General features: G+C 39.9%; 1 protein-coding gene and 1 long non-coding RNA gene across 8 annotated transcripts; one reads left to right on the top strand and one right to left on the bottom strand.

Annotated features, from left to right (window-relative positions):
- Nucleotides 1-25,693: 25,693 nt before the first annotated feature.
- On the bottom strand, nucleotides 25,694-73,972 carry TAPT1 (transmembrane anterior posterior transformation 1). 7 transcript variants are annotated; one of them, XM_056326470.1, is made up of 16 exons: nucleotides 72,182-73,105; nucleotides 71,284-71,341; nucleotides 68,841-68,971; nucleotides 64,498-64,616; nucleotides 59,649-59,672; nucleotides 51,573-51,735; nucleotides 47,678-47,813; nucleotides 46,746-46,843; nucleotides 46,515-46,584; nucleotides 39,856-39,936; nucleotides 38,903-39,012; nucleotides 35,718-35,777; nucleotides 34,272-34,340; nucleotides 32,691-32,767; nucleotides 29,133-29,293; nucleotides 25,694-26,517 (listed from the first exon to the last, which is right to left on the bottom strand). In XM_056326470.1, exons 2-16 carry the CDS (start codon nucleotides 71,327-71,329, stop codon nucleotides 26,288-26,290), a joined length of 1,575 nt encoding a protein of 524 aa, XP_056182445.1. In that variant the 5' UTR covers nucleotides 71,330-71,341; nucleotides 72,182-73,105; the 3' UTR covers nucleotides 25,694-26,287. The 7 variants fall into 7 exon arrangements, with proteins under 7 accessions (XP_056182445.1, XP_056182443.1, XP_056182446.1 ...); XM_056326468.1 differs by lacking the exons at nucleotides 71,284-71,341; nucleotides 72,182-73,105 and adding an exon at nucleotides 73,678-73,972; XM_056326471.1 differs by lacking the exon at nucleotides 71,284-71,341 and having other exon boundaries at nucleotides 72,182-72,206.
- A 147-nt stretch (nucleotides 73,973-74,119) lies between these two features.
- On the top strand, nucleotides 74,120-77,811 carry LOC130143660 (uncharacterized). The gene is made up of 2 exons (XR_008819828.1): nucleotides 74,120-75,701; nucleotides 75,796-77,811. It is a non-coding gene; the product is annotated as an uncharacterized LOC130143660 (long non-coding RNA).
- Nucleotides 77,812-103,486: the final 25,675 nt, after the last annotated feature.

Below are 103,486 nucleotides of genomic sequence, written 5' to 3'. Positions count from 1 at the left end.
GCTGCATAAGTATTAGTTCACAGGTAGTGTCCAGACTGCCATAGTTCAAGGAATAGTTAAGTCTGGGGTGCAGGTCATCCACTTGTGCACATCCCACAGTCTGCACTTTGGCCTGGGAATGGAGGCCCACACAGGCACAGAAAACAAAGACATTGCACACATAATCTAGGCAAAACAAAGAATAACTTTCATTATCATCATAGTTACTCATCAACTACTTTCATAAAAGGGACTGCAGCAAGTCAGGCACTTTTTGGTCTGCAGCGCGTCCCATGAAGAAACGAATGATCAGGTGCTGTTTCATAAACTCCTTGATTCACAGGGATCTTTTTTTAAGTCAGAGAGGACTGTTCTGGTTACCTTGCCTGTGATTCATATGCACAACATACATGAAGCCATGAAGACTCACATACTAGCTTCAACATCAAGCTCATCAGGCAGACTTCTGGAGAGAGATGCCTAGGTTTCCAGTGACAGTGGACCTTGGTTGTATTGTGAACTGTCTGAATGGCCATCTTCTCTCATTATTAAAGATCAAAATTTTAGCCTTCACCTGAGTTTCCTAGTTTCAATTTCCAATTTCTTTTCTACTGTTTTGAACAGCCTTTTAATAGTGATGACTGATGCAGTTGCTCCACAGCACCAAGCAATACCAAAGAATTAGGTGTGGTACCACTCAGTGCTGGTACTAGTCCTCAAGTCTAACCTCTACATCTTGGCCCAACAGTTTGCCATTTGACCTTTATAAGATTCTTTTAGTCTTTTCCTTTGGCAGACTAAACCTGTTAGGATACAGTAGTTCCATTTTTGAAGGCAACCTTGCTAAGTAGAACTTTGATGCTTTTCTCTTTTTTTCTGAACTAAATATTAGAAAGAACTATGTTAAATAACATGTTTTAATACCCACCAGCACTGGTATTGCCTGGTCACTTGATTAAAATAATGCTTGTGACCGAATGTTGTTGGCTTTCCCTGCCATCAAGTATAGTACAAGCTATACAGTGTAGAAAAAGAAGGTCTGTGCTTGGAAGAGGCAGTGGTCCAAAGCAGACATGACAGATAAAAGATTGGGATTTTGGCACCAGTTCCAACTAGAAAGCAGCAGTAGCCTCTTCAGCATATAAAGCCTGCAAATCCTACACAGCTGCTAAGGTAGAAAAGATCTTTTGTGAAAGCTGGAAGCCACTGTGTCCTGGTTTCAGCTGGAATAGGGTTGATTTTATTCTTAGCAGCTGGTGCAGCGCTGTGTTTTGCATTCGGTGTTGATGGCCATGTTGATGGCACACCGATGTTTCTGGTCATTGCTGGGTGATGTTTACACTGAGTCAAGGACTTTTCAGTTTCTCAGGCCCTGCCAGCAAGAGGGCTGGGGGGGCACGGGGAGCAGGGAAGGGACACAGCCAGGACAGCTGACCCAAACTGGCCAAAGGGATGTTCCATACCAATGAGCATCATGTTGGGTATATAAGCTGGGGGAAGAAGGAGGAAGGGGAGGACGTTTGGTGTGATGGCGTTTGTCTTCCCAAGTCACAGTTACCTGTGCTGGAGCCCTGCTGCCCTGGGGGTGGCTAAGCCTGCCCGCCGGTGGGAAGAGGGGAATTAATCCCTTGGTTTGCTTTGCTCGTGTGCGTGGCTTTTGCTTTACCTGTTAAACTGTCTTCATCTCAGCCCATGAGTTTTCTCACTTTTACTCTTCCGATCTCTCTCCCATCCCGTGTGGGGAGAGGGAGCGAGTGGCTCCGTGGGGCTTGGTTGCTGGCTGGGGTTAAACCATGGAACATTGTTTATTACTCTTAATGCTTTCTCTATAAATCTGAGCCTGACTCATATTGTGGCAATCTTTCTGCTCTTTAATTCTCTGAACACTGAATTACAGACATTTGATGAGATGGAAGTCTAATAGTCTGAGCTTAGATTGCAAACTCCTGTTCCCACTCCTCTCAATAAATGGACCCTTCATTTAACTCCTCTGCGTTTCAGCCTGTCTCTCTGAACAGGCAGTGACAGAAAAGCCTTACAGGACAATTGAGGGCAGCTAACTGCCAGGCAGATTATTCCCACAAATTTAGGGACTTTGTGCTGTTTTGTTGTACTACACTTTACAAGACCAAAAGAGTAATTTTCACCATATTTTGGTAAAGCCTTCTCAAGGCTACCAGTTCTCAGTTTCTGTTGCGCCTTGCTCAGCCTAGCATTTGCCTCTGCACAGACTTGAATATTTGCTGTTGCAGATCTTTATTTGTAGCATGGAAAATAAATTCCCAAATCATGCTGTAGTTGTAAAAGCAATCATCCTATAGAAAGCAATCCAGAATTCACTGCAGTAAAACATATTAGTTTCTATATTCTATATGAGCTGAGAGTTGATACAGTAAAGGCATGCAATTAAAAAGTGCACATCAGATGTATTTTGAGCTTTCTTTAGCAGCTGTTTTGTATTACCAAACATGCACGTTGCAGTAGTTTTTAAATTGGATTTAAGTAGCTTGCAGAATATCTCAATACACAGAGCAAAACCCAGCAAAACATTATAAAAAAGTGTGCATAGTAATTCCACCCAAGAGTTGCCAAAGTAAGAGCAGAGAGATCACATGAAAAATATTTCCTGGCTATGTAAAATCTGTGAAAATTCCCAGAAAGACTAGGAAACAAAGTCTGTCCTGGGATGGGAATACAGTTTGTATTGAACCCAACAAGAGGAGATATATCTGTGTGTAGCTGTCAGCCCAACCTGAATTCTGCTGTACTTCAAATGTTAACACGTGTACTGAAGTGACACAGCATACCACATGCACTTGAAAAATCCTTCCAGTTGAATTTCAGCCTAAGTTTGCGTATATTATAGCCATTCTGATATTTATTTCCTGCAGTCACTTCACAATCTCTGAAAGACAGCAAATTCAATACCTTGTCTTTTGATTTTGACTGAGAAGCCCAATTTCTTCTTTAATATTGAAGTTTTTTGTGATGGAGGTCAAGGGGAATAGAATAGTATTTTTATAACTGGATGCTGAAATAATAGAACACCAGGTTGGAAGGGTCCAGCCTTTCTTGGCAAAAGCACTTAAAGATTTTAAATATATATTTTCTCACTGATGTTAAAGAGGGGAAAGAAATCTTCTAATACATTTTTGCTGCTGAAGCAAGATTTGCAATACTTCCAGGGACTGCTGTTCTATTTGTGAGCTAAGATTACTCTCAGTGAAGTGGCTCAGCTCCCCGAGGTTCTGAAAACTCCCGTTACGCCTTTGCCAGATTCACAATAGTCTCACGTTTGTTATTTCAGTAAAAAAGACAAAAAAGGGGAAAACCATGTGCATGGCTGAAATAAAAAGGAAAAGCAAGTGCATGGCTGAAAAGCTTCAAAACCATCTCTGCAGAGCACCTATGTGAAGAGCGCTGAGGATCATTTATGATCTCATCTGCCTATTCCAAGTCTTGGAACGAAAGTCTGGAGGGTGGACACTGCAAAGCGAAAATCTCTCTCTGTGAATCTGTCTCCTCTCACATTGAGAAAAACACTCACTTGCTGCAGTTCACTTTACTGGTTGGCAAAACGGTCCTAATAAAACTTGCCTTTTGTCACAGCTTTCTGTCAGCATGTATTTCAGAAGTGCTTCTGGAGCCCTGTTTGAAGAGCACTGTATGGTACAGTATGGTGTCTTGGGAAATAGGACAGATGTGTGCCATGTGTAGAAATTATTTTTCTGTCAAATGAGATCATAATTTGTTAAAGTGCCAGGTAATTAAGGAATTTTTGCTGTTCTTATTAGATAAACAGGCTTTTTATTGCAAACAGTTCTCATCTTTCTAAATCAGTTCCAGGAAACCCTATAATGTCAGTCACTATTAGCATTTGGAATAGCATTAAGAGCTTTATACAAGCTCATATTAATCTGTCTAGGTTAACCTTTGTATCCAGGCTGCCTCAGTTGCTGTATTTCAAATCTGTAGAATGTCAGTTCTTCTCCATGGGCAGGAAGAGGTTTAGCACAGATTTAGCAGTGCTTTGATCATAGTATGAAGTCATTTTGAACTTATTTGTGACCAAAAAAATTTCTCTGGAGCACTTCTATTCAGCCTTATCAATTGAGTTGCTTAATCATTTGGAGTAAACTTTTAGCCTCTCTTTTGCTCCAGAAGCTACTTCAAAGACCAGATAAATGCCAAGACAGATAGTGTCGGGAATATTACATTTAATTTGGGTGCTGGATCTCAGAATTTCAGAAATACCACGTAGGCATAGAAACAGAGTGGGAAGGGTCCCCAGCTCCCTCTCGCAGCTGCAAAGTCTGCCCAGAGCATCCTGAGGCACTTGCTCAACCTACACTCCAGCACCTCCCATGAAGGCAGATTCACTGTGTGCCTCAGGCAGTCTGGTCCAACACTTAATTATGCTCATAATTAGAAAGTTTTCCTAATATCTAACCCAAATATTCTTTGCTGCAAACTAGGTTCATTTCAGCTCATCCTTCCCTCAGTGTACATAGAGTAATTGATTGTCATTTTTATAACAGTGTTTGAAATATTGGAACATGAACTGGCACATGTTACCATGTCCTTCCCCTGGTCTTCTGTTTTCTGGATCAAAGCCCAGATCTTCAAAGCTATCCTAAGAGTCATGTTTTAATTTCTGACTTGTGACCTCTCTTTGATTTGTGTATGCCCTTTAAAATATATATAGTTCCTCTGTGTAAACATGCAACCCCAGCTGAGGGTTCCCTTCCTGAGGAAAGCAACCTAATGATGTCCCACACCATAATAGCCTCTTCTTCATGCACTGCTGAATTTGCTTTCTCGGTAAGGGTGTCCTGTCCTTGGTACGTACCCAGTGTGTGTGTTGGTCCTTGCAATATTCAGAATCTCTTAAGCAGTACTGCTGCCTAGGCAAGTCTTTCCTGGTTTTTTTTTTTTTTGTGTGTGTGTTCAATTTTTTTCCTCCTTTTCACTTCACTTTCTTTAATTTTATATATTTGATGTACAACTTCCACATTTTATAAAGATTATTTTGAATAATTCTGTCTCCAAAATGGCTACTGTTTCTCTCAAATTGGCATATTTTGTAAGGACACCCTCCACTCCCTTATCTGTATCATTGAGGAAGGTATTCCTCACAAAACTGGGTCCCAAAAGATCCCACCTGAAATGTTTTCAGGGGTTGTCACTGAACCATTGATATCTAACCATTGTGTTGCGTACAACGAAAGGATTCACAGGCCATCAGTTTTCTCAGTTGCATGTTTTTCTGGTAAAAGCACAAAACTGGGAGTCAGAGGTTTTTGACTTTTTGTGTTCATTTTGTCCCAACTTTTAATACAGGTGGTAGAAAGTTATAATTGCTCTTTTCATTTATTTCCTTGTCTGTAAGAGAGAAATGAAGATGCTTGTGAAGTGAGTGACTCCTCGGGGGGAAGATGCTATTGAAGTGCAGAATATAGATGGTAGTGTATCGGGCCCAGTCATCACTCATGCTAGTTGAAACTAACCCTTGAATCTGTAGGACTTGCACTCCCAGTATCAGAACCCAGCTCTGTACTGTGTTGTGGTCTTCTCAGGGCCCTTTGCCTTGATTTCCCCTTCTAGCATTCAGCAGCAGGATCTGCATTTGTGCTTGGTTGGCATCAGCACTGTGTGACACACATCTGGGAACAAATTCTAGTTACAATTCCCTTTGTGCACCTGACACAAACTTTCACACTGTTAAAATGTACCAGTGACCAGTGGAAACAGGGTGTGGGATGAGTCTGTGTTAATGGTCGTTGCTATGATTTTGTCATTCATATTAGAAGAGTTGACTTCTTTCTGCTTTTAAGCTTCCTGGCAATGATGCAAACCAGTTTTTAAAGCTCATTTGCAGCAAAAGGTTATAATAATACAACAGCTTGAAGCTGCAGTGAGATTTGGAATCACAGGGGTAAACAAAACTTGTTCCAAACAAAAATGGGCCAAAATGCCTGCTCAGTGCTGCAAACAGCACTGGGTAACCGAGGCAGCTGAGCCGAGCACCAGGGCTGCAGCCCCAGGGGAGGAGACCCGCTGCTGTGCCAGGGACTTGGGTTTCAGCCCCAAGGGGGGTCCCAGGCTCTGTTCCAGCCCCTGTGACTGCTCCCGCACAGCCGTCCAGACCCTACCTGGCTTCTCCCCACTCTGTGGCACCAGGGTGACTGTGATGTTTAGCCTTTGAGGGAAAAAGAAGAAATGTAGATGATCCTGGAGGGATGGTAAAAAAAAAAGTTGTTTATGACTGGCTGCCTGCTTGTTATTTAAACATGCAGGGAGACATCTGATAAATATTTAAGTAGCTCCAATTTATTTAGTGCTGTACATGTTTAACATGATGAATACTAAAGAGGCTAAATAGATTAAGATTTCTAAAATGATTGTGCCAAATGTGTCTTTTTACTTCAGGCCTCTATGTAGCAAAGATGTTTCCACCAGTGTAACTATCTGTTAATATATTAATAAATCCTGTGCTTTGAAACCCTGATGAACATATCCTGCAGAGAGGTAGCCACGCTAAAGTACGCAGTATTTTGTGCCGCTGCAATGCATCCGTGGTGTATCTGTACCAACAAAACATCTTCAGGCCAGACCAGGCTGGGGATCCTGCGCCTCTCTTCTGGCTGTCACCTTGAACACCTTTATTCTCGCCTTGAAAGAGGCTTTGCTTTTGCATGGAGATGGTGTTAATGTTTAACATTGCCCTTGCACATGTGCACACATGCACACTAGTCGCACTAAACTCACAAGTAAAGATATGTGTATAGAGATGGAATACATGACCTCCCTGTATTTCTGTCTCAGTCACATGTGGTGGGGAGTAAGTCTGTGTGGAAGATTCGCTTGAGTACTTTGTATGACACATAAAGCCTCAGTGAATCTCATTTGATTGGTTCTCCTGTCCTGACCCTAATACAGAGGTAAAAATATTTAATGGCCTGTACTAAATTAAGTAACACCAGACTGACTCAAGTATGCATGACTAAATCTAGTTTAGGGATTCTTATGCTTGAAGTGTCACCAAGCTACCCCCAGAAGAGAATGGCTTAGGTAAATACACCATGGGATCAGCTTGCAAAGGAAGAATCACTTTTGAATACTTGTTTATATTAGTCATAACCATACAAGAGCCCTCTGGCAGTGCTGAGCTTTTGTTTCAGATAGTAGAATACCCATTGGAAGTGAAATTAGAGCATTGGCATCACTGAGAGCTTTTTCCTTTTGCCGTATTTTGATTGAGAGAAAGCCTGCCTTCGTTCAGCATGACACCTAGCAGCTACCACGGCCACGGACATCAGGGCAGAAGACTCCAAATATACATATTAGCGACCATTCCATGCTTTTAGTTGCTCCCCCCTGCCACAACACCGGAGAAGCTCAGTGAGATCAGTGTTGTCTTACAAACGCAGGCTGGCATCCTGCACAGAGGTTCAGCTTCACATGGGTCAGGATGGGACAAGGCCTATCAACGCAAGTCTTTTTAACGGAACAGACAAAGCTGGACTTCTGTATTTCAGCTGTGAACATCTCCCTGATACAGCTCCCATTAAAGAATGGGGTCAGAGCTGCCTCTGCCCCACCACTGGAGCAGCCCTGCCCCACACAGCTGAAGCCCTCACCAACAGCAGTTCCCATTCTTGTAGGCAAAGGAGGTGATGGCTGCCTCTTCTAGGGCTTTTCCTGTCCCTGTCAGGCTTCTGTCTTCCGCAACTGTCTGTTTTGCTCAGGTACCAAGCCACCTAAAGGAGGGGGAGTTTGGTCTGGTGAATTCTTTTTTAAGCAGAACTGGAGTTATACAAACTTTAACAATGCTTTAGAAATTAAGCTATCATGTATGAGAAATACAGCCTATGCACTCATATATAAAACCAGATTTCATATTAAATGCATTCATCCTCATTCTGTCACCCACACAAAGTTATTTTCACCATTAAAATTATGCGTGACAACTTGTTTATCCATTCTGAATGCACTGGACGGGAGCTGGTTTTCTGTATTCAGAGCAGAACATACATCACCTCCAAACATGAGTATCGCATCTATTTGAGATGCTTGTTGGAAGATTTAATTCCTTTATCAATTTTATTAGACAGCATTTCAGACAGGGCAAAGCTCTGGGTTTTGCACTGTGGAAAGATCTTCCTTGGGTCTTATTAGCATGCAATAAGAGAAAGGCTGTTGAAGCTGTCTCAACAAACAGCATGGAAGGGACACTGCCAGTGAGGCAATAAAAAGCCTAGTGGGAGGTTATTAAAGCCACAGCATTATTTTATTTGGGAGAGGTTTGCCAGGACAGCAGGAGTCCTGGTGCCTTGGAGGCTGGAGGCTGAAATAAAGACCAGAGCGCTCCTGTGGACAGGAGGAAGGCCCAGGCCGTCAACCAAGTCCCCCCGCTTAATCTGCAGAGATCAGAGACAAGACAAACGGGGGTTTCTTCTCCTCTGTAATTGGAAAAATATGCAGAGGATTTATTTTCTCTGGATTTCACAGGACTTGGTTACATTTACTTACCAAAACATAACACGGCGGGGTGTGTGCGTGTGTGTCTGAAGAAAGACCCCCCAGCACGTGGCCTCCACTCTGCGAAGGCCCAGTTCTGCACGCTGCTGCCAGGCAGGATTATCTGGGGCTTTCCTCACTGCCAAGACCACCACAATTACTGGAATAGAAAGGCAGTAGATAAGATATTGGGATACAGAAAAACTGGTTGCCTACTGCCTTCTGTATTTATGATCATTTTGCCCCAAATACGAACACTGTAATCTGTTGCAAAGAGCCATTTAGGACGCAGAAGCAGAGGAACAGCTCAGGGTAAACTTTTGCCGCTTTTGAGTGAAGGTTTCAGTAGCATACAAACACTCGCAATGCTTGGTCTCTTGCTGTGAGTATCTTTTTTTCCCTAGTCCTGAGGTGAATTGCAGTATGAGATACAGCCTTTAGAAAATCATTAATTAGTATTTCCAATCCGCAGCATCTAGCTTGAGCCAGCTGCTGATTTAGACTCATTTACAGCAGCACATGTCCATCTCTGAGATTTTCTGAACAAATTAGACCGTGTATGTACTTGTTTCCAGTCGCACAAAAAGAGGACGTGCATTTTTTGTGAATTTACCCTCTAGCGACTGAAAAGTTCAGTATTTGAAGAAGTCATGCATTGGAAGCCCCCATCCATACAGTCACAAACCCCTCTTGTGATGAGTGAGGACAAAAGGAGAGAGGGATTCATCAAAATACGATTCCAAAATTGTCAGTCTGAATTTGTAATGGCTGCTGGGAGATATGTGTGTTCTTGTGGCTTAGAGACTTATTTTGAACGCTATTATCAGGCTCTCCCTGGTACATTCTCCTCTGTTTCAGCAGCAACGGGTCAGAGTTACTAACTGTATGTGCATTATTTACACTTAAGTGCTACGCAATTTCCGGCATCCACCTACAGAAAATATCCACATTCAACAGCACACTTACCTATCCATTATGCATTACTTCCCAAGTCTCAGAAACACACTTCAGGCCATGCTTTCCTACATAAAATACTTTCTTTTTTTCTATTTACTAATTACTTCTCCTTTGCCCTACAAATATATATAATTCATTTTGAATATTTTATGCAAAATGCAATACTAATGGGATTTGAGTCTTGCTGATAAGGATTCAGGTTCCATAACTGGTATTCATGCAAAACTTAGTCTCTGTGTTTCAAAATAGATGTGATTCACACTGCAAAGCTGCTTAAAGGCACAGAAATAACAATGATTAAAAGGGGGGGGGGGGGCGGGGAAGGGTGAGGGATTAACTGTCACTCATGCAATTTCCCTAGAATTCTTCCTGAGCAGGAAGAACAACTTCTTCCCCAAGTAAATGACAGTGCTGAAACCTCTTGCATTGCCTGTTTGGAAGAACATGAAAAAAAAAATGTCCACCCTCAAGCTGGCAGCTGGATCATGCTGCAACAGAGTCTTGTTTCAGTGTTCATGATGTTCACAGCCCAGTCTATCCAGCTTAAAAGGGGAAGATGACATCCTCCCTCCTGTGGTTTGGAGCAACATGCACCCTGAAGGCAAACAGAAAAATCAGTTCTTTTAATTTCCAGTTGCAGAGAAATAAAGATATTTTTTGTTCACCCTGCAGCATCCTCTCAGTATTTTCTGGGTGCACCCAGTTATGTGACGAGGAAAAAAAAAAAATATTTGAACTATTTGCCATCTTGTCCTCTATGGCTGTTTCATTCTCTCTATCTGCAGTTTGGTTGACTGGAGAAATGTGAGTTTTATTTGCAGTTGTGATAGCTCCACTCAGTGTGATAGTCCATATAATACTGTGCCCTCACCACTCAACATCTCTCTGTTACCCATACAGGGTGAATATTGCCCTCTGTATAGCATTCATTGGTCAAGGAGAACTCCTTCACGCTCTCAAAATCAAAGTTACCCTTTCTTTTTATACAATTGTGTTCTACACAACATTTTTTCACACAGAGGGACCAGACTCTTCACGTTAATAGCCAAAGCATAAGTAAGGACACCTATGAGCAAGATCACTGAGTGGAGCAGTGAAGTCAGTCAGCGCCACTGTTAGACTGCCACGTTGGGCTACCCTTCATTCACCTCTCATGAAGGAGACCTGCATGAAGGGATGTCTGACATCCAAAAACTGTCAGCCCGCGCTCTGCCTGTACCTTTGTTAAGCATCTAAGAGACAGCCAGAGCCTGTGCAGGGCTACAGTCCATGTTGGCTGAAGGAACCCAAGACCCTCAGTCGGAGAGATGGGGCTGTGCAGTTACACTGAAATCACCTGCAGGGCAACTGTAGAGAGTCAGATTTTTTCAGGATGGGATATGTACAAAAACATTGGGAATTGACTGAGCTTCTTATCAAAATAACATGCAAGAGGTTTACTTTGTTTTCTGAGTAACTTACCTTTCTTCTTCTTCTTCTTTTTTTTTTTTTTTTTAATGGAAACCTCAGAGGAGATAGTGATCCTACTAGAAATAATTCTCAGATATTCATTAGAAGAATTTCTGGTGACAATAGTGTTTTGTATTTCTGAGTTGGACATCAAACAACAACTGGACAGAGCAGCACGTAAACCTGGAATGTTTCTCCCTGGAGTCCTTCACAGATAGCAGGTCCCAGCGCAGCCTCTCAGTTGTTGAAAATCTGGAGGGATTATATGAACTACCTCTTGCTGGTGTGTGTGCAGGCTACCCCCCTGATCATTAGAGCTGTCAGGACTATTACAGGGTCTGGGAAACAGACAGAGAGAAATTCAGCAGGATGGATGCAGAGCAACCTCCCCTGGCAGAATTCCAGCAGCTCCGTTCAAACACGGCAGCAGCTTGTGCAGCGCTGACGGAGCCTCCCTGCAGAGTTCAGGTTTCCAATACATGGTGCCCATATAAAAGGGCACAAATAACTGGCACTAATTGTGCAGGGCAGAAATAAAATGGCAGTAAAAAAATGGGAAGATCAAAAATGGAGACATTATTTGTATCAACACCAGATGTCCTGGAAAACGTGATCCTAAGTGACTGGAAATGAGAAAATCTTGACAGCCCTGTTTGTGCACTGATTCACAGTTGCATTTATCTCCCTGTTTTCACTATTGCCAGTGATACTGAGTCATTTTCGGAAAGGCAGCTGCTGTTTGGTATGCTTGGACACCATCCTTTTTTCTGATGATCGCTGCTCTGCCATGGTTGGCTTTCCTGTAAGCTCACCGTGGGAACTGTTGGGTTAAGTAAGACACCATCGGTTTAAATAAGACACGTTTAGGATAAATGAGATTTGTCAGGTGTTAGAAGGGCCTGGTAACAGGAAACAAACACACTGAGGTGAAGGGCTGGAACTTAAAAGGAGGGTGACAGTTCAGGAAGGAAAGCGCGTGTGAAGCCCCACAGCAAGCCTCGGCAGTCTAGTTCAAACTCATTTCTTTCCACCAGTTACCAGGATTTACCACGTTTACCCAACACGGGAAGAGGAGTGCTATAGTAACGTGGATGTGTTTTCAGAAGTGGTATTTGTTTAAAGAGGAAGCCTCTAGGAATCTTATCCAGGGCAAGGCTAAGGCACAAAGCTCACTTGGGTATTGCTTAGGTAGGCATAGGTATGAACCCAAGAGGAGGAAAAAGAACTCAGAGGAAGCCAGTGGGGACTGCCATGGGTACAGCTGCAAAATCACATGTAGCAGGACCCTAAAAGAAAGTATGTGAAGACAAGGCTCTGAGACAGGGCTCTGGCTGCAAGGCTGCTGAGGCGTTAGAAAGGAAACAGCGTCCTGTTTGATCTTTCTCAAGCTCCACTGAACAACTCCAGAGTCATTGTCAACGAGCAGCATCACATTTAAGACACATCCATGTTCAGTTTCCTCCTGCAGTTAAAACAGTTTGAAAGACCTTTCTGGTCTTTCACTGTCTTGGTTCAGTTGTGCAGCAATCCAGAGTGAAACCTGTGAAGATGTTAAGTAATTCTATGATTCTATGAAATCCCACATGAGATTTGCACAATGACCTTTGCTGCTCTAAGGCTTGTCATTGAATTATCATGAACAAGACCACGAAGACGAGCAGTAGTCTGCTTTCAGACTCTCTTAAGAAAGCCTCCTAATAAAGCCCTCTGAAATTAATGGAACATTTGATGTGTTTTCTTTGAGGAATGTTTGAGAAACAGCATTTGTTTCAAACAGTGTTACTAAATCTTTGATCAGTTCTATATGCTAGCACCATACAGGCGCATTACGTTTGGATTTTGAAAAAGAAGTGATTTACATCTTGTGATTTGTCTTGAAAACAAATACATTTGAACTACAACTTACTCAAAGAGTTTGTTGAAGAGAATTTGCCTATCAAAACTAAAGCTGAGTTAGATAATTTCAATTTTTTTTTCAATAGAGTAACAGATGAAAACTACCTACTTTAGCACAAGAGACATTGCTGTGTCGTCCTGTTTTCATGCTCCTGTTCAGCTTCTGCAGGTGAATATGCTAGAAGCAAATGGTACTTTCTGAAGTGAAGTATCTAGGTCATCAGTTACTATCCTCAACTGTCTATGGCTGGTCTGGTCATTCCCAGCGTGTGTTTATAGCTCCCCTAACGCAATGTGACCCAAACCGCAGCACAGTGGTTGGCTTCGACTCAGCACAGTTATAGTTACCGAATAACAAATACTTCTGCTATTGAGGGAAATGCATTCAGAGCACATCCTCCACGCATGTAACCGGTGCTGAATTTCAGGACATTTTTAAGAATGATTTCTAGGCCAGGACTGGGCAACAGACGTAAAAGTTGACATGTTTTGGAGGATGTTGCTCGAATGGAATGAAAATCTTTTCAGTAATGCTTTTTCAGTACTTACCCAATCTGAATCTACTGTTAGCTTTCTGCTACAGCCAATAACACTTCTGCTAGATGAACTGGGGAGCTCTAGCAGAGTACTGCTGCCACGGTCAGAACTTCCCTGCTAGATAAGATTAATGTATACTTTACCTCACCAAAGCAGTACAATTATTTTTAGACATCAGATCTGGAGCAGAGCCTTCTCACCTCTGTACCATTCAAAGACACTGAGAAATCATGAAGTCAGGAAAAAGAAAGACATATTCTTTAATGAAAAACACTTAGATTTAAGAATTCTCAGATACACATTAAAGAAGGAAAAAGCATTCACAGCACTATCAGATTACTATTAGCTCTAGAAAGCTGAGAAAAACTCATGACAACTCTTCAGTCAAAATAAATTGTTCTGAAAGCCAAATATCAGCTAATCCTTTTCATGAAAGGGTCTGCTTTAACTGCTGCACGCACAGTTGAGGCAACACTCACTAGTGCGCTCATGACAGAGATGGGAATTAGGAGTTGTTCAGTTCTTACTATGACTGCTTTTAAGCCCATATAATTATATGGTAGAACAATCTGCGGTAAAGGAGCATTTCACCCCAGGAGAAAGCATCTAGTTAAGGTGGCAAGCCTCATTTTTGCACTACAGTCCTGCCAGTCTTGCAATACTCACGCTTGCTGTATTTCCTAAGGCTGGAACTCCTGGTGTCTTTCAATTGTTTGACAATCTGCAAGTATTGTGGGTTAACCCCAGCCAGCAACTAAGTACCACACAGCTGCTTGCTCACTCCTACACACACCCAGTGGGGCGGGGAGGAGAATCACAAAAAGGTGGGTTGAGATAAGAATAATTTAATAATTGAAATAAAGCAAAATATAATAATAATAATAATAATAGTAATAGTAGTAGTAGTAGTAGTAGTAATAATAATAATACCACCATGTGATACACAACAGAATTGCTCACTACCTGCTGATTGATGCCCAGCCAGACCCAGAGCAGTGATCAACCCCTCCAGGTTATATACTGAGCATGACATCCCATGGTATGGAATATCCCTTTGGCTAGTTCAGGTCAGCTGTCCCGGCACTGCTCCCTCCTGGCTTCTTGTGCCCCTGCTCGCTGGCAGAGCACGGGAACCGAAAAGTCCTCCACTTAGTGTAAGCACAGCTCAGCAACAACTAGAACACCAGCATGTTATTAACATTATTCTCACACTAAATCCAAAACACAGCATCGTACCAGCTACTAAGAAGAAAATTAATTCTATCCCAGCTGAAACCGGGACAGCAATTTACATATTTACCTGTTCGAGAAGACCCTGCTTTAGCAGGGGGTTGGACTAGATGATCTCTAGAGGTCCCTTCCAACCTTCACCACCCTGTGATTCTGTGAGTGTGTATTTATTTTAGAGAAAAATCTTCCAGCTTTCAGGTTACAGACAAAATCTTAAAAAAAAAAAAAAAAAAAAAAGAGTAATGTCCTGGAGGTCCAAGAAAAGAAACTGGTATCTAAACCATTTTGTTTTTCAAATCTCATGGTGTGTATCAATCATGGTGCTTCACAGAGGGGAAGAGCCTGCTCAGACTTTTCCCCATGAAGAACGGGGAGCCCCGAAGCCTAGGCCTGAAGGACCTTTGCACATTCCCCTGATGAAGCCCAGCAGAGTGACCATAAAACAAATAGTTTCCTTTGTGTCGGAGAAGTGCTGTTCTTTAGGATGAACCAGCACTATAGGTCCTTCTAGCCTTGTCCCTTACCATGAGACACACTTGGGGTTAGCAAGCTAGAATCCCTGCACTTTGTTTCATTACTTTCTTAAGCAGAAATAGTCTTTTATGTCCCACTGTGGGAGAATGTGCTGCTATGAAGCTTAATTGAGATTTATTGGTTTTGAGATTATTGGATGAAATATGAAAGCATGATATTATGTTTGCACAGGGATTTATTGCACATTTCAAAAAGGAGAAAGTATTGTGGCTTAAGTGAAAGCTATTCTAGGATTTGAGTATACATTTTAACATGTGTATCACTTTCAAGCAGACGCAAGCTTTCTAAGTAGTGCCAGTTGTTTGCTAGGGGAGTTGCCGAAGGGGTACTATAGTGTATTTCCTAATTAAATACTTCGCATTAAACATATCTGTAAATGTTACTGCATGGGCAAGCTATATTGGTGCTTTCAACTTACAACCTAGGAATTACTAATTGAATTTGTTTTAATTAGGAAAAGCTAGCTAGAACTGAGGAGCTGCCCCACATAATTTTGAAGATTTTTGCACATTGCAGTGCCCTGGAAATTGCTATCATTTGCCTAAAAAAGACAGTGTGGAGTGGGTTTTGCGGGGTTTTGGGTTTTTCTGGTTTTGTTTTGGTTTGGTTTTTTTTTTAATTTTATTGTTTTATTTATTTATTTTATTTATTTCTTAAACAAGTATTTGACTTTAGTTTTTTTCCTTAGGTGTTATAGACAAAAGAGTGGGGTCTTTACACTAAATTAGCACTGTATAAAATACATTAATTGGGTGGGAAACCTGTGAAGTATATATTTCTGATTCTTTGTAGTCTGCTGATATTCCACTGAGAGTACAGGCTCAAGGACTTAAATTCTTGCCTGAAGTATTTTATTTCAATTCTCATCCAAAAATATAACATCAAAATATTTGACACCTCACTGGAAGTGTAAATGTAAAGATTATTGAAGTGCAAAGGAAACCAGGCGAAGCCTGCACCTTTCATCTCTCCTTCACAGCACTACATCTAGGATTTCATGAGAAGATACTGACATTGTAAGTGGAGCCAATATTGCATCTTAATTGCCTGCTTCTGGTCTTGAAAAAAGTGACTTTTTATTATCTGTAATCAAGGCATCGGGGTCCCAAAGCAAAATCATTAATCCATATTTATGGCTATTACTCCTCAATGAAGTGACAGTCTCAACACAATATGCAAGAGAGGAGTTTTCTAGAAGTATTCAGGTGCCTAAATAAAATTAATTAGCATCTAAATCCTTTTAAAGCCTAGCCCAGACTTGGTGCAGTTGGCTGTGCTGCTACATGGGAAATGTCCATAGTTTGTGCTGGCAGAGACAACTTCTCTGAAGATTTTGCTTTAATAGTTGATTAAAGTTTTATATAGTTTTATAAAGTTTTATGTAGTTTTATAGTTGATTTTACTAGATCAACCATAAGATACATTAACAGGAGCATAACTTGGAAAGGAAATAATTATTCTGTTGGTTTTGTTCCCAGCGAAGCCTCGACAGGAGCACTGCTTCTGCTCTTGGGGATGAAGATGCATTATGGAGAGTCTAAAGAAAAGAACATCAAGCTACTTTAGCCTAGCAAAAAGATCAAGAAGACATATGATAATGGTCTTCTACTAAAAATATTGTTACGAAGTGATTCGTTGCTCACTCTATCTGCTAGGATAAGGAGAAAGGAAATGAACATATCACAGGCTTCCTCTGCTTCAGTTCTTGACAGGGAGCCACCAGTTTAAATTGCTGCTCCAGTATCCTGTCAGAAAGTAAGGATTTTCTCTTTGTTGGGGAAAAAAACAAATGGCTTGCTAAAACCCCCCAAACATTTCAGAGCCATCACTGCAAGGAAAAAGTAGAAGGAACTGTGGACTTCCAGCTGGGTGCAACAGAAGGGCTCCTGCCCAGGCGGTGGAGTCTCTGTTGGCACCCAAGCCTCAAAGGCACTGGAGAGGCACAAAGACAGCCAAGAGCCACGCACCAAGTGACCCTGGCTGCTCGACTGAGATACTTTCAAGAAAGGCCTGAACAGCAGAGAAAGTGGTGGTGGTGTTGCTCTAGACTTGTGACTCCTAATCCTTCTGCCTAAAGACCTGGTGGTGCCAAATGCTTCCTGGAGGCAAGTGCACAGATGTTTCTGAGATGACCACAGGGTGACGCTGCATGGGCTGTTGAGGAAGACGGGATTCCTCTTGACATGGAAAGCCTCTTTGACTGCCACATTTACAGGATGGGGAAGCTTTAAGATTTGGGAGGAAAAGAGTAACAGGAGCCCATTGGCAAGCAATAATGTCTCCATCTGGACTTAAGTCAAAGGACCAGAAGAAATCAGGTAGTTACTGTAAATCCAAGGGAAGGACGGGAAGGAATCCCTCCACTGAATGTTTTGGATGCCTGGATACTGCCTGGGCTGCGTGCTGCTCCCCCTTCCCGAGCCAGCAAAGGATGGGGCAGAGCCTCAGCCCTCACCCTGTGTTTGAGGGTGATGGTGGGACACTGCCTTGCCTGGCTCTTCAAAAGCCCTTTGCTTTCTTGTTTCTCATTACTGGACGTTAGGACACCACAAGACACTTCAGTGGGTTCTCTCATTTCTTCCCTATTCCTCCTTGACATGCTTTGATAAACATTGATTCTGGTGATGGGTTAGCACTTTCTTCCTTTTATCCCCATTGGTACTTGCAGGCACATTAGTAAGGCTTTGCTAGAGAGAGCTGCTTACCAGATTCACATCAACCTTCTTTGTGGGAACACCGCATGATGACAAAATACAACAGTACAGACCCCACCATTCTCCTTATCAAATATACCACCTGCAGCCTCACGGGGACTCATACAGATCCTGCCACAGCGGTACCGAGGCATGTAATATTTTGCACTCAGCTTAGGTTTGATCCTTGACAACCAAACAAAAAAATCCCGAGTGGCTAACGGGTCGTTAGCAGTATTCTTGTGATTTAAAGGAGAAATCTTTACAACAGGAAAAAAGGAAACTATAGATCAAACCAGTTGCAATCTTCCAAAATTTTTCTGATCAAGTAATCAGATTTGAGTTTTGTTTGTTTTAGTGCCTGAAGAGTAACAGGATGATGAATGAAAGCTAGTATAAATTTGTTGGATCGTTTCAAACCAGTGCGTTTTCCTTCAACGGCATAACACACCGTAAGGTGAGAACCAGCAGATAGTCACATATGTTGATTTTCATGAGGCTTTTGATACTCTCTCACATGATATTCTCAAACCAAGGAAACAGTACAGATTAATATTGCATGGAGCTGTTGACAAAGCTTGTCGGGAAATCCTGCTTGGGGAGTATTTAGCACTAGACTAGTTCATCATCACACAGCAGCAGTTCTGCAAGAGGTCTCATGCTCCGCGGCTCTTCAGTGTTTTTAATCAGTAGTATGGTGCTGGTGGGCGGGCTGTGGATATGTTACATGACAGGAGCTCAATACAGGCTTGGCTAACACCTGAAACCAAATGGATGGTAAAAATATTGAACAGAAGCATTTCTAATACAGGATTTTGCAGCACTGCACCACAGCACAAGTGCAGGTTTGGGAACCATTAGGCAGTTCCACAGAAAGCACGTAGATCTCACAGTGCATTCACACCCTCCTGGTCAGAAGTCGCACCCTGGTTTTAGGAGGTAAATCTCATACCAGGAACGGGCAACAAAAAGCTGGCTGGTCTAATCCTCAGGCTCAGCTCAGCTGTGTAGGAAGGCATCAGCTGGAGTTCTGTGCCCAGGAAAAGCATGGGACACGCTGTCTGCACAAAGAAGCTGGACTCATTGGAGTGGTTTAGCAAAGGACCCTGAGGGGAAACACGAAACAGTCTCATCTGCCGAGGATGTAAAAATAAAAAAAAGGGGGTGGGTGGGGGGTGGGGAGGTGAAATTTATTCTCTATGCCCAGGATGGACAAAAAGTAGCAGGGGTTAAATTTCAGAAAGGAAGATTTAAAACAAACAGTAGGACCAGTAATACTATTATTTGCAGTGTACATATTTACCATTCAAGAAAGTCGTGGAATCTTGGAATCTGTCATTTAAGATCGAGGAAGATGCTGAGCAGGTATCTGTCAGGAGGTACACGAGTTGGGTGCTGCATCAAACAGGACCCGAGCTAGAGTAAGTAGCTCTACCCAGCTTCTGATACTGTGAAACATGCTTGATTAACAAGGTTCAGAAAAGTAGACAAGGAAAACAAGCGAGTGCAGCAGTGAGTACTGGAAGAAAACTGGCAGAACCAGCTCAACAGCTCTGAGAACAGACCTCAGCCCTGGCACTGCTCTTGTGGCAGAGAACCCAGCCACCAGTGCCGGGCTGTGTGATGAGCACCAACACAGAGGAACAAGGAGGAAACCAGCAGAATGAAAGCAGAAAGATCCAAATTATGACAACTGGCCTCCAAAAATACTCTAGCTGCTCTAGCATGGTGTACTGGACTAACTTCCCTGACTGTTTAATAGCTGTGACTGTTGTGTGCATCTGTGGCTTGGTAAGGCAAGTAGCTTACAAGGGTCCAGTAGTGGGAGGGCTGGACCTGCCGTGCTGGTAGGATAACTCTTATAAATGCCTCCCTTACCTTCTATGAGGCACTGGCTGGAGCTCAGATGTTCTTATCCCCATCTCTCAGTGTATGCCAGGCTGCTACATGCCTCCATGCCCCCACCCCCCATTTTACATTTTACATGGGGCAAGTGGAACAAAGCCCACCCGCCTTCTCCCTGTGCCCATCAAATCACACCATCACCAGCACCATGGCACCATCCCTCCCCCCTCCTCCGGGCACTCAGCTGTAGGCTTTGAGATCCAGGAGAAGCTTCTCTGGATGCAAGTGCACTGCTTGCTACAACAGGAGGTCAAGCAGGAAACTTCTGTACTGCGATACAGAGGGGCTTTACTCATAGGCACGAAGGGGGCTTTGACAAAGGTCTCCATTTTCTGCTGTTCTCTACGTGCAATCTACATCCAGGAGAGCCTGTCAGAGTTCACATCAGGCCATGGACTCACCTTGGCACCCATCAGCACAGGGAAACCGTATCTGCCCAAATTCCTGAACAGTCTAGCAAAGCAGAGGAAGTATCTGCTCCCATGAAGTGCCCCCCGCCAGCTCCCCGCCCCCCAGCTCAGCGCGCCCAGCGTTACACCGACCCATGAACGAGGGGGTTTGCTCTCACCTACGTACTCAGAGCTTTCCCTGTGACTGCTTCTTGCCTGGTGGCAAGACCTTCCCCAGGTCCTGAGCGCAGACCTTTGCAGAGGCAGCTGCGTGATCTGGAGACCTGGTACCCAGCCAGGGGAACAAGAGCGCCCAGTCACGAGTGTTACAGGGTCATTTCATTCAGGGGCTGTTCAGTTGATCTGAAAGGGCCAGGCGGACAGTCAGTGACGAGATGGCATGGCTTAGGAGTGTGGAATGACAACGAAAAAATAATTCCCCTACTTTGTCCCCACCCCATAAACGTACACAAATGTGTCTCTGGCAAGATGCACACAAATGCACATTACTGCTACTGCTGCACTTCACGCATGCAGTTCTACATTTGCAGAGGCTGTTTTCAAACATTTCATTTTTTTCCCTCCACTGGCTTAAGTTACTCATCAGTCCTCTCCTTTTTTTAAATAAAATAATAAATATCTATTCTTTGTAGATCATCGGCCACCATATAAATGACACATGCTTTAGAAGCCCCAGTCTGCTGAGCACTAGCAGGAGAAAGCCCCCGATTATTTTTTTTCTATGAAAAACATTATCCTGAACAATTTCTCCTCAAGACACTGGGAAAGATTTTCAAATGCTCCATAATATGCTAGACAGCATTAATGGGTTTTAGGTGGCTTTTAGGCCACAGCTTCTCGTTAATTAGGGAGCTCCGGTTTATAGCTGTTGTAGGATTGTACTTGAAGGTTACCAGGTGTCCTCGTACTCATAATATCCCGTAGTGAAATCATTACGCTGACAATCCGATACCCATTTCACCATTCGCCACAGGCTGCCAACAGCTACTTGGAATATTATGGCAAACGATATTGTCTTTAGAGGAAGAAAAGGTGATTACTATAAAAATAAGATCACCAACGTTTTCTTAATAGCCCAAGAGCCCCTCCCTTCTCAAGTTAAATTCTGTTGAAAAGATTTTTCCTCCACAGACAAGTTATTCAGTCTTTTATTAAAAAGAAAAGGAAAGGAAAGGCTGCAGGTTATGGTTATTCTAGCATTCATCCAGGCCAATGAAAATTTGACATATCCTAAATGACAGCAAGGAGAAGAGATTTAAGATCTAACTTACTTCCCTGGTGTTTAAATTGTAAGGCGAATTTACAAGTAAACTGTTAAGACCTGCAAACTGATTGTCCTGTGCATTGGTCTTTTCCTCACTGTGCTCCTCCCGCTCTCGTGGACTGCTCACACCAGAGAGACACCGGAGATTATCTTGCTCCTTACAGCGGGGTTACGTGACACTACGAAGCCTGTATTCCTGTTTCTCAGGGTTTGTGGTTGGGTTAGCTTACCGAGAACTTAGCGCACCTACGCCCTCAGGCCCCTTGGGACAAAAAAAATGTAAATTACTGAAAGTTGGGACTACTGGAATTTTAATGTTTTAGAAACTAGACTTGCCAAATCAATTGAATAAATATCAATAAAAGAAAAGACAGGTGTGTTAAGACCTTTAGCTGAAACTTACCTCACGCCATTTGCCATTTTGAACATAAGGTGTACAAAACAGGTAAATCAATTCCACACAATTACTCTGATGCCATTAGCAGAAGATCTACTGTAAAGAATCACTTATTAAATATACACTGGGATTTTGGGTCTTGCTTTTAAGCAGCGAGGGTCTAGCACAAAAACTAGCTAGAGAAGTTCCTCCTGCCCACATGAGGCAAAATAGCACGTGGTCGTTAAACAGCAGAAGAGGCACCATAAACCATTACCTCAGATGGAGCAGAGTTCACTCTCCTTCTCTAATGTCAGTCATTTTAAGTCACCAAAGACAACTCACATTTTTAGATCAGCCTGATGGTGGGTTCTCTGCTACCGTATCGAGGACTTTGTCTCACATCAGTAGCTAGTGCCAAGCCTCAATGCATTTCCATTACGGCTACGCCCTGCAGGGTTCCAAAGGGCACAGAATTAAGCAAGTGACCTGAAAACAAGGTCCCACGGCTTTGAGGTTAGCTACATATACACACGACACTTCAAGAATTGTTTCCAGAAAAGACAAGTTTAGCACAGCTCCTGCTGCCTTGGCCAGAGCCAGAAGCTGGCTGACGGCTATATTGCTGCCCTTACCGAGAATGTCAAGTTCAAATCAAATCTGCAGGAAAATTCTGGACTGACAGTCAGTCCTGTCACCAGGCTTGTCCTTGCTAGCATCAACTCACACATCTTACTGTTCTGATTTGGTGCACTGAGCCGAAGAATGTGGCGTCCAACGCTGAATTTTAAGTTTCCTTGCCACACTTCTCTGTGAATTGGAGGCATCGCTTGCCAAGACTCTGTGATTCCAGTTCTCTGAATTACCCATTTTAAACTATCGGTGAACAAGTGATTCCTGAGCTACCTTGATACTTAATTTCAACAGACAGAAGCATCTGTCAGGACTGGGTATCGCAGGAACACACTCTGACATTCAAAGCAGTCAACATACACAGAAACTTACTCCTGCTTTTGTCCAACAAACAGAGCGTGGATGGGAAAAAGCAATACCAACATAAAACCTGAGCCTTCCTTGAACACCAAATATTGCTCTACTCAAAAACATACTTGCCTTGCAATATCACACTCATACCACTGATCTAAGATTAGTAAGTTCTGATATAAACCCATGAAAGCAGTAAATTCAATGTAACATGTAATACATGCAATGTGTTTGCATATTCAATACAGGATTTATTCAGCAAAGTTTACAATAGAACTGCACCAGTCACCCTAAAAATTTACAACCAAAGTTGCTACTGCAACTCACATATTTGTATTCACAAAAAATCGACTCCTCCCTCTCCCCTGGATGCCCAACACTTTCTGCAGCTTGGCTAAAGCCAGCACTGCCTCCAGGAGCGAAACCTTGGCTTGAGGGGAAATCTTGCTCAGCTGATGAACATCTGAAAGGCTTCAAGTAAGTGATCAAATAATCCTACAGAAAACACAGTTGTTCCTTAATGCTCCCATAATGAATAATGCTAATTATGAATATACTGTACTCACCGTCTGCTTTTGGAATTAATTTGGCAACTGTGACTTTAGTTGAAATATCACTATTTGCATCAGAACTGCCTAGATCTTATTTTTTGAGAGATTTATGAACTGAAGAATGCAACTTATTTACTGCTTAACCTCCAATGCTCTTACTTCACTGTTAAGACAGGAGCTTTTCAAGGAAGCCTGAGGAAATAAAACCCTCTATCTATAGACCAAAATTCGGTGTTGGGGTTTTGCCTGGTAGTTTTTTCCCCCCACTCAGCCACCTCTAGAGTTCTGAGAGGACCACCCAGGCTCAGAGAAGCAGCTGTGACCTTTTATTAAAGGTACACTGCTAGATGTTCAAGGAGTCGCTATTAATTGCAAACACAAATATGAGAACAAATAGAGAGCTTGGAGCAGGAGAAAACAATGAAATTTCATGCTCAGTTGGGCCCCTGCGAGACTTTCAGAGAGTTTAGGGGGAAGTGTTGCATTTGCAATGCCCTCTACAACCAACGCTTCAAGTATACCTTCGAATTACCGTGACCCAGAAGTCAGAGCTATGCCCCCCGAAGCCCAGCTATACTGCTTCAGGCCCAGTTACCACAATCCAAGCGTGAAAACAAAGCAAGAAAGCTCCCAGCCTTAGGACGAGGATCTGGGCCAGGAACTGGACTTAAGTGCAGTTAGCCATTACCTTTTTACCTTTTCACCACTACTGTTGGGCTCAGGAGAGTATCTGTCTAAGCTTATACTGCAGTTACATTTGGCTTCACTGTGTCGCTGCAACTAGTCTAGTTGTAGTAACCGACTACATAAATTACAACTCCCTTAAGACATAATAACTTTGCATTTACACGGGTTTTGTCTTCAAAAAACAACATAGCAGTAGGCTGGCATCAACACCTTCTTCCTACAAGTGGCAATAACTAACTGGTACAGAAATAAATCAGAACTAAAGGCAGTGCTAACCCAGTCTGCACGCACATTTGTACCCCGCATTTGCAAGAATCTCACTTTAAGGAAAATGGAACTGAATCCAGTAAATACATTGCAAGTTCACCAACTCTGAACAGCAAGAAAGAAATGTTGACACTGTACTTTTCCTTTTTTTAAACAAATATTACAAAATTGAATTTTATTGAGTTTCACACAAGATGCACTTATAAAATTGATACAGAATGTCATTCAACAACAACAAAAAAAACCCAAAGAAAGCAATCCCAAGCTTTCTTTAGCAACTGCTAAATAATTCAAAAATAAGATACACCAAATTGACAGATAATCTGAATTTCAATGTGTGAACGTCTCCAATTAGTATAAAATACATCAAAAATTAAAGAATTTCAGAGTTTTCCCCAGCCCAAGTCCTCTTCTTTTTACTCTCCTCCCTGAACAGTAACCACAGATTTTGGCTGTTACTCCAGCTACTCTTGATGGGAAAGGAGTGGCTGAAAGACTGCAGCAAGAAGTTCCCACCAGAGCAGACCATGCCAACCTGTATGGCAAAGCGATCTCATCACCAAGGCTGCTCAGATACACAGTAACTCTGTCCAGCTATCTCCATTTGCTGTATTACTGTAGTCCTGTAAGTTTCAGGGTTAGCAGATACATTAAACTTTCACATGTTCATTAGGCAAAACAACTTTGGCTTTCCCACTCTTACAAATTATGAAACTGGCAAAGAGCAAATTTTATCTTCATTTGTTCAGCAGTGAAGTACTCTTATGATACCTTCCCTGGGAAAGTGAAACTGCTGCTTACTTAAATATCTTAAAGGCATCTGAAGTTAAAGCTGTGTTTTAACAACAATATATGAAGAATTTATCTTCTGCTACAAGCCTCCAGCCTAAGTTTTGAGCTCAAATTTATTCCATTCTTGGTCTGAGGATTCCAAACCATCTTTCATCAATTCTCCTACAACTGCATCTCACACCAGAAATTAGGACGCATTGTGATGCTTAAATGCTTTTTATAGATCTAGTTCATCTACTGAAGTCTGGGTAAAACCAATCAGTTAAAATGTGTAATTCTGATTTGATTGTCAGTATGAGTTTTCATATGCATGTTCTCAGGCAAGTTGATACACAGACTTGTGTATCATTCTTACCAGAGTTAAACCCCAAATGCTGTGTAATATTCTTTACTGCTGCATTCATTTCATACGTACAATTCCAACATAACGCTTGCTTGCTGCAATTAACGCCGCCTTTCCTCAACGTATAGAAGTGCCCCTTTGTTATTTTTTTCCTACAGCAACAAAAAATCCTCAGCTTTTTAAAATAATTTTATAAATAATTTGCTTTGCAGGACACACAACACAAGAAATGAATATGCTTCATATTTGCCCAGTTAAGCAGAACCTTCATTACTGTGATCTTTCCTTGGTGTTTAGATAAAATAGTATGCAGTAAGTCTTTCATTTAAAGGCAAAGTTTTATTCCGATTACAAGATTTTCAAGATACACCTTGAAAAGATTTTTGTTGACAAGAACAACTATCTTGACTTACTGTTTTATGTACCAATGCTTTATGCGTTTGTTGATATAAGCACAAGTTTTGAATTCTGCTTGCAGATGTTTAATAAAACAAGGTAACTGGAAAGGCAAGCTTCCGATCAAGCTGTCATACATTTCCAGGAATGTCCTTATACTGGAGGAACCTTCATGAAAAGTAGTATGTTCTGGAAGCATGGTTTCAGAACGCAGAACAGGATTATGCTTTTTTTTCCAGTCTATTTTCCAGAAAAGTGATACTGCAGCTCTGCCACCAGGCTAGAGACTCAGGATCCAGCACATTTTCCAAGAGGCAAGTTAAAGACCATTTATTGACCGGACCAGATACCAAGCCAAGTTACTTGTAGAAAGAAATTAATTTTTTTTTTGCCATTAATAATTTAAGTTTTAAATAAATATTATGTGCCTTTTTTGGCAACTGTCCATTCTGGTAGCATCTGCTGTCCCAACAGCTCAGTATCCTTAGCACATTGATTAAAAAAAATAACAATAATCTTAGTCAATTCTGTTTCCACAAATAGTAAACCTGTCTATCTCCAACAAGTCTTTCTTTGAAGACCTGTGTTTCAATTCTGAACTGTCTTGGCTTATATCTTTTTCTTCACCATCAGGAGTTGTCAGAAATTGATCAGAATTGCTTGTTACAAGTAAAGATGGCATGTTCTCCTTCTGATGCACCGGCTGATTGGTAACTGATGTAGATCCATTTTCATCTGTGGAAATTCCTATTGGAACAGAAGATTATTACAAAGATAATAATGAATTTAACAAAGACATACTGATGCATCTATAACATCCAGACTAATCCAAAGCTGTTCTGAAAAGCATGTTGCACCAAATCAGCAGAAGCCACAGAAGAATGCTTTGTGGAAGCTACTACCAAGCCACTACCTCTTCTTAGTTTTACCATAAGAGATCTCCTTTTCTAATTTGGTAGAAAAATGGAAAACATTCCACAGAAGTTCAGATAACGAGCAAGAGCATAAGCAGTAGATGTTAGGACATACACTGCATCCTTCTGGTTTACATACTGTTTCTTGTCGGCTTAAGCAAGATTTTTGACAGTCATTGTATGAATCAGATGTTTTCTAATGAAACGAAGAAAAGGAATCTCTGTAGGAAGAACTAGATGTGCCTAATCCCCTATATAAGTACAATAAACCTGGCTTTTCTAGGAATAGCTCATGAGTCATGCACTGCTACACACTTTAATAGCATTGGCTCCTAAAGCATTCCATTAAAGATGTCTAATTTTATTCCTGCCTCTTTCTTTAGTGGAATTGAACACTGGCTCCATTAACTTAAGATATTTGTAAGTAATACCCATGTATTGTTTCCACTTTTTGAAAAAAACACTTAAATTTAAACGCACAAGCAACGTCGAGGAAAGAAATTTTTCTTATTTACTATCTCCTGGTAAAGACTGAGTTACTGTTTCTACAGGAATCGGGAAAAAAAAAAATCTAATGTGGAGAATGCTGCAGATAGCCCAAGGGATCACTATCTGTCAGAATGGCAACATTATCCAAATTACTACAAAAACTTCTTTCTATTGAGCATCTCTTCACACTATACCATCTACTACCTGAAGGTATACGGATTATTCTGCAGTCTTATGCAAGTCAAAGGTACTAGGCCTGCACTGAGAAAGGAGACAAGTAATACTAATTGTAGGACTTTGTTATAAAGGTAACTATTTTCTAACCCAGCAGCTTCCAGAGAAATCTGGTCAGCCTACAAATGATTACCAGGAACTAGAACTTTCATTCTTCAAGAGCAAGTGTAAAATTTTATCCTTCAAAATTTTAAGCTGTTACTGTGGAAGAGGTGGAAACTCTTAAGAAAATAACTTGACTTTCATTATAAACTGATAGAAAGTAGACCAGATTAATTCCCCTCACCCTCATTCTAGTAAGAGATGGGTTGAGTGACTGTATTGAAAAAAACCCAAAAAACCCCGATAAGTGGGGCACAGGGATTAACCAATATTGCAGAGCCCAGCAGTAATAATACAAACACACAGAAGCTGGGGAAGGTAAAATCATTCTTTCACATAACTGAGGTTTCTAATAAATAAAGAGCTGTTAAAAGGTAAACGCCCCTGCCCCCCCAAAATACTGTTAAAAACAGAGCTCTTTCATCACTGACAGAAGTTAAAAATATTCTAAATAAAATCAGCAAAAGCTTTTTTGATTGCTACTTTTCAATCAAAATATTTCCAGTTGAGGAAATTAGCATCTCTGCTGACTGACCTGGTAAAATTGCTGCTGCTTCAGCTAAAAATAGTGTTCAGGATTTATTTACTGTGAGTGAGTTTGAGGGTCAATCTAAGTAACTACAACTTACCAAGTCTCATATCCAAGTGCAGTACTAGAATGTTTAATTAAAACATTATGACAGTCATCTAATGAAATACAAAAGACATCCAGACCAATTCATATTACGTTCTTTCATCCTGAAACTAAAGCAACTCTGTAAGTTTAAGCTATTTAAAAACAGATGTCTGCACCAAGTTTCTGCCTGATGTGGTCTGACACAGGTGAGATACAGAGAATTACGACTGAAACACTGACAGATTCTTAACTCCACCATTGCTGGCAAGACACTATGATGACTAATAAGCACCTCACATTTCAAGCTGTTCAAATCTTTGGCAAGCAATAGAATGAACGCAATAAAAGCCTCACTGTTAAGTTTTCTAGGGCTTTCATTGAGCTCTTCACAGAGGATGATATACAGTCCAATTCAGCTGACCGGAACAATGAAGGTTTCTATTTCCTTCTATAATGTGTCACAGGAATATAATAATGCCCCATTTCTATTATGTATTAACCACTAATGCTGAGGACCTGTACAAGAAAACTACAAGTAATCATACCTATTATGTGCCATGTTTTACATTAATTTTTATAATAAATGCATAGATTGCTTCCTTATTAAACTTCAGCCCTTTCAGAGATGACTTATAAATACTTACTTATTTGTGTAGCGACAAGGCAGAGAGCGGTGGACTAGATCTTTAAAAGGTCCCTTCCAACTCAAATCATTCTATGATTATGATTTTCAAACAAAAGTGTGCCATGTTCTGATGGCTTGCATCACCTCCACTTATCAGGGTGGGATCTTACCAGAGATAAGTATTTATAACCAAAAGAAGATGCATGACCTAAAAGCAATTCACTCTATTACATTCAGAGACTTTCACAGCTGCGATATGGTACAACTAAGGTCTGGCAGCAGGGTTACTATGCAGCAGCGTCATACATCTGGTTTAATATTAAATTTAGTCTGAAAGCCATTTTCATTACAGCTGAGAACAAAACAAGGTAGTCAGCCTTACCTTGAGTAGATTTAAACATGCTTTGCTGTTTGCCAGCTGGTTTCCCTGGGGTGGCAGTCAGGACAGGATTGAATAATTTCTCCTCCATTTTTGCCTCCTTCACATATTGACATGATTTCCCCAGCAATACAATACTGTTAAGGACTTTTAGAGTTATTAATCTGAAAAAATAAAAGGATTTGTTTTCATATTTTCATTAGCATATTAAAATAATTGCATATTATTTATACTGCAATTAGTCACATTAAAATACTTGCATATGGTTACTGCTCTCTTGGAAGGATTAGCTAACAAATTAAATCCCTCCAATACCAAGATCAAAAGGTAATTTCCTTTTTGTAACAATCTGTTTCAGATTCAATGCCTCCCCCCCCCCCCCAAGGCATCTGGAGAAAACCATGAAGTTTTATCATAGTTTAGCAAAAGGACTACAAGGACAGTGAAGCAGCCATTTGCCATTTAATACACCAAATATTTAAACACAGAACTAAAAAGGCCCCTTAACAGTGCAAGTCCAAATTAAATGCACTACCATTAAAACAGCAGCCTTAAGTGTTCCCCACCAAGGATCACCAGTGGACTTTGAACCACAAGAAAGCAAGTATCTAGCTTTCACAAATTACAGCGATCATAAAAGTCCTTTTTCGCATCCCAAAAGACAGTCCATAAAACCCAAAGAGGCAGCACCGCACTGCCATCATGGTACAGTCCAGTTGATAGCAGATTCCTTTTCTATTATCACTCATTTGCAGAACAGACTTCAGCAAATCGTTGAAGTTTTTTTTCTTTTTAACCTGTCTTCTCGTTCGAAGAACAGGAAGGTCTCGTCTTCCATTAAATGCTTTTATATTTACAACTCAAATGAGCTTTGTAAAATCTAAGTTCTGTTACTAGGATTACAAGACACGCAAACCAATGTCCACTGCAGAGGTGACAGCAGCGGTGACGCAGGTGAAGGTTTATACAGTGTAGCAAGGAAATGGCGATCTATTCTCCATATGATGAGTATAAATATTCTCCACACAAATCAACCTATGTAACAAAAGTGAACCAAATACAGACTCTAAATTCATTCTCCACTCTGAAAACCCATTTATTATGTACATCACTAACAGATTAAAAAACTGAACGTTCACAGATGCACGAGGGGGTTTAACTGCTTAATCATAAATTGACCCAAGCACACTTCAGCAGCAGCTTCACTATCCCTCACTGCATTAATGTAATCAGAACTTGTCAAACAGAAAAACAAAGTACACTGCACTTTTAAGGGAATTTTAAGTAATACATTTACTTGTAGAAGAAATTTAGAGACATGGAAGAATGAGCAGAGGAGACTCACATTTTAGTATCCAAGCAACCATTCAGCAAGTTGAAAGCTGTGACTCTACAGTTTTAGTAGGTTATCGAGATAGATCTTGTTTCTGAGAGTTGAAAAGCCCTCCTCCAATTTTATTAAGTTTTAAGAGACGCTTTTCCCTACAATTTTTAGGTAGCATGCTTTTGTTCTGAGACAATAGGTGTTTATACCCCGACTTGACTCTGATTTAATGAGGTTGGAAGTTGAAAAGGCCATAAATCAACACTTCACTGTATCAGTTCCAGTTTCTCACGGAAAATTATGCAAGAGTTTCCAGCGAACCTCCTTTATTCTTTTCTGCCAGTCCACCCCGGGCTTAGATTTCTAACAACAATGTAAAATCTGTGGTTATTCAAAATCCCAGAAAAAGAATTCTCAGGTTTCATATGCTGGGCAAGACTCTTGAATAGTACAACTTAAACTATTACATTTGTTAATATCAGTACAAAACAATATCCTCCACATTATAGTCTCAAACCTTTGCCCAGTTAACTGTTTCGGATTTTATCAGGTTGTTTCTCACATATCTATGCTATACTAAACTGATGAAAAGCTGAAATTCTTGTTCAGAACACAAATTGCTTGAAAGATGCAAGGAGTGAGTTAGCTCCAAATCTGAGATCATGGCAGAAGTAAAAAATCTCTTCTCATTTTTCAATAAAAACAAAATAAACCAAAATGTATTTACTCTTGTAACCTACGCCTTCAAAGAGCAGCTTTTAATCCTTCATGTTAAACCACGTTACTTCTTCCCACCCTCCATCATCCAAGCCACAGAGACACTGAAAAATCCAGTACTGGGCTGAAGCAGTGGAATGGTAGAGGTAGGGAAATAATTATGTTTATTGGGAAACGGGAAAAGCCACTGAGCAGAACGAAGGCGTTGAGCTCGGTATACCACGGCTTGAATGGGACGAGCAGGGGCTAGTGCGTGCAGCTGCACAGAGCTGGCTTTCAGGAGAACACGGGCACAGCACGGGGCACGCTGGGGAAGAAACCCAAGTACGGTGCAGGGAAACATGGCTAACATTTTAATATTTGGCCTATATGCAATGTCTCAAAGCCTTAGTTATCCAACACTGAACAGATGTGTCTCTACACTGATGTGGACTAGACACATCAGATCAAGTTCTATTTTTTTTTTTTGCAGTCAAGGTCAGATTAGAGGTAAGTGTCTATTAATAAAAGACGTGTAATAATATCTTCTTTTTCATAAGGAATTGTAAATTAGCAGCCTCATCTCTTCCACTGTACCTGCTGAACCACTGCCCCACACCCAAGTCTCGCTGCCTTCCGTTACAAACACAGCTTGGCAGGGCACTGGAAGAGGCAGACTCACAACAACATAGGCAGGTCCTCTGTACTGCAGCAATTTGAATCACTTAATTCTTTATGATCCATTTCAGGATGACTCCAGTATCAATCAGTACTGGGAGACAACAAATGCTGACACAGTTCAGCATACAGCTTTCCTAGAAACTGGCCATCCCCATGGAGTCGACAGTAAGTGCCTCAGGACCAGCAAACTAGACTGGGATTGAAGTACACCTAAATGCATCTCAGAAGTAGGTACTGACTGGAAAGCAGTTAAGGATAACACAAGTATAAACTAACTCGGCAGTGAAGAGATACTTGCAAGTCATCGGTTGCGGTAAACAAGTTGCCATAAGATGTTCTATCCTTTAACTAAGGTTACTTACGGAACTCACACTTCCCAGAAAGATGAGCCCTGTATTTACTTTTTCTTTTCTGTATAGCAGTTTCCCAAAATGAAGAAACCTTGCATTGAACTACCAGAGAGAAGAATTCATGATCTGCTCAGAGCAGTTAAAACTGCTTATTTTTGTTGGCATAATGAATCTTTTGTTCTTTTCACAGAAAGGTTCATTCCTTAAAATTCAGTTTCCCCTTTTATGCAGAGATATGGTGCTTGTCTGTCAAACTCTTTCTATTATTTTTCCATTACTTTAATTACTGAAGTTACTTATTGAGGGCTATAATCTGCCAATACAGTTACAGTACTTGGGGACCAATCTGCACTCTCAATTTCAGTTTATGAGTGTTAAGTGTTTTACACTTACGTTCTACTGAACATAAACTATGTTTACACTTATACACCTAGAAGTATCCACAGAAGCTTTGTTCATGAATCTGACCAAATAATGGTAAATACTTTTCAATTGTGTGTATTTACTTACCCACAGTAGAACAGCACAACACAAACATAAGCTAAGACTCCTTGTACTTTTATGGAGCTTGTTACAACTCTGATGAGCTGTTTTAAGGATAAAAGTTAAACAGTTAAAACACACAGCACACAATTATTAATATTCTAACAGATCTTTCGTATTTGGTAAATTCAAGACAAAAGTAGAAACATCTACATTAATAGACGTTTATTCTAATGTTCCCCTTGGTAGCACTAACTATTCAAGATTTTGATCTGAGTAAGTATCACGTTAGCAGCTAGTTGCAACTTTGCCAAAACTACAGTCTGATAACATTTCCTTCACCTCTGACTTCCAAGTAAAATACCTGAAATAAACTTCTCCAAAAGTCAAGGACTGGAAGCTGAGCTACCAGTGTTTGAGGAGAATGTCAAGAGATGCTGATGCAATAAAACAGAATCAGTGTTTCACACATGGTAACATTTTGAATACAAAATTGCTTTGTGGACTAGGCAAAGGAATCCCAAATTTCAGTAACAAATGATCCTGAAGTCTCAGTTTTACTTTAGTATTTCAGGGTTAGGATTCCAAGTTAGGAAAGCACTTCAGTTTGTTGTAAACCTATGAGTATCCAGGATATCATATCAGAACCCAGTTAACCTGAAAAAAGAATTTCAATTGAATTTTCACGGGATGTAATTTAGTTATAAAAGAAAACACGATTATGATAATAGTTGTTTTGATTTTTTGTGGTTTGTGGGTTTTGTTGGTTGGTTTTTGTTTCGGTTTGTTTTTAAGTCATGGATAAAAACTAGGCAAAGCCTGTCAATAGTATTTTTTCCCCATCTCTACAGCAGAACATTCTATTTAAGTTAATTCATATTGATATTCTTCCAGGAATAGCATCTTCGCTGGCAAAGCAAGGACATGTTCCCAGTACTATGGTAACTACTGCTTGTCTACATGTGTGTATGGGGAAGTCTGAGCAGCTATTTACAGAAAACATTCTGGAACAGTTTCAGAACAGAGAGCATGTGGACACAATTCCAATAATGAAGTGATTAATTTTATAGCAGCATGTCCATGTAACAGGATCAACTATTTCAGAACCATGTATTCGATAACAGCTCAGAAATTCGGTGCCCCATATAAAAGAAAACGTAGTCATTAAGCATACCATTACAGGGACAACCAGAAGGACTCCTATGAAAAACCTACAAACGCCTAGTACGCTACGGCTAACCTTCTGGCAACCAGCTGCTTTGACTATTCCAAATGAATGAACAGGATAATTGCCAAAAGGAACAGATTAATAAGCTCAGATGTAGTTTAATTCCACTGCTACAATTCAAGAGTTTATAAATTCTAAAAAATTAATATATTCAATTTTCTATGAAAGGCTGATAAACAGTAACACATAAGTGAGGTCATAACTAGTATGTGATAGGTTATACTGAATGCTAACTCAACCTCAAACTCGCAGCATCATTACAGTTACTTGAGATGATCTTTTTGTCCTCAAAACATCAAACCGAGCCAGCTATCTCACAGGCGTATATTCTCCAAGTGAGATCTTATTAACAGAAAACTGATAGGAAAGATAAAACTTACTAAAACAGCCAGTGGAAGAGGAATGAAACCCATTCTTCTGGAAACTGAATCACTATAATCTGTATATGCCTAGGAGAAAGAAGAAGAATAACGAACTATTTATGCAAAGGAATGAGCTTATTTTAGCTTGGCACACCACCTAGATAAGAACCACATCTACAATAACAAACACTATACTGGTATAAAGCATGCCTATTCACATTTTGAAATTCAAACGTGGATAGCTGTACTCTCAGACAAAAATGTAATACTACCATAACCAGTAAGATTAGCTTCAGTGCTCTAAATCAAGAGCAACTGGAGTGTAATACAAATCTCTAAATCGAGAGCAATTAGGACACTGAATCCAAACGTGCTATGATATTTCATCTGTACACTATTACTAGCTTAGAGACCTTTTTGTATTAATTTGACTTTGATCCTCAAATACTGTACATAAAAACCCGTAACAGGGATAAAAGAACAAATATCCGTCACACTAGACATTTTAAACCATTCTACAAACATCTGTAATTAGCCAGACAATAAATGTGTTAAAATCATTCCGAAAAATATGCCGGCATTGGAACTCTCAAAACACAATTGCTTTGCATGACAGCTTTCATGCCGTATTGAATGTGATGCCAAAGTTAGTGCCTGTGTGATGCTACGTCATTTTCCACAAAGGATCCTTAGGAAAAGTAATGGAATTTTCAGGACTAATAAACAGTTGTTTTTTTTAAATTAACACATTATTAATAGTCAATTATTTGTAATTTAAGGTGTCTAACTCCTTTATGAATACAGCTACTGCATTCCTAGCAATAGCTATTAAACATGCCCAAAAATTCTACATAACTTATTACAATAAATTTCATTTCATAGTTAAGAGCACTCACTAATAGTTAACAGACTCATCTAGGAAAGGCGTGCTGCAAATAGACTTCCCAAAACAGTACTGATGAAAAACAAAAGCAGGCTGTGTGCTCTGCAAATACCCACACCACAACAGTAACACACATGGTACAAACACCCCTGAACATTGTGCAGTCTGTGAAGTAGTCATAGAAATTCCTCATGAACACTGTATTTTGATCCAACACAGTTAAGATATTCTTGAGGTAATTTTAAATCACTGTTCTTTTTGTTTTATTTTGTTGAGCTTGCTTACTTCCCATATCTCAAAAATGTCAACGTTGTTACAACCATCCCCTGACTATGTGTGTGTTTGGAAGACTTCTCAACAATATATAAAATAAAGCTCAAAATAACCTGAACAACTGGATAAAGGTAAGAATGTACATCAGAAGGAAATACTCCTTTTATCTCTTACTAAAAAAAGCAGAGTAGAATTTCAGTGCTTCGGAAGCGTAACAGTTCCACACATATTTAAGTACTTGTTTCCATATTCCCCCCACAACAATTACGTTAGTTAATACAAGCAAATCCCTTTGTTTTCAGGCTTACGTTTTTCTGTCGACTGCTAACAAGGTCAAATGCAAGACTAGCTCTGTATTCACTGTAGACCTGGAAAAAATCCAGCACAAGGGATGTATGATTAATTTGTTATCACACTTCATACAAGTGACAGAGATATTAATAAAATATTTCTCTAAAAATATTACAAATATGCAGAAGCTGAATGAATCAAAGCCAGTTTATCTGAGGTCTAATTGCAGCCTTCAACAGATGAGCCTGTGTTTCTGTGATCAAGTAACCTGTGTGTATATATACAACGAACAAACAATACTACGGTAAGGTTTAGGAATTGCATGAGACTTTATAAAGCATTTACTGGATTTGAGGATCATCAGAAACATGAAGTAAGAGAAGTCATGCTTCATAGAATCACAGAACGGTTTGGGTTGGAAGGGACCTTAAAGATCACCTAGTTCCAACCCCCTGCCACAGGCAGGGACACTTCCCACTAGACCAGGTTGCTCCAGGCCCCATTCAACCTGGACTTGAACACTTCCAGGGATGGGGCATCCACAGCTGCTCTGGGCAACCTGCTCCAGTGTCTCACCACCCTCACAGTACAAAATTCCTTCTCAATCTTAATTAAATCTACCCTCTTTTACTTTAAAGCTACTACCCCTTGTCCTATCACTACATGCCCTTGTAAGAAGTCCCTCTCCAGCTTTTTTGTAGGCCCCCTTTAGGTACGGAAGGCTGCTATCAGGTCTCCCCAGAGCCCTTTCTTCTCTAGGCTGAACCCCAGCTCTCTCATCTGGTTTTCACAGGAGAGGTGCTCCAGCCCTCTGATCATCTTTATGGTCTCCTCTGGACTCACTCCAACAGGTCCAGGTCCTTCTTACATTGGGGGTCCCAGAGCTGAACACAGTAGTCCAGGTGGGGTCTCACGGGAGTGGAGGAGAGGGGAAGGATCACCTCCCTTAGACTGCTGGCCAGGCTTCTTTTGATGCAGCCCAGGATATGGGTGGCTTCCGAGCTGCAAGCGCACATTGCTGGGTCATGCTGAGCTCATCCACCACCAACCACTGCCTGCCTTCTCAGGGCTGCTCCTAATCCATTCTCCACGCTGCCTGTATTTGTGCTTGGCACTGCCCTGACCCACACACAGGACCTTACACCTTTGCTTGTTGAACCTCACTGGGTTCACATGGCCCCACCTCTCAGGCCTGCCAAGGTCCCTCTGGACGACATCCCTTCCCTCCAGCACGTCAACCGCACCACTCAGCTTGGTGTCACTGGCAAACTTGCTGAGGGTGCGCTCAATCCCAGTGTGTTGCAGACAATATTACACAACACTGGTCCCAGTACTGACCCCTGAAGAACACCACTCATCACTGGTCTCCACTTGGACATCGAGCTGCTGACTGCAACTCTGAGTGCAACAATCCAGTCATTTCCTTATCCACAGAGTGGTACATCTGCCAGATCCGTGTCTCTCCAGTTTAGAGACAAGGATGTCGTGTGAGACAGTGTCAGATGCTTTGCACAAGTCCAGGCAGATGACGTCAGCTGCTCTTCCCTTACCCACCGATGCTTTAACTCCTTTCTAGAAGGCAACCATGCTTGTCAGGCACAATTTGCCACTAGTGAAGCCATGTTAACTGTCACTGATCACCTCATTTTCCATGTGCCTTAGCATAGTTTCCAGGAGGATGTGCTCCATGATCTTGCCAGGCACAGAGGTGAGACTGAGTAGCCTGTAGGCCCTGAGATCTTTCTTTATTTCCTTTTTAAAATGGGAGTTATGTTTCCCCTTTTCCAGTCCATGGGAAGTTCACTGGACTGCCATGACTTCTCAAACATGATGGACAGTGGTTTAATAGCAAAAAAAGTCCTTTAAGTACTTCAGCCTTCTCCATATCCAGGTAACCAGGTCTCCTCTTTCCCGTTTACTTTTTTCCTACAGTTCATAAATTGGTTTTAAGCTACAAGAAAGGTAGCACTGGGATCAAATTTAAAAAATGGGGGAGCTTACTTACATATTTTAAGGAAGCGATCCCATGAAAAAAGCAAATTTTATGAGAAAATAAAGATGCCTTTTTTTTGTCTTTATAACAGTTCTACATATTGCGACAGAAAAGCATCTATTTTAAGGATAAGTGTCAGGGTAACTTGCACTGCAGGTGTTCAAAACTTCTGAAAAAGTCTGATCTAGTAACTATCGATCTTTAGAACTTCATACAAAAAATTTATTAAATAAACCGTGAAAACTGTCACTCACTACCCCCATCCTCCAGTTATTTCAGCACACTGAAGCATGCTATATTTTTGGCTATCGTTACTTCATTACTGCTCTTTTCCACACTCTCTGTATGAAAGTAGGGCATGCATAAATGCCTCTGGCATAAGGGAGCTTATTAAGTACATCTATTAAATTTGTTTCTATACTACACAACGTAGTTACTTTGGAGATGCTGAAAAAGATAGCACTTCCAAGTTCTGGTCTATTTCCTGAAGTGTTTTTAGTAGTAAAAAAAAAAAATTCGAACTCATCTCTTCACAAATTTATCAAATGCATTTGAATTCACACAACATGCAAGGCAAATGGCCAATGTATCATGCCACAACACACAAAAAGTAGCCTCATTTCCTACTATAAAAGAAGGACTGCATAATATATACAGCCTAAGAAATTTCAGGAGTGGGAAACTAACATAACCTACTTCGTATCGGTGCTCCAAGGAAAGTAGAAAAATGTATCTCTGCTTTCAAATTCCACCTCTAACACACACGCAAGAACAGAGATTCAGCAGCCTCACTAGATTTGCTTTTCCCAAAACCTGAATTTTAACCTACAATCCATTCTGTTAGGAAAAGGTGCAAGCTCTGTCTAGATCGTACAACAAGTAACCTGTCAATTTAACTAGTGATCACTTCACAAAACGATCTGCCAGTTATGTGAATTGTACTTATTTTGTGAACTGTTATACAATGCTTTCCATAATTTATGGATCTGGAACTACTAATTTAGAAGCAGAGGTGTTTGTTCCACATTGTAAGGATCCTCAGAAGTATACTGCATCAGGAAACTACCAACCTTCCCCAAAGTATATCCTATACATGAAGATAACATTTTTTACATTTTCTGCACTGGAATAGATTTTAATATTTTAAAAAAATTAGCAAAATAAACTACAACTTAAAACAGCACTCAGCATTCCAAACAGGATACCTACATCTGCTGTGATGTCATTGAACTTTGTTATAAAGGCGTGTTTCACAATATCCACCGCAATTTCTGAAGCAACCACCATGCAAACATCTGGGAATAACACCCAAAGATGATCTGAAGGTTGGAAAGAAACAAGTTAGGCCATTTAATTTGATGTCAGTATACAAAACCACCAAATTATAACACGCAGTGTTATATATAATGCTCAACAGTAAAAAATCGTCAAAAGTCTGAAAAGTCTGTAACTTTACATCACCACTCAACAAGCAGCGTGTGTGTTCTTGCTTATCCCACTGCTGTTCTAGAAACTTATAGTACTGTACAACCACACCACAGTTTGGATAAGCTTTATCTCTACTAGGAAGACAACCTTTGCACATGCTAGATAAATGTTGAGCATGTATGAAAGATAGACAGAGCACCTGTGGTGTTAGATGCGTAAGGTAAAATTTAGGTAGACTGGTAACATTCAAGCAAAATACACCACACAGATCAGGGCTCAAAATTATTAAAATTCTAATAAAACAAAATCCAAATTTTACTCAATACTTGCTCAATATAGTATTACAATCTTAAGTATAATAAAAATGGAAATTTTTACATACTCGTCTCACTGGCCTGACAAAATAAAATTCTCTAGGGGATCCTTCATCTTCAAAGTACTTCAAGGAAAGGGCAGGACTGGGAAGAAATCATTCAAGACACTACGCGAAACCTAACTATGCACATCTGTAGTGTAACAGCATATACTTCTAGCAGAAAGGACAGGGTCACTCTTACAGGAAAGCCAGTAATTAGAAAAATGAGAATCTAAGGTATCTTGAAATATTGAAAGATTTCTCAATTAAATGCCCTGGCTACCCTTATCTTTCAGACTGAGGAAAGAAGCAAAAGATCAATTGTCGACAGCACAGGAACTTGTCATTTTGTATTTAATTCTTCTACCAGTTAACTCACCTGGATTCCATGAGAACTGTTCCATATTTCTTAGACATACAATTAGTAGCAGCACGTAATTGGTGAACCTCTCCTTTATATCTAGTTAAAAAAAAAAAGCTGTCAATTCCAAAGAAATACTTATTTGCATACATAGTTATCTATTCATTCTGAGGTTCTATTACTTAGTAAATCTTGGATTAGACAATCTTCTCCCACAAATTTGGATTTGAGAGGAGGGGACGCTGGGAACCACACCACAGACAGGAACTCTGCAGTATGCTGTGACCTGACTGGAAGTCCATCCAGTGCTGCATCAGCTCAGCTTTCCCAGCATCAAAAGGGACTTAAGTTGTGACTTGTTGCCACCTTTTCCAATACATTCATAGAATAGTTATCTTTCCTGATGAAGTGTGTGCATTTCTTAGGGGATTCAAAAAGGACCAGCACCTCCTGGTGCAAAAATGGAGACAATACACCTGTCTATCTTTTCAAGTTATTAGCAAGGCAAATTTCATTTTCTACAGATCATGGATATCCACATTTTTATATACTGGGTCCAGTAGTCAGAAGAAAATTAACTCTATCCCAGCCAAAACCAGGACAGACATCTTTGGCCTTGAATTTCCTCTTATGCTGGGCAATAAACATTCTTCCCCCACTAATTTCTGAGACCACATGACAGGCTGACACCTATTTTTCCCCTCTGCTTATTTTTCCTGATCTCACTGATCTCCCTTCTAATCTTTTATCTTTGCTGCCACAGCGGTTCAAGGCTGCTCAAGAGTGAGAGGAATGAGTTCAGCTGCTCTTCTTCATCCTTGTCCTTCTCATCATCCGTCAGAGATGCAAGCAAGGGAGAAAGTGAATATTACAGCGGCTTCAATAGTAAACCCAGATGATTCAGGAATTTGTTTCATTTCTGTCTCATGGGCAATGACAAAAAAGGCTTGATGATATCCAAAATAACCAATGGTAACCAGACCTAAATCCCGATTAAAATTTCAGAATACAAAATACACACCAATAATATTTCATCATTTATTATGAACTTCTTTGATGTTGTATATGTACTTTTTTTTTTTTTTTTAAACAGGCAGGGGGAATTTCCTGTACCATGTATTACCACTTCTTAGATGATGTGATGAACTATAGAACAAGTGAAGCTACATTCCTAGATTCACACTTACGGACATTATACTCTTAAAGAACAACAAAAGGAAAGTAAGTTACCATGTTTGTGAATCTGGGGAGACAGTGACAAGCCACCAGTGTCAGCGTTCAGTTACAAAGAGCATAGGTACTGGCAAAAAAATGTCTCTAATGTGCTTTAGTGTGAAGAAGAGTAAAGCAGGAAGAAAAAGGGATCTCTTCCTCATTCTCCATCATGACAAATCCTTAATATTGATAGAAGCCATTTCAACTCGATTTCAGACATACCCCATGAAGTGCTGGTGATAAGCGTATCACAAACTGTTTCTCAGTTAGAATACAGTACAGCTTTAACAACCCTTTCCATCATAAGACAGGGTTAAATGACAGCCAGAACAACTCTGAGGGCATTTTAAACGGTCTTCAGCTACCTCCACAAGCATGTGATTAAGAAGTTTACTTTCTCACTGTTCATGCTCCTAAGTGTTGCAGAGCTGACATTGACCACCAATTCAGATATATTCAGACCCCCTGACTGGTCTCTTATCAGCACATACCATGCATACACTGCATTCCAATACTGTAATTAAACTGTACACTTAACAGGGCTGGCCCTAAAGCCTGCCCGCACATCATACTGCATACTCCCCTATACCCACTCTTTGTAGACTATTTTGAAAGATGACACTGAATTTGCTTGTGCTTCCATGAATTCACTGGTGGTGCAAATGACTACTTATGATTAAATCTTTTCAGTTTCCTTTAAAATATGAGTTTCAGTATATTGAAAAGGGAAAGGAAGAATCAGGCATTCCAAGACTTCATACGAAGATGCCATGTGTACCTATTATGGTTGTCATATGAATAGAGGTGGTAAACATTTATTTCAAAGCCAGTAACGCACATACTGCCATAAAATGCAATAGGGGAAAAAAGCAGGAGGTACTTTTTGTCTATTGGTTCTCTGAAGTAAAACCCAAAAAAGGCCTGTACATAGCGAAATCAGACTTTAAATTTGCCTTGCTTATATCAACCCTGCCATTCCAATCTGAACGCAATTCTATGCCCATGTTAATAACACACTCTGCCCTTCTATAAATCCTTCTGAAAAATAGAGACATTCAGTTTAAAGGACTGATGACAACAGAGACTCAAAGTTAAAACTACCAGTGAGTCATAGGTATCATCCCTCTGAAAAAACGAGGGGAAAAAACCCACAACTAAAGAAATGGATGTAACTGGAAATACAGAATTGTTCCTAGGACAGCACAACATTGTCAACATCCTAAATAATCAGTTACTGAACTCACGCAGTAAGGACCTGAATTCTGAAGAACTTGGGTACTTTGCTGAATTAACTAACGAGAAGGGCAGTGAGATCCCACAACAAAGATCCAAAAGTGGCCTTTCTACTCGTCTGGGTAGAAAAAAGTCTTTAGAACACCTAGTTATTTCCTTCTAGATTCCCTGACACATCATGCAGGAATCCTTAATCAGGAAGGAAAAAATAACTTTGGTCATGTTAATCCCACTGTTCATATGTTTAGATCAAAAGCTGGTTATAAACCAGTGTGTAAGTAGTAAAATAAGATCATTTAGTTTATATCTCAGCAAATCCTAACTAGCTCTAGTGACAACTACCTCTTAACATGTCACCAGAGCACAAGGAAGGATCAAAGACTGAACAAGGAATCATCAAGGAGGCACTGGTCTATCTTAAATGTACTCCTGCCCCCAAGTCCCTCATCTTTAAAATGAACAACTGGATTAGAATAGTGGTATTAAAAACTAGAGCCACATGAGAAAAGATTGAATTCAAGAGACCAAAAGGTAAAAGTGAAGGCTGTTCAATATTTTGATCAAAGCCAGCGAGACTGATAAATCAGGAACAAAGCAGGAAGAACAGAATTAAGAAAAAAAAAAAGGCTAAGAAATTATACAGAAAAAAAATTGAAGTTCCTAAAGCTTCCGAATAGATATGTTAAATTTCTGAGAATAAAGAAAAAACATGGAATAACAAGGCCAAACAGCAATTGAAGCAAATAACTTAATGCACTGCACCTAGTGTACTTCATATGAGGTACAACTGTGTTTTGTGAAAAACTGAGCTTCAAATTAAAATAAGATACTTAAAAGCATAAAGGATGACAGCATGCTGGGCTTTCTAAAAGAGTTTCTCTTTATAATTTTGTCTCCTCATTCACTAATCCTGAATCCTACAAAATTTGCTTACAATTATCCATTTCAAAAAGAAAATATACTACTTACATTTAGGAAAATATTTCATTCTGCTACAACAAACACAAGGTTTTATGTCTTTTGTATAATAATTTTTTCCAAATGCGACAGTGTTTAGATTGCCTGGGTGTTCATAAATTTCCTAGTAGAAGTCAGGGTGACCATGTGAAAGTAGTTTTGTTACAGCTGACAAATGAAAGCCACAGGAACAGTATGGTTGAAGTCACACATTCTGTAGCTGCAATCTCAAGCAGCTATACAAACCTCACAATCTTTGCTGACCTCCTGCACCTAGAAGATAACAGGTTTGGTTTTATTAGGTAACTGTATAACCAATGTATATCTCATGGTTTGTTCAATTAGTTTTTATGTAGATGTTTCGCAGTTCTTTCAGTCCTGAAGTTTTAATGAATTGGCTGTTAGAGCAGAAGTTTAAATGGCCATGCAAAGGTGAGAAGGATCACTAACTCCACTGACACCAAGTCCAGAACTGGAAATACTGGGAAAAATAGTACAGCCACATATCAGCTTGCTATCCACAAGCCAGTGCTGAGCACAATTGCCAAGTGAAAATGGTTTCACAACTTCCAGTTCTAAACTGGTAGCTTGGTGGCACTTCATACGTTGGTGTCTTTCTACATGATGTCTTCATCACCAGACAGAGCTCTGCAATGTATTTCAACACATGACATAGGACAAGCCTTAGGACACACAACTGAAACCATTCATTTCTTTTCTCACGCTTCTGTACACAAGATTACTTGCTTTTGAATTCTATTTGTAGCACATCCTCTTGGTCACAATGTCTACTCTTGAGCTCACTGATACCTTACTTTTCTGCTAGTTTATGTTTTTCTTTTAATTAACATGTTAAATAAGGGAGTTTCACCTATTCATGACAAGTTCCTCAGATGCCTCTATGAGACTGACCTTAGTTCCCTCGCTCCCCCAAAATTAATACATTTAACCTCTGTGGACTAATCAGCACCTGAATTAGGATTAAATGTTTGAGACAATGGTAATACTTTGATCAAAGCCCCAGAAAAGGTGGGGCAAGGGGGCATTCATTCAGTCTACCTAAGCTTAATCAGCTACTGTTGTCATTGTTGCCCTACAGCGGAGACTGCAGGCCTCAGAACATGGGTAGAAGAAACTGAGAGAAGTGGGAAATATATGGGGGAACCTATATTTAGTGATTTACTTTAGCGGTTTATTTCAGCCCAGGCATGCAGTTTAAGTATATTATATTCTAGGACGCAGAAGGCACTCCAAGGGCTAACTGGAAGTTCAGTCCCCAGGACCAGACTAGCCTCAGCTCCAGAGGCAGGAATATAGCATCGGCTTAGAATGCCAACACATTTCAGCTGCAGGAAATAAACACATCTAGAAGGATAACAAAGTTATCAGAATACATGAACTGAAGCAACACTGATCCATCCTTAGAGAAGCTGTGATGCAGTAAATCTCTTCAAGTCCAAAAGAGGTGAAAACCTCTTCTAAAATCCTGTCTGCATTATATATCTACAAGAAGAAAAACATTGCTATTTATAACCACACCAAGAAAAAAAGGTTATCTTTTTGAAGGGAATAAATTAGCTTGTTTTGTGCACTCTTCTGTGTATGTGCTCACCTGCCTCCATCCCCGTATGGTATAATGAATGGCATCACTTTTTCCACCAAGTGATAAAGGAAGGTCTGATATTGCTATTATGGGTCTTCAGCAATAATGCCTAGCAATAAAATATTGATATACATTTCTTCTAACATACTATTGCAGGTGCTTTTTGTGGAGGAAATGACTAGCCATTTCTAATAGTAGTCCCTCATTTATTTCAACATTTAAATCAAGAAAGAGGCCTTGCCTTTCAGTAGAGCTAGGTGCATACTCGTAACTATTATCTGCAAGTATTGTGATTAATGAGAGGAAATGTAAGAAAAATCATCGGTGTTTTCTGTTAATATTTTAGTAAACATCACTTTTAGACATTCTCACTGTAAAGTTAAATAAATTTAAATTTTAAAAAATGCAAGTATTTAAATCTTGGAACTAAAATTACATACTAGTAGAACAGATAAACACCTTAACCCATCTGGGAAGATTTTTTGGGGGGCATTAAGAACTTATGTAAGTTGAGGTACATTCAAATTTAATGCTAATTTGTTATGTTATATATTTAAGATGTTATATAGTCTCTCACCCAAAGCATAACAAAACAATTGCCATTTAACATTTGTATGTAGTATCATCACAGTTTGCAGATGAATTTGATGAAAATCACACTAAGAGCCAGAATCCAAAACCTGAAGCAAGCCTGCTGGAAGTTTAACTCTTGATAAAAAAATCCAAATCATCTATTTTCAGATGAGTAGCTACATCATTTTTTTTAACCTTTTGAACAGTTGAGTTCTCTGGTTTAAAAAACTAGGAGTTGGCATGAAGAAATATATTCTGTTTGCCTACCTATAGCTTTGACCAAGAGCACCATATGCAGAAATAAACAGAAACATATGTGATGAAAGGTCAGAAAATATTACAAGCAAAGAAGCTCTAGTTTAAAGTGCAATCTCTCCTATTAGTTTTGAAACGAAGAATTCCGCAAATATTTCAGATGGCTGATACCAGTATTAGAAAGTACCCCCATCAAAGTATACCTGTAACAGATTTTCCTCATGAGACACACTGAGTAAGACTTCCCAAATGCCATACTAAGCAGCAACACAGTTAAGAAGTGCCAGAAGCAAAACATGTTTCCCAAATACCCCCTCCTACTGTCTCAACACCATGTCAGCAGTTACAGTCACGTCTGGTATTTCCCTCATAAACCAGCTACTTCATCGTTACGTTCTTTTTGAGAAGCGAGGAAGCATTTCAAGATCCATGCTCACAACTGCCAACAACATACGTTCTAAGATCAACATCAATTCAGCACACTATAAAGTCAACTTTTTGAAAACACAGATTACTTCAGATGCTTTGAAGCATACATATTTTGAATACCATGAATTAAATCTGAAAGTCATATTTAATAACTTTAGCACACAGCCAATAGGTTGTTTTAGCATTTCAAATAAAAGTAGCCATTTAAGAATGTGTGAGACACTGGTCCTGGAAGTGGAACCCCAGCTTCATCCTACCGAACCAAACAGTAATATGGGAGATGAGGAACTCACGTCAGAATGCTCAAATTCACCAATGTAAAGCTGTTTTAACAATAATATTAAATAAATAAATAAATTAAAAAATTAGATCTCACTTCACATTTTCTCCTGTTTAGCCCAGCTATACATACCGCTATTTGACATTTGAAAAAGATTATTCTTCTCAAACTTCTTGAAAACACTTCCTTTTATTTCAACGAACTGCAATTTTTAAAAACAGTTAGTTAGTTTCTATTGATTAAAAAATGATATAAACAAATCAGACTATCAAATAATATGAAAATAGACACGATACATATGATACACAGATTAAGGATGGTGAAAAAAATTAGGGTAGCTATGTAATAAAGCTACATACTTACATTATTGGACATCATGATGGTAAGCAGTGATTTATTGTGGGAGTTGAAGGCCACATTAAGGGTTGTTGCTTGAACCATTATAAGAATAGCGTGCAGGACTAGATAGCAGGGTTAAGGAAGCATATTTGGAAGTAATATTTCCTGTTCTGTTTCCAAAGTTTAACAAAGAGATTTGTATCTCCCTGTCCACTAGATTTACAGCTCAGAATACCTAAACCTATGTAATGTGCCTACAGTGTTTCATAGCATGCAATAATTGTATTAATTTTTCTTGTTCTAGAAGAGCCTCATGACATTAGTCAGGAGAAGCAGCAATACAACCTGAAAGAAAAAAAAAAAATCTGAGATAAAGAAAGATTCAGAATTAGCCTAAAGATGTCAGAGAAAACAGAGGAAAGTACAAGAATTCAAAATTCATCACCATATCTATCATTCTGTATGTCTTTACAGATCACTTCCATTATTTCACTCTAAGGTTACTTCACACTGAACTCATTTGCACCCTGAATATTCATGAGTTTATTCCTTTGTTTCAAGAAAACATTTTCAAGCTATGTTTGTAACATTCCACTAAATAACAAAACCCCACTGTCTTCAAGACCCTGTAACCCAAAATAGTCAAATACAAATCAGAGATCAAAGTTTCCACGAACTATCCAATTACTGTTTTTAATTTTACTGCACATTAAAAACCCCTGTCTACTACTGCAGTGGTATACCGTTATAAAGGTTTGGTGTTTTTTCTGAAGCAGGTTAGAAGAGGTTTTTTTTCATTAATTTTAAACTGTAGTACTGGCAATCTTACTTTGAAAGCAAAGGAACACCAATTTAGGAACACTATCAATTTTTCAAATATTTTATAAAATAATGCAGAGCAACTACTCTGTAATTTAATTTTTTAAAATTTGCAACTTCGTGAAGAAAAAGGATACAGACATAAAGCACTGCCATGAAGAAGTGAGGAATCACACCTATGTGAGCTCTTTTTCTTTCCTTAGGTTCTGTAGCTGTCCAATAAAGAGCATCCAAAATATCTTGTCCAAATGAAGAAAACAGACGATCAGCCACCTAAACAAGAAGAACTTTTCACTGCCTTAAAGCAATATTTTTCTAACACCTGAATATGACACTGTAAGTACAGCTCAACCTAAAAAAAGTTTCACGTATTTATCACTTTCCAGCTCTTATTCATTCCATTTCCACTCTGGATTTCACAGACATTGTTCCTTTTGTATACTCAGCAGCTTACTTTCCCTCTCAATCTCACTATATCCCATTTTCAGCAGTATTTACAACATATAACCATTTACTTTTATCTTAGATGCCTCCTTGGAAGACACCCAAGTACAGTTCTAACTTCAGCCTTTGATAAAGCAATATGTATGTTGCATCAAACTATCCTAAATACTTTTTTCCTATCCCTCTGGGTTTAATGGGAGGGTGCTGGGGGAAGAAAAGTGAATTTCAGATGTGTGGTAAGGAACATCATCAACTTACAGATACAAGAAAGACTGAAATCAGATTTGGCTGTACTGTTCCCTTACACCTTGGAATAAAGTACATACTTAATACAAATCTCTGCATAAAGCAGAATTCAAAAGTAAAAGTACCACAGCACAACAGCAGGTGATCAAGAGGGACTAAAATTCTGACAAAAGGGGAAAATAAGTTTGAAAAAGCTACAAACGTCTCAAGTGTAATACAATGGATATATGCACGAGTTGGGAAAAATATCTAGCAGCAATTCTAAAGATAGGAAAAACATGGACAGCAATCTGAGCTCGCAATACCACAGGCAAGAAAGGTCCCATGGAGTTCTACCAGTTCCCAACACTTTAGTATCAGCAAACATGTAAACCTGAAGATAATCACAAGGGAAGTTTTTTTCTGCCTATACACTACAGTTCAATAATTTTCAAACGAAGCTGCATAAAACAACAAAACCAGCACTTACAAAATTAAATTTGGTATCACAAGGCACATGTCTGGCTAAAAAAAAAAGCCACACTGCTTACTAACTCTACAAAACAGAAATAGTTGAATATGAAAACCTGATTAAGTCTACTTAATAAAGACAACTGATATTTCCTCTTACTGTCTTTCTGCAAGACAACTATTTTGGACATGTTAAAACAACATGCAACAATACAGAACTAGGTGCATGATGCACCTGCAAATATTGAACCATACCTATTAACAGGAAAATAACTTCTTGGGACAACATAAGTAAGTGTGGATTTGGGATCATTTTCTGACTTTGTTCACTAAGAGTTCTGCAGGTAAAGATACTGAAGGAGGGAAGTCATACACTTTAACCTATTCAAGCCAACATTTATTGAAGTTACCTAGAATTTGAAGGCTGAATTAAAAAAAGTAAACTATATGCTACTCTTTAAGCATCACCTATGAAATAAAATGAAAGAAACCATGAGCTGATGAATCATCATAAATCTGAAGTTCAAACCCCCATCAGTCTGAGAGATATTTACAGTGGTATTGTTTTCGGCTTTTAAATTTTGTAAATTAAGGTGATCTACATTATTTAATTCCTGCTCATTGTGATGACCCATTGAGTAATTACACCTGGTGTAGTAACACCGACTACAGAATGCTTAGAATTTGGTAAATTTTTGTTCACAATATTGTGAGGGTTTTAATAGATAACATGGTGGCTTTGCTTTCCTTTTTATTTAAGCAGTCCTTGCTTCTCAGCTGACAGAATAGAAAATATTAAAACCCACCACACAATATTGTTGCTTGCTTTTCCAAATACGACTTACCTAAACCCTACATGCCGGCTCCAGGCTCCAGCAGAATTCCATGGTGAGTGCTGTCACCAGCGGTAACGCACACTGGGGCTTCACAAGGAGCAGGAGCCGGTGGGTCTGAATCTAAAAAAGAGAAGTGTCATTTAAGCTAAATGTGCTGAATGCTCCCCTTAAGCTGTCTATCGGGAGCATTCAGGACACAATTTGAAGCTTTTGCATTCCTCACATCTGTCCAGGACAGTATTTCCTGGACTTGCTGACAGCCGAAAACATTAGGACATTGTAAACATCTCTGTTGCTCAAGTGATTTAACTAAATTAAGGAGATCTTCCTATTTTGAAAACTTGTAAAAATGTAAAGTTTATTGCTTAAAAAACACTGCTTGCATAGTAGCAAAGACTTACAACAAAATTCAACAAAGTAATCTAAGCAAGCCAATATTCAAACTATTGAAAGCCGACTATCAAGTCTTCCAGTGGGATCCCATGACATTTACTGCCAATACTGTGCCTGCAACCTACCATGGTAAAACCAAAAAAAACCACTTTAAACATGCCCTCTGCTTAGCATGCTGGGTTTCATGAGACACCATGGAAATTAAATACAATTTCTAACTTCAAATTCTAATGTAACTTTTCTAATAACTATGAGTGGCAACAGACTTCCCCCTTTCCCAAAAAGAAACCCGGGCAGCAATTCTTAGTTGAGACACACACTTCTGATTCTGCCAAACATAGCAAGGAAACTCAACTCTTCTCCTCTCCATTTAAATTGGATTGGCATGTGGCTTCTAATTTATAGCAAACACTGCAGTATCTCTTCAAATTACATGGTAAGCACATAGTGCTGTACTTTCTCAGTTTTTGAAGTAGTCTTGAAATAAAAGAGAAATTACTATTTTGAGCACATGGATTTTTTGTTAAATTATACTCTCTCAGATTCTGGAGCTATATGTGGATGAATATTTCCCAACACAAGTAAAATCCACATAGTAACTCAGTGCGAATTTAGTATGTGTACATGTTTTTCATCAAATCTAAAAACAACCGAAACAAATCCCTATGAATAAACAACTGAGGAGGCTTGTATGTTATTTATTTCACATAGGATAATGAATTGTATTCCTTATGCAATATTTTCATATTTTATGAGGAAAGAACAAATACCTTTAGACAAAATAGTCAGATTTTGCACAAAGCGTAGCCCAATTTTAACAGTCTTCAAACAAAGGTAAAACAGATGTTCAAACAAACATTAATATGTTATTCAGAGATCCCAGAATCCTAGTAGATTAACTCTTGTGTACAAAGATCTGATTGAGTCCTTTTAAGAGGTTGTATTCCTATACATGTCCTACGGTTGCAGGATGGAGACAAGATTGTAGCTATGAAAACATTATTCGTGAATCACTGCTCATAAAAGTGCAATTGAAAATTTCATGCTTTAAATTAATAACAAAACAAACATTTTTTTTACCCCTGAATTTCTCTTTACCTTACCTCCCCAAACAGGACTTCCTTTTCTTGTTTCACTATATCCATTCAACTTACTGTTTACGTACTCAGGCTTTTGTCTGCTAGCCAGGACTGAGACAGGTTAAACAGTAAAGCATGTCCTTGCATACAATGAAAGGTATACTTCCAAAAGTAAGAATTAAAAAAAGAAATTCCATGTCTTCTACTATCTTCCTTCTCCGCTCGCTCTCAGGATCTTATTATTTCAAATCGATAGTTTCTGTTTTTCAAAACTACTTCAAAATCTTATCCGGTCCACCCCTTGCATTTCAGTTTAAGACAATTCTTCCATTTCCATTTCTCAATTTTCATTCAACTAAATTAATTAATAAGCTCCAAGAACTAGGCAATACGAAACAGTATCTATAAAGCTTATTTTTCATGAACTTGTCTGTTTCACTGCACCTAGGCTTATTAATCATGGGTGTGCGCACATTTGTGAGAATACGAGATGCACCACATTCTAATTACAAATACAGCGATACAACAATATTTTAAACAGTCTGAAAAAAGCATGCTTGATATTCTGATGTCAGCATTCTTACCTCAAGCATGTTATAGATGATGTAGAGCTTTATGACAGACTGTCCCCTTATCAGATGATACATCATAGAGTAGTCAACATAGTGCATCATGAAGTAGCAGATGACCAATATAACTCCTTTGAGAATGTCACATACCTGAGCAGGTTGTAGCAAACGTCTATCACTGAAATACAAAGGGCAAAAAGTTCCACTAAATGTCATATACCCACAAAATACAGACATTACCATATGAATAAGAACTTACAGAAGCTGTTAATCAAGGATATATTTTAATGGTAGTTTATTACTGCCCCTTTCCCTGCCCCTCACTCCAACACATAAGGAACACCATGACCGTGATACACATTTATAGATCACGCTCCTGAACAGGATCACATTCTCTTATCTGCCACATCCACTTAGTTAAAATACTGTACTTGTTGGGTTAAGAGCTTCCACTTGTTAAGAACCTTTCGCATGCATGCCCATTGGTTTTTAATTTACCTTCCCTCTTCTAGCCAGCCAATTCGCCTTATCATTTTGACTTCCTCAGTTACAGAAATTGTATTTACTATGACCGAAAAAAAAGAAATGAAGCAGTCATCTTCAATTTCAGTGAAGCAGATGCTGAGGAACAGGTTCTAAATGAAATCCTGTATCTTCTTTCAGCTCTAAGCTCTGTAGCAGTAAATGCAAGCGATTTGACATCGGAGCACTTGAGGTTGATCTTGAACCAATGCAGAAGTCTTCTATCTATAGTTCCACAAGTAACTCAGAAGACCAAATGAATCATTACACAATTTCATCCTATGAACTAAAACTACAGGATGAAAATAGTTTTACTTCAATTGCCACAATAGCAGCCATAAGCATAATGAAATCACAAGGCAGGATTTACTTGTCTCTTTACTTAGTTTAGTATTAACATGATGCAAAGCATTTAAACAGCTTTCAAATTAAATCAAAAGGTTGAGAATATAAACAAATAGAGAAATAATTTCTATGACAGGTATTTAATTTTAATATACACTGAAAGGTTTTTGCAGAAATTAATGGTTCATAAAAGTCGGAACCAATTAGCAGAACGCAAGTTATGGATTTTCATTTTCTGTATTTTTAAATCACTAGGTTATCCAACAATGCTCACAAACTGATAACATGTTTAGAAAAAACCCCTAAATTTGACAAAAATTCATGCTATTTTAAAAAAAATCTGAACAGTTACTTATCACCTCTGCAAGTCAAGACTTTCTACAGATCTGCAGACAAGTAAAAAATGCCAGCTACAACATTGGAGCTAGAGTGTTATACTTCAGGTTTTTTGTTGTCTTCCATTTAAAAAAACACAAAACAAAACCCCTGAAGACAGCATTAACGCATCGTAACACTGAACCACAGTGTCATTCTACAATGGGCAAATAAAGCGTGCGCATAAGAAAACTTGCAGAACTCAGATTTACAGTATTACACTTTGAATAGAGAGCAATTGCTCCTTTTATTCTATACTTTTTACTGCATAATCTGTATTAAAATTAATTATATTCTGAAAAATAGAATTCAACCTGGTCTAGCACAACAGAACTGCTTAGAGTGGCTTTCTCACCCTGAGACATTTTCTTGCTCTCAGAAGGCATCCAGTAACAGCAACCATACCACCTTTTATTTCAGTCTAAGTCCTTGACAAAAAGCCTGTGAATTTTCTTCCTTTTTACCCCCCGAACTGAGTTTGAACTGCACCAATCTTGCAAAGTTCATGAAAACTGAAAGTGTCCCTTTTCTAGCATATCCAGTAGTTGTCTGCTACTTAAGGAACCTGCATGACACACACAAAAAATGCAAGCTCTCCAAACTGCAAAATTATATTTTAAAAGTTTATTGCCCTATTTAACTACATCTGACTTAAATGATTATACTTATTTAACTATATTAGCATACATTGAAACATCTATAGGATTTAAGGAAGCCCATGATTATGATTGCCACTCATATGCCGAGCAACACAGCACGTTCCTTCTCCAACCTACTTCAACTTTGGAAGTATACTCATTCAGTAAGAGTCAGCCAACACTCATACTCCACGATATAGATTGGGATAAAGTGGTAACGGCATTATTACTCCACAACAGTAATGCAAAGTCCTAGCATTTCAAAAAGAGAATCAGAATTTGTTACTCAGAAAATTACCATCTTCAGCCTTCCAGCCTTCTTATCACTACAGAAGTAGTCTGTACCTGGTAGAGAAAACCTGACTAGCAAGAGAGACACCCACTTCAAAAGTTGATGGTTTAAAACTTTGGCAAGGTACCAGTTTTAATGACGGGCTGGTCTCTTGTCCAAATGCACTAGTAAGTAGAACCTGTTTATGAAGTTTCTGAAGCAGTTCAGAAAGATTCTCACACGAAAATGCTTTGATGTCCACAAATCAATACAGACTGAAAATTATAATGTTAAAGGTTTTCTGGCTTACAAACATCAAAGATGCCCAACCACCACTACAGTCAGAAGTTGCAGTTATTCTGTACTGTTAACCCTATCACTCTTCTGCTTATGTTGATTTTCATCAGTATGACCTACATTCACTTGAGTAAAACCAGTTCAGGTGGTGATGTAAAAGCAGACAGTGACCATTACAGGTGAATACAAACTCTAAGACCAGACTACACATAACCAAGAGCACAACTGCTCTTCTAAAGGTGGTCTCAACTCCGAAAACTAACTCAGGAGAGTTAACGCCATATGAAGGTGCATCCAAACTTACAGCGCATCCTGTACACTGGACAGATGAACCATTTTCAGAACGTGCTGTGCACTGAACAAACGGAGCATCGCTATCATTCAATTCAAAGGCTGCCCAAAAGGGTCAGATCAAGTACACTTGACTGCTGTGCCTTACAGGAATTAAGCTTTTGTACAACAGAGTACATTCAAATTATGGGTTTAGAGAATTTTACCTCTCAAAGCCACTTGGATTTAATTTCTCAATTGTCTGTGTATCTAAGAAAAAATGCAGTAAACACTCCCATTTTTCCCCCTGACATTTTAACTAAAAATACACTCTATTAATGCTCTATTCAAAGTTCTGCAATAGCTTCTTGTGCTTTGCATACACACAAGTAGCAGACTACTTCTTCAAAACACATCTTTAAAAGAAGTCACAAAAATATCCCCACGGTTTCATTTTACTGAGTTTGATGACCGAAGAGCTGTCAGCACCCCTAACCCCTAGTCAGTACAAGGGATTATGGCAGAGGCTGAGTACAGAAAACTGCTTTCTAGAGAGAGAAATGAGTAAGAATATCCTAGCATTTACAATATATTCCATGTTCTTTCACTGTGCACTAAGAAAGACTCCTACATATTGACTAGGCAAGTAATCTATGGTCCTACAGCTAACATATTTCCGCCTGAGAGAGATTAACCGTAACTACTGCATAAACCCACAAAAGCACTTTTATTGCAGCAGAATCCTTTTCTGCTCTGGCTAAGAACATTTACAAAAGGATTTCGAGGTGTGGCTCTGAATATAATATGGAATAGGGATAATTATTTCCTACAAAGTAAAAAAAAAAAATCAAGTAAATGAATTAAGACTAATGATTTGTCACCTTTTGGCAAATACACGGAACTGCAAAGCTTGCAGTTATGAAACTATGTGATCAATGTGAACCGAACACTGCAGTTTTAGTATATGATCAGGCTCACATTGGTTCAAGCTGTATTTGTCACAAATCATACCTATCCTTCACATTAAGCTGTTTAATACACAAACACACAGGCTGATGTGATTTTAAGCCTGTAAGAAAGTCTTAGCTCACTCATTACATAGATTACATTTTCTGCATTTCTTAATACATGTTTCTATTTATTGCCTCCAGTAACTACTTAGTGCCAATACTGGAAAGTACTTCCAGAACAATCTTGATTAATCAGACCTCATGATTAGTATCACATACAAATTTGTAACTCTGTACTCATCTGCACCATGAACACTAGAGAATCTCAAAAACATACGAAGAAAAAAGCCAGTATTGGCCAAGCTATGACAACTAGACAAAGGTCAAGAAAAGCATAGCATAGTGCTGATAATACTTCCAATTCAATTTCTCATTTGAAAGAAGCCAAGAGGTAAAACTAGACAATACTGAGCTACTGTACAACTCCAGAAACCACTGAACAGAGATCTGAGAAGCTGAAACAGCTTAGCTCATTTCAAAAGACTTTATATTTTTAAAGTTGTGCAGGAAGTGTGACAGAATACAGAGGGAAAGATTTCACATGAAAATTAGTTATGGGTGTTTTTTCTCATGCGTGAATAAAGTAGAAAAATAAAGAGCATAACTACCACCTTAATTTATATTTAATTATTCTGGTTACGAAACAGCAAGGAGTAGGATCTTTCTACAGAAATCTGTTTGTTTTTTCCTTCAAAGCTATCCCATGAATACAGTGATGCTGCAGAAGTAAATTAAATATTAACACTTTCCTGGCTTTAGTGAACTCTGCTCTTAAAAGATAATGCCATGAGAGCCTTTGTCCAAGATGCAGTTCCTCTAATATCCTATTGGATTCCAGAAATAACGTTATGTAAATTGTTTTACAATTTAGCTGATTACATAGCTGAACAGAATTTAAATTACAAGTTTCACATCTCACATACAGCAGAACATAAGCGGATTCAGGGCATTTGAACTGTCCTTCAAATGCACCTTATTAAGATACATGATTTCTGTCTGTTCACCTGATTATTTTCTGCCATTATTCCATTATTACTTTAACATTTTTGCTCTAAGTCATGCTCTTCAAGATGCTCTTTACACAATTTTAAGAGGTTTCATTACACTAAGCCTCTAGTTCCCACATTTAGCTGTACAGACTACCAAGGAATCAATTTTTAAAAATTAAACTTCAAACACCAAAGTACCTTAGTAATAAAGAGTAAGGCTTATTCATTCTTTCTATTACCCGCCACATAAAATCTTGTATTGCTTTACTATTACTACTGCTGAATACACTGAGCGGTTTGAACATGGGATGATCCTTCAACCTGCACAAATTCAAAGTAAAAATCCAAGCATTTCTCTATAGATAAAACTCTCTCACACTGTAACACTAACTAGCAAATTAAGGCCATACAGAAAAAATAACACACAGGGACTTCAATATTCTACAGCATCTACTTAAGTCGTTCAAACTCCTCAGCCTTTGGGTACGTTCACCATTCCATCTACTAATTGACAGAAAATCTCCAGTGAAACCAACTCTTATGTCTCCACAAAATATAATTATACAAATGCATGCTTAAGGGGATATACAAGCTTATTATTAATTTTAATATGAGATGTGTGAGCCTTGCTACTATACCTCCCTATTTCACCACTGCATGCTTCTGTTCCAGCCCAGTCAATTAACAAAAGGAGAAGCATGCCAAGCTCAATGTTTATCACACACTGTTCGAGGCAGCTGGAAGGGAAACTACGGCAAAATTTATACAGTGCACTGACTGACATCGACCATGAACTAGCAATTCAGAAAACTAGTCTGTTTAGTAGAAAAAAAATTACTTTTTTCAGCACAATTCATAAGCTCAAGGCTTAATACTCATGCTTTGAGCTTTCCATTTTACGGCTTGTCTGCCCTGAGACACATTTAGAAAGTGTGAATCCAAGTCTTTCCTGCTTAGTAAAATCACTGGATCTGCGTATGTCCTCCCCCTTTAGAAAGCTAAAGCCAAGCAACTTTCCTTATAAGAAGTTAAGAAATATTTACTTTGCTATTCTATAGAATTAAAATACTATAAAATTAGAATCAAATATTACTATTAAATATTAATATTGAAAAAAATATTATGGCTACCGACAAATTTGCTCTATATATTTTAGGAAAAAAACAGCAAAAAACCCTGGGTTTTTTTCATGATTACTTGTGACACACGTCCACATAATCCACTCTAAATGTTACAAAATTAAAAATCAAACCAATTTCAAGATATACATAAACCAGCTACCCAGTGAAATCCGGTGTGAAAAAAAAGCGTTCATCATATTCAGTCTCCTCAGACAAGTGAAAGTTTAAGTAACTAGTGACCTGACTGTAATTTTCAAGGTACGTCTATTTAACACCATACACAAGAGGCCATGATCTGCATTTCATACAGTAATAAGAGTTCTGTCTCCATCCACTGGTTGAAAACCATGAGGTTCAATCATTCACAAAGGCCACCACCATAAAAATGGTCATACTACCAATATATAATGTTTGTGACTTTTAACTGAACAGCATGTTGGATTTCACAGTACTTTTCCCTTAACAGTTCAAGGCTTTCAGTGTATTGGCATCTACCCTACAAACCTCTTTTTTGTTCCAACAAACGTACAATCAAAATAACTTAGCATTAAGTAGAGCATTATTACAAATCAACCACAGTTTACTGATATCTGCCTTTAATATGTTACAAACCACAAATAGCTAATGCATAAATTTGCTGAAGTGACCGACTTCCAATAAAATACCCAACAAAAAAGGATGTTAAGTGTTTTAATAAGCCTTGCATATTGAATTTGAAGTGGTTAAGCCATTTGGAACATAAAATGCACTCCGCAACACACACAAATTTGTCCTTACTGTATAAAAAAAAAGTCTAAAAAATACCAGTAGTCTGTGGTATACACATTTCAAAAACCATCACTGCAAAATGAATATTTTCACTATATAGTATACGAAGTAATGTGTGGATAAGTACACTTGTCTGAGTACTTAACTACTTTAGCATCTGATGCGTAAGTGCTCTGATTATACCACTTTAAACTTACCTCTGCACAGATTATCATACACTGTTCATACAACTTCTTTACTTTTTCAGGCTTTCTAGTGCTACTCATTTCTTCACTAGTCTGATTACATACGGTTTTCCAGTCACTTTGTAGAGTTTTTTGCTTTTTGATTGTTTTGTTGTTTGGGGTTTTTTTAAACCAACAGGAACTAGATTTACAGCTTATTGCATTTTTAATTCGTTCCTTAAATATAGTCTTGTCCAAATAGTTCAGATTGTTCCTTCATCATTCATCATTGAGCACAAACAAAATTTCCAATGCTCATGTCACAGACAATTTAAAGATATGAATACACTATCATTGCAATAATGCTTTAGATTGATATCTTAATAATGAACCTAACCACCTGCATACTATTACCTTAGGAGTTTAAAAATATATATGTATTATTCTATAAATATTATTGTACTTCACACTATTAAAAAAAACTTCTCATTTATATAGGTGCACTGCACTGAAGAAGTGTTTCAGCACTGAGTTTACAAGTTTGAGCAATTATTTTACAGCAAACTTTCTAACTATTACTTATTCAGTGTTAACACTTTGAAATAGTTAAGACAACCACTGAGGTTTATATTAATTAACAATATATTACTGTTAATGAAATGGTGGTCCAGTTAATGTTTTGTTTAGATATCTTTTCTTTCTCCATTTTTACATCACAGATACTTGTATGGAAACTGAACTGTGGGCTTGTTTTACAGGTAGATAATTTAGTCTTGATCAAAGTCTTAATCCTTCAGTGTATCCTTCATTAATGAACTGTGACATGGTAAATTTCTCATTTTATATGAAGCATTAAAAAAATAATCAGATTAACACATAAGGGGATGCTTTCCTGTTAGCATACTAAAAAAAGATGTCAGGGAAAATAAAGCCCAAGCAAGTTTGTCTGAAGAGTATACCTTCCTATACAACTACACACTAAGAATTTTCAAAACGCATGTACTGATCTATTGGAAATACTTTCCTACAGTTATGTTCAAGTTTGGAATTAAGTCTGGTGTCGGAAAGAAAAGCCATTTTGATCTAATATCCAGTTTGAGACTTAAGAGATATAGTTTACAGTATGCAGGACTTCACTGTTGTAAAACTGTGAGATATTACAGAGTGAGTGATGATAAAAGTATGTCCCAAATGAAGAACTCTAGGATATGGAGAGCCGAGTTTGCCAAGATTAGATGGCATTTCATTTTTCAAACAATAAAAAGTCTCTACATGCACACAACACAGCACAAGACCATGCTAAGAATGAAACGAAACCAACCTTGCTGTTAGGCCCCGATGAGAGCTGTCTCAAAATAAAAAAAAAAAAAAAGAGGTTTCAAATAAGTGACAACTAGAATAAGCTTTCATTAAGCTTCTACTGTTTTAATAACAGAATCGACTATAACTGAAGTCAGTAAATGAACATATGCTGAAGTGCTGTACTTTATTATGCAGAGAATCAACTTCCAAGTCTAGTGTTAAGATACCTGGCAATGAACTTTCAAAACTCCCCAAAATTTACATTAAGCATTACGAAAAACCTGCTTGCAGTACACACAACAACAGAGCTCTGAACCTGGCTGAAGTGTTACTTAGAATAAATGTAAAAAAGCTTAAGGCACTATAAGTGCAGCAGGGGCTACAGTGTTTCCAAGATACCCTATTTTTAATCGGGCTTAACTGGTCCATAGGCACTCTATGTAATAATAAACAAAAAAGTTTTAAATCTACTAGGTTCACAAACTACTTCCGCAGTGATGCAGTTACATGTGGAAATATACCTACCATAAATAGCACTGAATCAATTTCATGTGTTGGTTATTAAAACTAAGTGTTGGTTTCTCCTTTGAATTATGTCGGTTAATTGAGCGATACTGTTCATTTGTAATCAGGCTTTTTACTGATTACATGTAGATGTGTGAATTTGGCTGATAGCATAGAAGGAAAAAGAAAATCAGGATTTACTCACCAAGGAGGAATCCCTGTGACACCACATTCCATCCTATAAAGGAAGTGAAAGTGCTCTTCCCTTCGGTCTGATTTACAAGAAAGAAAGAAAGAGAAGGTTGTAACGTTGCTACGCTATGCACTGTTATGGAGAGGAGAAAGGAGTGCTTGATCTGAGAGTTTACTACAGAAAATACTGAGTGCACCTCCCTTTTTTTGGTTGGTAGAAAGCCACATTTTTTGGTGAACAGGTGCACTACTTTCTCAATTTAACCAAACAATAGGAAGTTTATGCATTTAACAGCTATAGCCCTTACAAAAAAAAAAAAAAAAACAACAACACATAATTTAGGCTTGAGAATAAGTGCAACAGAGGCTCAAATTTATTTAATACCTGACAGTATGAACAAAGAAACAATGTTCATAATAAGAACACCAGTAAATTTGTTTTGTTTGCTTTCTGAGATTCTTTCTTTGTACAGGTTTCTTTCTTGAAGTAATGCGGTTTACTTCCTATTGGAAAGGGTAAACCTATGATTTCACACAAGGGCAATGGGAACTTTAAGAGGTATATATAATAAACTGAAGTTAATGATGTTATTGCTGACAGGATCTAAATTCACTTATTTCCGGGAAAAGAGAACTGAGTAAAAGAAAAACACAGAACATAATATATTGTCTATATCTATTTCTATATGGAAGAAATTTAAAGATCCTGTCAATCAATCTTCAGATACAAGAACATTCATAATCTAATTCTCTATTTTCTTGAGAAAACTAGAATTTGGAGAGAAAAAAATTAGTCTCACTTTCTGTAACAAGTCCATACTGGCATTGTGGAGAAGATGTAAAATGCCTTTAAGCATAATTAGATTGGGAGTCCCATCAGTCTCACTAACATACAATTTTAGCTTTCACATCACGGTGTTTTTCAAATAATACACAAGAGCTTTTACACATCCCCACAAGAGCTTTTACTGGCGTGCAACATATTTTCAAGAAGAACAAAAAGTTGGCTCTATAAAAGTGTTTCAAAACAAGCAGAGATATTAACCTGCCCAGAATCTCTGGGTCTAAGGTACTAATAAAAAAATGTGCCTAAATTGTAAAAGGAAACCGTATCTTTCAACCACAGGTATAGTTACTTTTATGAACCTATCAAGGACTGCAATTCCAAAGAGAACTCCACCATGTCCACTTCTCTCTCTACCTTAGATCTGTTGTTCCAGCACAGTATATGCTTTTATGTTGTCAAAGAATATTTAAATAAAATGAGAGCAGATTTGAAGAGACTCATTTAGGAAACTTCTTTCCATGACATGGAAGAAAATACTGCACAGCTGACGTTTGTTGGGGTTTTTTTTGTAATTTCAGGATGTAATTTAATTTTGTGATGTGTTTGTTAATTTTTTTAAGAGCACCCTATTTACAGAGCACAGCAGTAATGAAGGTACACCTGCCAAAAGCACAATGTGATTATTCAACCCCTGCCAGTTTGCCCACAGCAATTTAAGCAGTTTACTTAATGACAGAATCTTGGATTCTTGTGACTAAGTTTTCGAAGCTTTAGAGTCTCTCTCTTTAGAACAGCTATGTTAACACCAGCATAGCTCTGACAAATAACAGAACTGCATTTACTAAAAAGGAAAGATCAAGTGATAAGGAATGACAAATTAGCAGCCAAACTGAAGCACTTACAGTGCTTAGGCAGAAAAAGGAAACAAATTCCCTTAAGATACAGCACTCTCTTCTCCCTTTCAGAGGAATTTTAAAATATGTGGAAGAGGCTATAAAGCACTCCCCCTACCTTTAAGCACTGCACACAATACCATAGACAGGAATTAGCCGATCTTACATGGAATGTAGTTTTATTGTTTAAAAGAAATAATGCGTAATATAATCTTGTTTCTACACTGCAAAGAGCAGACAGAGTTAAGAGGAAATAAATGACTGGAAGAGTAAAACTGGAGGGGAAACAGAACACCCACTGCTCAATCACTTCCCTCAGATGTTGAGAAAAAAGTCAAGATGAAGGGAGGAGCACTTTTATTTACTACACAGAATGGAATATGATGTGGCAGGTTCAAATAACTAGTCACATCTCTCAAAACTTACTTGACATTTGTGAGGAAGAACAAGTGAAAAGATAAAACAGCCACCTGCTTTGTAAGTACCTTTTGTAATTGTAGATGTTTTACCTATTGAACTCTGTTTTGTTACAAACACATAAAAACATTTCCCGAGCGAGAAGAAAATCCCCGAATGTTTTTTTGCCATAATAAATCAAATCAGCCTAACTAGGGAAATAAATAAACAAATATCAAAGTGCAGGCTCTGAATATTTAGAAATAAGAATCATTACAACTGAAAAAGTTCCATTACATACTATAAACATGAACTGTGAATCTTTCAGTAAAAAGCCACAAACTTTAAAACATCAATGATTTGGATAAAGCCTCAAGTAGTGAACAAATAAAGAGATTATAGGGCAATAAATTCCACAAACATTTAAGGAAACAGCGATGAAAGAAACTGCTTCAGGAGTTGTTACAAAAACAAAGCCTTCTTCACTCAAGATAATCTCAGTTTCACCGCATCTTACCTGACAACACTTTATACTTAACACAGTCAAGTTGAATAGATTAAAGTGGATTCTGTCCTGCCTCACACTAAAAACACTGTCAAGCAAACAGACTAAGTTTTAACATTGCAGGTGCATGTACCTAAATATACACGTGTGAGTGTAGATGGTATTTTCAAGATCACTTCCTTCAATATACTGAACAATACCCAAAAAACAGCAACTGGTCTTTCACATTTTTAACTGTAATTTCAGAAGAGTAGAAAACTTGTTTCTCAAAAGCACAGCTGAGTTTATAAAAACAAAGAACACTTTTTTTAAACCCACAAAATTAGTACATTTACCTGAATTTTAATATTTTAGCAACAGCATCCGTACAGATATTTAAAATAGGCAGAAAATTTGACTTGACATCAGGCTAAAACCAAATAGCTGGTTTGTTTTTTGTTTTGTGTTTTTTTTTTTTGTTTTGTTTTTTTTGTTTTTTTTTTTTTTAACACAGCTAGGCAAACTCTCTTAACATAATGGAAGTCTGAGATTCAGCTCAAAATTAACAGCACTGTAACACATTAGAGACTATGGCTTAACATAGCCACCTAGTGCCTACGGTAAGCATCACCAAAGTACAAACACTAACTTAAGACTATACATTAAATATTATTTTTTTATGCAAACAGATTAGCATTTACCCTAATCAGAACATAAATTCTAAACTATGCATATAAAAGCACTTCATATATGAAAGACTATTAATAATGCAAATGCAAGCAACTAAAACAAATAAATCTATCAGCTACCATAAATCAACTTCAGGTTTGGGGAAATCCAGAATGAAAACCCTGAAGTCCTTATTTATTCAAGGAAAAATTACAACATCAATACAAATACTCTTTTTCTTTTAGGCTACACTTAAGATTTGCATAATTATCTTTACCATGAAGTAGCAACTTTTATGAGGGAAATTAATTCTATCCATCTTTGATGCCTATGCCAGAAAGGCAAACCAAAAATCCTATGCATTAGCAACAACTTCTCAGGATTGATCTGAACAAAAAAGCAAGGAGTTAAGATATAGAATTTCTTAATATTATTCTGGTCAGCCCCATCCAATTACTCTAAGATTCTCCGAAGGAAAGAAAATAACACATTTTATTTGGGGATCCTTTGGGCAAAGTTGACTGTGGAAATAAGGAAAACTTCTGTTGTAAAATAATCAAACTTTTGTTCCGATATCAAGGAGCCTATCAAAAGACATGAGCCAAATCATTAACTCAAGTCTAATAAATCTTAAACCACTGTTCAAACAGATTTTAGTTAAAAGGACAAAACTACAGGGTAAGGTTACATCTCTGTCCGTTACTAACCTGAATATGCTGTTATCAACCTGTTGTGTCTGAAGGAAACAACGATGACAGTTAATGGCAAAGCTTAAAGGTCTCATGCACACCTTTGCTTTGGCTGTTAGACCAGAACTTCTATTTTACAGTGGAAGAAATCACTAGTTATTCAAACAGCACTGAAAGGCCATAAAATCAAGCACATGGATGAACAGAGAAACGTTATTTAAAGGTATTAACACTATTCTCTTGAATCAACTTACCGTAAGCCATAGCAAGGCAAAGTGATGAACCGGAACATTGCCAGAAAAACTCTCAAAGGAAGCAGGGTGAATACATACAGAAAAGCATCCAGGCACAAAAAGATTCCAAAAAACATCAACTAAATTACAAAAATAAAACAGAAGTATATTAGTAGTTTATAGAGAGTTACAAAAAGTTTATAAAGAATTATTTTATGAAAAATAAATTTACTTAAGGCTAATTCATCACATAGGCGCAATACTCTCACTTTGTTTAAATCAGCTGGACTGCAGGAAAAATAGTATGCTATGCACCTGGAAGACTATTCAGCAAAAATTCTGCACCACAAGCTCTTGCACCAAAGGCTTTTGCAGACCTCCATGGCTCACCAAACTCAGTCTTTAAAGAACAGATGAACTGAATTGTACTTGGATATAACAGCAGCTCATTTTGCCATGGTGACTTTCCTCCAATGTTACAAAAGTTAACCTTGGGAAAAAAAAGTAGAGCTGTATGTACATGTGCTCAGCCATTTTCTACCTACCTATAATAGATTTATATAAACTATATATATATATATATTTTTTTACTTTGTTAAATTTTCTATTGCACAGCTAATTACAGCTGTGGTAGTTCTCCTTCTGAGAATATCAACCTTTTCTATACAAAGAAGAATATAAAATATGAAGAGGCAAATTTCCAACTGCCCTTAGTTTAAATGCTTTATCCTTAGTTCACAGAAACAGTTAAAGCCATTCCATTATAGCCACAAGCCAAGCAACTCTATGATATCTAAGCTAGACCTAAACTCTGCAGTTCGAAAGCTCTTATATACCAGACTCTCCCCACACGACATTCCTTCTTTATCTGCTTTTTGAATGTATCTAAGATTTACTTGAATGGGACTTTAGGCATATGCTTGCATGCTTCTGTCAGAAGCTAGTGGTTTTTTCCTGCAAGGAAAATCACACAAAAAGGTAACCTTAACTGGCTACACAATTAAGACCAGCAACATCTAAGCAAGCCTACCCATCCATGACAGATATGCACTTACATGTGAAAATTCTATGTATTGCTGATGGGAAAGGAAACCACTGGTTTTGGGCAGGGTGGGAGGTAAACCAAAGCACAAGTCAACTACTGTTATCTCCCACAATATCTTTGCCTTTCAAACTACCTTCTCTGTCAGCTTGTGGAACAGCCAGTTCAATGTCCAATGAGCTAATCTCTCACTCTTAGTCCACATGCATCCTTGTAACTTTGAAAGCAATCCTACAGAGTACACACCAGTACATCTATCTGGAAGCCACGTAAGATGACTGAGTCAGGCACAAACACACTGCTATAATCTCTGAGCTGTTGCTTTCCCTTATAATACTCTTTCTACCGATTCTGCAGTCTGTACTTCAATACCATCACAACATTAATGTGTCCTCCCTGATATTCACTCATTCACCTCTAATACCATTTCCTAAAATTTCAGTAGAGGTTTTTTCATTCAAAATTATCAGAAGCAGTGGTTACAAATAACAGATGACCTTATGCAATGCATCTTAATATACCATTGTTACCTATTTCTTTGCTAACTTTTAAACCAGGTGCTGAATATCCAAGCACTGAAGCTGAACATGTATCTTCCCTGGCTTGTTTCGTTGGGGTTTTGTTTTGGTTTGTTTTTTTTAATTCCCTAGTCCAAGCAAAATAGAAAGATATCCTGTCATTTTGCCTCTGTATTGTTTGAGGGCATCTTTATAATCTAGAAAACAACTCTGCATTTTCTTTTTCATTTAGACTTTTTCTCTGCAACCATGACTTTTCACGTTCTATAAGCTTGTATTAAAATTTGCAATTATTGTTTAATGTCCTCATTTTCCATTTTTTTCTACATTCCACTTGCATGCCTACATGCGCCCATTGAAATATAATCAGCACTGAACCTGCCACACATTTCTGTAAACATTATTTTTGCTGCTGCATTCCAGATACTGAGAAGCTAACAGAAAAGCTTACAGAGTTTTTCCACCATAGTAACTATATTTTAGCAAAATAACGCTAAGTTTAATTTTGAGATCAATTGACAAGTATTCCCTTAAGACAGCAGGAACAAGGACCACCTTTGAATTTAGTATATATAACCTATGACAATGAAAAGCTTCCACTGAAACTGCACCAAAAAGCTCAGAGACACCATTTATAGAGAAGCTAGATAGTTTTTAATAAACAAAAAAGAACACCACCACTACCCTTTTAACATCACCCCCCCTCTAAAATTACGTACAGGTAATAAGTGTATGTTGAAGAGTATATTCTGATATTAGGCTTTGATAAATCTACTCCATCTGCTCTCACTCCACCCAATCATGATTTTCATTCCTAGTCTATAATTACACTATTAGGTAGTAAACACTGCAAACCATTAAGAAAATTCTTCTCTTCCCTTCCTAGTGTCTCACATGCTTTATTTCAATTAAGCAGACATTTCAATCACATGGTCAAGTGATTTCTCCAATAGGTGATGACCTATACACTACTTAGTTTGCATTCTAGGTGCTCATCCTCATACTTTTTCAATGAGGATGATTCAATTTGATATAGCTAGTATGTACACTAACCTGGACTAAGCTCATGCAAAGAACTAAGAAATTTATTTCATAATCTCTGTGTAAAAAGATAATTATCACTTAAAATCCACCTGCTTATTACTCAGTTTCATATTCTTTCATGTTCAAAGTACTGACTGAAGTTTGACCTACCATGCAAAATCCACCAATTTCACAATTTACAGCATCAATCTTATAAATACGTAAGGCTGCTGGCCTTCACTTGTTCTTTCACACTAAAAGTTTTATTGGAAATCTATGGCGATGATCCTTCAGAATAATTTTTGTGGCTTGGAGACAACATGTAATAGTCTACATAATTACAATGAAGGTGATGTAGAACCGCTACTATTACTCAGCTGAGACTTCACCGTAACTGGAATATTCCACTGTAAACTGCAATGGGTGAAAAGTAAGGATGGGAAGACACAACCGCTGGAGATGTTCAGAACCCAGTGGGATCTGGTCCCAAGCAACCTGCTGTAGGTGATGCAGTTTTAATCAAGAACTTAGACTACATTGTCTCCAGAGGTCCACCTCATTCATTCTGTGATTCTCTGCAGTAACTGACTGGGAATTTAGTTTTGTAAAACCGTGTCTCATCATGATCCAAGGACAAGCTCAACTCAAGGAGGAACCTGACTGCTGCTGACAAAGGGAAGGCTATTCTCTCTCCCTCCCCACTCTTTCATCTTTCTACCCGTAACCCCAGCTATGCAGCTCCCCTTCCACCCTTTTGCAGGCACTGGATTCTCAAAAATACTGGCTGAGCAAGTCAGCTCACTATCCTAGCAGAGAACAAACAAAGCAAGAAATGTGAAGCATTCACTGCCAAATTATGAGCCAATTTAACTCTTAGAATGGTCCAACAAGCACCACAGCTCATGTAAAACCGGCAGCACGCATAAGGCAGGAGACTAAAGTAGAATAGTGAAACGAGACTCTTCCTTCAATACAGTTTAGAGTTAAATTGATATAGCCCTACCACGTACCTTTATCCTTAGTAGTTTTGAGAATTTCAGCAATACTATTTTTAATATTACTGTTACTCTGCAGCATAGCCAAACCTTACTACTAATGTTGCCTTACTCATCATCCTTGAGCATATTCCTGCTGCCTCCCTAATCAAAATGGTTAAGCCAGAATAAAACTCTCGTCTACGTTACAGTATTGGAACTGGCTCACTGCAGGGCCACAATTATATCTAAGCTGATATAAAGGAGGTGGCAGGAATGTCCCAGGAAAGGCCATAGCACTGCGACAGGGAGAGAAGATGCAGTTAAGTGGCAAGATGCAAAATAGAAGGCTATAAAAATTAAGTCAAAAACCTTAGTCAGGAACTCATCCATCACCATATTTTTAAAGGACTGAAATCTTTCCACCCTCAAAACATTTTAGACCGGAAAAATCTTTAAAACAATATTTTTTTAAACATAAAATTACATTTTGCTGTAAAAAGTTTTATTTTGACTATTCCTTTCAGGACCAGTGACATCTTTATATTTGAATCAATTTTTCATCATTTGAACTTGAAAGTTGGTCGTGTCCATCTCTGCTAGTAACATGAGTTGCCAGCAGCAACAAGCAAGTGTAGGCAAAACCCCCTGAAACACAAATGTTGAAGTTACTAACACTGAAAATTAATCATTATGATGTTTAAATTTTTTTAGTAGCAAACCTGTTTGGAAATAAATATTTCTTTAAATAATTTAACGCAACAGATTTCATTTCTGAATTAAAACAAATCTTAAAGTATACTTCACCTTTTCCAGTTCTTTTGGTATCCGCATGCATGTGTATACTCTTTCTCTCCGCTCTGTGTATTTTGCTTCATTGTGTTCAAGGAAGTAACCTCTTGTTAGCTCAGCACTGATGAATCTCAGCAATGAAAGATCTACATTCGGGAACACACACAAGTGTAAGACACTTCAGGCATAACCTCCAAGAGAAGCAAGAAGAACGCTATGCTTTTACATTTTGCTATGTTTCCTTTACATCATACCTAACCCAGAAGATTTCTGCTGACTGTGATGAGAATGTCAAAGAACTTGGTGTGGAAGAAGCTATATGAGAAGCAAGTCCGACGCTATGCCGTTCCCTTGTTGCCTCCCGACAAACAAAACAAGCTATTTTCCCAGCCACCATTTTCATCAGACATCCCATTTCTCCAAAACATTACTCAAAGCAGTTACACTGAGTGCAATACACCGAGTAGACCTAATCCTTAACATACTGACAGTCCTCCTAAACTTACTAAGCACTGTTTCAGACTTAAGCTATTTTCTCTCTCAGCAACACTAGCAACATGTCCTTTATGTTAAAGAACTTTCTGTAAGATCGAAATGATCACGGATACATGATCCCAAGTGATTTGGTGCACAAACAGTACAAGCATGCTTTAATGATGCTATTTAATGGTGATCAGACTGAAGTCTTTCAAGACTGACAAGCCATCACACACATACAGGTCTTCTGCATTTTAATGGCTATACTTAAGTAAGCCGAAGGCTGACTGACCTATGTTTAGTGAACTCATATGGCTTGCTGCAAAGCAGTCTTCAAAAGGAGTTAAAATATGAAATTATAATGATGAAAATTCAGACTGTCACCGCAAGGAGGCTGAGCCTAAACTTCAACGTTCACTGACAAGGTCTGACATTACCACCTCCTGGTAACACTTCAGAAGTGACAAAACGCTACAATAAAGTTCAAGATTTCTCGTTATTGTTGACATTTAAAAACACAAACTCTCAGTGTTCACACAACATCCAAAAGATGGAAATCACTTACATAGGTGAAAAGCTACAGAGCATTTATCATGACACAAGAACACGTTAAAAGTCAGATTTTAATCAAAGTCTTAGTGACTACTGGAGGTAGGGGTGGGCCTTGCATGGTACAACACTCCACATTTTTGCGCGGAGGAAAAGGCTGCAAAACACCCTTAGTAAAATTGCCTAGATAACAAGTGTCAAGAGGAATGCAAGTATAGATGCTGTGTCTGAAAAGTTCACCCAAAACTGTCTCAAGACAGTGGCTTCTCAATATTCGTTACACTGAAGACTATAAAGACCACTAGCTGGAAGAGTAGCCAGAAAATTACAGACTTTTAAAGCGAATGATGAATCAGCCCAAACAGAAGCATGAAAGAATCAGAAGAGAAAGGCTGTGCTTATAACCTACACTGCCTTGGGTGGGGGGCACATGTATTGAGTCTGATTAGAACTTGGGGGGGGATAACAAACGGGCATTTTGAAGTTTGTGGTGGTGTATTAACACTCTGTGTATATCTACTATTGCAATTTATCATGTTGCTGATACTGATCACAGCTATATAATTCACTGACTGCTGGTTAATTATGCATTGTTACTACGTCATTTCCGTGATCATTTGCTTTAAACTACATGAACTGAACAGTTTTTCCCTGTATGAGCTTGTTTGGATAGTGATTTTGATGATTTATACACTACTGATCCACTTCTATTAAGTAGGCCAAAGCCACTGTAAGCCTTAAAGGTATTTATTTTAGAACAAACAAAGCCAACATGTAGTTTAATAAGTAGTGAAAAGCCTAATATTTACATGTAAAGTTTCAATCAAAGTTCATTCCAGTGAAATAAGGCCAAAGGTCATACCACAAAATTGTTGTTCAGATCTCTTGCAAACTTATTTTCTGGAGTCTTCCTTTGTAACACTATGACTTGTAACATTTTTAGGTTTACCCAATTCTTTCTTGTTTAAAAAGTAAAAAGAGATAACCTTAAGTATGAAGACACCAATTAACTGCCCAGGTGCATTTTCTTACACCTCAGACAATCAACCTTCTCTAACTTAAAGATAACGCATCTCAAACAATTGAACTTTCCTGCGAAGTAAATAGATGTATATGGACAGCCACCACAAAGTGACTTACGGGTCCCTTCCAACTTGAGATATTCTATGTTTCTAACCAATAAGCTATTTGTTCTCACGCCTCCTTACCTCAAAGAAACTGGTTCATGGGCCTGTTGTTGAAAAACCAATGATTTTAAGTTTCCTCCAGCTGGCTAGACTTTCACGCCCTAGATATTAAGAGATAATCACTCCTCATAACTGAGGCTGATCAGTACACAAGCTCCAGACTGTGACTGCAAAGCAGTCTCTCCAGTGACAGGGGATGCACTGAAGTACACAGTTGGTCAGCCACCTCCTTTCTGAGCACTTACTGCCACCCAGCATCTGCCCTAGGTCTGCACCAACTGTGAAACGCATCAGTGGCTGACCCTGTAGGAAAAATACAGTAAGGAAAACAGCATGAGACACCGAGGCAGGACAGAGTAATAAAGCATTTGAAAAACAGCTTAATTCTGCTATCAAAGCATCATTTTATTTTTAAAATAAGTAGACACACTAATTCCTACTTCAAATTTGTTCCCTACTTCAAATTTCCCTCTTTTTCCATCAGAAAGTTTTAGACTGAGGCCTAAATTTAAACTCTTCAGATAGCATACTCCTAATGCTCAAAGAATTCTCATTTATCTCTCCACCTCAGGACAGAAAAGTACAGGCATCTTCAAAACATAAAAGGCCACCAATTCCTTCAGGGTAATAACATAATGATTTACCAAAGTTATACTTCAATGCATAGCTACACAAAGGATAATCATTAACCAGAAACGGAAAGAAAATTTGTGCAAATACCAAATGTACTGCTTCTCAGTAAGTGTCTATTGTTATATAATCATAACTTTAATCCTAAATGCAACAATTCCAGGCACTCACTTCACTCCCATCAAACCTAAATACACACTTCTTCCACAAACACTCAAATCAAGCACAGATTTTTTTGGTTTTAAGTATTTCCTTCTCCTCTAAACAACTTATCTGTGCTGCACTGGTCCTATTTTACCATCATGAAAAAACCCTACCTCTATTATTTAATACGTTGCTACCATTAGATGAGTTTGAATTTTTAGTTGCTCTATTGAGAGGCCTGTTCTTCTAATGTTTTCCTGTCCTGAAGGGTCAAAAAGTGCCAGTGGTTTTAAAGTATTTTTAAATTTAAAATAAATTGCTGGAATATAGTTAGGAATCACACCCACCCACCTATAACCATTTCCTTACTTTTTAAGGAGTTATTTGTTCAGATGTCTTTCAGGCACATCAGTATGTGTGTTGACCATTGCTTTTTCACCATAACACAATTCATATATAATACTACAATCAAGCCAATTCCTTACAACCTATGGAAATTAAGTCAGTTCCATCCACACCACGGGACTGCAATGATGCTGCAGGTCCTCTGACATCCCAGGTCAGAAACTGACACAGCACCTGCAAAACTTACAAGAAAAGCGTTCAGTTGTTGGCAGTGTTTTTAACTTAAATCCTAACTTCTGTTTTTCTCTTTCTGTGTTCGATTAGACCTGTGTTATCACATTCAAACCAACATGAAGGCAGAAAGCCTGGAAATCTGAACACCACTGAGCGCTTTCCAGATTTTTGGCAAGCCCCTTAATTAAAAATTAGGTGCTAATAGTTATAAAAAACCTTACCAACACTTAAATCAACCATGCCACACCGAGTGACAACTTTTACAAAAAAGGCAGGGCTATTTTCAAAAACTGCTCTGTAGATGCCTGAGACCACCAGGTCACGTGTAAATGTAAATACAGCCGCAGATCGATAGCGAAGGCCGTGACATTTTCCCTTATTTTTACCTATAAAATCCTTAGTACGCTACATTTAGTTTAAATGACTTCTAATAATCTGCGTGTAACTCCAAGGCTCTAAGAGAACCGCCGTTTTCAGCAGTAGGCGCGAAGACTCCTGTACTTATAGCTGTGTGTATATAACGGGAACCGCCAAGAGGACGAAGCACTCCTCGTACTTCAGCAACGGAGCGAGGCCGGCCCGCAGCCCCCGGCCCGGGGGGCTCAGGAAACGGGGCCCGGCTCTGACCCGCTCCGCTCCTGCCAGAAACCGCTCGCCGCCGCCGCTCCTGGCGGGCGTGCAGCCCCGCCACCGGAGCTCCGACCGCAGCGCCCAGCACTTCCACGGATGGCGCCCACCTCGTTTAAAGACCTCCTGGCGACTACCCGTTACCACGCTGCGCGGCAGGGCACGGGGGCCTCGCTGCCCCCGCTCCCCTTCCTGAAGGTGCCGGTGCGGGAAGCGCGGACACAAGCCGTCACGCCGAGAGGCTCTACCGCACCGGCACGGCGAGCTCAGCGCCAGGCGGCAGGGCAGGCGGCGGGGAGGCAGCGCTGCCGGCGGAGAAGCCCCGGCCCGCCGTCCCCGGGGCGGCTGAGCGCCGCCGCTCCCCAGGCCCCCGAGGTCCCGGCGCACTTTCTGAAGTCGCTCGCCGAAGTTTGCCCGGGCGGGCGGCCGCGGCGCCCTCAGCCCCGCCTCAGGCACCCGCCCCGGCCCCTCGGGCGGGCCGGGCCGCGCCGTACGGAGCCAGCGCTGGCGGCGCGCCCCGGAGGCGCCTCCCGCCCCAAGCAACGCCGCCACGGCCACCCCGGTCTCCCGTGGGGGCCGCCCCGGCCCGGGGGCCCTCGCCGCCCTCCAAGCGCCCCGGCCTGCGGGCGCAGATCCCCTGCCCCGCCGCCGCCCCTCACCCGAGAGGCTCCGCTTCTTCTTCCTGCCCCGGTCGCTCTCGTAGAAGCCCAGCGTCTCCGTTCGCTGCTGCGGAGACGGCTGCCCCGGGCCGGCACCAGGCGGCCGCGGCTCGCTGCTCCCCCAGAGAGTTCTGGGCTCCCCGCGGCCGCCGTCCTGCTGCTCCGGGGCGCCGCCGCGCCGTCCGTCCCCGCCGCTGCCGGGCGCGGCGGCGGAGGCAGCGGCGTCGGCCACGCCAGCCATGTTCGCCGCCAGCAGCAGCGCCGCCCGCCGCGCGCCCGCCGCCCCCGCGCCGCGCCCCTGCCCGTGACTCATCACCGCGCGACAGCAGCGCGCGCCGGCCGCCGCGCGAGTGCCCAGCGCGCGGGGCGGGGACGGGGGCGGGGGCGGCGCGGCGCCATCTTGCCGCGGCCCCGCCGGGCTTAACCGCTTGGGTGCCGGCGCCCCGGCGGGCAGGGCTCGCCGCGCTCAGCCCGGCCTCGGAGCGGCCTCTCGTTATGTATAGACACAGCCGGGCACAGGGGCGGGTGTTTGCGCTAGGGGAGGGATCTAGCGGCTCCGCTGCCGTTGTCGTAAGGAAAGTGTGTAATGGCTTCACCCGTCACACGGGCCGGGGGGCAGTAGCTTGAAGCAGTCGTGAAGAACGTGAGCAATCTACCCTGTGCCGCGCAAATAAAGACCTCAATCGAAAATGGAAAGCGGGAGGTGAATTATTAACTCTAAAGCCAACAGTGTTTCGGTGAACTGCCTGACACGTGTTGCACTGGACCGGGCACTTGAGGTCACAGCCGGGCTCCCTGGCTTTGTGCCGCTGCCCTTGCCAGAGGCCCCTGGAAGGAGCCGGCCGGTGCCAAGGACGGTGCTGCGGTAGCCACCTGGCTGGCCCGAAGCTCACCTTGCCCCGCCAGGCAGGGGCAGGCAGGTGCCAGCACTCCAGGAGCCTGCAAAGGTCAACGAGCCCCACCAGCCCGAGAGCCAGGAATCTTGCGGTTCAGTAAGTGCTGAGGCTGGGAATGCAGTTAGTTACTGGCAGCGTGACACCGGTGGTGATAAGGCTCCTCGGAGGCCATGCTAACGAAAAATAATCATTCCTCTCTCAAAGTGCTTGTAATTTATATGGGAGTAAACATGAATATAAGAAGCGGGGAACTCAAGGTAACAGCAAAGCGCTTGTTTGCAGGAGGAATTCACATGGGCATGAGGACAAAATACCAGGCCTGAATTTCAACCACAAGATCTCCTTCACATTCAGTTCTCATGGTCTCATGCATTCAGAGGCCACACTCAGTCAGCTTAATATTTAGCCACTCGTCCTGGGAAAACAGTGTGCTTAATTTTTTCTTTGGAAGGCCACAGTAGTCTTCCTCTATAACAGGGGTCCTCAAACTTTTTAATCAAGGGGCTGGCGCAGATGAAGGGGCAGGAGGTCATCTGCGGCTGCTTGGTTTCCCCCCCAACCCCTGGCTGGGGGGGGGGTGGGGTGTCGGGGGTGTCTGTAAATACCGGGGGCCGGATTGAGGACCCTGGGGGGCCCTATCCACGCGGGCCGTATAGTTTGAAGACCCCTGCTCTATAAGATAACTGTACATTTGCCTCAAAGAACATTAAGAACATTTCAGGCTTTGTATAGACTCGAGGTACCCATTTCCACTACAATTAGTGGTTCTAAATGCCTAAAATCCAGCAGGATTAATCCAAGTCTTGGTATTTTCAGGTAGTGGAGCACGTTTTACAGGCACTCATAACATATAATGTATGTATCATACAAGGTGCTAACAGTGATAGGTACTATATATTATCAGCTTGGGCTTTCTTCTCCCATCTTTTCTCTGCTGGTGTAAAAAGCAGTTGGAAAAACAGGAAGCAGAACAAAGACCTCCAAGAAGAGCTGAGAAGTTCCCTCAGCTGGACTGCTGTTGCAGTCCACACAAAGTTGCACAACACCCTGAGAGATGGTCTGCTTCTCTCCTTCCAACTGTGTATAAAATCTGTATCCATCCATAAGACACACTGCGTAATATTTAAGGTCAACAAGTTGTCGCAACCTTGTTACCAGTCTTACCCAGAAGGTGTTCGCTGCATCAAGCATCATCTAACAACCAGCTATATTCTTCTTTCAGGCCCACTTGAGAAGCTGTCTAATGAATTGCCAGCACCAGTTGTGACAGCACATACATTTTCAGCATTCAGGAGTTGACCCAAGATAACCTGTCTTAGTTTACAAGATCTTCCAGTTTTCTACTTGAAGTAGTTCAGCTGAAGGCATGGTAACAGTATGTCTGCAATACGTTTCAGCTAAGAATTCACTCAATATTTTTGATGCTTCAAAAGCACGTTGAGCTGCTACCCTCAAGTTTCTACCCATAGAGTCTTTCTGTATGTTTCTTCTGTACCTTACACCCAGTTTGTAACCCATCATTGGCCAGAATGTTAATGTGTTCTTTTCCACATGCAAAGATGTGTGTATTGCAACTGTTACATGTGTTATTTTGGCACAGTGGCCACTTCCAGAACGTCAACCCAACTGCAGCAAAATCCTGTCTCTAGGTGTTTGAGTCCTTGAACTAGTCAGAGGGGGAAAGTTGTTTAGTAAAAAATGTTAGCAAGTGTTGATACAGGAAGTAGTGGTTCATGAAGATATCTGCTGCTGGGAGTTATCTGGGACCATCTGCTGTTTGGGCACGAGGGGCTGTATTTTGTTGCTTTTTGTAGCTTATCTGCTAGGAGACATGCTACGGAGTGACCCTGCAGCAGGTCAGAATCCACTTTGCAGTTTTATAACCATTCACCAGTCCTTTTGCTGGAGCGATTTTCATAGGACAAGACACAGCCCTGTCTAAGTTTCCACAGCTGGAGTTCCACTTTTTTCCCCAAGAGATAATTAGCAGGTGGGGGAGAAAGGGAGGATTCTTTCAAAATAACAACTGCCTCAAAGGAGAAAAAGCAGCGCCAAAATCAGCAAAAAACCATTAGGATAATCACCCAGTGAATACAGACCGGGAATTAAGAGTTACTTGAATTTTGTTAGAAATGTCACCACTGCTAATCTTTGAGGCTTTGCACAAGCTACTTCTTTTTTTGCCTCAAATTTTCCATACATATACTTGAGTAATGTTTATCTACCTATAATGTATCTTATACATAATCATCACAGAAGGTTTTTTGCTAATTTGATATCAGAAAAGTTTATTCTGGCACTATTAAGTATCAAGTATTAATGCTTTTTATAGTGTGTCCAGCTCAGTTGTGCTTTAGACCCTGAGTAATAGTGAGGATGGTCTTTTTCTAAATAATGTTTTCACATGGTCTAAAACTCCTCCTTTTTTGTAATGGATTTCCCCCCCGCCCCCCCCCAGAAGATCCAACAAAAAGTCATTAGGAAGACAACTCAGAAAATGGATAATCACTTTTTGTAGTGCTTTTTGATGGTGGAATATTGTCTTTTCAGACCTTGCCATCTATGTCATTTACCCCCACCAACTCAGATATCCCCTCTTAAAACACATGGTCTATCGCTGAGGTGTGCTAAAAGGAGGTCAAGCAAGATCTTCTTTTTAGAGAGCAATACAAACATGGAAAATATCTGTCAACAAAATTATATGAGAATTAAATTATGAACACGGTTTCCAAAATATGAAAGAAGTCTAGAGAGAAGTGTGGAAACTCAGTGTGCTGTACCAAGCAGAAGTACCTGAAACTGGCAAGTACATTAACTAGCAATACAGAAGAGGCAGGTGTTAAAATGGTGGTAATAACAATGCAGTACTCATAGCTGTATGAAACAATTATGAGTAACTGCAATACTCATAACTTTATGAAAACATCTGGTATCTGTCTTCCATTGTAAGCTTTTTGTCAATGAGGGTCGTCTTTAGAATTTGCAATATCATTCAAAAAAGACTAGATACTAAAAATGTATGGTTTAATGGTTTAATTTCTAGAGTCTCCTGCAAGAATTATATTGTGTTATAGTCTTCAATGTGATTTTCAATCATCCTTTATTTTTGAAAATGTCATTACTGAGTATCCCTTCTGTGAGGAGGCAAGTCAACAAAACTCATGATGAATTCAAAATGCAATAATGCTGATTGTTTTCCACAATAAAATATTTTCAGGCTCTTTTGTCATATAAACAAGTTATTTTGTATTGGGTTTGTGACTTTTAGTTCATCAATCCACTTAGTGTGGGTGCATATTCATTCTTCTGCTAAAGGCAATGCATCTCTTAGCAACAACTGATACTAACAAACTTAGTTCTAAATCTTTCAGAATCACAGCTGTTACATATTTGCAAGGTACAAAAGTATTGGTTGGAAGTATAATCTAATTCTGTCTCAGTCAGTTCTGTTTGGTAGCTGAAGTTAAAAATATCTGTTTACGCCCACAGGAGAAAAATCATGCAAAGATTCTTTCCTCCATTTTATGTTCAACATCTAAGCAGCACATGAATTTTTGCATGGGATAATCTTCACATATGAAAAATAATCAGTATAAGAAATTGTTGTATAGACAGTAGCATCCTAAATTTCACTTTTTTTTTTCTTCTTATTCAAATCTAAGATTTACAGTGCTAGAGTTTACCTTTTGTTTTTGTTTTTGTTTTTTTTTTCCCCTCTGAGTTGTAGGCTCACTAAAAATTTGGTTTACTCCTAGGTAAGCTAAGGGCATTACCCAACATCAGCATGTCCTTGAATAATGCAAGTACAAATCATGTTATGCAACAGTACAATACCTGAAAGTCAGGTTTGACTTCTCACTGGTACATTTCCATTATTTGTTTGCTTTGGATACTGTATTATATAGCACAGGAGCTGCTGCACAGTTAAAATCAATGGTGCTTTCCAGTGATAGCATGATTTTCCACCTCTGCAATCTTTGACATTTTTGGAAGAAGTAATTCTTTTGAGATACTTTTATGTGGCATCTTATTCTAGGACCATAGTTCAAGGAGGACTGAAGGGCAGAGGTACAGAAAATTAGTTCAGATTACAGATGTTTAAAAACTTGCTCAAATTATCTTACAAATAAGTTTCATAATGTGCTTTGATTTTTCTTAAGACTTCTGGGGGTTTCCTAGTGTAATATTTTTATAGCTCTTTCTGTCAGATATCTTGAATGTTTTTATCAAAGCAATACTTTTCCTGTGATTGTCAATGACAGTTCTTCCTGCCCATGGTCTGATCTCCATTTTTCAGTGTCAAGATTTCATCAGGGTTTATATTTTGAGCAAAGTGCTACAACTCATGCTTAAACTGCTGCCTCTATTGGTGCACAGATACCTAAACCTCTGACACCTATTATGTAAGAAAAGCAGCAAATGGTCTTTTCAACATCAATGTAACTGAACTCACTGATATATGGGGCATTTCTCCATAAGGTTCACACATTTGAAGGTAAAGCAGGAGGGAGATTCCTAAATCTCTTCGATCCCAAGTTACTTTATCACAATCTTAATCCTGAAGTGCCGGAAGAAAGCTTTTGTAACCTCTCCTTTCCTCTTTTTTTTTTCTCGTTACATATCTGTAGCTACACTACATAACATTTAAAGATTGCTTTATCTACAACAGGATGGTTTTAAGTGTTACAAAAGTGCAGCTGCCTTTGACTCCATCCACAGCTACTTCTCCAGCAGAGCTAAGCCAGACATGAGGTGTGAGTGGAATAGGTGTGAGGAAATCAGTGGAGAAAACGCAGATGGAAAAACTGTTATGAGAGCTCCAAAAGTCATGAATTGGGAAAAGGGGAGCACCTGGAAAAGAGGGGCTCAGCACCTAAGCATGAGTTTCCTGTACCTAATAATGAAATTCCCAGTGTCAGACAGAAAGTGATTTAGATGTCAGAAAATGTTACCTCTAAAAAATTATTTCCTAATGTGTAAGTTTCAATCTACTATTTCTTCATATTTTTCAGGTCCAGGGAGCAGAGATGAAATCCCAAATTTAGAGTGGCCTGGGTTTTGTGCCTGAATTTACAATATGAGTTTTCAGTGGTGCCAAACCCAAGTGGAGATGGAAATCTCTGTTATAAGAATCATTAGCAATCAGAGTTGCTGTAAAAAGTCCTATTGATTTCAGTAATTTGAAAATCTCATCTCAGCAAGAGCATTTATATTATGATAAAGTATGCAGATATATACATACATACAAGCTTTGTGCCTAAAATTAGGTTGTGAGATCTCAAGATAGGCTCTTAAGTCTCCCACTTCTGGAAAGTATCTCGACTCAGGAGGGAATTCAAATGTGTTAGACTTAAACATAAGGGTAAGCGCTTTTCTGATTTTAGGCAGTAAAATGTATTCTTCAAAAATGTTGAGCCTCCTGTAGGACCAACGGAATCAATTAAGAGGTTCTGGGACCCCTAGTTTAGATTCCTGTTTCTGAAAATCATGGCTTATTTTGTAATTATAGTTGCACATGAAAAGCATAAACAATAGCATACATAGGGAAGGAAATGTATTGCTCATAAATGTGCAACTAATGGCTGTGAGACCAAGCCTTCAGTCATTGTAAATCCAAATAACGATATGACCTTCAGTGGACTCATGAGTTTTCATGAGTTTGGGACTGGTTTTGAATTATTTGAAGTTTGAAAGAAGAAATTTTTTATTGTTTAATTGTTATTTGCTATTTAAACAACGCTAGGACAGATACAAATCACCTAATCCACTGTGCACAATATAGTGAAGGTGAAAAACCGTATGCAGAACATATCATCAACATAGATGTTGGTTTTATATATATAAACACATGCAAATGTTTATTTACATATACATGACAGCAGAATACTGAAATCAAGATCAGCTTTAGGAGCTAAGTATTGTTTTAATGTTAGAAATGTTCTAAAAGCCGCCAGTCTCTTTCAGGCAAGGGTTCAGCGCAGGAATTGTCATCCCTTGAGACTGGCTTTTGCTTTAGCTATTGTTTTTGTTATTAACTCTTACAATCCAATTGTCAAACGTTACAACAGCGTTTGGATCAAATTCAACTCTGATTTAATTCCTGTAACATCAACGTAGTCTGCATGATCTTTTGTATGTGAGTGTACAGATGTTGATTTTTGATGTAGTCACAAACTGTCTGTCAATATATCAAACTGTGTCTATTGATAGCAAAGTTACAGCATCAAGGGAGTGATTTCTTACTTCATGCACCAAAGACCCACTACAGTAGCTTGATGAGGTAAGAATATATTGTCAACTGGAACTCAAAATTTCCCATCCTTTTTTTTTTTTGCTCAAGTTTTATATTTTGAAGCAGGCAATTTTAATTTGGCAGGCTCCATACAAACTCAATTACCATTTGGAACTCCGGGAGGATTGCTCTACCTTGATGAGTAACCAGATGCAGTGGAATGTGCTTGGGATTGCTCTTACAGCCCTGGCAGATCATAAAGAAAGGCACTTAACACTGAAAATGCTTGATATTCCTGCAAAGTAACTCTACCTGCCCTACATTTGCATCAACTAGCAAAGCATTAACTAAACATGTTTTTACTTTCCATTTTCAAATTATTATTGTTGTGAGATCCTGTAATTTACAAGTTATTGTAAACACCAAAGCAACGTTAAGAATTGACAGAACTCACGGAGGGGCATCAAGAGTAAATGCTAAGATTCCATCTGTCAGCCGCTGAGCTGATGTTTGGAATATCAGAACACTTGAGGAAACCCTCAACTGGTTAAAAAATCCAGAAATGTAATTGAAACAATATGAAATACCTTCCTTTTTGGAAAATCTTATGAAGGCATATTTTAAAAAACAGGCAGCTAACTAAGAAAAATTCCTGCAAATGATGTCTCTTAATACTATTACGTTTAAGGCACTATCAGCATTTGTTAATGGGATTTAGTGTGGAGTCCTAGATTAACTTCTAACTCAGCCTTAAGAATATATGCTTCTTTAAAATCTAATGGCTTGGTCTGGTCTGGAAAACTTGCACAGATATGCTCTGATGTTCATGTGTTTGTTTAGAGCACCTGCACACAGAAACATGTGTTCACATAGCCAAGTACCCATACATTCTGTGGAGACGGTTCTAAGCGAAAAGAGCCCTAGACAAGCAATTACCCAACCAGCTTGCACAAAGATGACCCCGATGCATACGGATATTTTTGTGGGCATGAGTCAGCTGCTTGGTTGTGGTAACTTGAGCCAAAGTCTGACTCTGGAGTTATTTTAGTGACCAGGATGCACTATTTTAGTTCTGTATTATAAATCCATACCATGTAATTGCTGACAGAATCTTTATCACAGCATTGCTAGCAGATCAGTTATGATCATTGTGATCTGCTAGCAGATCATTTATTCATTCAACCCAGGAATAAATGCTTGATACATAAATTTTAATAATTGCAGCCCTGTCCAGTCAGGACGACCCCTTTCCAAATGACTGGAAGTTACATGACTCATTCCCTCCTTTGTATATTCCCACAGCTGGCACATTCAGTTCCCTCCCAGTACTCCTATATTTCACAATCCGTAACAGCTTTCTCCCCTTTCCTTAAGTGAGATTGTTTGAAATGAAATCAGGAGAATTACCAATTAAAGTAAGAACAGTTGAATGCCTGAGTGTAGCCCCTTGGATGAATGCAGAACTATCATCTTAATTGCAAGCAGCATGCCTTACGGCAGTATACAAAGCACACCTTGTTTAATAGAAGTATTTCACACTTCCAGTAAGATGATTAAATTTTATGTCCCGATGTGTCTGCAAAGCACAAGCATATGTTTAAACTGGAGTCCATAATGTGGACAAGCACGACTAATAAAGCAACCCGTGAGAATTAACAGGAAAAAGGTAATAATGCAGAACTACTGTGTCGTCTGATTTACTCTTTCCTACTCACAGCATGTTACTGGCTTCTGATGCTGTGAGTAAAGATTGCTCATGGTGCCAATTCACCCTTTTTTTTTCTACAGTGTGTCTCCATGGCAGATCCTGTTCTTGCCCCCTTAGCTGTGTTTGGCTGGTGTCCTCAGTAGCCAGATTTTTTAAACTTTGTCTGAACATTGTTGTTGACCTTCTAGACCTCTAGCCCAAGCTGAATGAGCAGGTGTAATGCCTGGCTGAATCAGCCACACGATCAGCATTATAGTGTTCGGAAGGCGCAGCCAGGAGTTGGGTGTTTCACTCTGGAAAATAAGTGCCCTGTGAGAGAGGAACCACCCTCCCCTGTATTTGCAACGATGGCTCAAACACTGTGATGCTAGAAGCTGACGGTTTTAGGAAGTTAAAGAACAGACTGATCCTGAGCCAGCTGTTCCAGTGCAACAAAGTCCGACTTCTGTGGGCTTTCAAGGAAGTAGTTGAGCAGGTAATTCAGCACTGAGAAACTGTCTTGCTGGGTTAGAGGCAGCTGGAGGTGACGAGCAGTTTTGCAAGGGAGCCACTTGCATTTAAAATTTTAGATCTGGGTTGAGGAGTGTCATTTTAGACATGCAGGGTTAAAAATTGTAACTTAAATTCAGGAGCGGCTTAACAACTGAATTTCTCTTGTGGGAAATGGATTTCCAGGTCGGGAACAACTGTAACACTTAGGCAGCTTTCCCATTTACTAAGTATAGCTATTAATTTTAATTTGCATAAAGAACATGGATATGTAAGTCTTCAATTACTTTAAAAGCAGTATTTCAACTGATACAGTGAAGTAATTAGTTGAATGAGGAAATGATATTACATAGTGGAAAGCTTGGTTTGCCAAGGATCAATTTGTTGACATTTGAATCCAACTAGAGATGAAATGCACAGAACAAAAAGTAGACTATTTTAGTAAAAAGCCATCTCATCAATTTGGAACAAATGAAAAGTATGCCTGCTTCTCAGCCAGAGTGGCTAAGTAAGGAATTTATCTGTGGTAGAAGACTTACAGATAACAATTTAAAACATGAAGTGAATAGAACAGTTTATTATTAAAGCATAGGGAATCAACATGTTTCTTTTGTTATTCCAGAAGCAGAATCATTATTTCTATACCATTTTTTTCCTATGTATAAAATGAGGATACTATTACATATGACACCTGTTCACAGAACTGTGATGCTTGAATTCAGCAACATCTGTTAATATCACTGCAATCCTCAAACAGGAAATACAACAGGAAGGAAAATACCATAACTTTGATCTACATCTGGATTTTCTTTGCTTGATTGTTGCAGTAGTTTATGTACTGTCATAAATTCATAGCATCTCTCCTACAAATAAAGCACAACAAGATTTTGATCCAAGAATTTTCCTGTCTAAACTGGAGATTGTCATAATAACAAATCAAGTGATAACAATGAAAAATGAGTGAGCTACAAGGGAATGAAGAACATAGCTGTGAGAGGTAACAAAACAGTTACTGTTATATCCATATTTTGTTAGTTCAAGTAACAAAGGGAAAGGACAAGGTGCTTTTTACAAGCAAGGAGGTTTTCTTTCTCAGTACAAGATGGATGTGAAGGCTGCTGATGTAACAGGTAAATGTAGGGTTATTTAAACTGTCCAAAGCACAACGATTTTCAGTTATTCTATAAAACTATATTGTTTTTTAATCTTTTTATCAACACAAACTTGGATTTAAAATATATAGGCCCTCCCTACAAAAAAAAAAAAAAAAAATTGCTGCTGTGTTTTTCCTAGCTACAATAAATTGACAAGAACCATTAATTCCTAGTCTAATTAAAGAGAGTGATGATATCTTAAGTTCATTCATATCAGTGTTAGATAAACACTTAGAAAGAAGCTAGTAAGGATTCTCTTTGTCCTGTAGAGATTGTGTAATCAAACCTACCAGAAAAAACAATATTAAAAAAGTCTGCTGAAAAGCATACACTATCTCCACAATGCAACTGAGTCAAAACAGGGATAAAGAAAATCTCTTTTAACAACATATAGCTATGCTACACCACAGCTTCAAATAGCAAATGAAGATTCAGTATTCAGAATTGCATTGGCGAAGGTTCAGTTCTGTGGTAAGAAACTTCATTTTTTTGGACACGAACCAATTTTTAACTGATAGGAGTCAGAAGAATCTGCCTATAGGAACACTTCTTATTCCAGCGCGGTATGCTTCAGGATATCTTGCTCTTTCCTCCTAAGAAATCAATCGGAGTTGAAGATAGGATGCTGGAGGCAGGATACTGCCTCATAGCAAGTAGAGGTCTCATCAGCTGTAGCCATGCTTTTCTGTTTATCCAAAAGATGCAAAGATTTTATGAATTCCAGTCTGATAGGTCTTTTAAGGACCACATAACGAACAATTACTAGTAATTAAGAAGAATTCTTCACTTAAAAGCAAAAGAGTCCCCAAAACGGCTGTGTGCTGCCTTATCATGTTTGCACTCCTCTGAATTAGTGGAGGACTAGCTCTGGCACGCCTCAGCCCTCTGCTATATTTTGCCTTCACCCCCATTTGTGGCTTGGACAAAATTGGCACAAAAGGATTCCAAGCTGACAGAGATCATTCATGTCTCACTCATCAGCGGACACTTGCCTCTACCTCACACTGCTGTTCTAACCTGGATCAAAGTGGAAGCCGTACCAGGGCATCTGGCTGCACCTGGGCTTCTGCTTCCATGCCATCTCGGTGGCTTTCTTTGCATCAGCAGTCAGAAAGGGAAGATTGCTTCTGGGTCTCTCACCTGTTAAAATTTGTAAGTTCTGAATTTATGTGGTTTTGAAGGAGAAAAAAAGTGCAGAGACCGATCACTTCTGTGATGAAGAAACTCCACTAAGTCCGAGTATACATTCTTTATATGGGTATTTTTGAAACATTAGTGATGCAGCCTATTGAATCTACGTACCTGTAATAATGATAGCAAGCTGGCAATCTATGTTGACATTAACCGATTAACATCTTTACCAATAATACAAAGCATTGTGAAATGTGGAAACAATCAGCAATGAAATTGTATTCTAGAGGCTTGCCCCAGCCAGGTTAACAAGGAATGGCTGTAAGGCAAAACCAAAAAGCTTCCCAGAATACTGGCTGCAGCTGGTTGTATCGACGGGCTGAGTGCCCACCGCTTGCAGAGGCCACTGTGAGATATGTCAAAACATTCTTGGGTGAATATTTGGAGCAGGCGAGAATTATGCTCTGGGCAGTCTATTATCCCGCCCATGGCTTAGCTCCTGCAAGTTCCAGGGGGACGATGAGCAGCCAGGACAAGTTATGGAAGACACTTAGACTAGGCCAGTGTGCTCCAGGGGCTGCACACACCTGTGGTAGCATATATACTTTTTAATTATGGCATTTCTTAGCTCTCTGTTGACCTCAGGGACCTTCAGATGAGGACCCTGTTCACTAGTCTGTCTTACTGATGCATCCAGGCATGTATTTATGAGTAATCCCTTGATTGTTAAAAATGCATCTTTCACTTCACTGTAATTTCCAATGTGGACTTTTGTCAGATCTATATAGTTGCCAGGGAAGAGTTCTTGCCAGTAGTTGAATTATCACAGTCTGTGCTGTAATTCTGATGTAGATATAAATTGTTTGTGCTTGTCTGCTTATAAGTACAGTCTCTCTTTGAAAGACTCACAATGAAGAAAATCCAAAGATAAGCAGGTTTGTAAAAGAAAGGCCTGGAATTCTTTAAGAAAATGTAAAATAAAAATGTGAGTCTGCTTCTGTAAATTATTTAATAAATTTAGCACCCAAGATAAAATGGTTTTGGCACTGCTAAACTCAACAATTATAGTATAGAGTCAAACTGAAATTCAGCTAATAGATGTGACAGAGAACATACAGAAATCTTTTATTGCATGCTGCCATCTTGTGACTGTACATGTGACCTGCTGTATGGAATAGCTGGGAAACCGAGCCCTATAGATTCGGCCAGTAGCGCTTGGTGAAGACATTTTATTGAATTGAATTGAATTTATTGAATTGAAGGACGCTTTCTGTTCTGACATAGTCAGTCCACGCTGAACTGACAGCAGGGAAAGAACAGATAAAATACTTTGGCAATATTTTGGCTAATCCAGTCATCAGTGGGGAGTCCCAAGCTTGGCCATTGTGGATAGGATGATTATACAGTGAAGTCATCGTCCATGAACTTTTCTGAGAAGGAACTTTTCTGTAAGCATCTGTTAAATCAATTCCCGCCTATGGGTAAACAGGACCACCAGGCAGTGCTTCCTCGAAACTCACGAGGGAAAATACCGCGTTAGATTTTCTGTCACTGTGGGAAAGCGACGTGAAATAACAGCCAGCCTGTGAGTACCCTCTCCTTTCTGTAACATAAAGGACAGACATATAGCTTGGGATGAAATTCAAGGTCGAATAAGAAGATGTTATAGAGCATTATATCCCACTGTTCCTGCAGCTTGGCTTTGAGGAGCCCATCGATGATGACTGAATGAGAGCCACTGAAGATGGCTCTTAGCTGCTAAACATGCAGCGAGGTAGGTAATACCAGGCACTGTGTCACTAGCATAAAGCATAGCTAGCCTGGAAAGCCTTTGGTTCTAGCGATGCTACTCGGGATGAAGTTTTGCCCATGAAGGCACCCCAGCTTTGCAGTAATGGGTAGATGGTAAAGTAGATATTTACATTTAAAGCTTCCCATGCACCATACTGTAGAAACAAAACTTTCAGAGCTGGAGGACATATTGAATAACAATAAGCAAAAATGATCTGAGTGTGGAAGAACTAATGTGTTATGCAAATATCATTCAATAGATCACAGGGCATAAATTGTGCAGGAATTAATTTAGCCTAGAATTTAGAGAAAAGTTTCTAACATCAGTGAGGTTCTGAAATGGCCATCTAGGAGAGCAAAGGGAACCTGGCTAGTAATGGGATGGATCTTGTTAAAGTTGTTGAAATCTGGCTGGTCAGAATTCAGGATGTTGCCTGCAGGTCAGCCCGGTGGTTGCTGCAGTTACCGAGACACCAGCTTTTGAAAGCTCGGGTAAGAATTATAGTTGTATGAACAAATGGAAAGTGCTGTATCTTAGCAAAATCATACAAGAAAAGTCCCAACAACTTAAGAGATTTAGGTGTAGCTTGAACTGGAAAAGGTGAGAGCCTGAAGGACATAGAAATACATGCACAGAGAGAAATCCAAAAGGAAACGGAAGAGAAATGGAAGACCAGAACAGAAACCAGAGACCTCTGTTTTACCCACGCTGAGTTGAAGCTGGCAGATTCAAAGGTTAGTTCAAGGCCATTGGACCTAAGTATGGCTAAATTTCTCTGTAACACTGATGAAGCCTGGCAGGTTCACTCTTTCCCATGGAAGTGCACCTGTAGTGAGGAGGAAGAACTGCTGGTCGAAAGAATTTGTGGCGTGTAGCTCCAGTTTGGAAGTTTGCCTGGGGAAGTGTGAGAAGTCCAGCTGAGACAACCCATTTTATTGAATTGCTTTAAGTGTTTTCTGATTTAATTTGTTGTTCACCTTCAGTTTTGTTCAAATAGCATGCAATCATGGTGAATTAAGAAATAACATTATTTAGAAACTAGGTGGAGCTGTTTGTTTAGCACATGCAGCAGGTCTGATATGTTGCGCTCCGTGTGCAGAATAAAGTGCGCCTTTTATGTGCACAGATGATGTATGTATGTATCACCCATATTTCATGATGCATACATTCGCTAAATTTCAGTGAACGCAATGATACATTTCATGATGGATCTGAGAGCTGATGTACTGTGCACATAGTGTACATTTGCAGAGTGGCAGTTCTTTTTATGTTAGAAGGTATTTTCAGACAGATTGAAGAAGGCGGTGGCAGCTAGTTACAGTGAGTGGCAGAGCTGGGGGCTGCACTGGAGATTGACTGGTGAGGAAAGTCTTAAAAGGAGCCAAATGTTACGACTACCAATATTTTGCGATTATTTGGTTGTAGAACAGGATTATGTAAGATTACTGTAGGAGAGATGTGGCATTTAGAAGATCTTTTGAATATTCCACTGGATGTAGCAAAGTAAAAATAAATACACTGCCTTTTACAGGTGCTCAGAAAGAAAACAACAGTGTGGAGATTGAAGAGGGGAGTCAGAGATGGGAAATTAAGCTTTTGAACCTATTTGTACCATGATGTTCCAGCTTTCTCAGGGTTTGCTTTGGCAGATGTTGCCAGCGTAACCTTATCCCTCTGAACAGTAGCGAGCTAGTGCTGGAATACGTGGCCTCTGTGCCATCTACACCTACATTCTTTGCTGAACCTACTTTGTGGTTAGAAGGCAAACTTCCCAAAAAGTGGTAAGAAAACTGGGTTGGGTGTCATTTAGTGAGGCCTCATGGCCCTAAAACCTTTCCTTCAGCCTGTATCGTTCCCCATGGAGCTCTGCACACCCTTTGTTCTGCACCTTATACATACCTCAAGAGTCCAGTTGCGCTGAAGGGTGACGTGCAAGTTGCAGCCGTCTCCAGAATCCCAGCTTCTCTACGTCTGCCCCTGGAGTTCCCTGCATCTTTGGCTAAACAAGGCTGTGCTATTCTGAATGGGTGTGCTACACCTTGGAAGAACTGGAAAGCTTCTGCCTCTGTTCTTTCCGTAACAGCTTGAACTTACAGTAAAAAAGCTGGCCTGTGTTTGACTTAGTGCAACTGCTGGCTTTAGAAAAATAAATAAATTCACGTAGGACTGATTTTTGGCTTGTGAGAGTTTGTGATGAATTCAGCCACCAAACCAGGGCACCCTTAGCGAAGTAATATATATTCGTTTTGTCAGCCATGAGGTTGCAAATAAATTGAGGGGTTTCTAATGCGCTGCATTGTTCAACACGGAGTGGTTAAGTTTATTAATTATATATTATATGATTTTATATTTATTAAGACCACAGACATTGATGATATTGCTTAATAGCTGGTTAAATACTCATAGTTAAGGTTGACAACATTCTGGTAAAAGACCTGATTTGTCTGGGTCATACAGTGTTCTCTGTCCCACTGTTTCCATCCCCTTGACTTTGCAAAACAAATGTCATTTGTTAAAATTATCTTTTCTTTCAAGTTTTCTGAAAGTTTGCAATGCCTGCAATACTGACCAGCGGGTCATTTAACAGAGGAGGCTGCCCTGCTTTTTATACCTCTCCCAAGTTAAGACCTTGGCAAGAGCTTCCATTTCTGCTTGTGTTTGCCCTTCCATAAACCTTACTTCCATAACCTCAAGTTTTCCTAATGTCTTCTGCTACTGCACACTCCAGCTCCATCCACCGTAGCGCAGACCTTTCACCCACTTCTTGTAAATATGGCCAGTCTATATATTTCTTCCCCTTTCTAAAGTAAACTTTTAATGTCAGTTATCACTTTCCTTTCTCTGCTGCCTTAATGCCGATTCATTTGTGTTCTCTTTGCTGTATCAGTTTGCAAGAGGCAATTAATGTTATTTTTTTCTACTCCACACAATCCATCACACACTATCTCTTCTGCCCAGATTCAGGGAGGTCAGCAAATAAATACTTTTTGTGAGATTTCCATCTTCTGCTCCACTTTCATTAAAACGAAAGAGGTAGTGCCCTCAACATTAGGGTTAAGAAGAAGAATATGTGAATATGAATGAAGTCCAAGGACTTTTCCGTGATGAAAGAATGATCAACTAAGTGTGCTCATATAGCAAGCATGCTGATACAGTAATACTATAAGAACATTTTTTCATCCACCCAAATCTGTCTTCTTCCTCAGTTTAGATTATGTTGCCTGAATACAGCATAGGTAGATCACACGTAATACAGCAATGTTTCCAAAAATCATTTCCAGGAGGTGTTAGCTATCCTGCGATGTGTGTAAGAAAAGAGACAACAGTGTCACAAAGTTTTGCATCACCCACTGTAAGTAATCTTTTCTTGGGGCCACTGGTAAGAGGGACTTTCTTTTGCCAGTAAGAATTATATGAAGAAACCAGAGCAGACGAGGAGCTTTTGGGTTTAACTCATAATGCCCAGACGGAGAGCAGCTTTCCAGGATAAAGTGGAAATGAAGGAAAATGCCAGTGGGTTGCCAGCATGGAACCTATCAGCAGGTCTATCTGAACAGAAGTAAAAGTCTAGCTGGAGTGGCAGTGCTCCAGGGAGAGGTGGAGAAGAGAGCCTGAGTGTGTCTTCTCTGAGAAGGTGGCAAAGGCGAGCCATCCATCACTGCTAAGTGTCTGAAATGCAATTTATAGAAAACTTAATTTTTCAGTTAGAGAAAAAAAATGATGAAAAGAATGAACCGATTCTGTATCAAAGATACAGGCAGGTGGAAAATCAAGCACTATGCATGCTGTTTAAAGGGAAATATATCTTGTCAAAATAAGCTGCAATGAGGCTAATTCATCACTATGCCAAGGTACCTACTGTACTTGGAGAGGAAGGAAAGTTACCAGGAGGGTTTTGGACCAGTCAACTGCTTGGTAAATTCTCTAAGCCTTCAAGGACTGTACATGTGCTGTAATTTTAGATGATGTTGGAACATAGGCTAAAGATGGGGAAATACATGGTTGCGTACAACAGCATGTTACATCCTGGGAATAGGTATAAATTGTCTCTATCAGTGTTATAGCCTGAACCGATGAAAGATGTTGAGTTTAAATACAGTTAGCTGGAGTGCTTAACATAACGTTCAGTAAATTCAGGTAAATCCAGAATTACCATGTGTCTAGCTTTATTACACAACCCAAATTAAGGAAGGACCATCTAGCTTCAGAGTTTCACTATGCCCAGTGATCAAAAATAATGATTTCTGATACAACACTGTGGCCAAGCATGAGTATCAAACTTGGGTAACCCTGTTTCGTTAGTTCTTCTCAGGTAGAAGAGGAGGATTTGCTCTCATTTTCTCACCTAGTTGACACACAAAGACCTCATCTCAAATCCTGTTGTATTCCTCTGAAGGGTCATAAATCTGCATGCAAGATTAAAAATCCTTCAAGTGAACTAGGAAGAGATGCTTTCAAATAAAAATAGATATAACCTAAGTGTTTTGAAAATACAGCCAGTACTGGTTGCTTTATCTGGCCCTGGAGCAGCAGTAGGTTACTGTGAGATACTCTGCTACATCAGGCTTCAGGGAGCAGCAAGGCTTTGGGCTCCAGAGCTGCAGGTACCAGCCAGGCAGCAGGGTAGGGGCTGCGCCAGCATGAGCTCAGGCCCATCACCCCAGAGCTTAAATGCAGATGATGGACCATGGGCAGAGGATAGACAGGGGATATTCCAGGTGAGGCTCTTTACAACTCTGGCCTGAGGCAGGGGCCTGCAGCTGTGCCCCATCTGCGCTGACCTGGGCCACAGGATCTGAACCCCTTGCATGAACTGCTGGTGCACGCAGGCTCTGATGCTAGACATATTAGAGGTTAAATCAGTGTGATCAAGAGATACTTCACTACAAGTGGAAAAGTATTTTGAGAAGTTTAGGAGGCTTGAACAACATGGATTCATTAATCTTGATGAGTAAATGAGTTTTTTTTAATAACCATGGTGATCAAGGACTGCCTACTGATGTCCCAGCTCTTTCACTGAGGTAACTCACTGCAGAGGTAGCAACTGATGTAGGTACACAGTTAGGAAAGAGTGAGCCATATGGTGAAGAGCATTGCAGAAGTAAGCATCAAAAGTAAAAAAAATCACAAGCTAAGGACTTTGAATTCACCAGAACTGCAGCAGGAAGCAGCCTCCTGCAAGAACCTGCCGTTCCCCGATAGTTAAGGATGGCCAAGCTCCCAGTCCAGAGCATTGCTGGCTCACAGAGTAATTTTGGGGATAATTACAGCATTGCTTGCCTGGATATTATGGTTCTGCCTTGACAGAAGGCTGTTCCTCATCTTTCTAAGCCAGAAAGGTCACATCTGCACTCCTGATTAGGGCTAATATGTTGAAGGTGACTCTCACAACCCACTTTTCTGCAATACTTTATATCTAACTGGATATACTAAACATGGGCAGAATTCATCACTGCACAGCTACATTTGAAACCTCTGTATTATCTACTATTGTATCTAATGTGAGCATTTCAAATAGGGTAAGACTAATTTGTTTCCCTTCTCCCAATTCAAGCCCTATCACACCATAATGTTCTACAGTCTTAATATCGAAGCAGTTCATTCAGTACCACCTTACTCACTTTTCTTATTTTGTCTGGATTTGCAGTCTTGAACGTTTTCTCACGTCACTTCAAGAATTTCCTTTTGTGCATACACAGGCAAAACAGCTGACTGTCAAACACACATCTGTATGGTGTAGGCACAACACTTGGGGTGAGTTTGATGCTTTACTAGAGAACTACAGCAAAGCCACTTTGGTTACGGGCTGCAGGACTGTCCAATCTCTCTCCCAGCCTCCATACTCTAAACATTGCTCCTGGTAACAGAAGAACTGAAGGATCTGAGATCAGGATTCCTTTAAAGAGAATTTATTGAAACCTCAGAAGGTCTATGTACAGGAAGAAACTTCCAAAGCTAAGATTAAAGTTGGCACTTTTAATAAACAGTGAGATGCTTGAATAAATTGGTAGTCCCACAGGGGCTGAGCATCTGCCACTAACTTCCATAAAAGCAGAAACCAGGCAGCACGTGTGAAAACTAAGCTCTCTGTGTAGGTACCTGAGCATAGCATATCCCGACTGTGCCCCACGTTTCTTGTCCCTTTTGACTGACCTCCGTTTGGCTAACCCACTTTCAAGTCACTCAGTTACGTGCTCAGCACAGCACCTAGGCTCGGGGAGGGGCATGCGCACAGCTGTGCCCGTTGGAAATGCTCTCTCTCCCCCAGCTGTGTGCTACTCGCTTATGCTAGAGATTACTGTCCTCAGGAGGAATTTTGTCAGCATTGCTAATCTGCTTCAGATAACCACAATTGGGTTAATTGAAACAGCTGATGAAACTGGTTCGCACTAGCAGGGCTAAGTTTGCCTGCACAGTTTTAGCAAATCCACCCAAGATCCCTTCCAGGAGCAGAGCCCTGGGGACAGCTTCCAGCTGCTGGGAGTAGAGTGGGGGTAGAACAGGCACTTGGGATCTTGAGGAGGATGTCTGCCCATGGCCTGACGTGGAATTATCCGAGACACTGGGAAAAATGAGCCACAAGAGCAGCACCAAATAAGGGTAGAGTCCAAATTCAGGGTTTGTCTCTGATTTCTTTGCTGTGGATGGAGATTTCAGCAGAATACTGCGGATGACCAAGTGTCCTTCAGCATCACAAGGAGACTAGTCCCTTATGAAAGAGTCTTTAGTGCCCCAAAGATTATCAACTGGTGCCTGAGTGTCCAGCTTTGTAACCCAAGTACCTTCTTCTGCTTTATGATTTCAGAAGACAAAAGGAAATGAGAGCAAGCAAATAAAATGTAATCTCTCTTCAGTAAAAAAATCATCTGTATTAAAGCTCACAAATACATCTGTTAGCTTTCAGGCACTAACGCAGCAACAATGTCTGCTTCTTATCCTTTCCTCTCAGAGGAAAACGAAAAGCTGAGAAACAACTGTTCCTTTTACCTCTCCCCAGCATCTAATATTTTCATCTCCTTAGTCAAGTATATAACTCAGTCCTTGCATCCATATTTTCACAGTTGTGGTAATCCAGCATTCTCCGGGCTGCCTCTTGCTTTTTTCCAAGATATATTATTACCTCCTGTATATTACGCTCTCTTCCTTCCCACCATATTTCTGGCACATTGCATGCCCCATGTGCTGGATGGGAACATTATCTGATTCCATGGTTGTAAATAACTCTGTTAATATTTTTAGATTATTACCAGATTTAGTATAATGCTACTTCTACAGCTATCTTTCAAGTGTGTGAACACAGACTGGCCTCCTCTGGGCTGTTTTTGACTGCTACAGTGCTTTGTCCTCCACATTGTAAGCAGGATCCTGTGGCCAGCATCTGAAGATTTAACCCTTCAAAGATAGGAAAATGTCATCTCTGAAACAATAAAAATCAGTAAGCTTCACTGGGAATCCCCCTAACCACTCATTCACACACCTCCAGGTAGCCAGTAACATCCTGCTTGGTAGAATATTTTCACATGTTATCTCCAATTTGTATTGTATTAGACATCAAAGTTAGTACTTGACATCTTTACATGGTCCAATGTGTTTTGCTAGGGATGCACTCACTGGTTATTAACTGGATTAAACCTGATATTAGCTTGGCTTTGTTTAATTTCTAAAATTATTTACTCTGCGATAACTGACTAACCTCAGTTAACATTGTGAATTGTTTGCCCTGTAATGACCAGATATTCCATTACATTGTGTAAATTATTTGCATAGTGGTTATGATTTAATGTTATTGGTAATTAGAATTATTTGCCTGCTGGTAATGCTGTATAAATGATCTGTCATTAATCACCGAGCACACCTTACTAAGAGCTCTAATGGGGAAAGCTGCAGTCTAATGTCACTCGACTATCGGTCTCCTCTGGGCCATTGTTTTACATCACAGCGAACTGTTTCCTGTGTTTATTGATCATTTATTGATCATTACCATAAAGACCTGGGGCTTTGTAAATGTCTTTATTCTTTGATGTAAGATATCACAGGACTTTGAGTCACAGTAATCAAAATGTGTAGCTGCTGAAATTTGCTCATCAGATTTTCACACCTGCAGTTTTAAACCACATCAGCAGTTCGGCCTCTTGAAGAAGGAAGAAGTTCCATAGTCCACACCTTCTCACTAGTACCCATAGAGCCAAGGGCATGTCTTTGCCAAAGGAAAATTTAAAAAGGCAAAAGCCAGTGAGACCCCCAGCCAGCAGATCACCGTCTTTAAATCAGGAAAAAATACGTCCTGACTGGAAGCTCCTCTTCCCCTGCAAAAAAGCCAACAGACAAATGTCATTGTTCATTTTTTTTTTTTTTTTTTTACACTCACTACTTCATCACTTTTTTAGGAACCACTTTTATTGACTCTGTATTCTCCTTGCAACAAACCACTAGTAAACTAGTTGGTGAGAAGAATAACCAAAACTACTCAACATCCTTCCTACCCCTGTTCAGTGTGTGCTGTGCCGAATGCGATGGACTGAGTGTCCGTTACCGTAAGCAGAGAAGCCCATACCCCTGGGAGCTGGATGGCCATTTGTAAGCCGAGTGCCTCGAAGCCAGACCTCGAGCTCTGCACTGATGAGGCAGCGTGCAACGGCGGGTCGGATTCACGCTGCAGATGTATACTGCCACTTCCAGTGCATCAAAACCAGGACAGAACCATTAAATTACCCGGTTTTCCAAGGTGGGAACTAGAGCTTAGGGGTCTCAAGCACAATGCTAAGACCAAGACACGCAGGATTTAAGGCTCATTCCTGCCCTGCACCTCCATGCACCCCTGCAGGCCACGAACAGGGTATTTCAAGGTCATGCAAGAAGTCTGAGGCAGATTTTCACATATCCACAGTCGGTGCAAAACCTGAATGTTTTGTCTTCTCAGGCTCTGAAATAACTATTTCAGAATTATTCAGAATGTGAAATAATCAGAATTCAGAATATTCAGAATGTGAAATAATCAGACCTATCTGATTAAGTAATGTAAGATGATAGGAGTTATTCCCAAATGGGAGACACTCTGAAATGAGACTCATGCTTAGTAAACAGTCTTTACTGTGACTTAACTGCAAGGTGTTTAAATACTTACTGTGAGTGTGTGAAAGAGCTAGAACTGTATATGAAGAATGAAAATACTTGTCATAACACTTTCTGTAATTTTTGTGGAATAAAGAACTGTTTATCTATGTAGCGATTCAGTTAAATTGCAATGCCTGTTTATCATGCTAAGAGATTTGAGTAGTCTGAAAGAAATATTTGTACTGAAAAGCTTTGTTTAGAATCAAAAGGAAAATAGCTGAAACCTACTGAACCAGAAAATGTATGCAAAGGAAGATCAATGTGAATAAAGTATCTCTTTTAATATTTTACCAGGGGAAAAAACAGAATCATTAATGTTATTTTTAATTTTGAGCCTCTGTAAGATTATGAACAGTCTTGATTTTGCCTTGGAAGGTTAAACAAAAAGACTAGTCAGTTGTAGAAGAGAGGAATGGGTAATAGAGGAACATGAAGAAGAATTTCATACATTTAAAAGGCTAATTGATGATTGATCAATGCAAATAAATATAGAATATGAATGACTTTGATGAGCCATTCTCATGGAATCCCTGTGCTTTGTAAAATCTGAACTATGAAACTCTAGTAAAATATGGAAGGCAAGTGTCCATGCATTATTAATGAATAATGAAAAAAAAAAAAAAAGGGGTGAATAAATTTCAAAGTATTGCACCAGTCCGTCCCCTTCATAAAATATCTACTGACAGAATTAAGCAGGCAAATAGTGAGATGTGCATACAGCAATATATTGGAAACATGGTGGGTATCTTTGGTTATTCAAAATGAAACAGCTACCTTTTTTTGTGAAGCTAAATAAAATCAAGTGAACAGTTTGTCCAATAACATTGTGCTTTTCTCGTACAAGAACATTATGTTTCTCTAAGTCTTCTGATAAACATGGAAAAATTCCCTCTAAGAAACTGAGGAAATGTATGATTTCTGTGAGCATTTTGCTAAAACAGCAGCAAATTACCTTTTCTCAGGATGTAGGTATGTGTTTTGCATTTTGGCTCATTTCATTTCGCTTATATCTTTCATCAGCAAATTAATCAATAGAGGAGTATATTTTTTAATTTGGAGTTAGATTTTTTCCTAACAGTGGTTCCAACAAATATATTTCAATTTAGATTAGAATACCATCATCCATCAGACAGTGCATTCAGCTAAAAATAGTGGAATTGCACAAGCATGAGTGCTGGACGAATGCTGGGGGTAGCAATGGAATAGCCATTGCCATATGAGAAAACCAAAAACATAGGTCTGGTTTCAAACACGGGAATCCAGAATCACATATTAGCTTTATTAGTGTCTGTGACTTTTTTCCTCCCACACTTGGTCAATTAATGAGATTAGAAAATCCCATTAAGTAATCCTCTGAGTCTTTGCACAGAGGCAGGGAAAATAGCGGGGAGCACAGAAAGGCATTGGAGAGGAGGGATTTTTAAAGACTTTACAGTTCCTTGAAAGTTTTCAGACCATGTCTATCATGGGAGACCAGTCCAGCTACACCCGTGTGTTCCCTGTCCAAGAGCTGAGCTAATCTGAGCACACCAACAGGCGTTTGTGTAGGAGGGGAGTCCAAGAAGAGAGCCTTGCAGTCTGGCGGGGACAAACGATGCAGGACAGGCGTGTGTGCAATACCTGCCATGTCCTAGACCCGCCCCCCACCCCCGCCCACCCCACCCCCCCACCCCCACCCCCGATCCTCCTGGCAGTGGAGGGTCTGGTCCTGTGCAAGGCTGGGGCACCACATTCTTCCTGCTGAGAGTCTTTGGACTCTTTGTTTTGTTGTCCCTGAGGAATGTGGGGAATTTCTACTGACTCCTTTCTTCTCCAGGCTGAGGAGATGTGCTGGTTTTGGCTGGGCTAGAGTTAATTTTCTTCCCAGTAGCCAGTATGGGGCCATGTTCTGGATCTGTGCTGGAGACGGCGCTGGTGGCTCAGGGAGGTGCCAGTGGGTGCTGGGCAGCGCTGACACAGAGCCCAGCTGACCTGGCTGGCCCAAGGGACATTCCGTGCCGTACCGTACCGTGGCATCATGCTCAGCAGGCAGAGCTGGGGGTGGAGGAGGAAGGGGCAGACGCCCCGCTCTCCTGGGGGTGGCTGAGCCTGCCCGCAGCTGGGGAGGAGGGAACGCATCCCTTGCTATGCTTTGCTTGCATGCACGGCTTTTGCTTTACCTGTTAAACTGTCTTTATCTCACCTCAACGAGTTCTCTCACTTTTACCCTTCTGATTCTCTCCCCCATCCCACTGCAGGGGCAGTGAGCGAGTGCTGTGTGGGGCTCGGTTCCAGCCAGGGTTGAACCACGACAGAAGACTGTGGATAATTTGTAGGTACTGGATTGATGCCACACTGCAGAGACTGCAAAACCGCCTCAGCAAAGGAGAGAATTCCGTACACATATATGCTAAAATACAGCCTGTACAGAAACTTACATAGCACAAAATAGGAAAAGAAGTGTAAGAAAATACTGACAAAAGTTACTGCATAAAAGTTATTCAATTTACAAAGAAATTCAAAAAGCTGCTTGCAAGGACACAAGTGTGTATGTTATAAAATAAAACTTACGGCACTCTCTTAGCAGTTTAATTCTGAGTAATATTGGCTAAACTTTGCTTGGCCTTCAGCTGAGAAGTAAAAAAAAGGTAGCATCTTAGAGTTACATACAATATTACTTCAGTGCCACCCTAATCCGTAACGGAAGCATTAATCACTGTGTCTTTGTCATGGCAGCAGGGCGGTTTGCAGTCTGTCCATGTACTTGATTTATGAACAGCTGATGGCCATTGAACTGCAGCAATCCTCCAAACAGTGTTTTGTACTTCCTTCTGCTTTGAGTATAAAGGTGACAGAACACCGACATTATATTCCATATAACGTATACAAGGTTAATTTTGTAAGCTCCTTCATTTTCGCCTCTCTTTGGTCTGGTTTTCATGTCTTGCTCTTTCCTCCTCCCGCACAAAATGCGTTGCTGATCTCAGACCCCCAGCTCACCACCTTGCTTAAAAGCCCGGGCTTTCCTGTGCTCAGGAGCAGGATCAGCACACTTGCATCTTCCAGCACTGTCATGATGAGCTTGTGTCCCAGCTGAGCAAGAAATGGCGTGGTCCTCCAGCCTATTTTCCTTCATCTCTCAATAGGTTTTGTCTTGTCCCAAGAGTTTCATGAGCAATTTGGAGTTTAAAGATCTGATGCAGATCCTTTTGGGCATCAGTCCCCAGTATGGCCAAATTCTGCTTCACATAGTTGCTTTGGAAGGAAAAGGAGGGGGGCTAGATTTGCATTTTGTTTTGTAGATGCCTGAGAGGTGGGATGCTCAGCCTGAGTTCCCATTTAGAAACACCTGGCAGTCAAAGGGAGGCCCCTTTCCAGTGCTCCCCCCTGGCCCCAACAGGGTGCATCTCGAGTCCGAAAGCATCAGGCTCCAGTCTCACCAGTTGGAGGGAAGTGGTTCCCTGCCGGTGCAGACCCGCGGTGACAGGGCAGCTATGGAAACCCACACACTTAGTGAATATGCTCCCTCTGCATGGGTTTTCTGTTGCGGTCTGCTCTCTGGGGGAATTCTGCCCATTTTGGATGAAATATCCATGTTTCCCTTTCTTGATGTTGTCTCATTCCTTAGGCCCCCTTTGTGCTCTGGTCCGCAACTTTTAAAAGCCAAGGCTACATCCAAATTTCTGTTAATCACAAGCCTATGACAGTGCAGCGGATTGCTGCATTCGGTAGTGTTTCGGGGCTTATTGCTTTGTAAACTGCACTGTTCACCATTGCCTGTAACAAAGCACTCCTTGTTGGTTAATGGGGTCTAGAAAATAATGGTTAAATTTAAGCATTTCAAATTCTCAACAGTGTGTTAAGAAAAAAAAAGAAAAGGCCAACTGCTGGAAAAGCTAGTTTTTTTAGTGCTTTATCTCACCTCTCTTGGTAAGAGAATGAGGGATGTATTTGAAATATTTGAAGCGTGGTTTGAAGATATAGTGCTGCCCTACAGGAATCCCTGGCATCAAAGGGTGTATAACGAGGCATAATGGGGTGAAATTAAGCCATAAAGCTAGCCAGGTAAGTGGCCTTTCATCCTGGAAGTACGTTCCAAATGTTCATAAATGCAATAGTGATTGCAAACATTCTTTGCAGACAATTACTACGGCCAAGTAGGGCGGGCTCGGTGGGGAGGGGAGGGGGGGGGGGGCTGAGCGGCACCCTTGCCCAGCCGGCAGTGCTGGCTGTCACACAGCCCTCTGCCACCCCGGCTGTGCCAGGGGTGTCCCCTTCCCCTGCTGGAAGCCCTGACCCCTGTAAAGCTGAGCTGAACCGAAGAACTATTACGAGGTTCCACCTCACGCTGGTGAAAAAAAACCCCTAGGGTGGGACCAGGACCAGGGCTTGGCCCCTGGCACGCATGGTGGGCAACGCTGGGCTCATTGAGCGGGGATGCAAAGCAGATCACGGCTGCCAGTGTACATTAACTATTTAGGCTATAACCACCATAAGTGATGAGAACAAATTACTGGCCCATTTCTAATGAGAGGGAGTTTGGGAGAAAACATGGAGATGAAGCAGAATAGAGTCAGGTGGTGGGGCTGAAGAGGGTGGCACTGCTGGTTTGCTTTACCTCTTTTGGTTTGCTGTAATGTCTCAATAAAGATCTTGTATTATCATAATTATTTTTAAATTACTGCAAATTTTAAAAATAATAATATTGAGTTAAGCAGAAAACGACTTCGGATCCACCGTCACCCACGAGATGGAGCTGTCAGCTCAGGAGCGCGGAGGATTTCCTTTGTGTTACTGAAAAATGAAACGCTTTTGCTCTCACCCCTCTCTAATTTTTATCTTTTGCTAATATAATGCAGATTGATTTTATACATTATTTATGGAGCCCAGAACTGGTATAGGGAATGCTGTCACTCATTTTAATGATTTAGATATGGTTTTTATTATTATTATACTGGATAGACTTTGGGAAACCTTCATTTGGATCCCATTTAGAATACAGGAAGTTGCCCAAAGCTTGGATGCGAACCTTAATTTACTGAAATCCTTGTAAGGCTGAGAATATTTACTGCTGGCATTTATTGCTCCTGTGAGAGTCAGAGCGAGGGTGAGTGGTGGGTGGAGAGAAAGAAAGGGAAGGAAAGACAACTGTACCTTCAGCCAAAAAAGCGAAGAACATATGCTGGAGTCGTGCTCGGCTGTGCGAGTGCAGCAGCAGGGCAATCTGCCTGTGAGCCCTTTGCCGGGGTGAGGAGGTGCCTTACTGCCTCGGAGGTTCAGGAGAGCTCTGCCAGGGCTTGTGCCGCGAAGAGCTGAGGCTGCTTTTCTAAAGCCTCTCTTTATAAAGTGGGCTTCACAAGCAGTTAGGACACTTGGCTTGATGCGCCCCTGAAAGGATCGGGCCCTTTTTCTGCTGCAGCAGAAGTCCCTTTGGACTTTCTTCTGTGTGCTGCAGGTAAAGACTGTAGGAATTTTAGCTGTGTGGATCTGCAGCAGTTCCGGGGGTGCCCAAGGGAAACCAGATGTGGAACCCCGGGCAGCCCTGGCTGGAGCAAGGGGAGCGCAGCAAACCCACCGCTGGGGTGCAGGGGCTGGAGAAGGTGACCCAGCAGCCAGCAGTAATGGAAGCAGGAAAAGGTCTCCTCTTTTTCCTCCTCTCAGTTACTTTGTGCCTGCACAATAATAATAACCCTATACAAATTTTAGTTGTTAAAACCTGTAGAGAAAAACATTCCTAGGACAGGGGCAGTCTTTGCTCAAGCTACCAGTGCAGGTGTTTTCATCAGGCTCTAGCCTTTCCGAAAATTCTGCACTTCAGGTAAAAGAATAAGTGCCCCAGTAATTCCCACAGTGTGTTTTACTTTAAAGAAAAGCAGAGCAAAATGTTTAAAGTAATGTTTTTGGGTTTTTTTAAGGTATTTTCTTTATGCCCCCCTATTTCTCCAGCCCACTTTCATTCAGCTGCTTAATTTACCTTTCAACCAGTCTCTCTGGTGGATTGTTTTTCCTGCATCACAACGGTACAATGGCTAATAAAGCAGCTGGCAGGAGGACGATGGAAGGGACCATGCCAGCTATTGCGCCTATTGTGGAAAAAAACAACAGTGAAACTTTGATATGTCTTCACTGAAATTTCCTCAGAAACCTGTATATTATGGACCAGAGATTTCTTAAATGGAAACACTGTTTTGTGAATCTCTAAAGAAATGCGATATGTTTTCTGAAGAGCAATATAATTTAAGAGATTGCCTATTTACATGCAATACCCACAACTGTTTGTTACTATTATTACTGAAACAGCTTTTGGTGATATACCGTCATTATTTTGAATTTAGGTATGCTTTGTTAGTATTTATTACTATCACTGTGAAAGGATCAAGGAGTTGCTTAACTAGGCGTACCAGTACATGGGGAGAAGACAGTTTTTCTCTAGGAGTTCACAGCCGGAGTATGGCCACAGAGGAAAGCAGGCTGGGGTAAGCAACTGGGAGGTGGTGAAAGCAGACGGGGTCAGCTTGTGGAAAGCTGTCCCTCGCTTACGGGCTATATGTTGCATGCAACAGCAGAGTGAGTCCCAGATACAACAGATGATTGCTAAGGTGTCAAGTCTCAAATATGGCTCAGAGAACGTGATTGAAACAGCAAGTACATAAAACTGGAAGATCTGTGTTCATCTAGATGCTTACAGTATAATTATAATCATAGCACCAGATTGTCTTTCGCATAAACACCGAACATCTTTCCAGTAAAGACCTTCTGAAGTACCTCCAAAGACATGCGGGTAGTTCAGATATGCAGTGTCTGCTTCTAGAATTAGGAAAACTGATGAAGTGAAGGGATTTGCAATTGCTTGTGGACTGCAAGGTTAGTGATCATTCTTATTTCTTTTTGTGTGAGTGGGAGGGCACCCATCTTGAACAAACCACTAGATGAACAGTTGTTCCTCTTTACATTAAGATGTCTTTTCACATTAATTTAAAGGACTCCACTGCAAAATATGGCAGCATAGTTTCATTCTCAATAATCTTATAACAGTTTCAATTTTGAGAAGATATTTAAGCATTGGAATAGGTAGAAGAATGTGGGAATTTTATGATTAGAGCTGTTTAGAACTAGTTGGACAAACATCTGTTGGGGATGACTTAGGTATAGCTGATTCTCCCTTGAGGCGTGACCTCATGATGAGATGACCTATTTACTCTGTTTTCTAGGACTTGTGTGAGACTAGCTGTAGGTGCTTCAAAGTGGAAATATTCTGTGTCAAAACAAAGAAAAAAGACCAGCTGTGTTGAAATAAAGTTCAACTTAAGCTTA

This window comes from Falco biarmicus, chromosome 1, assembly GCF_023638135.1.
Source record: "Falco biarmicus isolate bFalBia1 chromosome 1, bFalBia1.pri, whole genome shotgun sequence".
NCBI lineage: Eukaryota > Metazoa > Chordata > Aves > Falconiformes > Falconidae > Falco > Falco biarmicus.
This window is presented reverse-complemented; position numbering and strand designations above follow the sequence as displayed.

Excerpts from the sequence above, each read along its gene's own strand:
- TAPT1 (XM_056326468.1), bottom strand. The coding sequence starts at position 73,918 with ATGGCTGGCGTGGCCGACGCCGCTGCCTCCGCCGCCGCGCCCGGCAGC. Across the intron at positions 51,736-59,648 it reads CATCGGGGCCTAACAGCAAG|TGATAGACGTTTGCTACAAC; the intron begins GTTGGTTTCGTT and ends TTTGTATTTCAG. Across the intron at positions 32,768-34,271 it reads CTCTTCCACTGGCTGTTTTA|CTCATCAGAGTTGTAACAAG; the intron begins GTAAGTTTTATC and ends TCCTTAAAACAG.